Genomic DNA, 144,179 nt, shown 5'->3' with positions numbered 1-144,179 from the left:
AACAAGAAATGGTACTGATCCTCATTTTGCATACAAGGCAGGTTTTGCCTGAAAAAGGACTGCAGTATTTTCTCATTAGGAATTCAAGACCATATCCTCCTGCAGCCTCACAGTGAGAACTCATCTTTTTGAGCAATCACTTTGCAACACAACTTGAAAGGCACAGGTCCAGACATAGTTACTCATTTTGTAGGTATGAGGGAGAGGGATTGTTGCAGTTTTTTGTTTATCTATTTGTTTTTGGGAGAAAGGTAGAGGAGGAACCAAACTGCCTTTATGAATGTTTGGGGAAAAGTAAAACACATCCATGTTAACCCAGTGTGTGTGGGTGGTATTGGTTTTATGGCAAACACACACACACAATCTCCTCCTAGCCCACTCTCTGTCCATACAGCATGAGCGAATCATCCAGCATCATTGTGACTGTGTACACAATAAATAATGGTACAGCCTGTGTCCCTTCCGTCACTGCCAGCAACCCTGGATCCAAGTGCTCTCTTGGCCTGCCACCTGCTGAGAAGGCAGCACAGCTGAATGACCCTGACATTTGCTTTTTACCATAAGTGCATGTTCCGTTTCAACATCTTGTCCCAGAGTCTCTTGGAAAACAGTGCACTTCAGCTTGTACTGATGAAATAAATTAGCCATGCACACTTCTCCTTCTCTGTTTTGTTTTTTTGTTTTTGTTTTTCTTTTGTGGGGGCGGGGAACACTTAAGAATTAAAATAGTCCTCTTTTCCCTGACAGTTTTCCAGTAAAAGCTACTTCCCTGGCCATAACTTATTTTTTAGATATGATCATTCCCTTTTATCCCTTTCTCCATCTGTAAGCTCATATAAAGCAATTGAAGCAGTTAACTCAAAAACATTTCTTGCTCCCTTCCACTGTGCCAGACACTGCACTGAGCACTGAGCATTCAGAGAGGGATCAGATCTACTCCCTGCCCTGAAGGAGTTTATACTTCAGGAAAATGGGTTGCCATTACTTAAGTAGCTTAATACCATGGCATCAGTGAAATTGGTCATCTTGAAGTCATTTAGAGAGAGGGACACCCAGAAGAACACATCAGAATGCTTTACTTTTAATTCAGGAGATAAGCACCAACTCGATCCAATAATATCATACAATTTTCACAAATTGAATCAGTATTGTTACAGTAACATAAGCCAGAAACAGCCAAAGTTTTTGTTTGACTAGAATTTCAAAGAATTCTTATTCCATGTCAGTAATGGTTATTTTCATTTATCTCAAATAAAGAGTGAAAGAGAGTGATGTTATAATACATATTAGGGTGTCATCAGAAAATTTTGACCCAACTCACTGTTTAATTATTAGGAAGCTTGTTTTCCCCCTGTAATGGAAATGTGTTCATTTTCACAGGTAAGTAGATAGATAGATAGAGATAGAGATAGAGATAGATATTATAGATGGTTCAGAGTATTTCCAGTTGGATGAATGGGTTAGAGGTTGCATAGAGGTACATGGATACGCTACTCTTGCCCAATTCCCCTTGTAATCAAAAACAGATATTTTTGTTTAAAGATAGCTGGTTGGTATGACTATGAGTCACAGCAAAGATCACTAGGTCATCAGGAAAATAAATTGAACAGCCTCTAGAACTGGTTCTGTATAAAAAAATAAATTATGTGATAGTGACCTTTGATACATCCCATCTTTTAAAATATTTGCCAGATTTTAAAATTTCTCTTATCTCTTAGATATCAAGTGCCTTCCTGCTACACTTACTGCTCTTCCATTCCAGAAAAAGAAAGCATCAAATATACTAATAATTACCAATAAAGTTCTCTATATCAAATACTCTTTTGTAGCCTCCTCAGAAATAATTCCATTTCAAAAGAAGACTTTTGAGGGGGAACAATGTTTAGCCTGTTCCTTTCATACCACATAATGCAGTCGGCCATTCATCCTTAGGTTAGTCCTTGTAAGCACATTAGCTCTGGGTTTTGACCAACGGCTACTTAGGAAGTGCTGAAAAAGGCATACTGGTTCCTAGTTAGCTAGGCCCAACTAAGATACAAATGAGTTGGTGGATGTAAGTCCTCCTTGCCTTATTAGTTCCTCATGGAGGCACACCATATATTTCATGGTCATGCAGAATGCAGACCTGGCCATGTCAGAGGAGTCTGAGACACAGACACTCTGCCTTTTATCCCATTAGGTTTAGGAGAAACCATATCAACACCCAAATATCTATTGCTATATAAGGCACTGGCATTCAAGCTTTCAAGTTTTTTTTTTAATTGAAATCTATTATAAAAAAATATATTTTATATCTTGAATCATTACACACACACATGCACACACATAGGTATGCATTTCCACTACATATGGAATGTATATTGTATGTATATACATGGAATATATATTATATAATATATAATATATATATGTTGCTGAATTTTGGCCTCTATACACTGATGCCAGATTAAATCTCCAAGACAGAGTTTTGGGTAAAGTAGAAAGAAATAGCTTTATTGCTTTGCCAGGCAAAGGGGGCCATAGTGGGCTAATGCCCTCAAGACTGTGTGTCCCACCCTGGAGGGGGTAGTGAGGAGTCTTATAGTGTTCAAGGTGTAGGGTATGATCAGCTCGTGGACATTCTCCTGATTGGTTGGTGGTGAGTAATTGGGACTCAGCATCACCAACCTTCTGGTTCCAACCGGTCTGGGGTCTACATGCTTGTGGGCAGCAGACAGTTAACTTCTTCCACCAGGTGGGGGTTTCAGTATCTGCAAAACAGCTCAAAGGACATGGCTCAGAATATTATCTATTGTCCTTGAGGAAGAACTAAACGTCCTTGACTTTGTTTCATGGCTAAAGTATTATTATTTTTTCTTGCTTGACTGTTTTCATTTCTTTCTGCATTTTCTCATTTCTCTGATTAAATTTATTCTTTGACTAAAGTTTTTCTACAGACGAAGGCAGGCGGAGGATGTGGGTGGAGGTCTATTCTGGGAAGGCCTCTTAGGGTCCTGCTCAGTTACATATATACATGTATTATATATGTGTGTGTATATATACACACATGTATAAACACACACAAACATACACACACATAAAAACCAAAAGTTAAACAAAGCAATACTTATTACTTGAGATGTAATCTTATATCTTCAATTGTCCTTTATTCTATTTAAAAAATAAAAACAAATTGTCATGACCTACTAAACTGATTCATAAGCAACTAGTAACCCCAAACCACATTTAAAAAAAAACAACACTATTACTGATATAAGGTAATTCCACCTCATACAAATATCCTTGCTCTCTTTCTTACTGAGTCATGAAATCTAGAACTGCTCACTGCCTACCAAATATCCTAACTGGAAATTAGAGGTGCCTCCTTAACTACCTGACTTATTAATAGGGAATGAGAAGAACAAAAGACGGGTTGTTCATTATAAGGTTTACTCCACCCCACATTCTATAGCATTATTAGGGACTATGGTTAATTTTTTACAGATTATCTTAGATAGTAAGAAAATACACAATTCACAGCTGTTGTCTATCTTTTTAACTTTTGAGGTATAATTTATATAAAATAAAATTTTCCCCTTAAAAATGCACATTTCAATGGGTTTTGAAAAATGTATACAAGTCATGTAATCAACATCATACTCAAGATATAGACTATTTCCATCATCTCAGAAAGTTTCCTTGTGTTCCTTTGTAGTAAATTTGCTCTACAAACCCCCAGGCTCTGGAAACTACTCATCTATTTTTTTGTCCCTATAGTTTTGCTTTTTCTAGAAACTCATATATATGGAATCATACAGTATGCAGTTTTTCATGTCTGGCTTTTGTTACTTAGCATAATTCTTTCAAGATTCATTTATATCATTGCATGTTATTGCTGACAGGTAGTACATTGTATGTAGATAACTCAATTCTTTTAATCCATTACCCATTACCTATTGATGGACAGCTGAACTGTTTCCAGTTTGTGGCTTTTATGAATAATGCTGCTATGAACATTCATATAAGGTCTCAGTATAGACATATGTTTCTTTTTCTCTTGTGTAATTACCTAGGAGTGCAATGGCTGGATCATATGATAGGTGGATGTTTAACAATTTAGGAACTGTCAAAGTGTTTATCACAGGGGATGTACCATTTTTCATTCCCACTAGCAAAGAATGAGGGTTCTAATTGCTACACATCCCTGCCAAAACTTGGCATTTCCAGTCTTTTTAATTTTAGCCATTCTAGTTGTGCATAGTTCTATATCATTGGGATTTTTGTCTTCCTTTCATAATAGTATCTGAGAAAGAAAATTAATTAAGCATATACACTACAATTGTCATATGTAAATCATTCCAGTTCAGGAGAAAGACAGACGACAGAACATACTGCTAAAATATCCTTCCAAATTGCTCTCTCCTTATAATACAAGGCTCTGAAGCCCTAAAGATTCGTTGATTTTCAGTACATCTTTTTTTGAACATTGCAATGTTATATCTTAAATATCTTGCAGGAGTACAATTAAAGCCTTCAATCTGCTATTTCAGAATTTGAGGTTTGTTGTTTTTTAAATATCTGACAAGTTTAAGCATGTAAGAGGGAATAGATCACAAACTTAATCTCAAGAAATTAAAACAAAACCACAATAACAAAACAGAAAAGCAAAATTAGAACCCAATAATTCTGTTTTATGATGAAAATATCGTCTAAATTGAGAAGGTTTAGGATTAGCAGGATTATAAAAAATGAAATTGGGATGGAAGCTGAGGGTCAAAATGGTGTTGATCTTAAATGGCATGCCAAGGAACCAAAATATTGAATGACTTTTGTTTGCACATGTGTGTATGCATACCACCTCATGCGTTGCACTCCATTTATTTGTCTGTTACTTCCTTTACCCACCTAATAGATATTAATTTAGTAAAATCTTCTATTGAAAATAAAGACGATATGGGGTGTATATATATGTGTGTATATATATATATATATATATATATAGAGAGAGAGAGAGAGAGAGAGAGAGAGAGAGAGAGAGAGAGAGAGAGAAAATAGAAAATTACTCAGCCATACAAAAGAATGAAATAATGCCATTTGCAGCAACATGGATGGACCTGGAGAGCATACTAAGTAAATTAAGCCAGCCAGAAAAAGACAAATATCATATGATATCATTATATGCAGAATCAAAAAAAAAATGATACAAATGAAGTTAGTTACAAAACAGAAATAGACCCACAGACATAGAAAACAAACTTATGTTTACCAAAGGGGAAAGGTTGCGGGGGGAGGGATAAATTAAGAGTTTGGGATTAACATATACACACTATATATAAAATACATAACCAACAAGTATCTACTGTATAGCACAGGGAAATATACTCAACATTTTGTGATAACCTATAATGGAAAACAATCTGAAAAAGAATATATGTATGTGTACATACATATATATATGTATAACTGAATCACTTTGCTGTACACCTGAAACTAACACAACATTGTAAATCAACTATACTTCAATTAAAATTATTTTTTAATTAAAAAGAATAGCTTTTAAAAAAAGGAAAATTCCCCTCTATCTCTAATCCCTTTATGTAAGTGACATCCTACTCACTATTTCAACCTTATCTGTGCTGTTTGTCTCAGCTCAGACATTACTTCCTCTCGGAAGCCATTCCTGACCCGACCTCCATTTGAGTAATGTGGCCCTCCTCTGTGATCTTTTAGCCACATATACTTAGTCCATCACCCCTACCCATACCATTCAACTTGTATTTAATGGCACGTTTACTTGTCCACTTCCCCTATCAGACTAGAAATTCCTTGAAGTCAGAGACCCAGTTCTGTTCATTGTAGTACCAACCACACCAGGCATGGCATCTAGTGCATAGTGGGCTCTCAGTAAATATTAATTAATATGAATTAATGATTTCTACTCCTATCTAGTTCAAGTATTTTAAGAAGAGTTTCCAATGTCTTGCAAAGATGTGGCTAATACTGAAATTTTAATCAAGTCGTGTTGAGCCATCTTTGGGTAAGATATCAGCTACCTTCTTATCAAAGAGTAGTTCTGCATCCACATCCTACCCCACTCCCTCTAACGTCTGCCTCAGTGTTTTAAGTATCCATGGCATACTTCAATAATGTCCTTAACTCAGTCTCAGAAAAAGAGGAGCTTGATCCAAGGGTTCTGTAAACTTGGCATCAGTCACCATTAGAGGTTGCAGAATACCTTCCTTGACTAAGGTCTTTCTTTCTTCTATATTCATTTGTTCCCCAGGTACCATTTTAAGATGCATTTGTCATCCACTTTGTGTCTGTAAATTGATTTAATCTCTGTGTATAATGTCTTTCCAACTTAGAGTTAGCAGCTTGACATGGAGGAACACGAAGAAAGCATGAATGCAAATGTTTTTGGCTACTCCTATATCTCCTTATGCCTGCATATTTGGCGCACACCTTGCCACTGTCTAATTATGTGAACTTCCTTGACAACTGCTCCTCTCATTTCAGCAGAATCTTCCTGCATAATGTCCTCCTTGCCCAAATGATTGTCGAACTGCATAGAATCTTGGCACTGAGTAAATTTAGATAAATGTGTTATTACAAAGGCAAAACAAATAAGACAGGCAAGAAATAAAACCCTGAAATTCAGATAATTAAGGAAAAATTTTAGAACTTTTTTTTTCCTTTGAAAATTGTTAAATAGTGTCACTTCCATTCTTTCAGGGAACTGATATAATAAATGTCTAGTAAGAAAAATTATGATTGTAAACCTCGTTCAATTGCAGCTAGTAATTGATTCTAACAAGTACCATTCATAACTTGTTGCTTTTAAAACACATTTTTCTTTATGACCACATAGCTGCATAAGCAGCAGAACTGATTTCCTCTTTCAAATGATTACATTTTGAAGCAGGATTTGCTGTTGATACAGAATTAAGAAACTCTGCTTGTTATAGGTCTCAACACTCCAGATGGTTGCATCCTAAAGTATCAATCAGAAAAATATGAAAATAGTAGGTAAGCTAAGCAGAAAACTGATAAATAACTAAAATGGTGATTTTTTTTAATATTTGTATGGCATAATGAGCAAAAGAATAAATGTCTTAGCAACTGGGTATGTAAAACAAATCTAGAAAAGCCTGGAGTCCAAAAGAGCAAAAGGCTTATTGTGTGTGTGTGTGTGTGTGTGTGTGTGTGTGTGTGTGTGTGAACAGTGTCAAGAGCAAGAAAAGCTAAAGAAAATCCTATAGGTTGATGCTAAGAGGAAATGCTCCAAGGAGAAGGCCAAGAGGGGAGACACGGGAAACAGAGCCTGGATTAGATAATCCACTAAGTCCCCTATTGTTCATCAAGATGAAGGTAATATCTAAGTAAGGGATGTGGGAGAAAATAATCATTCAGAATGCCCCCCTCTTACCTGCTCTGGGTGTAGATGTGAGTTATTCCTGCATACAGAAGTTTAGCTTCAGAAGCAAAGCACAATATAATAGGAGGATGAGTAAACACATGGAATTTCTTACCCAAAAGAAAAGGTATACTTTTAGAGAATGTCTTATAGTTCTTCATCCTCATTTCAGAAATCAAGAAATAAGCTCAGATGGAAAATATAATTTGTAAAGAACAACAGGGATGCCACCAGGTCTGACTCAAAGTTGATATACTTGGCCCAGTTTACATCATTGCCTCTTGGAAAGTACAGAAACGTTTTTTCAATGGCATACTTAATAAATTTCATGTTTTTTCCTATGTTTATTTTAAGAAAGAAGAATTGAAGCAGTGGATTGTACAGTATGCAACAGAGAAACCATAACTGAGGGTTGACTCAAAGAAGGGATAAAACCTGTTACCGATTCCAAGCTCGCTCTGCTCACCACACAACAGGCAAAATGAATCAGAGACGAGGTGTTGAGGCAAGGAGTACGACTATTCAGAAAGCCAGTAGACCGAGAAGATGGCAGACTAGTGTCTCTGAAAAAACATCCTATTGGGGTCTGGATGCCACTTTCTTTTATAGAATCAGAGAGGGAGAGGCAGTGAGGAAGTAAAGTAAAACGGTCAGTCTTGCAAAACATCTCCTGGAATGACCAGCCTCTGTGAGGGGATGTGTTAGCTTCTTTTTTCTTGCAGCCATTCACAGGAGGGTAGGGTCAGATTGTCTCCCTGTGAGCTGAACAGCAGAGGGGCAGGGCTCCCTGAGGCAGGGCTTTATGTATGATTATAATAACAAAAGCAACGAAAAGCAAAGGTTAAAGTCAAAGAAACAGATCCAACATGGAGTCAAATTTAGCTCTTCCTTGTTACAAACTGAAGCACAAAAAGGAAAAACTGAGGGATAGAGATCCACATTGAGACAAGAGGAAAACTACATTTCAACATAACATACCAGACCAGAGTCCATTTTTGCCTGAGGAGAAATCTGGGAATCTGTCTTTGTTAAGGATGCTGAGGAACCCAGTGAAGAAGGCTGCCATTTCTGAGTCCTTCAAAATATTAAAGATTTGCCTAAATAGCCCGGTTTTCTTTTATAATGAAGATCATGTCTGACCCTTTTAGAGTCCATTCCTTTGTACACAATGAGGACGCATTATCACTGCCTCCTAGAGAGGCAGGGAACAACCGAGATCTTAAAGACAGGGGGGAAATGTGTTTTTCTTTGTTCTGAACAGATAAAATATTAAATATTTTATCCAACTGCTAAGTATCTCAGAAGATTCTAAAGGATTGTCAACAAAACTCTATCTTGAAAATAGAATTTATGAAATACAATATTAAAAATCAAAAGAAGAACTGATGTTAATTCTAGAGTGGTTTAAGGAATTTCATTCCTCCCGCATTGGCTCAGATTCATTAAGATGTCTTCTGAAATGCCACTCAGCACAGAGATCTTTCCTGACTACTCTGTCTATAAAAGCATCCCATCACTTTCTATCCCATTAGCATGCTGGCTTTTATTTTCTTCATGACACTTTTCATACCTGATATTATATTTTTTGTCTATTTCCCACATTATATTTTAAGCTTCGTGATAGTACATACCATATCCCCAACATCCAGGATAGTGCCTGAAATATAGCTGGCGCTCAATTTTCTTGTGAGATCAATGTCATTCAAAGTGTGGTCTCTGGATCAGCCTCAGCAGCATCAGCCTGGCACTTGTTAAAAATGCAAATTCCGGTCAGAATGGCCATCATCAAATAGTCTACAAAAAATAAATGCTGAAGAGTGTGTGGAGAAAAGAGAACCCTACTACACTGTTGGTGTGAATGTAAACTGGTGCAGCCACTATGGAGAACAGTGCACAGGTTCCTTAAAAAACTAAAAATAGAGCCACCATATGATCCAGCAATCCCACTCCAGGGCATATATCCAAAGAAAACTCTAATTCGAAAGGATACATGCAACCCAATGTTCATTGCAGTACTGCTTACGATAGTCAAGACATGGGAGCAACCTAAATGTCCATCAACAGAGGAATGGATAAAGAAGATGTGGTACATATATACAATGGACTATTACTCAGCCATAAAAAAGAATGAAATAATGCTATTTGCAGCAACATGGATGGACCTAGAGATTATCATACTAAGTGAAGCGAGTCAGACAGAGAAAGACAAATATCATATGATATCACTTATATCAGGAATCTAAAAACATGATACAAACGAACTTATTTACAAAACAGAAACAGACTCACAGACTGCAAAAACAAACTTATGGTCAAAGGGGAAAGACGTGGCGGGGAGGGATAAATTAGGAGTTTGGAGTTAACCTATACACACTACTATATATAAAATAAACAACAAGGACCTACTGTATAGCACAGAGAACTATATTCAATATCTTATAATAACCTAGAGTGGGAAAGAATCTGAAAAAAAAATATATATAACTGAATCACTTTGCTATACACCTGAAACATTGTAAATCAACTATTTTTCAATTAAAAATACTTTTAATGTAAATTATTGGGCCCCCATCCCAGAACAACTGATCAGAAATGCTGTGATTGAAGGCCAACAATCTGTGTTTTAACATTCCTTCCAGGAGATTCTGACCCATGCTAAAATTTGAAAAGCACTGCATTAGAAAAATGAAGGAGCTAATGAATTTAAGTTTGATGGCTTTGAATGGGCAGACATCTGCATAATGACTGTTATTTTTTCCCTTAATTCACAATTAATTAAGTTAGAATACTATTGACCTCCACCTATTAAAAAAAAAAGGCTACATATTAAGAAAAGTGGATAAATGTAAGATTTTCAACAGCTAGCTTGGGACCCCTAGATGTCTGGTCATGGCCTATCTGGAGTATCAAAGGACAAGAGGAAGCTTTTGGATAAAATAGGATTTTACAACTTTTAGGATGATGGGAGAAATTTACTCATTGATTATCTTCACTCATGGAAGTAAGTTCCCCCTACTGGCTCTCTACCCCAACATCATATGGATGATTAGCATTATGTTGGAGGAGGGCGTGAAACTCGGAGGGTACTTGGAACTGCTTATAACATTCATTCATTCAACAGATATTTACTGGGTAACTACTGTGTACCAGGCACTGTTCTAGGAGCTTGTGATACATCAATGACCAAAACAAAACAAAATCCCTACCTTCATAAAGTTTACTTTATAGTGGAACTTGGTGAAAATATGTCTTTCTTTTTGTCTCCTCTTTCACTATCAGTCAGACTTGAGCTAGGACTTTGCCTCATAGCCTATGGCATTGAAGACACTATGAAATCAAGAAAATATTTTAATGTTCTGTTTGCCAAGTGTCTTTGTCTTCCTTTAAGTTACCTTCAAAGCTCCAAAAGGTCATGACTGAGGTGGAAGATGTGTCCTGATGGCTGTACATTGTCTCCTGAGCAGATAAGTCTGCTTTTGCAACAGCCTAAAGAGAGGAAATCAGACCTAACTTCTTGCTTGCTATTGTTGCTGGCTGCAGTAATAATAATAACTAGCACAGTATTCACTTTCTGCCAAGTACTATTCTAAGTTTTTACATGTAAAACTCATCTAATCCTCACAATAACCTAATAAGACAGGTGCTATTTTTAATGTTCCCATCCTACAGATCAGGATACAGAGGCACAGGGAGGTTAAGTAACTTGCCCAAGTATTCACAGATGGTTTGGAACCAGGATTCAAATCTAGACCATCTATCTTCAGAAACTGGGCACTTAATTAATTCACTGGTGCTGCTTTGTTATGTCAAGGAGATCATTTCCTAAGAACCCAGTACCAGAGAAATCTTCCTGAAGCACTCATAATGAACAGTAGCAGTTTCCTCTTACAATGTTGAGAATAGAATGGCTAATTCCTTCTGTGTACTGTTAACCAAATAACTAGCACTGTCTCCTTTATGGCACTGACTCTGCAACTAAAGCCACTACCTCAGCCTTGGAAGAATTCCTCACATGTTCATTCAATTTCTCATTCTTTTCTTTCCATCTCATTCTTTCTCTCATATTTCTTTTCTCTAATATATATTTGTAAAATCCCTTTTGTATGTGTGCATGCTTCTTTTTTAGCTCTCATTCTCTCCCTAAACTTCACCCTCAAACTCACACAAATAACCTTTTGGAAGTGCTGAAATAAGGCTGTTTCTATAGCAGCAGTTTTCAAATAACTGATTTTTTTTCTTTTTGCAACTGATACAGCCTTTTAAGGTCAATCAGAAAATTAAATTAGCTATTCATGACTATGCTGATATTTCAAGAGCCGCCTTGTTCTTATTCCAATGAAAGTCTATTAAAGAATTACAACTATATGAGGACAGAGTCAAATAACTTGCTGAAAAATTGCTGTTTAAAAAAGGAATAGAGCTTAGATTTCCTGAATCTCAGAATATAATGAGCTTTTATTCTTCACTACAAAGACTACCAGTTCTTTAGGGTCAGGAAAAACACCCTATCTTTTATGCCTGGTATCTCAGTGCTAAGTGCATAGAAGTTACTCAATAAACACTTGTTCTTTAATTAATCAATTAAAAATCAAAGATTAGGACTTCTGGTGCCAGTCAAGATAGAGTAAGTCAACTATAGCCTCTCTCTTCCACTGATTACAACTAAAACCTCTGGGAAAACTGTAAAAAGCAACTACCAGAAGGCAAATATAATAGCCTATTTTTCCTCCTGTTAACTTCTTTAAAATATTGAGGTAGGTAGAATGGCCACCAAAGATGTCCATGCACTAATCCTTGGAACCTGTGAATATGGTATGTTACATGGCAAAAGGGACAGTGCGTGTGCAATTAAAGTCATGGCTGAAGTCAGAATCAGAGGAAAGAGAAGTCAGAGAGATTTAAAGTATGCAAGGACTCAACGTGCCATTGCTGGAGGAAGACACATGGAAAGCATGAGAAGGAATGAGGGCCGCTTCTAGAAGCAAAGATTGGCTCCAGCTGACAGTCAGCAAGGAAATGGGGACTTTAGTGGTCCAGCAAGGAAATGTATTTGGCCAACACCTGCATAAGCTTGGAAGCAGATTCTTTCCCAGATCCTTCAGTAAGCAATGCAGTTCTGCTGACACCTTGACTTGGGTTTTATGAGGCCTTGCACAGAGGACCCAGCTGAGCCATGTTGTGCCTGGGTTTCTGACCTACAGAACTGTGAGATAATAAATGAGTGTTGTTTTAAGATGTTACATTTGTGGTAATTTGTTAAGGCAGCAGTGGAAAAAGAATACATATCTTGGTATCAGAAGTGGAGCGGTTATACAACAAATACCAAAAAAATATGCAAGTGGGTTTGGAATTGTGTAGTAAGTGGTGGTTTGAAGAATTTTGAAGAACATGATAGAAAAAGTCTATATTGCCTTGAATACCCTGTCGTAGAAATGTGGATGCTGTTTGTAAGGGCTCAGAAGGAAGAGAGGAAATTTAAAAGAAATCCTAAACACTTTAGAGAAAGACTACATCACCATGAAATCTGAACTTGGAGGATACTACTGGTGAAGGCTCAGAAAGAAATAAGGAACATGTTTTTAGAAACTGAAAGACAAGGGACCCTTGTCATGATTGGCGACAGTTCAGTGGAATTGTGTCCTGCAGTTATACAGAAAGCAGAATTGGTAAATAACTCCGATCATTTAGACGGCATTTCCAAGCAAACTGTTGAAGATGGTTTTTTCTTGATGTATATAGTAGAATGCAAGAAGAGAGATTTAAATTAAGGGACGTACTGTGAAACAAAAAGGAATCAGGACTTAATGATTTGAGAAATTCTTAAGAGTATTCAGGTGCTAAAAGGTCAGAGTATTCAGTCAGACAAAATGCTCTTTGAAAAGAATGAGTGTGATTCAGATCCCCTCAAACAAATCAGGGAGCCTCTAGAAATTTTAAGGGTATTTTCTCAGACATCTCAGCAGAAGCCAAAAATAGAGGAGGGATTGTCTCAGAAAGATTTGTAGACCTAACTTCTGTCTAATGAGCTGAATCTTTGTGACATCCACAGGAGACCAACAACGTTCTTAAAATTTTATATCAGCACAAACACTGCCAGCTTGGATTGAAAAGGACAGAGAGAGTACAGAATGAATGAAGGCTGCTGAACCTCTAAAATGCTACTGGCAGTAAGCAGGCTGATAAAACTACTCAGCTGCAAACATGCGCTTCCTCTCATGAAAAATGAAAGATGACTCAGAGGGCAGAGCCAAGAGATGAGAGAGAAGAGCTTAGAGCATAGAGGGCAAAGCTGAGAGCTACAGAAAATTATTTCCAGGTATCAAACGATAAGGGAACTTGAATGGCTGGACTTCAAAACTCATTTGGACAGGTGATTCTATTTTACTATACACTATCCCCTTTTGGAAATGGAATATCTATAATCTGCTATCATACGCCTGTGCCAGAAGTGTATGTTGGGAGCAGATAACTTGTTTCTTTAGTTTCACAGGTCCCCAGATGGAATGAAACTGTGCCCTAAGAGTTGAACTTAATGGATTATAGCCAGAGCCTCATCCACACCTGGTTTAGATGATGAGACTTGGGATTATTGAACTGCTGAGATCTATGTGAGGGTTTTGGATTTGGAGTTGATGTTGCAATGGGATGCGAACTTTTAGGACCTTTAGATGAAGTGAATATATTTTTCATTTGGGATGGACATGAATCTTAGTGGGCCAGAGGTATTGGGGTAGACAGAATATCCCCCAAATTGTCCACAATCTTAATGCCAGGAATTTATTAATATGTTACATTATATGGCAAAAAGGAATTTGCAGATGTAATTAATGTCACCAACATTAAGATACAGAGATTATCCTTGATTACCTAAGTAGACCCAGTGTAATTACATGGGCTCTTAAATGCACCAAATTTTTTTCGTCTGAAGTCAGAAATGTGGCATAAGGGAATGTCAGAAAGATTTAAAGCATGAAAGGGACTCAACTCACTGTTGCAGAAGGGGAACACATGGAAAGCATGAGAAGTAACACAGGTATCCTTTAGGAGCAAAGATCTGTCTCAGCTGTCAGTCAGCAAGAAAACAAGGACCTCAGTACTACAACAGCAACTGGATGTCTGTATGCAAATAAATAAGCAAACAAACTGTGATCTAACCTGGCAGCAAAGTATATTAATTATCACAAGGAATGTAAGTGGCCTAGATTCATCCATCCAATCATATAACACCTCGGACTGAGTTAAAAATAAAACTCAATAATATGTTGCTTACAAGAGACCTGCTTTGAACACAAAGATAAAGAAAAGCTAAAATATATGAAGCAAAAGTTAGAAAATACTAGAAACAAAGAGAAATTGAGGGAAACAAAATTGTAGTGTGATATATTCAATTAATCAATCTACAACAGGTAACACAAAACAAATTAAATAGCATTGAGGAAGTCTATAACTCACTGAGATTATACATTCTTTTCAAAATGCTCCTCTTTGTATATAAAAATTTATCATATATTAAGCTACCAAGAAAATTTAAAGTCAATTGTGCAGAAACATCACAGGCTAAACTTTGATAACAAAACTTAAAATTAGTAATATCAAAAGAGACCAAATGCTTAGAAACAAATATGGTGCACTCCTAAATAACAATTTGGTCACATACTATATTAAAAATATCTGATTATCTTAATAATATTTAGAACATATGTATGTAGCCCTTACTATATATGAGACATTGTTCCAAGATCTTTACATCTATACTAACCTTTTTGTTCCTCTCCATGACTCTATGTGATATATGTGTGTATAGTTATTATTATTATAACAATTCTCATTTTATAGGGAATTATACAGGCAAAAAATACTCAGAAGTAAATTAATTGACTTTAGAGGCTTCTTTTATAGTGAGGATAAGGCAACTATTGACTGTCCAGATAAAATCATCAAGTTGAGACCTCCAAAAAATTGTATAGGGATATAACAAGTTCAGCTGGAGCATCTCAAGTTAGAAGTGCCTGTGAATATAAAAGTAAAGTTATCTAGCAGAGGTTTGGATATATAGTCTGAGGCTTAGGAGCAAGAGCTTATGGCTGACGTTGTAAAGCTGGGGAACATCAGCCTCTAGTTAACAGTTGAAGCAATTTACCTTGCTATGTTAAATCAATCTCTTTCTATATATGTCTATTAAAACTAGACTCTGAGCTCCTTCAGCATAAAGACTGTGTCATATTCATAAATAGATATGATTCCTCAGATAGAGAGTAAAGAATGAGAAGGGACAAAATCAAGACTCTGAAAATAGATAAGTTCAAAGGTGAATAAAAATGGAAATTGAGGAGCTGTATGCCTAAAGGTGTAGTTGACAAGATATCTAGGCTAGAATGGGCAGGTAGTGAAACCTGGAGGAGCCTGACAGACTGGGAGAATTGGGAAGTATCAAAGGCTTGTATACAAGTTTGAAATGTGGGAAATGAGAAAGTGGAAGAAGTGGAAAGATATGAGAATGTGATAAGAGAGAAGAGTTTCAGAATTCAAGAATTCAGAGCTTGTACTTTTGCAGATGTTTACAAGTCCTAGGGTATAGCCATGAGAGGGAATTACAGGCATGTTGGTGAGAATCTTTGATGGACTAAAAGATAGATATCAGCATTGTGAAGCTAGGTTGTTAGATGGGTCATTATTATGATTTTGAATTTGCTGAGAACATATTTACTCAGGATGACAAGAGAATAAATAAATGGGAAACTGTGAGCGAAGTGCCAAATCCCTCCCCAGAGATGGGGAATGCCTAAGATATTAGCTTTTAAAAACTGAGTCTAGGAAAAGGGTGGGCAAAAAGTGGCAGCTTCAAAGAAGGAGAGATTAGAGAGCAAAAGTGGTAGGAAAATTATCTAACTTATAAGGCTTTCAGGTTCACTCTTCTACAAGTCAAATACCTCCCAATATGTTCCATCCATCCCTTTGGTTTGGAATAACAAAAGGGTTATTGTACCTGAAACATCTTTCCCTTCACTGGGTCATCTTCTACCTATTCTTTAAGATTCAGCTCAGGTGTCACCACCTCCAAAAAGACCCTGTTGGCTTCCTCAGTCTGGGTTAGGTATCCTTCTTCTGGGCATATCACTATAAATTCACTAACTACAATTAATTATAATGATCTACCTGTATGTCTATCTCCTCCGCTAAGACCATGTCATAACAAATGTTCTATCCCTAGCTCCTAGCAGTGTCTGACACAAAGTCAGTACTCTTTAAATATGTGTTGAATGAATATTCTACCTAGTCAAGTTCAAATTTATTGTTTTCACTTCACTAACTCTCATGTAAAAACACCATATATAGCAAACATTACCACTAATTTCCTTTTTATTTCATAAACTACTTCTCAGAAGTTAGTGTTGAAGTTTTGGCTTAGACCTTTGTCAAAAATGAAGAATCTGTGCCACATCTTCTTTATCCATTCATCTGTCGATGAACACTTAGGTGGATGGACCTAGAGTCATACAGAGTGAAGTAAGTCAGAAAGAGAAAGACAAATACCGTATGCTAACACATATATATGGAATCTAAGGGGAAAAAAATGTCATGAAGAACCTAGGGGTAAGACAGGAATAAAGACATAGACCTACTAGAGAATGGACTTGAGGTTATGGGGAGGGGGAAGGGTAAGCTGTGACAAAGTGAGAGAGTGGCATGGACATATATACACTACCAAACGTAAAATAGATAGCTAGTGGGAAGCAGCCGCATGGCACAGGGAGATCAGCTCGGTGCTTTGTGACCACCTAGAGGGGTGGGATAGGGAGGGTGGGAGGGAGGGAGACACAAGAGGGAAGAGATATGGGAACATATGTACATGTATAACTGATTCACTTTGTTATAAAGCAGAAACTAATACACCATTGTAAAGCAATTGTACACCAATAAAGATGTTTAAAAAAATACCATATGCTAACACATATATATGGAATCTAAAAAAAAAAAAATGGTTCTGAAGAACTGAGGGGCAGGACAGGAATAAAGACGCAGACATAGAGAATGGACTTGAGGACACCGGGAGGGGGAAGTGTAAGCTGGGATGAAGTGAGAGAGTGGCATGGACATATATACACTACCAAATGTAAAATAGATAGCTAGTGGGAAGCAGCCCCGTCACACAGGGAGATCAGCTCAGTGCTTTGTGACCACCTAGAGGGGTGGGATAGGGAGGGTGGGAGGGAAATGCAAGAGGGAGGAGATATGGGGATATATGTATATGCATAGCTGACTCACATTGTTATAAAGCAGAAACTAACACACCATTGTAAAGCAATTATACTCCAATAAAGATGTTAAGAAAAAAAATGAAGAATCTCAGGTCAACACCTAGAAAGTTTGATTCAGATGGTCTAGCGTGAGGCTCAGGAATCTTTTTTTTTTTTTTTTTTTTTTTGCAGTACGCGGGCCTCTCACTGTTGTGGCCTCTCCCGTTGTGGAGCACAGGCTCCGGACGCGCAGGCTCAGCGGCCATTGGCTCACGGGCCCAGCCGCTCCGCGGCATGTGGGATCTTCTCGGACCAGGGCACGAACCCGTGTCCCCTGCATCAGCAGGCGGACTCTCAACCACTGCGCCACCAGGGAAGCCCGGGAATCTATTTTTAACATGTACCCCATGTGATTCTGACACATGAAATCTGAGCACAACATTTTGAAAAAAAATTCCTTAAATGAAATGCTTGAGATAAGGATAGGTTAATGATGTATAAAGAATGTCCTGAAGGACATATTTGGTATGACTATTTCAGCAATTTTCATTTCTGACATGGATTTTGTCAAAATGAACCATCATCCAGTCATGTCAAGTTAGTTTTACAAGAATGTTTTATAAAAACCTATAAATATGAGTTGACTGGTTGATACTACAGTGTGTCATACACAAGATGAAAAGATAGTTGTAGCCATAATTCATAACAAGAGTCCAATATGACCAGATTTTAATTTTTTAAAGAGTTTTTTCCAAGTAAAACTCTTGAAAAAAGCTTTACTTTGCTTATTACTTGGATAAGCACTATTTACCCATAAACAAAACATGGAATTGTTTATACTATTTTATTGTATGCCTATACTAAAATTTATTTTACCTTTTTCCTGTTAATATTGCAGTCTCTTATTTCAGTTTAAAATTTTTAGTTCTCCAATTTCAACCTCCCAGCTCCAATGTCTTTTTAATGCTCCTAATTTGTCTAGTTTCCTTTTGACAAACTTGAGAGGCTCAAGTTTGTTGATTGTGTAGAACTGTAAATTCTTCCAACTCTCTATTGTCACAATCAGTTTTTATTAGCTCTTTCTAATCCTAATTTAGATGAAGCCTTTTTGACAATTGAGTGTTCAAAGTAGACATGTAAATGATTTTTCTATACGTAAAAGTTGAGATTATTTTTAGTTTTTGTTTATGGAAAATTTTTGAATACGCTTAGCATAATGGAGCATCTGTGTTGGTATGTAGACATAGTGACTCTGCACTTCAAGGAGCTAAACAAGTGAAATATTATCACGTGTTTGGGAGGAGAACCATAAATATCTGTTGAATAGCACTAATGACTACCACACCAAGAAAAGTCCATTAGATGACTAGTAGGTTGAAATACTTTATAGGATCAGTCAAGTTGTGAAGTGATGATATATCAAGTAGGATTCAGGACCTAGGCAACAAGACAATAAAAGATTTGAGAGCAGACAGGAGAGAAGCCCAATTAGGGCTCAAATTTCCATGGGAGCAGACTAATCATAAACAGATGATTCCTGTGCTCAATATCTATTTGCCCTACCAGCTCCGCTCTCCATGCTTCTCCACCCTTTGCTTATGTCCTGAGAGTCTAACCATTACAGATTACATCAATAAGCTCCCAGTGGGTTTGGCCTAAAGGGAGCCCCGGAAGGAGATAGCAGAGAGGGAGCTGAGTGAGTCCCTAGTGTTTATTCCCCTGTCTCTCACCCTTTGAGGTCAGTTCAGGTTCCTGTATCCCTTAATCTCTCTTTCCAGCAGACGCAATATCTCTGAATAAAACCCTTCCAGGAGTAGCACCAGGAATGGTTGCCTCACAAACTGAAATTATTCTTCCTTATGAATCACCATCTATCAGTGTCTTTCTTTAAGATCATAAAAGAGTGTAGAGGGCATGTATGGGAGTGGATTATAAGGATGTTAAACCAAGGAAGATGAGATTTATGACATAAAAGACTGAATGCATTGACATGGGTATATTCACTTAGGATTCAGCATTCAGTATGTTTGCTCAAGAACCTGGGAATAGCACTACCAGTCTGCTAGATTGGCTAATTGAATTCTGGACTAAACAATGGCCTACAGTTAATGAGGTTGAAATGCTAGTATTTTCTTGGCATACACTGGAGCAGTGGTTCTCAAAAAGTAGTCCCTAGACCAGCTTCATCAGCCTAAACTGGGAACTTGTTTTATTGCAAATTCTTGGGGACCACCCCAGAATTTCTTAATCAGGAACTCTTGGCATGGGACCCAGTAATGTGTGATTTAACAAACCCTCCAAGTGACTCTGATGCTCACTGATGTTTGAGAACCACTGCACTAGAGGAAAGAGGCCAAAGGCCGAGGGAAATAGGAATGTTGGAATGGATCATTATATGAATCTTCTCAACTCTGTAGTGGCTGTGTTACCAAGTCCGAACTTGTACTGCTCACCACACAACAGGCCAATAAATCAAGAAATGTGGTGTTGGGGCAAGGAATAGTGACTTTATTCAAAAAGCCAGCAGATGGAGAAGGTGGTGAAGTAGTGTCCAAAAGAACCATCTTACCAGAGTTAGAATTCAGGCTTCATTTATACTAAAAGGGGAGAGGGTGTGGCTGGTTGTTGTAAACTTTTTGGTGCTGGTCAGACCCCGGAGGAGATGTGATAATCCTTTCTTCTTGCAGCTGTCCATGTAGGTCTGGTCACGAAGTTCCTGTAAACCTCCAACAAGACAAATGTTATTCTCTGTTCTGCAACTTTTTATCTCTATATGAATTAAAAGTGTTATACTTAAAGGTCAAGCCTGGGAGGCAGAGCCTTGAGAAAGGGATATTATGTATATTTCAGGGTACAGGCAGCATTCCTTCATAAAGGTGCAGAGTCAGCATGACCAGGCACAGGCTACAGAGCACAAAGGTTACATACAGATAAAGGAATAGATACAATATGGAGTCAGGTTTGTTCTTTGTCACAGCTGAACTCTGTAAGTCAGAGATAACAATAGGGGGTGTTTTGATGGATTTAGGTTCCCTGATATCAATGGGAACAATGGGGTCCTGGTGTGTTAGAGGTTATATAACAATATTGAACTATCAGAGACAAGGCGTGTGCAATTTCTCAGTAAACCAAGGAATGTAATGATAGGGTATTTTCACCTAAAGCAAACTGTGGCAATGACCAGTTGATCACAGAGTCCCTAGAATTAACTATATTGGCAGGATACTAAGTTGCTAGTTGATGATAAAGGTTAGAAAAATTCCAAATCAAGTTAGAAGCCTAACTTGTGTCACCATCATGGGACTCCATGGCCTTTTCTCCAAATCCTCAAATATAATTGAGTCAAAGCCCTTTAACTGATGTGCAAATTCTGAACCTTTGAGGAGGGACCCTGCAGTGTAGCCACAAGCTTACACCATGAATCCTCCCTCAATCCTTCTCTAGTGAGACCTGAACCCAAGTTCCTTCACTGGAGGAAGGAAAATATCCTGACCTTCTGGGGATTAATAGCGATTTACCTGGAATTTAGGTTGATGACTACTAGAGACAAAAATGCCACCATAGTCCACTGGTCAAAGTACAGACTTAGTGAAATCAGGTGAGATGGAATCTTGGCTCACATCCAGTTCACAATACATCCATTTGGAATGTAGACCTTTTCTGTTATTTCTCTTGTTGCAGAGTATATAGTGGGAATAGATATATTAAGTAACTAGCAGAATTTCACAATATCTCCTTGTCTCATGGAGTTAAGTCGAAATACTTTATAGAATTGATCGAGTTGTAAAGTGATATGTCAAGTGGGAGGGCTATTATGGTAGAAAAATAGTTTCATGGAGGACTATTATGTTAGAAAAAGTAAAGTGGGGGCCTCTTCCAAGATAACAAACCAAAAGCCCTTGGAGAATTTGCAGAGATTAGTGCCACCATCAAAGACTTTAGAGATGCAGGGGAAATGATTCCTATAACACTCCCATTTATCACACTACTTTGGCTGATGAAAAAGCCAGATGGATCATGGAAAATGACAGTAGATTATTGCAAATAATCAGAGAGAGTTGCCAATTGCAGCTGTGTTTCAAATGTGGTATATTTACTGGAGCAAATCAACACAGCCCCTGGAATCTAGTATGCAGCTACTGACCTGTAAAATGCTTTCCTTTACCCTCTAATCAGTAAGGAATATCAGAAAGAGTTTACATTTGCATGGCATGGACAGTGATATATTATTTACTATATTGCTTCAGAGCTGTGAACTCTCCTGCTCTCAATCATAATATAGTCCAGAGGAGCTTTGATCATCTTGACATCCTGAAGAATATCACTTTGGCCTATTAGATTGATGACATTATGCTAATTGGACCTACCAAGTAGGGAGTAGCAAGCACCCTAGATCAGTTTTAATTAAACTTCATTGGTAAAGGATCATTTCTTTTTTAATTTCCAATTTTTAAAAATGTTTGTATTAATTTATTTTTTTCATTTAATCAAAGACTGATACTTCTGCAAAATACAATAAATATAAATTATTAGAAAACTTTATGTGATTGGATATTGCAAGTATCTCAACTTGCTATATGTTTTTTAATATTTCTATCAATTTCTATATTCATCTTGTTGCAGACAAATGATGAACAGTTGAGGAACTGACACGAGTCCATATAACAATTTCAGTAGCACTGCCATAGATATATTTTAGTAAGACATATGAATGCCCGAGAGGAGGAGATAAACCATGCAAAAATTCAGGGTCTGCCATATTAGTGAAGCTTCTGAGTCCAGTGGTCTTGAGTATATTGGGATATTTCCTTCCATAATGAGAGACAAGTTACCTCACCTTTTAACACTCACACACAAAAATAAGCATAATGCTTGGCGGTCCTCTTTGGATCTGGGAGGCAACATAAAACACATTTGTGCTTCTCTGACAGATCCATTGGTAGTCTGTAAATCTTCTAATTTTAACTGGGTTCTAGGAAAGAATGGGCTCTCCATCAGTTCCAGGCTGTAGAGCAACATGTTTTACTACTAAGGCTTTATGAACCAGAGGTCCCAAAGATAAGCGGAGTTTCTGTGGCAGAAAGACATGTTATATGGAGCCTTTGGCAAACCCCAATGGAAAGATAATAGCACAATACACTTTGATTTAGGAGAAATGTCTTACTCTACTCAATTTTCCATTTAAAAACCAAACCAAACCAAACAAATCCTGGGTTAAGAATGGGTCCTAAAAGAGACTATTGTTCATCATGAACTGGTGTTATCTGATTCACACAACAATGAATTTGGATGTCACAGCCTCATTTCATTATAAAATGGAAGTAGTATATACCTGGCCTAAACAGATCTGGAAGGAAATGTCAAGACTATGAGCAGATGATCCAGTAATTGTGCTCCTTGGTATTTAACCAAATGAATTGAAAACTTATGTCCGCACAAAAACTTACACATTAATGCTTATAGCAGCTTTATTCATAATTGCCACAACTTGAAAGCAATCAAGATGTCCTTCAGTAGGTGAATGGATAAACTGTGGTATATCCAGATAATGGAATATTATTCAGCACTATAAAGAAATGAGCTGTCAAACCATAAAAAGGCAGGGAGGAAAGTTAAAATGCATATTACTAAGTGAAAGAAGCCAATCTGAAATGTCTACATATTGTCTGATTCCAACAATATGACATTCTGGAAAAGGTAAAACTCTGGAGACAGTAAAAGGATCAGTGGTTGCCAGGGGCTGGGGGCAAGAAGGAATAAATAGGCAGAGCACAGATAATTTTTAAGGCAGTAAAATTACTCTGAATAATGTTATAATGTTGGATACATGTTATACATTTTTCCAAACCCAAAGACTGTACAACACCAAGAGCATACTCTAATGGGTATGGGTAATAATAATGTATCAATGTAGGTTCATCAATTGTAACAAATGTATCTCTCTGGTGCTGAATGTTGATAGTGGGGGAGGCTATGTGTGGGTGGAGAAAGGGGGTGTATGTGAACTCTTTGTTCTTTCTAGTCAATTTTGCTATGAACCTAAAAGTGCTCTACAAATAAAGTTTATTAAAATTTATGAGCAGATATCTCAGATTCTCACGACATCCGGTTATACCGCTTTACCACCTCTCCCTCAAACACATCTATTACTTTCTGAGGAGTTCCTTATGAGTAGTTAATGAGGAGGAAAAAGCATTGGGCCTGATTTACAGATGGAACTGCAAGGTATGCCAATACTACCTAGAAGGAATGGCTGTGAAAGTCACTGGTGTAGCGAAATCCTTCCAGTGGTCAGAATATTCAGCAGTGTATATGACTTTGCACATCAGTGGGAGGAGAGATGGCCTGAAATATGGATCTATATTAATTCGTAAGCAAAGGCTAATAGGTTGGTTAGGGATTTGGAAAGATCAGAATTAGGAAGTCAGTGATAAGGAAGTCACAGTAGGTAGAGAGGTATTTGAATAGACTTCTTCAAATGAGCTAAGAGTGTGAAGATGTTTGTAGCCCATGCAAATACTGACCAAAGGGCATCCATATCAAAGGAAGCTCTCAATAATCAAATGGACAAGATGACTGGCTCTTTTGGTTAGTCAACCTCTTTCCGCAGTCACCTTGATGCTAATTCAATAGGCCCATGTAAAAGTGTACATGGTGGCAGGGATAGAAGCTATGCATGGATTCAACAATATGTTCTTTCCATTGCCAGAGCTGATTTGGCTACCACCACTTTTGAATGACCAACCTGCTCACAGCGGAGGCTAACGTTGAGCTCCAAATATGGTATCACTTCCAACGGACCAGCAGGCTATCTGGTGTCCGATTGATTACAGTAGACAACTCTTCTTATGAAGGAGGCAACACTTTGTCCTCGATGGGATAGACACATATTCTGGATATGGATTTCCCTTCTCTGCCTGGAAAGACTGTGCCAGCATCACTGTTCATGGACTTATAGAATGCCTTTATCAATTACCATGGTATCCCATACAATATTATCTCTAGCTGAGGGATACACTTTAGAGCTATGGACTCACACTGACAGAATTCACTGGTTTTATTATGTGCCTTATGTAATCTGCTGAAGATTAATTTTTTTATGACAAATAGAAGAAAGCAACATGCAAGTTTAAGATGCTGTCCTAAAGGATGCAGTGTATGCCTCAAACAAGTGGCCAGTAAATAGTGCAATTTCTCCCATAACCAGGAACTAAGTGGTGGGTGGGTGTAGTCCTTCCTACAATTATAGCTCATAATATACTTGAGGAATTTTTTTTGTGGTATGCAGGCCTCTCACTGTTATGGCCTCTCCCGCTGCGGAGCACAGGCTCCGGACGCGCAGGCCCAGCAGCCACGGCTCACGGGCCTAGCCGCTCCGTGGCATGTGGGATCTTCCCGGACCGGGGCACGAACCCGCATCTCCTGCATCGGCAGGCAGACTCTCAATCACTGCGCCACCAGGGATGCCCCTACTTGAAGAATTTTTGCTTCCATTCCCACAATCTTGGGCTTGGTGGGTTTGGAAATCCTAGTGTATAAGGGAGGAATATTTTCACCAAGAAACAATGTCATGGGTCTGATGGGTGGGAAGCTGGCACTACTTCATGGGCTTTTTTTTTTTAGCTCTTCATGCCCCTAAACCAATATGCAAAGAAGGGACTCACTGTATTGAATTAGGTAATTGATTCTAATTTTAGGGGGAAATTGAGTTGTTGCTACACAATGGGACAAAGAGGATTATGTTTGGAATCTAGAGGCTTGACAGCTGGGCAAGGGAGTAACAAGAGGCACAACTGTCAACTGTCCTCATCAACTGAAAACTGCAACAGCCCAACAAAGTCAGGACCACAGGACTCAGATCCTTCAGGAATGAAGGTCTGTTACACCCAACCAGGTGACGAACCCCATTCATCCAGGTGCTGACAGAGGGTAAGGGGAGCAGAGAACGGGAAAGGAAAGGCAGCTGTGGTTACCAATATAGCCTCATGAATAGTCACAGAGGAGAAAAATACAGCACTGTTTTTTGTTCTTTTATCTTCTCCCCTACACTCCACCACTGTTTTAATGAATATTCTTAGTAGTGGCTAATATTTTACATGGAGTATGATCAAAATGACATCACCCTGCAATGATATGGTAGCTTGTGTGACTTCATGCAACCCACTGGGTGGAGACATGAAATTTTTACTCAGATGAAGGTCAAGAACGGATGCTGAGGTGCAAAAGGAGTGTACAGTGCTGGTTATCTTTCATTTGCCCCCGCAGCTGTTCTCTCCACCCTTTTTCAACCCCCAGGAGGCTGACTTATGTTGGACTATACTGACGAGATCCCATGACTTCTGATTTACAGTCGAGTACAGCTAATGGGGAACAAAGACAGTAGATCAGAAAGAAAGAGAGAAGTGAGATCATGGTACTTGTTCTCTGAAATGTCAGCTCAGGCTGACTGTGACCATGCTCAACTCAAGGGGGTCTTCTATACACAACTTTTACCTCTTCAGGTCTATAAGTTGTAACAGCTCATTATTACTAGCCCCAGGTTACTGCACTATCTCATATGGTTCTCTTACATTCTGCCAACACCCTTGTAAAAAACCTTTTTATAAATAAACCCTTTTAAATTATCCTAATTTGTGTGTGCATTCTGTTAAATGATTGAATCTCTGATACAATCCCCTAGGCAGTGATCTTGGTACAACCTACAATTTATGGCTGGGTGGGTATGTGCCAGATATCTATAGGCAGTTTCTAAAATTTTTATGTATATACATGGATATATATTTTGGGGGCAATCATTTTTTGTCCTGTTACTTAATTGCAATTGTCTTTTAGAATTTGATTGTTAAAGATTTATGTAATATTACAAAGGACTATTGGGCTTATAGAAATTATTCATATGGGATTCTTCGTTATGCCTAGAAATATATGGCCATGAGGCTCAAGCAGTCATTAAGTGACTGCTTAATGGCAAAACTATGTCTTTTTAAAGTTTCAAATTTGGCGGGTTGTTATTTATTTTTCTATTTTATCTTGTTTTACGTACTGACATATTGTTGAGATTGTTTTGAGTTATACTAGGTCATGGATTTTATTCACTGGTTTCCCTCCTGTTCGTTTGTGATGGATGTAATGGAATTAAAACATATGGTTCTTTACTTTCTATTGTTTGTTGTATTGGTAAAATCTTTATCTGAGTAAAGAGGCTATAACAAAGCAAAACATCTTCCTGTGGATTATATCTGAAGAAGATCTAGATAAATTAATCTTGTGAAGTTTGGTATAAGAAATAAATAGGATACATCTTTTAAAAGAGTTTTAGGTAAACTAATTGAATAAAGATTAAAATGTGGGGTAGATGGGTTGAAAGTGAGATATGCTGATAACAAAATAAATTATTTTGTTTGGGGGCACTAAAGACAGAAAGACAATTACGTCTGTGAAAGAAGACAATCTGTTTCATGAAGAGAAGACAGGAAAAAATGAGATCTTAAAAACTACAGGGAATTTATTTTACTATTTGCACTTTGGTGATGTATTGATGTAGATATATACACACACATGTGAGGCAAGGGGGTATTAAGACTTGGGGTGCAGCGGAGTACTATATTGGGATGCAAAGGGATATCTTTTGCTTTTGAAATGGAAATGATAGGAGTGGTTGAAAAGCTGGAGAGTTTGAAAGCCTAAATATTTCCATGGATTAATTCACTTAATTGTAGGGCTTCTGTGAAGCAGTCTATCTCCAAGGCCTGCACACTTAATCTCCACACTGTACTCCTCTAAATTTGGCATTAAGTTTTTGCACCTAAATTTGCAAATAAAGTCTATGATAAAAGCTGCAACATGGACTAATCCAAACCAAATAACTTATACCAAGCCCCCGTTTCATAGCATTTAATGTCAACTATATAATAACTATGCTTAGGTAAAATGATTGGCAGTTGAGGTCTGGCCTAGGTTCTGAACTGGGATGGGAGGAAGGTAGTCTCATGGCTATCAACAGACAGCTGCAATTGTCTGTGTATAGAAAAGACTTAGAAATACTAATATGAAAAGGGGTTTTCAAGTCCAGAAACAAAGAAGTACGTAAGTACTTATTTTAAACATAAGCAACAACAATCCTGCCATGAGGTTGGGGAGGAGTTAATCAAGTTCCCTTGGTGGGAGACTTTATTGTCTACAGTAGTCTTTCAAAGAATGTGGGGTGGGGGGGTCCTTTGGCCACACTATGTATTTGAATCCTGTAAGAGGTTGATACAATGCTATCAAAGGAAACAAGATGGGGAACAGGGTTCAAAACCTTTATTTATTCAAAATCTTTAATTTTTATTATCAACTAAAGGTTTTTGAAGATATCCTTTAATTATTTCTGTGAAACAGGCTTTTCATGAAAGTACTACGTATAGTCAGACTCCATAAGTAAAATAATAAATGAATGAATGAATGCTTTCCTGAGTTGTCAGCATTATTATCTGAAGCTCTTTGATGTAATTCCACAGAGTCTAAAAACATCAGGGAATAGCCTGAATTGTGGGAATACTAACCTCATAGTCAGCAGGCCTGTCACAGAGCAGGATGTACAAACCAAATGCAGAGACTCTCAAACCACCCAGGTTTTTCTTCTTGTGTGGAGAATAACCTGGATTTTACAAGATCATATTTTAACCATTCATTCTTAGATAGTATTATTGCTAAAAACATTTGATCAAGATTTTTTTGAAAAATAAAGTTCATACAAATATTTGATAATATAACCATTTTTAAGTGATACAAATTGGTTATTTTAATGGTTAATAAGTTAGTTTCTATTTATACTTCATTAGTTTCCATAGAGCTATAGCATTTTGAGTTCTCAGTAAGATAGCAAAATGGGTGATCATTTTTCAGCATATAAAATAATTCTATAAACTTTATTTCAGCTTAAATTCAAGGAAAAAATAAAAGGTTTATTTTCTCCACATGGGAAACAAGATGTTAAAACTAACTAGCAATAAGATGATTTATCATGGCAATATTATTAATTTTTGTAAACAGCTTCTGAGAAAAGACATCTGAAAATACCATATATAGAGTTCTGAATTATACCATTCATAATAGCTTATTGGAGGGAATATTAGCATATCCAAGCTATCCTTAAAACAGTTATTCTCTTGGCAAGTTTCTGAGCACAAAATCATACTTGTGTTGTGTCAATATTATCAGCCTCCATCATAAAAATTGATCCAATTTCTTCTTATGAATACTTACTTGAACATTTTTACATCTGGAAAATACAATCCGTCAAGTAGCTTGCTGTATAATCAGGATTTTAAAGAAGTGCAAATCATCACTATTCACAATAGCCAAGACATGGAAACAACCTAAATGTCCATCGACAGAAGAATGGATAAAGATGTGGTACATATATACATGGAGTATTACTCAGCCATAAAAAAAGAATGAAATAATGCCATTTGCAGCAACATGGATGGACCTGGAGATTATCACACCAAGTGAAGTAAGTCAGAAAGAGAAAGGCACATATCATATGATATCACTTATATGTGGAATCTAAAGTATGATACAAACGAACCCATCTATGAAACAGAAACAGAATCACAGACATAGAGAACAGACTTGTGGTTGCCAAGGGGGAGGGGGCTGGGGGAGAGATGGAGTGGGAGGTTGGGGTTAGAAGATGTAAGCTTTTATATAAAGAATGGATAAACAACAAGGTCCTACTGTATAACACAGAGAACTATATTCAATATCCTATGATAAGCCATAATGGAAAAGAATAAAAAAGAAAAAAAGAAAGAAGTGCAAGTCATATTAATGATGCCCAGCATATCTATGTATGGAAAGTGGTGTTTCTTCTGGTTCTAGCAGAAATTTGGTAAGATGCACTAGATTTTCTTTCATTTTATCTTGGTATAAATGTCCTTGATACATATTACAAAACACATGAACCTTGAAAGTATTATGCTAAGTTAAAGAAGTCGGCCACAAAAGACCACATATTGTGTAATTCCGTTTATATAAAATCTATAGAGACAGAAAGTATGTGGAGGCTGGGGGGTGGTGGGGAGGATAAGATACGGAGTTTCTTTTTTGAGGTGATTAAAATGTCCTAACATTGATTGTGGTTACACTTACATATATCTGTGAGTATACTAAAAAAACCGAACCACATATTTTTAAAACATGAACTGTATGGCATGTGAATTATATCTCAATAAACTGTTTAAAAAGTGAGTCAAGGAGCTTATACATAGCATTGGTACATTGGATTTATTCAGATTCTCTTTTTTCCAAGGGCCTGACCAAGTAATTCAATTTAATGAAAATCACAAGGCACCTATCATGTGCAAAATGCTGTGTACCATCATTGCAAGAGATAAAAGATGAAACCGCCTTTACCTTTCAGGAGGTTACAGTGCAGAAAGGGAAATGATGATATAATAATGATGATGATGATGATGATGATGATGATGATGATAGGAAGAGGAGGGAAAAGAAGGGTTAGCATTCACTGAGTATTTGCTATGTTCCAAGAACTGTGTTAAATGCTTTAAATGTTATTTTGTTTTATTCTCATAGCAACCATAGAGATAGATACTGTTATTTTTCTGATTTTTACCTGAGGAAACAGACACATAAAAGGTGAATTAACTTACATAGGGTCACACATCAAGAAACGGCAGGGTGAGAATTTTAACGTAGTGCTTAGCCAAGAGCCAGCGCTCTTAACAACTTGAGTCTATAGATACACAAAATACATAATACAAGGTAGATTGAGGTGTGTCATGAAAGAGTCAAATAAAAGTGATAGAGTCACCTGAAGAAAGAACACATCTTATTTGCGGCTCAGGAAGGACTAGAAAGAACACATCTTACTTGCAGCTCTAAAGTACATGGGTATGTTTGAATATTTGACTACAATTTTCATGAGTCATGAAGTAGCTTCAAACCTATATCACAAATTAAATACTTATTTTTTTGGTAAAATAAATATGGTCAAACAGAAAATGACTACAGAATCACAATGTCAAAGGTGAAACTTTCTCAAAATAAATTTATAATAGACAAAGAAACTATCACAAGATATAAAACCAGAACCCCCAATTCTAGTCATTCTCCTTATCTCCAATCTAATCCTTTATTTTCAGCCTGAGATCTTTCAAACTCTTCTTTTTGTGCTTGCAATTACATTCCTAATCTAGATTGTACCGATTTTCCCCCTCTCCTGTCTACTTTCTTATTGACTTTCCCACTGCTTCCCTTCCCACAGTTAGTTGAATATTATGGCTAAAGCTATTCTTATGAATCACATAAAGCACATCACTAATAACAACTTTAGTGCTTTTCACATAAAGGATAAGTTATTTTGCTTTCAGTCTGGAGGCTACATATTAAATGTTCACCTATATCTACTTAGTCTATTGTCCTTTACATATTTCCATATCACTTTTCTCTACCATCGTCTATACTTACATCTAAAGAATAGCATCCCTGTTCTTTATTGAGTTCCCATGAGTGCTTTTAAAATTGCCTTCCTAAAACCTTTACTGGAAGATTGTTTTGGCCATAATCAGAGGAATAATGAAGTAATTTTACTTCCTAGACAGTCAGCATTGCTGATAAGTATGAAACATGCTAGACCACCCTCTTCTTCAGTCATTACATAAAAACCAATGTTATTTTATTAAATAACATTTACTTCTGCTATGGCATAAGTGATCACCTCTGAATCATTCTGCCGACTACACAAAGATGTGATAGAAAATATGTGAATTATTTTATGTAAATAATGAAACAGACATTCTAGAGTTCTATGTTACTATTTAGAGTAGGATAGGTGATTGCTGTGGTAATAAAAAAGACCCAAAATCTCAGTAGCTTAACACATAACAGTTTATTTCTCACACTCAGAACATTCACTGTAAGTGCATCAGCTCTCCAGGGCAGGTCCCTTACAAATAGCGACTTAGAGATACAGGTTGCATCCATCTTGTAGGTACACTATTTGGAGGACACTGCTTTCAGGTCCTCATGGCAGGTAAAGAGAGCTGGAGGGTCACGCAGGACTTTTTACTGCTCCAGTATTGAAACGACACATCACTTCTGTTTACAATCTCTCTGTAATCCCTCTGCTAGAAGTAATGGCATTGCCTAACTACAAGGGGCTGGGAAGTGAATGGGGGCACATAGATATTTGATAGCTGTTAATGTCTTTGCCACATTCTACAAATAATATAAGCTTTTTTTTCATATTTTAATGAAAAACAATTTTTGAAAAACTCTATATGGATAGAAAATATCTCTTAAATGCAATAGTTTTTATCAGCATATAGACATATATTTTAGGAAACAGCTAAAGTTATGAAGCTTCAATGTGACCTAACAAGGCATTACATTTATAATGGTCCAAGAATGTTACTGAGAGATTCCGGGGTATGCACTGCAAAAATTTGGGGACCCAGTATGTTATTTATCTACCAGATGTTTTCTATCTTTATAATAATTTTACTTGTGATTCAAGGGAGCTGACATGAAATCAGCTATTTAAAAAAATAGCTATTTATTCTCTCCTCATGCTAAAATACTTTGTACATATGACATTACAATTAGCACATCCTCTGTAACAGGTGCTTTTGTTAGACATCAATTTATAATTCATATTACTCTGATATAAAAAATGTAGAGTAAAAATAAATTTCAACTTATTTCAGCATAGTGGCAAATGTGATTCAACAACAAACACAAGGCAACGAACTCCAAATGTTAGTAAAATGTGAAACAGAAAGATTATAATCTCCTAAATTTAACTCCTATTTTAATTCAATATTAATGCTTAAGACAAGAAATTTTTAAACAGCATAGTTGCTAAGATTTTGGCAGTAGTTTTATGTAACAAGACATACAGCGTACTAAAGGTCTGGCACTCAACTTGCTTACAGTAAACCAGCTTCAATATGAAGGCATTAAATATTTTTTAAAAACCTTCTTTTTACATGCTAAATATTTTGGCAAGTGTGCAATTAAACACAGTCATGAAATTAAGATAGTAAGATTAAGAAATTACAAACTTGAAACTTGTATCCTAAGCATAAATCATATAAAAAAGAATTACTGGTTATATAGAATATCTCTGGATAATCAAAACTTAATAGTATATAGCATGCAAAATATTTCAGAATCTTTATTAATCAAAAAATACCAGGGTCTATTTAAAATTATTCCCCTCCAAAGGGTATCAAAGTTAATTCAAATCATGTAACACTCTAACACTAAATACTATTCAGTACTGTCAAAATGGAGGTAAATTTCATAAAACTGGGGCCTTACATATACTGTAAATTGCTGTCTTTCTTGTTCATGTGAAACAGCATACATTACTAAGTAATAAAAGAATGGCTGCTGCACTGGCAAAAATAGGATGTGTAAGGATCAAAGGCACACTATTCAGCTCGCCAAAGTGAGAGCAAACTCTTTTTCCCCCACAAACCCTTTCCCCATGTAAACAAAATTTCATTAAGGAGAAAAGAAAACTAAACTAAACTTTTCATCTTCAAAAGTAAGTATTTTGAGACAATGTTAAGTCCGTGCTTCAAAAATGTCAGCTATTGTCACCTGGATATTTCTGATTATATTTTAAAGATGTAGCCAAATTCGATACTTTTAACATTAGATCCACTGTTTGGTCAAAATTATTTACCATCTAAAACATTTTACTTTAATTCCAAACATTTTAACCACTAGTATAACAACACGGTTTTGCTCTCAGAAGAATTAGCCAGTGGAGGGAAGAACACACAAAAAAACCCAAAATCCTACATTTAAGCTGCAGGCAACAATTATGGCCCTTTCTGGCACAGTAGCATTTGACTGGCAACTCAAAGTCCAGGAATAATTCTACTAACACAGGGAAACTCATGCATTTTGGTAAATATGCCCTAACATTCACAGCTGAATTTCCTTTACACCTTGCTTTTTTCAATAGGGAAATCTTGCTTTTTTTCTTGATATTATCCGGACTTGTGACTTGAACCTGACTTCTTTTTCTTCTTCTTACTATGTTTTTTGTGCTGTTTCTTCTTCTTCTTCTTTGCTTTTTCCATTGCTTTTTCTCGCTCTTCACATCTTCTCTTCTTTTTTGCTTGTACCTCCTCTTCATAATCTGATTCTGATGAGGACTCTGATGATAAAGGTTTACCCTCAGGACAAGTCTTCTTTCTTTTTTTGCTGAGACTTCTAATATACTTTTCTTTGCCTGTTTCATCCTTTGATTTCTTTTTCTTTTTTACAGATTCTTTGCTCTCTGATTCAGATTCACATGTACAGCTTTCTGATGATTTGTATGAACGGTTCTTCTTTTTCTTTCTCTTTTTTCCTTGTTTCTTTTCCTCATCCTCAGAATCTGAAGAACTGCTTGAAGAATCAGAGCTTGATGTAGAAGAAGATGAAGACTGACAAGATTTCTTCTTTTTCTTTTTCTTTCTTTCTCTTTTTTTGGATGAGCTCTCATTTCCACTTAATAATTTCTCTCTGCTTTTTTCTAGTTCCTTCTTCCAATTCTCATTCATTTTTTCTTCAAATTCAGCTAATGCCTTGGAGCCTTTCTTTTTATTTTCTAATTGTTTCTTCACTTCTTCCCAGGTGGGCCTTGGTCGATTCAGATAATCTTGTATTGTGGGGCCTGCAGATTGAGATGGGCCCCTCCATCTGGCCATTGCTATAGGATTCATATAGGCCACCCGATTGTCCCGCTTCCCCATGGTGCCTGATGGTTCCCAGAGCCGACTCTCAGTTGCTAAAGAGAATAAAGATAGACATCCTCCTTAAATTCTTCATCTGCTAGTATACCAAGTGGGCTCCATTCTGTGAGAGAAGCAGATGGAATGATTACAAAACACCTTTAATATAAGACAAAGTAAGCACATAAGTTTAATTGGTCACTGTCTATCACATAGTACAGTAGAAAAATTTCCAAAATCTTAGACCTTGAGAAAAAAGAATATACACACAAGATTTTTGCATGTTTTAGATGTTGTGGTATGAATATAACATAAAGTGTTTTTTATATCTCATGTAAGGTTCTGTTATCTAAATTTTTTTAATAACTATTTCCTTTTATATTGTATGATAATTACCTTTTTTTTTCTTTCTTTCTGCCTTATATGGTATAAAGAGAGAGAGGAATTTCTATAGCTAAATTCTATACCAGGCAGACCTTCTCCATTTTAGTAGAGTGCAGCACAATCCACTCTACTCTTTGATAGAAACCTAGGAGTCATACCTGAAAAATCCTTCTCCCTCAATTATCACATCCAATTCATACTAAATCCTGCTGTTTAAACCCCCACAACAATAGGTCTCATGTCCATTCACTTTTCTCCAAATATATTGTCATCAACATAGTCCAGGTACTGTCATTTTTCATTTGGACTATTAATCTCTAGTATCTATTGTTTATTATGTGCCAGGGACCGCTTAGTGTTGTGCAGTGGATTATCTCGTTCAGCCTCCAGACTAACCCTACGAAGTTGATCCTATTATTATCCCTGTTACACAGATGAAGAAACTGAGGCTTAGAGAATTTGAGTAATGAGTACTTGCATAAAGTAACATAAAAAATGGCAAATGGCAAAACCAAGATTTAAATCAAGGCAGCCTGTCGCCAAACCCTGCACACCTAACACAACATTATATTGCCTCCTTATATCAACCTCTTATTTATTTATTTATTTATTTATTTATGGCTGTGTTGGGTCTTCGTTGCTGTGCGCAGGCTTTCTCTAGTTGCGGAGAGTGAGGGCTACTCATCGCTGCAGTGTGCGGGCTTCTCATTGCGGTGGCTTCTCTTCTTGCACAGCATAGGCTCTATGTGTGTGGGCTTCAGTAGTTGTGGCTTGCGGGCTCTAGAGCGCAGGCTCAGTAGTTGTGGTGCATGGGCTTAGTTGCTCTGCGGCATGTGGGATCTTCCCGGACCAGGGATCGAACCTGTGTCCCCTGCATTGGCAGGTGGATTCTTAACCACTGAGCCACCAGAGAAGTCCCTCAACCTCTTAATTGACAGCCCTATATTTACTCTTACTCTCTTCCATTCCAGTCCCACACTGAAATCAGAAGGATCTTAAAATACTCCAATGGCTTTACATTTTAATGAGAATTAGATCCACACTCCTATAAAGATCCTGCATGATCTGTCTTGCTTATCGCTCTTACACTTCATTGAGAGTTATTCACTTCTTTTCTTAATTCTATCTTTTCCAATCTTCTCTTGGTTTCTGGAACATGTTAAGCTCCAAGCTTAGCCACCATGGCCAGTTCCACCTCATCTTCATGCCTCAGTTTAGAGGTCAATTCCTCAGAAAGGAAATTATTAGGTGGAACTATATAAAATCACCAATTATACAGAAAAAAAGTCAAATACCAGTAATTTCACATGGCTCAACCTTATATTATGTTGCCTCTGTATCTATCCCTTATAGTCATTATTCTGCATCACAGTTCCTTGTTTCTTTTATTCGTAGCACTTAGAAAATTGAGGATTATTTTTTTTATTTGACTATTTGGATGTCTGTGTTTGTGTGTGTGTGTGTATGCATGTGTGTATTCATTGCTAAATATAAGGCTAAGAAGGGTAAAGGTCATGTTTGATCTGTCTTATCACCATGGTGTTCCCAGTACCTAACATGGCATCAGGCCCACACTAAGTACTCAATAAATATTTGCTCAATAATAAACAAACTAATGAATGGATTGATGCAGGGGTAACTCTGTGAGAGAGGGGCATTCACAGAAGCCTCCTGTAGTTGGTGATGTCAGTATAGGATTTTGAAGGATAAATAGGAGTTCACCTGGGAAATGAGGAAATGACAGACATTCCCCAGGCAGAAGAAACAATATGTGAAAAAACAGAGAAATCTGAAAGAGCACCATGTATTTAGTGTTGATGGAGCCTAAAGTGCAAGAGGGTAGCAGCAGGAGGTAAGGCTGCATAGGAAGTAAATAGCCTGATCCTAGAGCCTTTCTTAGGTTATTTTAACATCTTGGATTTTGTCCTATACTTGTTAGGAAGCTAGCAAAGTCTGAAGAGAAAGATAATCAGACATATCACAGATTTTTCTGTCAGTCTCCATCTTGACTTTGACCCTTTAAGTCACCCTAACATACCTACCCATCATAAGCTCAACGCCACAGATTTTACGGTGACTCTTGGTAATAGTTTCTTGGGTTTGATTTGTTGTGTTATCTTATTCTCCTTCCTCTTCAGTTCTGCCCAGCTCCTCTTAGGTATTTTTGTCATTTTCATTCTTACTGCTACCCTAAAGGTTGTCAAATATCATTGTTTCCCAGACTTGATCATCAAAAGCCCTTAATGACTTTATTTAATATTCAACTTGCTGGTTGTTTCTGCTACTGCACACTTAGAATAGCATAATCCATTCTAATTACAGTTCCTTGAGACCTAGTCCTGACATCATCTAGAAAGAGAGGCAAAGACCAATTCACAAAGGATTTGGATGCAATGCTGAGGTTGGGATTTATTCTATGGGACTTACAGTGAAGCTAATGGGGAGGTGTGGACTATTTTAAGCCAGAGAGTGATTTGGTCACACTTGAGTGCTTAAGAGACAATTTCTTACCAGCTGAAGACAATGAGATTCATTCAAGTATTCATACAGATATAAAATGAGTCTGAACTAAAAATAGTGGTATAATGAATGAAAAGAGGGGGAAATACAAGAGACATGTTTAGGAGATGCTACTAAAATTAACGATCAGTGAGATACAAAGGGTGAGGAAGATAAAGGAATCTAGGCTAAAGTTCTGGCTTGTGAGACAAGATACAAGGCAATGCCAGTGACTGGGTAATATAGGAAACGGCATAGACTTTGAGAAAAGGTCTGGGCTCAGTATTGGATTCATAAAGTTTGAAATATGTGAGTGAATCCACATGTAGGAAATTGGATGTATGGGTGTTAGCATTCTGGAATGTGACCTGAGTTAGAGATATAGGATTGGCAGTCACTGAGTGATGGCTAAAGTCATGAGAGAAAATTAAATCACCTTGGGGAAGATTTCAAATGAAAAAAGGTTTGAGCACTGGATCCAATTTAATAACAACACACAAGGGGCTGGCAGAGAAAGTAAAGCTTCAGAAAATTAGCCAGAGTGGTAAGAGCTAGACCAGTATCAGAAAATAAAGTTAGAGTCACAGAAACACAGTGGGGAGACTAAAGTTTCAAGGTGAGGGCAATAATCCTCAAAGGACTATGGTCATGAATTTCATGTGAACAACTTTTAAACATTAAAATTTGAGGAAAAATCCTAAATATCCATCAATAAAAAACAAGTTATATCAATTATAGTATACGTATACAATGGAATACTACATCCACAACATACTGTTGAGTGAAAAGTTCACCAAATGTAAACATTTGTTATCTCTGCATGTGGAGAGGCATTATTTCCTTTTGTAAGTTTCCCTATACTATTTATATTTTTTACAATGAGCAGGTATTATCTTTAACTTTAAAAAATCCAGAATAGGGCTTCCCTGGTGGTGCAGTGGTTGAGAGTCCGCCTGCCGATGCAGGGGACACAGGTTCGTGCCCCAGTCCGGGAAGACCCCACATGCCACGGAGCGGCTGGGCCCGTGAGCCATGGCCACTGAGCCTGCATGTCCAGAGCCTGTGCTCCGTGGCGGGAGAGGCCACAACAGTGAGAAGCCTGCGTACTGCAAAAAAAAAAAAAAAAAAAGTCCAGAATAAAAGGTGTTATGGACAACAATATTAAATGCAACAGATAGGTCAAGTAAGATAAAATCTGAAAATGTCTATTATATTTGGCTATAAAGAAATCATTAGTAACCATTGCTAATGCAATTTCAATTAATTAGGGCAGAAGCCAGATGACAGTGGGTTAAAGACTAAATGGGAGGTGAGAAAGTAGGGACATAGGGTACATAGACTCACTTGAGAAGGAAAGTAAAGTGATAAGAGGGCAACTATAATGAGGGATGAAGAATTTTAAAAAAATGATTTTTTACTGTTGTTTGTTTTTATCAAAGAAGAAACTTGAACATGTTCAGAGGGTGACAAGGTAAAATAGAAAGACTTTTAAGAAGACAGGAAAGAGGGAGGAGCTTCAAATGGTGGAAGAGTAAGACACGGAGATCACCTTCCTCCCCACAGATACACCAGAAGTACATCTACAGGTGGAACAACTCCTACAGAACACCTACTGAACGCTGGCAGAAGATGGCAGACCACCCAAAAGGCAAGAAACTCCCCACGTACCTGGGTAGGGCAAAAAAAAAAAAAAAAAGAAAGAAAAAACACACACAAAAGAATAGGGACGGGACCTGCACCAGTGGGAGGGAGCTGTGAAGGAGGAAAGGTTTCCACACATTAGGAAGCCCTTTCGCGGGCAGAGACTGCGGGTGGCGGAGGGGGGAAGCTTCAGAGCCACGGAGGAGAGTGCAGCCACAGGGGTGCGGAGGGCAAAGCGGAGAGATTCCCTCACAGAGGATTGGTGCCGACCGGCACTCACCAGCCTGAGAGGCTTGTCTGCTCACCCGCCAGGGCAGGCGGGGCTGGGAGCTGAGGCTTGGGCTTCGGTCGGAGTGCAGGGAGAGGACTGGGGTTGGCGGCGTGAACACAGCCTGCAGGGGGTTAGTGCACCACGGCTAGCCAGGAGGGAGTCCGGGAAAAGATCTGGAGCAGCCGAAGAGACAAGAGACTTTTTCTTGCCTCTTTGTTTCCTGGTGAACGAGGAGAGGGGATTAAGAGCGCTGCTTACAGGAGCTCCAGAGACGGGCGCGAGACGCGGCTATCAGTGCAGACCTCAGAGACGGGCATGAGACACTAAGGCTGCTGCTGCCGCCACCAAGAAGCTTGGGTGTGAGCACAGGTCACTCTCCACACCTCCCCTCCCAGGAGCCTGTGCAGCCCGCCACTGCCATGGTCCCGTGATCCAGGGACAACTTCCCAGGAGAATGCACGGTGTGCCTCAGGCTGGTGCAACGTCATGCTGGCCTCTGCTGCCGCAGGCTCGCCCCGCATCTGTACCCCTCCTTCCCCCCCGGCCTGACAGAGACAGAGACCCCGAATCAGCGGCTCCTTTAAGCCCGGCCTGTCTGAGTGAAGAACAGATGCCCTCAGGTGACCTACACACAGAAGTGGATCCAAATCCAAAGCTGAACACTGGGAGCTGTGCGAACAAAGAAGAGAAAGGGAAATTTCTCCCAGCAGCCTCAGGAGCAGCGGATTAAAGTTCCACAATCAACTTGATGTACCCTGCATCTGTGGAATACCTGAATAGACAACAAATCATCCCAAATTAAGGAGGTGGACTTTGGGAGCAAAGATATATATATATTTTTTTCCATTTTCTCTATTTGTGAGTGTGTATGTGAATGCTGCTCTGTGTGATTTTGTCTGTACAGCATTGCTTTTACCATTTGTCCTAGGGTTCTGTCTGTCCATTTTTTTAATTATTACTTAAAAAATTGTTTTCTTAATAATTATTTTTTAACTGTTATTTTAATAACCTTTAAATTTTATTTTATTTTATTTTATTTTATCTTCTTTCTTTCTTTTCTTTCTCCCTTTTATTCTGAGCCATGTGGAGGACAGGCTCTTGGTGCTCCAGCCAGGTGTCAGGGCTGTGCCACTGAGGTGGGAGAGCCAAGTTCAGGACACTGGTCCAGAAAAGACCTCCCAGCTCCACGAAATATCAAAAGGTGAAAATCTCCCAGAGATCTCCATCTCAACACCAAGACCCAGCTTCACCCAAAGACCAGCAAGCTACAGTGCTGGAAATGCTATGCCAAACAACTAGCAAGACAGGAACAAAAACCCATCCATTAGCAGAGAGGGTGCCTGAAATCATAGTAAGGCCACAGACACCCCAAAACACACCACCAGAAGTGGACCTGCCCACTAGAAAGACAAGATCCAGCCTCATCCACCAGAACACAGGCACTAGTCCGCTCCACCAGGAACTCTACACAACCTACTGAACCAACCTTAGCCACTGGGGACAGGCACCAAAAACAACGAGAACTATGAACATGCAGCCTGCGAAAAGGAGACCTCAAACACAGTAAGTTAAGCAAAATGAGAAGACAAAGAAACACACAGCAGATGAAGGAGCAAGGCAAAAACCCACCAGACCTAACAAATGAAGAGGAAATAGGCAGTATACCTGAAAACCAATTCAGAGTAATGATAGTAAAGATGATCCAAAATCTTGGAAATAGAATGGAGAAAATACAAGAAAAGGTTAACAAGGACCTAGAAGAACTAAAGAGCAAACAAACAGTGATGAACAACACAATATATGAAATTAAAAGTTCTCTAGAAGGGATCAATAGCAGAATAACTGAGGCAGAAGAAGGGATAAGTGACCTGGAAGATAAAATAGAGGAAAGCACTACTGCAGAGCAGAATAAAGAAAAATGAAAGAAAAGAATTGAGGACAGTCTCAGAGACTTCTGGGACAATATTAAATGCACCAACATTCGAATTATAGGGGTCCCAGAAGAAGAAGAGAAAAAGAAAGGGACTGAGAAAATATTTGAAGAGATTATAATCGAAAACTTCCCTAATATGGGAAAGGAAATAGTAAATCAAGTCCAGGAAACACACAGAGTCCCATAGAGGATAAATCCAAGGAGAGATACGCCAAGACACATATTAACCAAAGTATCAAAAATTAAATACAAAGAACAAATATTAAAAGCAGCAAGGGAAAAACAACAAATAACACACAAGGGAATCCCCATAAAGTTAAAAGCTGATCCTTCAGCATAAATTCTGCAAGCCAGAAGGGAGTGGCTGGATATATTTAAAGTGATGAAGGAGAAAAATCTACAAGCAAGATTACTCTACCCAGCAAGAATCTCATTCAGATTCAACAGAGAAATTAAAACTTTTACAGACAAATAAAAGCTAAGAGAATTCAGCACCACCAAACCAGCTTTACAACAAATGCTAAAAAAACTTCTCTAGGCAGGAAACACAAGAGAAGGAAAAGACCTACAATAATAAACCAAAAACAATTGAGAAAATGGGAATAGGAACATACATATTGAAAATTACCTTAAATGTAAATGGATTAAATGCTCCACCAAAAAGACATAGACTGCCTGAATGGATACAAAAACAAGACCCATATATATGCTGTCTACAAGAGACCCACTTCAGACCTAGGGACACATACAGACTGAAAGTGAGGGGATGGAAAAAGATATTCCATGCAAATGGAAATCAAAAGAAAGCTGGAGTAGCAATTCTCATATCAGACAAAATAGACTTTAAAACAAAGACTATTACAAGAGACAAAGAAGGACACTACATACAGATCAAGGGATCAGTCCAAGAAGAAGATATAACAATTGTAAATATTTATGCAGCCAACATAGGAGCACCTCAATATATAAGGCAGATGCTAACAGCCATAAAAGAGGAAATTGACAGTAACACAATCATAGCAGGGGACTTTAACACCCCCCTTTCACCAATGGACAACTCATCAAAAATGAAAATAAATAAGGAACACAATCTTTAAAAGATACATTAAACAAGATGGACTTAATTGATATTTATAGGACGTTCCATAAAAAAACAACAGAATACACATTCTTCTCAAGTCTTCATGGAACATTCTCCAGGATAGATCATATCTTGGGTCACAAGTCAAGCCTTGGTAAATTTAGGAAAATTGAAATCATATCAAGTATCTTTTCTGACCACAATGCTATGAGACTAGATATCAATTACAGGAAAAAATCTGTAAGAAATTCAAACACATAGAGTCTAAACAACACACTACTTAACAACGAAGATGTCACTGAAGAAATCAAAGAGGAAATCAAAAAATATCTAGAAACAAATGACAATGAAAACACGGTGACCAAAAACCTATGGGATGCAGCAAAAGCAGTTTTAAGAGGGAAGTTTATAGCCATACAATCCTACCTTAAGGAACAAGAAACATCTCAAATAAACAACCTAACCTTACACCTAAAGTAATTAGAGAAAGAAGAACAAAAAAAAACCCAGAGTTAGCAGAAGGAAAGGAATCATAAAGATCAGATCAGAAATAATTGAAAAAGAAATGAAGAAAACAATAGCAAAGATCAATAAAATTAAAAGCTGGTTCTTTGAGAAGATAAAATTGATAAACCATTTGCCAGACTTATCAAGAAAAAAAGGGAGTCGACTCAAATCAATAGAATTAGAAATGAAAAAGGAGAAGTAAAAACTGACACTGCAGAAATACAAAGGATCACAAGAGATTACTACAAGCAGCTATATGCCAATAAAATGGACAACCTGGAAGAAATGGACAAATTCTTTGAAAAACACAACCTTCTGAGACTGAACCAGGAAGAAATAGACAATATAAGCAGACCAGTCACAAGCACTGAAATTGATACTGTGATGAAAAATCTTCCAAGAAACAAAAGCCCAGGACCAGATGGCTTCACAGGCGAATTCTATCAAACATTTAGGGAAGAGCTAACACCTATCCTTCTCAAACTCTTCCAAAATATAGCAGAAGGAGGAGCACTCCCAAACTCCATTTCTCATTCTAGGGAAAAGGTGTAGAATTTGAAATACTGCCTCTTCTTCCATCTACAGAATTGTCAAATGACAAGGGATCAGTCTCTAATATCTTAAGGATGATACCAGAAAGTTTATAGCAGCAACAAAATATTGCAGATGCAAGAGATAAAACAGAAAAGAATAGTTATGAGAGGGTAGAAGCTCTAAGTATAAATTTTAGCTAAGTGTTTATTTTAAAGAAATGAGTACTTCACCCTCTTACTTCTCTTAATATAGTAATACATTTAGGATTTTATATTCAGAAAAACAAATCATTGTTATTGTTTAGCTTTTATGATGATGAAGTGAAATTTTTTTAAAAACAAACTTTCTGCTTTAGGATATCTTTAGATTTACAGAAAAATTGCAAGTATAGTAGAGTATCTTCTGCATTCAGTTTTATTATAGATAATGTCTTAAATTAACATGTACATTTGCCACAACTAATGAGCCAATACTGACACATTCATATTAACTAAAGTCCATTCTTTATTCAAATTTCCTTAGTTTTTAACCTAATGTTCTTTTTCTATTCCAGGAATCCATTCGGGATACCACATTACATTTAGTCATCATGTCTCCCAGGATCTTCTAGACTGGCAGTTTCTCAGAATCTCCTTGGTTTTGAGGAGTACTGATCAGATACTGATTTTTTAGAAAGCCTTTCCATTTGGGTTTGTCTGATGTTTTTCTCATGGTTAGAGTTAGACTGCAAGTTCTTGGAAGGAAGAACACAAGTAAAGTACCATTTTCATTACATTACATCCAAGGTACATACTAAGGTGACTTATCATTGATGTTAACCTTGATCACATGACTGAGGTAGTTAGTATTTGCCAGTTGTATCCACTGCAAGAGTACCCTCCATTTCCATTCTGTATTCTTTGGAAGAATGTCACTATGTGCAATCCACACTTGGAGATTTATGCTCTATCTTCTTGATGGTGGAATATCTACATAAAATATTTGAAATTCCTGTGTATGGGAGATTTGTCCTTTGCATCAGTATGGATCATGAGTATTAATTTTATACTTTGGGCAATATTTAAATACTACTTATTTTGTTGTTGAAATTGTTCCAAAGTTGGCCTTCAGGAGCTCTTTTAGTTGGCTCCTGTATCTTTTTGACATATCCTTATGATTTTGTTTCTTAAGTACTTCCTTACTTTCTGGTTCTATAAGACACTCTAGCATCATCTTGTATATCCTCTGCATTAGCCCTAGAATCATATTGGGGTATTGCTGCTTCTAGACTCTCTCATCAGACAGCTAGGAAATACAGTAAGTCCCCTACATACGAACCTTCAAGTTGTGAACTTTCAAAGATGTGAATATGTGTTCGCATGTCCAATCACGTAAGTTAGTTCACGTGTCTGGCATACATTGCCACATGCGTGCACCCTCTCCAAGTGGTTGTGCTTTTGCATACTTTACTGTACATTACTGTATAAAGTAGTACAGATTCTTAATTTCAAGCCCAGGATGTCTGGAATCATGTGTAAAAGCAGCAGCGATGTAGCTGGTACTACTATACTTTTCAAGGTACTGTACTGTAAGATTAAAAATGTTTTCTTTATTTTTTGTGTTTGCTTTTTTATGTATTATTTGTGTGAAAAATATTATAAACTTATTACAATACAGTACTATATAGCCGATTGTGTTAGTTGGGTACCTAGGCTAACTTTGTTGGACGTACAAACACACTGGACTTAATGAACATGCTCTCAGAATGGAACTCGTTCGAGTGTAGTAGACTTACTGTATATGAAATGATTTTAATTCATTCAATCACATATTAATTTTGAACTAAGTACCTGACACTTGGATGACAAATATAAATTATTTAGAGATGGAATACAGAACACTGCGTTGACTATAATGTGGCATTTAGGTGACATGACTGACTCATCATCTATAGAGTCCATGTTATGGTTATTTCTCAATTAGTAGGAATGGATCTCTCCTGCATACATTTCTTTTTTTAATGTTTATTTATTTTCTCATTAGTCATCCATTTTATACACATCAGTGTATACATGTCAATCCCAATCTCCCAATTAATCACACCCCACCCCACCCCCGCCGCTTCCACCACTTGGTGTACATACGGTTTTTTCTCCACTTCTGTGTCTCAATTTCTGCTCTGCAAACCGGTTCATCTGTAGCATTTTCTAGGTTCCACATATATGTGTTAATATACAATATATTTTTTTCTCTTTCTGACTTACTTCACTCTGTATGACAGTCTCTAGATGCATCCACATCTCTACAAATGAACCAATTTCGTTCCCTTTTATGGCTGAGTATTTTCCATTGTATATATGTACCACATCTTTATCCATTCATCTGTCAGTGGGTATTTAGGCTGCTTCCATGACCTGGCTATTAAAAATAGTGCTGCAATTAACATTGGGGTGCATGTATCTTTTTGAATTATGGTTTTTTTCTGGGTATATGCCCAGTAGTGGGATTGCTGGGTCATATGGTAATTCTATTTTTAGTTCTTTAAGGAACTTCAATAATGTTCTCCACAGTATCTGTATCAATTTACATTCCCACCAAAAGTGCAAGAGAGTTCCCTTTCCTCTACACCCTCTCCAGCATGTGTTGTTTGTATATTTTCTGATGATGCCCATTCTAACTGGTGTGAGGTGATACCTCATTGTAGTTTTGATTTGCATTTCTCTAATAACTAGTGACGTTGAGCAGCTCTCCATGTGCTTCTTGGCCATCTGTATGTCTTCTTTGGAGAAATGTCTATTTAGGTCTTCTGCCCATTTTTGGATTGAGTTGTTTGTTTTTTTTAATATTGAGCTGCATGAGCTGTTTATATATTTTGGAGATTAATGCTTTGTCTGATGATTCATTTGCAAATATTTTCTCCCATTCTGGGGGTTGTCTTTTAGTCTTGTTTATGGTTTCCTTTGCTGTGCTAAAGCTTTGAAGTTTCATTAGGTCCCATTTGTTTATTTTTGTTTTTATTTCCATTTCTCTAGGAGGTGGGTCAAAAAATATCTTGCTGTGATTTATGTCAAAGAGTGTTCTTCCTATGTTCTCCTCTAAGAGTTTTAAAGTGTCTGATCTTACATTTAGGTCTCTAATCCACTTTGAGTTTATTTTGGTGTATGGTGTTAGGGAGTGTTCTAATTTCATTCTTTTACATGTAGCTGTCCAGTTTTCCCAGCACCACTTATTGAAGCGACTGTCTTTTCTCCATTGTATATCCTTGCCTCCTTTGTCATAGATTAGTTGACCATAGGTGCGTGGGTTTACCTCTGGGCTTTCTATCCTGTTCCATTGATCTATATTTCTGTTTTTCTGCCAGTACCATATTGTCTTGATTAATGTAGCTTTGTAGTATAGTCTGAAGTCAGGTAGTCTGATTCCTCCAGCTCTGTTTTTTTTCCCTGAAGACTGCTTTGGCTATTCATGGTCTTTTGTGTCTCCATACAAATTTTAAGATTCTTTGTTCCAGTTCCATAAAAAATGTCAGTGGTAATTTGATAGGGATTGCATTGAATCTGTAGATTGCTTTGGGTAGTATAGTCGTTTTCATGATATTGATTCTTCCAATCAAAGAACATGGTATATCGCTCCATCTGTTGGTATCGTCTTTAATTTCTTTCATCAGTGTCTTATAGTTTTCTGCATACAGGTCTTTTCTCTCCCTAGGTAGGTTTATTCCTAGGTATTTTATTCTTTTAGTTGCAATGGTAAATCGGAGTATTTCCTTAATTTCTCTTTCAGATTTTTCATCTTTAGTGTATAGGAATGCAAGAGATTTCTGTGCATTAATTTTGTATCCTGCAACTTTACCAAATCCATTGATTAGCTCTAGTAGTTTTCTGGTGGCATCAGTAGGGTTCTCTATGTATAGTATCATGTCATCTGCAAACAGTGACGGCTTTCCTTCTTCTTTTCCAATTTGTATTCCTTTATTTCTTTTTCTTCTCTGATTGCCGTGGCTAGGACTTCTAAAACTATGTTGAATAACAGTTGTGAGAGTGGATATCCTTGTCTTGTTCCTGATCTCAGAGGAAATGCTTTCAGTTTTTCACCATTGAGAATGATGTTTGCTGTGGGTTTGTTGTATATGGCCTTTATTATGTTAAAGTAGGTTCCCTCTATGCCCACTTTCTAGAGAGTTTTTATCATAAATCGGTGTTGAATTTTGTCAAAAGCTTTTTCTGCATCTATTGAGATGATCATATGGTTTTTATTCTTCAATTTGTTAATATGGTGTATCACACTGATTGATTTGCGTATATTGAAGAATCCTTGCATCATTCGGATAAATCCCATTTGATCATGGTATATGATCCTTTTATTGTGTTGTTGCATTCTGTTTGCTAGTATTTTGTTGAGGATTTTTGCATCTATATTCATCAGTGATGTTGATCTGTAATTTTCTTTTTTTGTAGCATTTTTGTCTGGTTTTGGTATCAGGGTGATGGTGGCCTCATAGAATGAGTTTGGGAGTGTTGCTTCCTCTGCAATTTTTGGGAAGAGTTTGAGACGGATAGGTGTTAGCTCTTCTCTAAATGTTTGATAGAATTCACCTGTGAAGCCATGTGGTCCTGGACTTTTGTTTGTTGGAAGACTTTTAATCACAATTTCAATTTCATTACTTGTGATTGGTCTGTTCATATTTTCTATTTCTTCCCGGTTTAGTCTTGGAAGTTTATATCTTTCTAAGAATTTGTCCATTTCTTCCAGGTTGTCCAACTTATTGGCATAGAGTTGCCTTGTAGTAGTCTCTTAGGATGCTTTGTATTTCTGAGGTGTCTATTTTAACTTTTCCTTCTTCATTTCTAAGTTTATTGATTTGAGTCCTCTCCCTTTTTTTCTTGATGAGTCTGGCTAATGGTTTATCAATTTTGTTTATCTTCTCAAAGAAACAGCTTTTAGTTTTATTGATCTTTGTTATTGTTTTCTTTGTTTCTATTTCATTTATTTCTGCTCTGATCTTTATGATTTCTTTCCTTCTGCTAACCTTGGGTTTTGTTTGTTCTTCTTTCTCTAGTTCCTTTAGGTGTAACGTCAGATTGTTTATCTTTCTTGTTTCTTGAGGTAGGCTTGTATAGCTATAAACTTCCCTCTTAGAACTGCCTTTGCTGCATCCCATAGGCTTTGGATTGTCATGTTTTCATTGTCATTTGTCTCTAGGTATTTTTTGATTTCCTCTTTGATTTCTTCAGTGATCTCTTGGTTATTTAGTAACGTATTGTTTAGCGTCCATGTGTTTGTGTTTTTTAAGGTTTTTTTCCTCTAATTGATTTCTAATCTCATAGCACTGTTGTCAGAAAAGACGCTTGATGTGATTTCAATTTTGTTAAATTTACTAAGGCTTGATTTGTGATCCAAAATGTGATCCATCCTGGAGAATGTTCCATGTGCACTTGAGAAGTAATTGTAATCTTCTGTTTTTGGATGGAATGTCCTATAAATATCAATTAACTCTATCTAGTCTATTGTGTCATTTAAAGCTTGTGTTTTCTTATTAATTTTCTATTTGGATGATTTGTCCATTGGTGTAAATGAGGTGGTAAAGTCCCCCACTATTACTGTGTTACTGTCAATTTCCTCTTTTAGAGCTGTTAGCAGTTGCCTTATGTATTGAGGTGCTCCTATGCTGGGTGCATATATATTTACAATTGTTATATCATCTTCTTGGATTGGTCCCTTGATCATTATGTAGTGTCCTTCCTTGTCTCTAGTAACAGTCTTTGTTTTAAAGTCTATTTTATCTGATATGAGTATTGCTACTCCAGCTTTCTTTTGATTTCCATTTGCATGGAATATCTTTTTCCATCCCCTCACTTTCAGTCTTTATGTGTCCCTAGGTCTGAAGTGGGTCTCTTGTAGACAGCATATATATGGGTCTTGTTTCTGTATCCATTCAGCAAGCCTGTGTCTTTTGGTTGGAGCATTTAATGCATTCACATTAAGGTAATTATCGATACATATGTTCCTATGTCCATTTTCTTAATTGTTTTGGGTTTGTTTTTGTAGGTTCTTTCTTTCTCTTGTGTTTCCTTTAGCATTTGTTGTAGAGCTGGTTTGGTGGTGCTGAATTCTCTTAGCTTTTGCTTGTCTGTAAAGCTTTTGATTTCTCCATCAAATCTAAATTAGATCCTTGCTGGGTAGTCTTGGTTGTAGGTTCTTCCCTTTCATCATTTTAAGTATATCATGCACTCCCTTCTGACTTGTAGAGTTTCTGCTGAGAAATCAGCTGTTAACCTTATGGGAGTTCCCTTGTATGTTATTTGTTGTTTTTCCCTTGCTGCTTTTAATAATTTTTCTTTGTCTTTAATTTTTACCAGTTTGATTACTGTGTGTCTCAGCGTGTTCCTCCTTGGGTTTATCCTGTATGGGACTCTCTGTGCTTCCTGGACTTGGGTTGCTATTTCGTTCCCCATGTTAAGGAAGTTTTCGACTATAACCTCTTCAAATATTTTCTCGGGTCCTTTCTCTCTCTGTTCTCCTTCTGGGACCCCGATAATGCAAATGTTGTTACGTTTAATGTTATCCCAGGGGTGTGTTAGGCTCTCTTCATTTCTTTTCATTCTTTTTTCTTTATTCTGTTCTGCAGCAGTGAATTCCACCGTTTTGTCTCCCCGGTCACTAATCCATTCTTATGCCTCAGTTATTCTGCTATTGACTCCTTCTCGTGTATTTTTTATTTCAGTTATTGTATTGTTCATCTCTGTTTGTCTGTTCTTTAATTCTTCTAGGTCTTTGTTAGACATTTTTTGCATCTTCTCAATCTTTGCCTCCATTCTTTTTTCGAGGTCCTGGATCATCTTCACTATCATTATTCTGAATTCTTTTTCTGGAAGATCACCTATCTCTATTTAATTTAGTTGTTTTTCTGGGGTTTTGTCTTGTTCCTTCATCTGGTACATAGCCCTCTGCCTTTTCATCTTGTCTATCTTTCTGTGAATGTGGTTTTTGTTCCATAGGCTGCAGGATTGTTGTTCTTCTTGCTTCTGCTGTCTTCCCTCTGGTGGATGAGGCTATCTAAGAGGCTTGTGGAAGTTTCTTAATGGGAGGGACTGGTGGTGGGTAGAGTGGCTGTTTCTGAGCTCTGATGGGCAGAGCTCAGTCAAACTTTAATTTGCTTGTCTACTGATGGGTGGGGCTGGGTTCCCTCCCTGTTGGTTGTTCAGCCTGAGGCGACTCAACACTGGAGCCTACTTGGGCTCTTTGGTGGGGCTAATGGCAGACTCTGGGAGGGCTCATGCCAAGGAGTACTTCCCAGAACTTCTGCTTCCAGTGTATTTGTCCCTTGGAGATCCACAGCTGCCCCCCGCCTCTGCAGGAGACCCTCCAACACTAGCAGGTAGGTCTGGTTCAGTCTCCTATGGGGTCACTGCTCCTTCCCCTGGGTCCTGGTGTGCACACTACTTTGTGTGTGCCCTCCAAGAGTGGAGTCTCTGTTTCCCCCTGTCCTGCCAAAGTCCTGTAATCAAATCCCGCTAGCCTTCAAAGTCTGTTTTTCTAGAAATTCCTCCTCCCGTTGCCAGACCCCCTGGTTGGGAAGCCTGACGTGTGGCTGAGAACCTTCACTCCAGTGGGTGGACTTCTGTGGTATAAGTGTTCTCCAGTTTGTGAGTCACCCACCCAGCAGTTATGGGATTTGATTTTATTGTGATAGCGCCCCTCCTACCATCTCATCGAGGCTTCTCCTTTGTCTTTGCATGTGGGGTATCTTTTTTGGTGAGTTCCAGTGTCTTCCTGTCAGTGATTGTTCAGCGGTTAGTTGTGATTCCGGTGTTCTCAAAGAGGGAGTGAGAGCATGTCCTTATACTCCACCATCTTGAACCAATCTCCCCTCCTGCATACATTTCTGAAACTGTTTGAAAAGTCTAAGAGTATAGTATACAGAAAAGTGCAAAGGCCCTCAGAAGAACTAGCTTTTCCTCTTTAGCACTTTGCCCTATTCAAGAAGCCATGAACAAAACAGTATTGTTTATAGTGTCAGTGTCAATGTTTTAAGAAACGCTCTGTAGAAAACCATTATATACATGAGTACCAAATTCAACTAAGCAGTTGCCAAGGAGCTATTTATTTTGTCAGTGCATTTGATAAGTTTTAGATACTCACTAGCAACTTTCCTGAGTCTTCCTTGACAACAGATTTTGCCCTATTATGTGTGTTTAGATGTGGTAAGTCATGGCTATATAGGATGTAATTAAAAGTTCTAGGAGCACCGAAAATTCCAGTTCCTCTATTCAAGGGGTCACCTTACATGAACTAATGCTAACTGAATACTAGTTTCTTTCCATCTGTGTGACATGACTTCTATGAAAATACACCCCCCCAAATAAGGTTTGCCACCTCTCTTCTCCCCATTGTCCCAACTTCTATTTCACAAATGAATTTTGTATAAATCCCTGACAAGATCCCTCAAGTCACAAAGCTTGTTTGTGTTTTTTAGCACTGAACATCTAAAATCAATTTCATTCACATTTGATCAGGGTGCAAATGTAATATCATTCATACATTAGACTTTCAAAGTGAGACAAAACTGTACCTTCCGTTTATTCTTTATAATATTATCTACATTTTGTGTTAAAAAGTGATATATTTTATATAAGAGAATCATGAGATGCTTCTTGAGGCAATGCACTGTGAATCCAAACTGATTTGTAGACTAAAATCTGTCAACTTTTCCCTGGATCTAGTTGTGCCAGGATATACTGGTCACCTCTTCCAGCAACTTATAAAAGATAAGGCCCTAAGCATAGAAAGCAAACCAGGGGAACTCTTTATTATTTTGCCAGGGAACACAGTTCAGAGCACATCTATTTATGCATGGCTTTAAACAGCCTTACTTGGTTTCTCATGAATCAACACTTCAATGACTACCTTCTGTACTCTGCCACCCTGACATGAATTTTTTAAAGTGTATTTCTAAAAACAGAACAGAGAATTTGATGTAATGTGTATATACAAATATACTGGCTATGAAATAACTGAAAGCATCACAGCTATTTATTGAAGCTAGGTACACTTACATGAGTCACGTCTCTTCTCACAAATGACTACATATGAAAATTTCCTAAAAATTCAAAGGCCAGATCATATAGACTTATTTGTTATAATAACTAACATATAGATGCTTATTGGAAACAATAATAAGGTACACTGAGAAGCCTCATTAAGTGTGAAAATTTGTATTAATATTACTTTAGTATGCTGGAATCAAAGGGGACTACCTTTCCATGACTTGCCTGTTTTGAAAAACCATATGGAAGAGATAACTCAGTATTCATCCTCAGGGGGAGAAAAATTAGTTTTAAATTCCAGGAAGGACACTGAGGAAGAGTTGGCTTGATGAAGGCAGATAAAGTATCTTAGGTAAATTCACTAGGCAGGCTGTTTAACTTCACCCACCGATGCAGCAATCATCATTAGAATTCATTATAATTATAGATGTGAAGGACCAGCTCCCCTTTTTACTTGCTGAGTGCTCTCAGACAAATCATATAACCTCTCTTTGTCTCAGTTTTCAATCCCATCTCCTGCCCTCAGGTTCAAATGAAATATTCTTTGGCCATAGTTTGAAAACTGTTTAAGTCTATATAAATGTAAAGACTTGATATTCCTATGATTATTTTCATCTATCATGTAATAATGATTACAATTATTCAGTATTCACCATGAATAGGTACTATTCCAAGTGGTTTACATGGATTATCTCATTTAATTCTCACTACTTCATGAAGTAGGTATTATAATTTTCCCCATTTGACAGATGAGCAAACAGTTTCAGGACGCTTAAGTAATTTTTCCAAGGTCTCATAGTAGTAGAGCCAAGATTGGACCCCTAGCAGAATGATTTAAAGCCTGCATTATTAAAGAATGTTATAGCATGAAAAGTGGCTGCAAATTCTAGCAGAGGACTCTAATGAAAATATGATGGTTATTTGTAGCTCTACATCCATCCCTTAAGTTCAGAAGGTCACAGGACAAATGCTCCCCTGAAAGGGCAGAAAAGTGTCTAATGTTAACAAAATTTAAATTGGTTGATAATATCAGTTTCTACAAATTGGGACTACCTGAAGCAGGTGTTCTATTAATTTATCACATCAATCTAGAATTTTCAGACACATGAAGCATAAATCTCTCTCGGGTGTGGAAGTGGAGATGGGAGTCTAGCTTAAACTAGTCAATGTATTTTTCTGCATAACTATGTGGCTGGATACAACTAACTTTTATGATAATGAAGATAACTTGGGAAAATGGAAACATACAGAAAACTCAAAAACACCATGTAACTTATTATTTTCAGTTTCTTTCCTTACCCAACCTGATTACCAGAGCTGATTAAATGGACTGATTCAAGTTTTCCCTTCTCTCTTAACATCTGCAAATATGGGGATGCTTAAGGAACAGTGTTAACTAGAATCAGCGAAAAGCAAATGGAAACCATTCAAATCAGCCTGGGTAATCTATAAACTACTAAGAGTTTCTTCCCTTTATATTCCAGATTACTTACTACCTATCTCTGTTCCTTCACATGGCTGTATGTGTTCCTGCCATTTATATATGTAGAGTGTCACTTGTAATTTCCTTTTCCACCACTGGATTGCAAATCTCTAAAGGGTAAAGACTATAGCATTGCCCAGACTACCATGCTCTCTATCCACTGCTTTGACAGATATTCCGAGTCACAGAATTTGCTAACCTGACACTTAACATGTCACAGCAGTTATTTTTACCTATTTGTTATATCATTGCCAGCAGCAGTTGTCATGCAGTAGTCAGGAATACAGGAAAGTTCCACACTAGGAAGTCAGCTATTTTTACCCAGATTCCCCTGAATCTTTTTCACCCTTTGAATGACACTGAAATAATCTGCCTATATTATTGCCTGAATAAGGAAACTGAAGATCCCAGTACATTTTCTTGATTTACTCCCAACTCAGTATAACTCTAGATAACTGTTTTTCTCTATGGAAGAAGTCAATTCTACCCCCAAATCCCCCAACAGCCCTGAATGTGAGCAGACAGATTACTTATACAATCCCTTAAATCTTCTGATAAGCAGTCATATCAAAACTTTATACTCTATTTGGCTTATTTCTTCCAAAATGTTTGCACATGAAATTCCTCATCTTGAAAATAAATTTGATATTCTAAAAATTAGAGAAATACCTAAAATGTTTATGGCATGCTGAAATGGAAGAAAACTTGCTTTTCATCAGCCTGAATTACTACTGGCTTGGAAAATAAATCATAACTTAATTTTGACAATAATACAATGTAAAATGGAAAAATATGTTAAAATAAGATTGAATCTGTATGGTGAAAACATAAAATCTGAATGTAGGTGTTTCACTTATTCACTCAAAATATGTTTACTGAGAACCTACTATGAGTCAGGCACTAGTGTTAAACAAGACAGATAAAGTCCATGACTTCATGGGGTTTACATGTTAGAGGAGAGAGATAATTAACAAATTTGGGCTTTATTCCAAATATGTCAGAATGAAACTAATCAAGACTTTAACAGAAAATACTGGGTGGTGGTTGGGGGATGGGGGAAACAGAGGAACAAGTTAAATGATGTAATAAATAAACACAGATAAATCCAGAATATGGGACATTCTATAAAACAAACATCTGGTCTTTTCTAAAAATTACATGAGAAAAAATGAAGACTGCTCTAGAAAAAAAGATTTAAAGAGACATAATTAAATGCCATGCATGAACCTTGATTTTATCCCAGTTCAGTAAAAAACAGGTATATGAGGTTTCTTTTTAGAGTGATGGAAATGTTCCAAAATTACATTGTGGTGATGGCTGCACAACTTTTGTAAATTTGCAGTAAGTCATTGAATATTACATTTAAAATGAATAATTTTCACGGTGTGAAAACTATACCTAAATAAAGCTGTTAAAAATGATTTTGAAGGGACACCTAGAGATATCTAATATTGATAGGTATTAGATGACATCAGGGAATTATTTTTAATTACCTTAAATATTATAATATTAAGAGTATGGAAGAGAATTCCCTTATTTTTAGGAGATGCAAACTGAAGAAATTGCATATGAAGCATCATGAGTTCTGAAACTTAATTTTAAATTGTACAGCAAAACAAAGAAAGCAAATACAGCAAAATGATTAAAGTTTTTTGCTCTAGGTTATGAGTGTATAGGTGTTCACTGCAAAAGTCTTTCAAGTTTTCTATGTGCCTGAAAATTTCATAATAAAAAGTTGGAAAATAAATTAATTTTTGAGAGAAAAAGAGAGAGCCATTGGAAGATATGAAGTAAGGAATGATAATGATCTGTTGTTTTTGTCTATCTTAACAAACAAATTGGACCTACTTGCTGTATGATTTGATCAGTTAGACAGAAATCTCTCAATAGCTGAAGGCTGAATAAATTGACTGCATTGGAAGATAACTGATTATGAAATCACAAATAGACTTGGCCTAATGTCCTGTCTGTAGCAGTATAAACAATGGTCATGCAACTCACCTTTCCATTCTACTTCCTATCTGTTCCACCTTTTACATTTCAATTTTGACTGGTTTACTTTTGTTGTGGCCAACACATAAAGTCAAGGATCCCTATACTCTTGGCATAAAAAAGATCCTAAATGAGTCTATGGGCTCCAACCTAAATAATCCTGGTCACTGCTTATTTCCTCAACCTTATCTTCTGCCCCACTCATCCTCCTCCCTCTCTGTGCTTCAAATTCAATGGCCTTTCAGTATCTCTGATGTGCCATATTCACTCTACCCAGGGCCTCTGCAAGTACTATTCTCCCTCCCTAAGTGCAACTTGAATAACATTTATTTAGCGAAGTCTTTTCTGATGTCCTGGAAAAAGTTCAGTCTGACAATTATGCTCTTATAGAACTTTGTGCTTTTTCTTTTAATATTCATTGCAATGAATATTATCTAATTATCTGTGTAATCATTTGTTTAATACCATTTCTGTTCACTAGATTATGGGTTCTATAAGGAAAAGATCTATGTGTATTGTGTTCACTACTGAAGCTCTTAAAAAAAAAAAACAGCATAGAAACCTGCTACTGTTTCATTTGAACCAATAAAAACCACCTGTCTTAACCCTATTTCCCCTTTTATCTACTGCTCCATTTCTCTGTTGTTCTTTTTTATTACAACTCCTGGAAAGAGCTGTTTACAGTAAGTCCCCTACCTACGAACGAGTTCCATTCTGAAAGCGCATTCGTAAGTCCAACAAAGTCAGTCCTAGGTACCCAACTAACACAATCGGCTATATAGTACCATACTGTAATAGGTTTATAATACTTTTCACATAAATAGTACATAAAAAAACAAACACAAAAATAAAGAAAACATCTTTAATCTTATAGTATAGTACCTTGAAAAGTATAGTGGCTTGAAATAAAAATACTGTACTACTGTACTCTATACAGTACTATACAGTAAAGTACACAAAAGCACAACCACTTGGAGAGGGTGCACGCATGTGACAATTGTACGCCAGACACGTGAACTTATGTGATTGTACATGTGAACACATTTTCGCATCTTTGAAAGTTTGCAACTTGAAGTTTCATATGTAGGGGACTTACTGTATACAGTTTTCAACTCTTCTCTTCCCATTCTTTCTTGAACCCACACCCATGGGACTTTCACCTCAACCACTCCATCAGAACTTTTGTTGTCCAGGTCATTAATCACCTCTATGCCACTAAGTCTAATGATGAATTCTCATTTTTATCTTAACTTCATCAATCAGCATCAATTGACAGACTGGATCACTCACTCCCTCCTCCTGGAAACACTTACCTCAAATGGCTTCCAACATTACAAACATTCAGTTTTCCTCTCACTTTTCCAGCTGCTTCTTTCCAATCTGCTTTCCAGCTTCTTCCATTTTGACCAAAGAAAAGAAATGAGATAATATTTGTTAAAGTACTTGCATAAGTTTGCAGTATGTTTTAGGTTATAGAACTAAAACTTAAAGTACAAAAAAAAAATGTAACCAAATTTGAAGAGGTACACTGACCAGAAGAAAAGGTTCTTTTATTCAGGCAAAGTAATAATCCTCCTTAAAAGGTTATGATTAGCACTTTCTCACCATTACAGTTATTTATTCAATTGTAAATATCTACTATAAGTAACTACAGATTATTCCCTGCTTTTATACTTTTCCTTTTCCTACCTATAATTGGTCACCTAATGTATTCCTTCCTCATTGCCAATTGACACTCCTCTACCCTCAAAGGAATCTTTGTTCTGAAACCCAATTTCTTTAAACAAAATTCTTCCCCAACACCTGGACTCCTATTTTATATTTCTATAGTGCTTTCAAATTTACAAAGTAAGTTAATAAAAGAGCAATATTGGGGTAAATTTTATGAAATAATTTAACAACCCAAAACAGTCTAAGGAATAAATTAATTTTCTACTTTCTTTGGTGTCCCTAAACTTTGATGACCAACACAGACTGACCAACATAACCCTTTCTGAGAGCAATAATAGATATTACTCTAAGACACTAACTCAAAGTGTGGCCCCAGGACCCATGGGAGTCTCCAACAACTTTTCAAGTTGTCTGCAGGCTTCTCTTTTTTCCAACTATGTTATTTGTGTGAGGCCTAATTTTTTTTCATATACTTCAACCAAAACATCATATCTAAACAAATTGTAGAAACAGATATGAGAATAATTAAGTCAGCATTAAAGAGATTTAAAAACGTAAACTAATACATGTCTGTTCATTAAATGTTTTTAATTTTGAAAATATAATTACTTTTCACAAAACGTTATCTAGTTAAAATTTAATGGTCTTATTATTGGTATTTTAAAACGGATTAATAAATATTTTTAAAATTTCTCAGTTTTAGATTTTAGTACCACAAATATAAATAACTATTATATATCAGATATTCTTGCCCACATAAACAAACACTCCTTGGGGTCTTCAGTAATTTCTAATAGTGTAAAGGAATCCTTAAACCAAATGGTTTGACAACTACTCCTCTGAAAAAATGTTTCTTGATGTATGTCCACTGACCATCTGCATCAGAGCTATCTGGGATACTTGATAAAAATATAGATTTCTGGACTCCATATAAGACCTACTAAATCATAACTTCTGGGGTCATGAACTTATATTTTTACCACGGCCTTCAGGTGATTCTTATGCACACTAATGTTAGAAAAATCTAATAAAGAAGTATATAGACTTTGGAGTCTGATGGATTCAAACTCTAATTCTGCCACTTTCTGTTTATCACCCTAGCCTATACCACTCTCTACCAACCGATTTCCTGCTCTTACTTTCCCCTCACCCCATCTCCTGAATCCTCTTCCAACTGCATATCCTCAGTTAAATAGTTCCTGATTTCCAGAGTAAGATGGAAAATTTCTATGTAAGAGGTGTTTAGGGGCAGCAATCTGATTCTTAGAGAAAGTTAGGGACTCAAAAGTTGCACTTCCATAGGAAGCACATTGCTTTTACTTAGATTGTTTCATTTGGGGCAGCTATGTGGAGACGATAAGATTTTGGAGGGGGTAATATCACCTAGGCTACACCTCGGCATTATCACTTACCTATTTGCTTCTGCTGCTGAACAGGGAAGACCTCAGAGGATTTTATTTTCTATTTTTCACCTTGGAGCACATAGCACAGTGAAGATGGCAGCCATTTGGTCTTTCCTTAGCCCTGCCCCAAGTCGGTTATCCTTACAAAGCTGTCATCCACTTCCTCAATGTTCACTGTGATTTGCATACACAGTTCTGAACAATCAGAGGTCTGAAACTGGTTTCAGATGTCACTGGTTTACCCAGTTAACAGAAACCTAACAGAAATCTGTGAAATTTTGCCCAGCAGTGAACAATCGCTTTAAGAACCACAGGCTTATTTAAATATAGAAAAATTTTCTGTAGACCAGTGCTATTCAAGGTATAGTCCACTGAAGCACAAGCTCAGAATCATATAGGTCATTTTTTTAAACATGCAGAGTCCTATGCTTCATCCCAGACCAAGTATTATCATAGTCTCTGGGAGTAAGACCTCTGAATTTGTAATTTTAATAATTTCCTCAGGTTATTATGGTAGAAAGTACAAAAACCATTGCCCTGAGGAAATTTCAACAAGAAACAATAAAAATAAGAGGAAACATAAGCATATTCTGTATCACCACCTAGTTCTTTAATTGATAACAAATGGATAAATGATGTCACCCACATGCTTTTCCATATAGGCATAATATTTGCTTTAATCTATGTAAGACTTTATACGATTCTATCAGTGTGCCAGTAGTACCAGGATGAGGGAGGCTAGTTCACACTAACTAAAGTCACACTATATCAATGTATAAATCAGATGCCCATCCACTAGTTTATAATTGGAAATATTATAAACACAGGAATGTTCAGTTTGATAACCAGCATATCCTAAATCTATTAGATAATACATGTACAAAACAAAATTACAATCATAAATTACCATGGTGAGCCTGGAATCATTAAAAAAGGAGTCAGTAAATATTCTTAATGATTACTGCCTCAAGATTTAATCTGATCTACCTACCAATCTCCACCATTGGGTTGGGGACTAGAGTATTCCAATCTGATAATCAGGGCACTCTCTTTTCTAGCCATTTCTGTAAACTCACAGCTAGTTCTATGATTTTCCCTAATGTAGTAATTTACTTTCTAATAATTCAGTCTTCCATTAACTGATTAGATTTTACCTTTTCAATTTATGAACACATTCTATTCATGCCTCCCTGAAGCTCAACCAAAACTTTGAGTGTTTCCAAATTGAATTATCTACTCACAAGCAGGCTCTTGGGTTAATTTTGCAGGTGGCTTATCTTCTATGGCTTTTAATTTTTCTCAACTTCACCTTGAGTTTTTGACCCCATTGCACAGCAAAAAGGCAAAACTATGGAGACAATAAAAAAAAAAATCAGTGGTTGCCAGGGATGGGGCTATGGGGGAGGGAGATGAATAGGCAGAGCACAGAGGATTTTTAGGGCAGTGAAAATACTCTGTATGATACTATAATGGTGTACACATGTCATCATACATTTATCCAAACCCAGAGAATGTACAACACCAAGAGTGAACCCTAAGGTAGACTTTGGGTGATTATGATGTGTCAGTGTAGGTTCATCTTTGGTTAAAAAAAATACCATTCTGGTGAGTGATGTTGATAACGGGGGAAGCTATGCATGTGTGGAGGGCAGAGAGTATATAGGAAATCTCTGTACCTTTCTCTCAATTTTGCTGTAAACCTAAAACTGCTCTAAAAAATAAAGTCTTAAAAAAAGACATTCCAAATGAAATTACTATAAATGATAAGCATGTTGTACCATCTTTCCCAAAAGATGTTCAGCCATATTGGCATTTCCATCTTTTTACATCTCTACTCCACTTTGTCTGGTTTTGTTTTTGCTTTTTTTGATCTTATCTTAACCTTCTAAACAAATGAGATGATTCCTTTCCTGCCAACCCAATGCAATTCTTCTCTGTGGGCACTCATTCTTATCTGAAGATTTTTTAAAAGGTCTAAAATATGTGTTTTTCACTGGCTGATAATCAACATTTATTTTTTAATGAAGACTGTATTTATAATTCATTTATCTAGGAAATTCTTTTTTCAGTCTTTGTTTAGGCCTCATAGATTGTGGAAGTATTTCAAAAGAGCAACTTGAGGAAAGCTAACCTTGTTGTTACTTCAAAGTTATGGAAGCTCATTATGAAACTTTTATTCAAAAGCATTAGTTATGAAAAGCAAAAACAATAAAATTAGTATTAAAATGCATGGATATGTGGTAAATTGAGAAGGACCTTAGATTTAGAAAAGGGTTCTAATGCTGCATCTTAGCTATACTAGTTATATAACCTTAGGCTATTCTTTTAGCCTCTGTGAGCCCAGTCTTCACATTGACAAAATAAGAAAAGTTGTCTCTGTCTATTTTATGGGTTTGGTTGAAAATCAAATAAGGTAATATATGTGAACATACTTCAAAAAGGTAAATGTTACAGGCTGATGTAATTTCATATTCTTATAATTGTTAGTATTAAGAATTATCATGATATCATGAGGGCATAAAGGGAGGATCTATGACAAATTTTGAAATCAAAGGATATCTGAGTGACATTACACACACACACACACACACACACACACACACACACACATACAATGGTAAGGTTTTAGGAGGGTGCTATAAAAAATACAGATTGCTATGCAAATGTTGTGCATCACGTATACCCCACTTGCATACATATTATTCTTTACTCTTTTTTGTGTCCAGTCCATCCTCCACACTGCTAACTCTAGTCACCTTTCTTTAAAGTTGGTCACTCCCTAATGTTTATTTAATTAAATTTGAATTCCTTACTTTGGCAGAATGACCCTGATCTTGAGCTTCTCCAAGCTCATTTCTCCTTAATTTTCTTCCTCTTATTCTCTCTTCTTCCTCCATGTATCACTGAAATCCCTATGCTTCAGCCACATAAAATACCTCACTATTCCTCAGATATTCCAGTATCTTTCCTAACTCTTTGACTTTGTACAAACATGTTGTTTCCTTTGCCTAAAATACCTTTCTTTTAATCCCCAACTTTCCAGATCCTCCTAGCAGGAAACAATTTCTTTCTCCTTTATGTTTCCATGGCATGTTCACTAATTCATTCAGCCAATATTTATTGAGTGCTTACTCTGTGCCCAGCACTGTGCTGGAAAATGCTGGTGACATTACAATACAATCACGGTCCCTAAACTCATAGATTTTAGGACCACTCATATTAAATAAATAACCTACAAATAACTATATAATTAAAACTGTGATAGTGCTATAAAGAAAATGCATAGGGTTTGATAACAGCACATAGCTAGTACTTAGTAAATGGGATCAGGGAAGACCTTTCTTTGAAAGAGGGATTTAAAATAAGACCTGAAAGATGAATAGTCATGAGCCAGGTAAAGAGGATGAGGGCCAATTCAAAGCAGAAGGAAAAACATATATGAAGGTACTGAGACAGGAGTGAGCTTGGCTCCATCAAGAAACAATAGGCTAATATGACTGGAGGGTAATGATTAATGGTGATGGTGGCATGGGAAAATGCTGAGGAAATGGGCAGGAGCATGATCATGAAGGACCTTATTGACAATACTAAAGATTTTGAACTTTGTCCAAAAACTCATGGGAAAAGTTCTGAATAGAGGAGAAATAGAGACATGCTCATATTTGTATTTTAGAAAAATCATTCTCTCTACTATGTGGAAAAGAGATAGGAGATAAGATTGGATACAGAAGGAATGTTAGTCTAGGTGAGATATGACGGTTAGTTGGACTAGGTTGGGGCTAGAATGCTATGGCTCTTGAATAACATACTTAACTGGGCAACATATTGTACATCAAATGTGGAACCACTGAAAATTTTAAGCAGGGAAGTGACGTTATCATATATTCATTTTTAAAAGATCACTTTGCCCCACGTATGAATAAATGATATTTTGGTTTAAGAAGGGATGCAGGAGACCAGGTATGATAATTTGGATGGGGTGGTGGCAGTTGATGAAGATGGTCTGGACTAGGATGTTGGCACTAGAGTAGGAGACAAATGAGCAGATATGAGATACTATTTTGGAGGTAGAAGCAAGAGGACTTGGTGACTGATTGGATATGGGGTAAGGGAGAAAAAGAAATCAAGGATAACTACCAAGTATCTGGAACTCATTAGACAGAGGTGCCATTTATTGAGATGAGGTCACTAAAGAAGATTAGTAGTAAAATGTGGGTGAGCAAATTCATTTCTGTACATGCTAATTTTGAGATGTCTGCTAGACATCCAAATGGAGATTCTGAAAAGGCAGTTGATTATGAGTCTGGGGTTCCAAGGATGCACACTTGGCTGTCCACCTGATATTGATACTTCAGACTCTGAAGACTTATAGACTTGAAGCATACTTGCAGACTCTGATGCTACATGGAGAATTCCTTTAGGGTAGCAATAATGATTAATTCATCTATTGTTTCCTGTGGTATCAAACACATAAGAAATGCTCGATATATCTGTTTATTTGAATTAAATTATGTAGTCAATTTCAGTCACTGTTTCATCACAACTCTAAACACATAATCAATGCTATACAAAAAAAATTATTCAGTAACCCATATGTTTTGTCTTTACATGACAAGTGGTAGTTTAACATGGTTTTTTTTTTTTTTTTTTTTTTTTTGCGGTACGCGGGCCTCTCACTGTTGTGGCCTCTCCCGTTGTGGAGCACAGGCTCCGGACGCGCAGGCTCAGCGGCCATGGCTCACGGACCCAGCCGCTCCGCGGCATGTGGGATCTTCCCGAACCGGGGCACGAACCCGTGTCCCCTGCATCAGCAGGCGGACTCTCAACCACTGCGCCACCAGGGAAGCCCTAACATGTTTTTTGAATGAATTGGCATAACTCAATAGATATTCTATCACCGGGCTTTTGGAATTAGAAGTGCTTGGAACACAAATTCTCATAAAAATACACACATGTTAGAACTTCCAGCTATGGCTAGGTGAGGAGGTTAGGAAATATTTCCGAAAAGCACTATAAACCTGGAGAAGATTAAAAAAGCAACCATTTCAGCACTCTGGAAATTGACCAAAACTATATATCCATCTGAGGAGTGTTTATTCGTGAAACATCACTGACCTTGCAGTACAAACTGTGGGAATCTGTGGCATTAGGATCTGGAGCTGCTCCCATACCCTCCACCCTCCAGTTCATTCAGCACAGAGTTTCTGTCAGGACTTATACACTAAAAGTCACAAAACATTGCTGAGAGAAATTAAAGAATACCTGAATAAATAGATATTTCATGCTCTTATATAGGAAGACTCAATGTTATCAAGATAGTAATTCATCCTCAATTGATGGATAGACTAAATGCAACCCCTCTCAAAGTCCCAGCTGGCTTCTTTGCAGAAACTGATATTGATGCGCTGATCTTAAATTTCATATGGAAATACAAGGGACCAGAACAGCCAAAACAAACTTGAAAATGTGGAACAAAATTGGAGGACTCACATTTCCCAATTTCAAAACTTAAGATAAAGCCACAGTTAATCAGACAGTGTAGTATTGGCCCAAAGATAGGCATATAGATAAGTGGAACAGAATTCAAAGTTCAGAAATAAATTCTAAAATTTATGGTCAGTAGATTTCCAACAAAGGTACCAAGACAATTCAATGGGGGAAAGGATAGTTTTTTCAACAAAGGAGTTGGGACAACTGGATACCCACATTTAAAAAAAAAATAGAGAGGGAATTCCTTGGCAATCCAGTGGTTAGGACTCGGTGCTTTCACTGCTGAGGGCACAGGTTCAGTCCCTGGTTGGAGAACCAAGATCCCGCAAGCTGCATGGTGCGGCCAAAAAAAAAAAAAATTAGAGAAATAAATTAGACCCTTAATTCGTACCATATACAAGAAATTAACACAAAATGGATCACAGACCCAAATTTAAGAGCTAAAATATATAACTTCTAGGAGAAAATATAGGAGAAAATATTCATGACCTTGAGTAGGGCAGAGAGTTCTTAGATACAATATCGAAAGCATGATACATAGAAGAAAAAATTGATCAATTTGAATGTATCAACTTTCGCTCCTCAAAAGTCACCAATAAGAAAATAAAAGTACAAGCCACAAACTAAAAGAAAGCATTTGCAAATGATAGATCTAATAAAAAGCTTGTTGATCCACAGCCATGGCCAGTCCAGGGGCTGCTTTCTGCTGTCTGGGTGCCTTGTCCAGAGTGGGGGCCTTAGGCCTGGCCTCCTATGGGGCACACTTAGCCCAGTTCCTGGATGCCTACAGGAAGGAGCTCTTTCACAAGACCAACAAACACCACTTTTTACACAGCCTGGCCCTGCTAGGGGTGCTCCTGTGCAGAAAGTCCCTCTGGGCAGGGTTACTGCTAGCTTCTGGAACTACCTTTTTCTGCACCAGCTTTAACTACCAGGCTCTGAGTGGACACCCCAGCGCCCATACTTTGGCCCCTGTGGGAAGGAGCCTGCTACTCTTGGGCTGGCTTGCCTTGGCTCTTTGAGCTTCCTTGTGTTTAATTTCTGGGGACATTTTTTAGAATTGGAGCAGGGATGGGATTAAAAGAGAAAGGCAAATTAAAAAAATAATAATAAACTAAGAAGCTTGTATATAGAATATTTGAATAACTCTTACAACTCAATAATTATTAGGAAGACAAAAACCTAATTAAAAATAGGCAAATGATTTGATTAGACATTTCATCAAACAAGTTATGAATAGCTGAAAAGGATATGAAAAGATATGCAACATCATTAGTCATTAGGGAAATGTAAATCAAAATCCCAATTAGAAACTACTACATATCCACTAGAATGGCTATAATAAAAAATACAAATGGTACTAAGTGTTGGGGATGCAGAGAAAGCAGACCACCTGTGCATTGTTAGTGGGAACATAATATGGTACAGACACTTTGGAAAATATTTTGCAGTTTCTTAACAAGTTAAACATAAATTTATCATATAATAGCCATTTTACTTTTAGGAATTTAACCATAAGAGATAAAGATATATGTCCAAAAATATATGTCCACACAGAGGCATGTTGTAACTATTCATAGTAGCATTATCCATAATAAGAAAAAACTGGAAAAAATCCAAATGTCCATCACCTAGTAAATGGATGAACAAAATGTGATATATTTACACAATGGAATACTATCAATCACTTAAAAGGAACAAGCTATTGATACATGCTACAACATGAATACACCTTAAAAACATACTCAGTGAAAGAAGCTACACACAATGGACCACACATTATATGATTCCATTTATATGAAATGTACAGAAAAGGCAAATTTACAGAGAAAGAAAACAGAAGAGTATTTGCTTAAGCCTGGGCATGGGAGAAGAGATTAACTGCTAATGAGTATCACAGAATTTTTGGATGATGTAAAAATTTTTAAATTGAATTGCAGTGATTGTTGCACGATTCTATTAATTTACTAAAATCATTGAATTATACACTAATAAGAGTGAATTTTATAGTATGTATACTACATTTCAATAAATCTGTTTTAAAAAACACAGAGATATTTTAAATGGAATAATTTGGTGGACTTCCTTTATGGCACCTACATGGCTTTCCTCAGGCTTACCATATTTTCATAATTTCTTCATTTACGCTAACACTCCTTACATAACAATGAGTCACAAGCCTATATTTCCAGCCCTGACTGTGAAGCTTTTTCCCAGTTCTAACCTCATATATCCAGTTACGTTTCAGACTACTCCCTGCTAACTAACTTTTCCACCTCAATAAACTTTCCTTCTCATTTGTAATAACTATTAGTTATTCCTGCTTTTTACATCTTCTCATACCCTTAATACTGATATAAAACATTTTCACATGATATGTTTTACTTATTAATATAACTGCTCCTGGGATACTGCATGCTTTTATTTTTTTCTCTCCTAAATTAGACTGTGAGCTACATCAAAGGCAACTTTCATAGTTTTTTTTTCTGTACCTTCAAAACAATCAACACAGTGCTGAGTCTACAGAAGGTGATCATTAAATGAATGCTGATTTAAATTAATAATTTGCAATTCTTGCATTTGTTTATCATAAGTTTATGAGTGCCTACTATGTGTAAAACACTGGATTCAGTGCCATCAAGGAAGCAAAGAAATATATGATACATGATCTCTCTTCTGAAGGAGTTTATAATCAAGCTGGGCAAATAGTTAGCAAATACAAGACTACCATTCAAAAAGGATGTCAAGAAGCAATCCATGATTAAGAAAAAATGAGGAAACAAAACCAGTGATTCCAGGATCAGAAAAAGAGCTAAACTGAGCCTTAGAAGAGATAAGTTGGATATTAAAAAGTGAGAGAGGTTGAGAAGATTTCAGGCAGGGAAAATGGACTGAGAAGGGCAGAGATGAGAATTCAGGGTTTATGTAGAGGATTTGGGAGAAAATTAAGTTAGAAAAGTGGATTGAGGTCAGAAATTGAATGGCCATGAAGGCCTGATTAAGTTGTCCAGACTTTATTCTGTTAAAATAGTCATTTACTGAGCATTTACTATGTGATTTGTGGTTTATATGCATAGTGGGCATTTGTTGTATGTTGGATATTGGGTATCCATTCCCTCAGTCTCACAGCACTGATTTTCTTTTGAGAAGAATCCAGTGGGACTGTAACTAGAGGCCTTACCCTATTGTAGTTAAGGGGCAAGCAATTAAATTGAAAGTGACTGAAGTTTCAGTTTATCTCATCCTCAACATAATGTTTAGACTATTCTGGTTATGAGGCCCTTGTGTTTTCTGCTTCCTAGGTATTCAGAGCTACTTCAGTTCCTGCCTGTTTCCAGACCTGACTCACCAGCTTTCCATGGATTCTGTGATACCTTGTTATTTTCCAATGAATTAAACTTTGAATAAAATAGCCAGAGTTGATTTATGGTGCTTGCAACTGAAAAGTCCTAATTGATATAGTTATATATTATTTCCCACATTCCACTGATAAAGAGTCTGTGGGTTAGTGAGTAACTTCCCAATGCCAGACAGCTAGCAAGTGACAAATGTGGGTATGTTTGATTCTGGAATCTAATTTCTATAAAATTACTTACCAGAGGCTGCATGGCATGACCAAGACTCAAACTCTAGTTTGTCTGACTTCAAAACTGGTATTTTTTTCCCTACACCACTCTGCCTTTCAATGAGAATTCACTGTAGATCTTCAAGAAGGGTATGATATGATGAAAATGGCATTTTAGAAAGGTTAATTTCACAATAGAATATAGGCTGGAAGGGAAGCAAGAGAGCTTGATGTAGGGAGATAGATGACAAGGATGAGGTAAATAATCCAGGTGGAAAATGACAGTGGTCTGAAATAGTGAAATGACAGTTAGAATGCAAGAGAGTATAGACGGGAACAGTAACTAGAATATCAGTTGTCATAGCTATCTCTCTGAAATGTCCATCCCATTAATTTTTACTATTTTATAATAACTTCGGTTCAGTGATTTCAAATTTCAGTCCAGTAAGCCTATGTCTTTTACTGAGTTAATCAGAAACTCTTAGTAAGCGTATTATAAATGTACATCATTTACAGCTAAATTATATGTACACCATTTGCAGAAAAATGCAATTTGCCTAGTGATTTCATGATCAAGCAATATTTTATGGCTTTAAATTTCTTCAAACCATCACAAAACCACAGGAAAGAAAGGATATCACAAAATCCAAATAGTTATTTATAAGAATTGGCCTAAGTTTTCCCCACAAAGATAAAAATAAACTTCTCAGAAGAATGGTTATTCTACTAATGACCTTCATTTTCCAGGCAACCTGAGCCTCTAGAAGCAAGAGTCATTTTCTCCATTAAAAATGGCTGTACAAGTCAATAGGAAAAATAATATGAGTTTTGAAATAAGAGGAAAGGAAACAATTTGAATGAAAGAAATGTATACAGATCAGGCTATATAAGTGCTGCTCAAGCAAAAGATACTTCATACTTTGCAAAAGCAATAATTGGGACAGTACTCAAGCTCTCCATATAAACCTTGCATGACTAAACAACAACCCAAACTTTGCGCAAACAACGTTATTCATTGTTGCCTTAACTTTTTCCTTTTTAGTTACAAAAATAATATATGCTCATTATTTTAAAATTCAAAAAGTACTTCAGAATAGAAAATAAAAGTTTAAAGCTTTTTCTTCTACCTAATTACATCAGTTTGGTGTGTATATTTTCAGACATTTTTCTATGAGTATGAAAACATACACACACGCACACTCCATATATGTACCTTTTTATATGTATTTTTTATATAGATGAGATCATACTGCAGATATTGCTTTGCAACTTGGTTTTTTCATTTGACACTCTACTGTGGGCATCTTTTGCACATATTGAGAACCAGCTCTTTTGTTCTGTTACCAAGGCAGATGTGTTCTCAAGCCCTAGTTTCTGGCATTTTCCCAATCATTTAAATGCTTCAATAACTGCTTTTTGTGTTAAAAAAAAAACTTGACTTCCCAAGGAAAAGTACCTTTTAAATAATAAAGAAATTGGGGAATTTGTTTCTTAATATGCTACAAGAAAGGAAAATTCAATGTGACATGTAGATGCTTAATTCAAACAGCAAGGCTCTGGTAACAAACAATATCTGGTTCTCAGAGTAGCCTTTTCAAAAAATTATTTTATTGTGATAAGGACTCTTAACATGAGATCTATCCTCTTAACAAATTTTAAGTGTACAATACATTATTGTTGACTATATGTACGATATTATACAACAGATCTCTAGAGCTTATTCATCTTACTTAGCTGAAACTTAATTTGTGGCTATTTTTATGATATCCAGAGTACAATTTATTAAAAGGAGATGCCCTGATATTTTGATATATATTTTCCTTTAAATGCCGATTATTTGTAAAGAAACTTTCAGATAATTATTTTCTATAAATCTTGTCTTATGAAAGAAAATACTAATGAAACAGAGGGTTAAGAGGCATTTTAATTTAATATTATAGATCCTCATTAAATTACAGAATTTTTCTTCTAAACACTCTGCATAGTCTCCTAGCTATTAATAAAGTATGTGAGGTGCTCTTATTTAGAAGTTGGTTGCTAAAAACTAATTTTTTAAATACTGAAAATGTACTAATGTAATTTCCTGCATGGCAGGTATGCACCAGTAAATCTGGCATATTTAGGAGATGGGACAATTGTTAAATAAAAGTAGGATGTAATTAAAGGTTAAAAATGTTTTTTACTTCAGCAGCAAGTAAAAACACTCCTGCTCTCAGGAATCCAGTTCATTAGTTTAAGAAGTTGGGTTTTTTTTTATTTTTATTTATTTTTTATTATTTTTTTTTTGCAGTACACGGGCCTCTCACTGTTGTGGCCTCTCCCATTGCGGAGCACAGGCTCCGGATGCGCAGGCTCAGCGGCCATGGCTCACGGGCCCAGCCGCTCCGCGGCATGTGGGATCTTCCCGGACCGGGGCACGAACCCGTGTCCCCTGCATCGGCAGGTGGACTCCCAGCCACTGCGCCACCAGGGAAGCCCAAGAAGTTGGTTTTTTAGTACTAAGTTTGTTCTTGTGCAGAGCAATACTCTGTGTGAGGATGGAGAGTTACATACAAGAAAATATCTCAGTCCCCGTCCTAGGGAAGTTTAAAATATACTTGGGGAAAGAACGTGTGTTTGTAAAAGAAATGTGGCTATGTGGTTCTGTTATAATGTTTATCAAGAAGTATACAAAACTTTAATGTAGCTTCAGTAAATAAGCCCTGAAATAAATGAAGAGTTGAAGAACTACATCCCACTGGGCAAGCATTCCTAGAAAACATAAGTTTAGTAAGGAAGTTAGAATTCACTGATAGAGCACTAACCGTGTTCAAAGTATTTTTACATGTATTATGTTATTTAAAGCTCACCATGGTTCTATGAGGAAGGTACCCTCGTTTCACAGATGAGGATACTGGGGCAAAGGGAGTTGAAAAATTTGCCCAAGGTCACCAGATACAGCTTATGCTTATATGCACAGATCTGATTCCAGACAGTGGAGTATCAGCAAAACTTTGGGATTAGAACAGGGATAGGATAAGTATTTTCAGGAAGACTTTTCAACACACTATGTATAGCATATATTAGAAGCTAAGGAGCAGCATGGAGAGCACTGTAAGCAAATTGGTCATGTAGTCTAATAATTCATGTAATTCTGTCTCTGCCATTTTTAACCTTTCTTCCAAAGAAGGCTAGACACATTCTCACAATGACAGATAATGAAATTGTGTTAATTAGAGCATTTGGTTACTTCTAAACAAACAACGCTTAATTAGTCTTTTAGACAGAAAGACATTGGTTATAAAACAAGACAGACAAAACTGGTCAATATCATAATTTTGAAATTTTGGTTACAACTGTTTTAAAAGAGTCACTAAAACACAGTTATGAATCTGGAGAGTTTATGGTTGCATTTTTTGTTTCTTTCTCTGTATTAAATAGATTTTTTGATAACTAAAACAATGAGTTCATTAGCCATCCTGTTCATTTACTCGACTGTAGTTAGTCATGATGTCATTTCCTCGCCTCTTCTCTTTCATTGATGAGTTACAGAAGAGTGAAGTTAGCTATCTTCACCTGGAAAGTATTAATACTAACTAGATTTGCTGAAGCATTAGTCTTTACTACATGATAAGCATGTAATTTAACTGAAAAGCCTGCCACAGTGGACAATAAACCAAGGATATTAGTTCTCACTTTAACAACAAAACGTGACTTTGGGTCACAAGGCAAATTTAACTTATCTTCTAAGTTGAAAGGTATGGTTCGCATATAAAACACAGCAACTCAAGCTGATTAAACTTATTAGCCTTGGCCCTGGATCATACTTACTTAACTGGGATAGGAATCCCTATGCAGCCTTGTGAATGGTATAATAACAGACAGCACTTATAGAACCTTTATGCATATGAATAAAAAATTTACACAGATTAGCCCCTTAATGCTTATGTAACAACCCAATAGGGCTATTCCCATCATCATCCTCTTTTTAAAAGAAAACTGAGAGTTGGAGATGTGTGACTTGTCTAGGGTTATACAGACAGTAAGTGGAAGGATTTAAATCCAGGCAGTCTGACCCCAGAGCCTGTGCTGTTGCCTGAAACACAGGAAAATGGAGCGGATCATCATAGTGCATCATCCTGGGTGTCAGTTTTACTCAGGGACCAGGAATCTTATATAAAAACTATGTCAATAAATTATGGAACACAAGTCAAATATTGAAAGGAAACGTACAGATAAAATGTATAGATTTCAAGGGAGTTTCCTGCTTTCAATGGGTAGCTTCAGATCATATCTTCAGGCTCCTCGAAGTACAGGTTCCTTTGCTGCTGGGGATACTAAATGGAAAAATTCCTAGGATATTTTTCATTTAACTGTGGATTGAATACATTGGCATTTACTTTAAGCTCTGACCTCCCAGTATTTGGCTGTTAACCAAATAAAGTCATTAGGCATGTTAAATTTAATGAAAACCATCTTTTTCATTAAACTAGCTTGTTCTAGTATACCTTGCCAGTTCAAGCTAAGTCTCTTGTAAGTCAGAGGAACTTGAGTACTGATGCCCCTATAGGTGCTAATACCATGAGGAATGGAAAAGTGGCCAGGGCTGTCACTTAACTCCAGTTCTAGTACCTCTGTCCAAGAGTTCATTCACTTCTGTTCATTAAAGATGGTATAGTAGAGTGGTTAAGAACTCAACTTCTGGAATCAAACCATCTGGTTTCACATCTGGGCTTTTTTGATTATAAATTGTGTGACCTTGGACAAGTTATTCACTTAGTCTCGGTATCCTCATTGAGGATATAATACTAAGGATGAGATGAAGTTGTCATACAAGGATAGTATAAGGATGATAATGAACCCCTCAATGGGTTCATTAAAATACTAAAAATAAAGCACTTAGTCCAGTGTCTGATACACGAAAGTGATAAATAAAGTTATTATTATTCAGTGACAACTATGTATACTTACTACACAATGCTTATGCTTAGGGTAATCATCCATTATTAGAGGACCTGAACAATCTTTATTTACTCCTTAATTTGCCCCTAAACCAAAAACATTAACATTTGTGAAAACGACTTTTTGCATACATAATAATATATGTAAAAGTGTGTTAACTGCAGAATTGTTTGTAGTGACGAATACATGGAAAGTCCTAGAATGTCCATCTAATAAGGAAGGCCTCAGTTTTCCCAGTCTGTATAAGGAGATTGGACTAGATCATTTCTAAAATCCCTTCCACCTCCAACAAGGACAATATTTTCACCAGTTGTTAGTTAGGCTTGACACCAATACGCTAAGCAATAGAACTGAGACAGGAAAATCTAAGGTATTAGGTGGGTATTTAAAATTAAGTCACAGTGCACAGTACTCTACAATTAACCAACACATAAAAAGTTAAAAAAATATGTTATTAATATCAAGGACAGAAATCATTATTTAACACATTGGGAGTTATTATATTTTAAGATGTATGTAATTAATTGTATGCAAATTTTATACTCTTAACCTTTATAATGGAATAAAAAATAAAAGGTATCAAAAATAAACATGAGATATGAGTTTGAGGTTTAGATAATGAAGATGTATAATTTAGGACTATCAGGAAGTTTGAAAGTTCTCAAGAAAGAAAGGGGGCTGTGTGTGCTGTAAAACACTAAAACAATACTTGGTTTGAATTTTATTTAAAATTGTGTTGATTTTTTTTCTTTGAAATAACAGGAGACATTCTGTAGGCAGACAATGCCAAGCAGGATGAGTGGTTATTTGACTTTAGAACTATCAGGACCTAATATTATTATTAATATCAAGGAGTTGCCAACATCCATGAAATTTCCACCCTCATGCATATCTGAGTTGGAAAATCTCTATTTGTAGAGTCCCATGCTGCTTCCAAAATAGAATTCACATTATAGTCACAAAGAAATGCTATGAGTGGCTTGAGACTATATAATAAGAAAGGTTCCTTTACACATAATCTTGATCAATAATATTACGAAAAATAGTAAACAATGTTGAATTTGAGGTCTATGTGCCATTTTAGCCCCATTTTATTTAATTTATTTATTTAAAATTAATTTTTAATTAATTTATTTTTAATTTTTATTTTTGGCTGCATTGGGTCTTCACTGCTGTATGCGGGCTACCCCTAGTTGTGGCGAGCAGGGCCTACTTTTCGTTGTGGTGCATAGGCTCTTCATTGCAGTGGCTTCTCCTTGTAGAGCACGGGCTGTAGGTGTTTGGGCTTCAGCAGTTGCTCAGTAGTTGCAGCACGCGGGCCATAGAGCGCATGGCTTCAGTAGTTGCAGCCCATGGATTCAGTTGCTGCAGGGCTCTAGGGCATGCGGGCCTCAGTAGTTGTGGTGCACAGGCTCAGTAGTTATGGCTCACGGGCTCTAGAGCACAGGCTCAGTAGTTGTGGCACACGGGCTTAGATGCTCCACAGCATGTGGGATCTCCTCGGACCAGGGATCAAACCCGTGTCCCCTGAATTGGCAGGCGGATTCTTAACCACTATGCTACCAGGAAAGTCCATAGCCCCAATTTAGAGAGGAAGAATAGAGGTAATAAAAGTGAGTTAGCTTGCCCAATATCTAATACAACCAGTAAGAGGAAAAATCAGGATTCAAGCCCAGCAATTCTGACTCCAGAACCTGTAATAAAATCACTTAGGTCATAAAGTCTCACTAAGGAAATCAAATGCTGAAACTTGATTATTATTGAGATTCTACTCTTTTAAACTCTAAGAAAGGGTTTTTAAAATTATGTGTATGTTGTTTGATACAAAAATGACCATCACCTCTGAAGAGCTGTGGAATAGGTATTTGTTCCCACCAGCAGGAATATTTGCAATTCCATAAGACTTACTTTTTCTCAGTGGACGCACTTAATCAAATTAATTAAATATATTTGGGTATTCTGGATGAAAAATGGCAGAAAATATCATTTGGGCTTGTTCTACATTGTCCAAATATAATACAAAATTTAGAACTAGTTATGGTAGTTATACATACATGCATGGACATTGCTCACCATTCAAATCCTTTGAATTTTTCCTCCCTTTTTAGTCAAATGAAATAAAATGCTTCCAAACTTGCAATTAAAAAGGTTTGCTTTATTTAAGTTTTTATGTGAGAATTCTTCAAATGAGTACTGTGGGCAAAAGATTCTTGAGTGTCCTTATAAAAGTGTTTCTCTGTGATGTGGATTTACATTTTTGAACAATGTATGCTATTTTTAAGTTGAAAACTAGCATTAGAATAAATATCCAAATTAGTAACTAATTTTCTTTTTCTGCTATTGCATATTAATTGTAACTGTTCTCTTAAATTCCATGCAGTTAAGGTTATAATGCCAGAAATGTAATTCACAAATATTTCCTTTTAAAAATCAAATGTTATGGGGGAATATTCCATTTGTGTCAAAAAAGGTTATGCATGTTCATTGGTACAAAGTTTGATATGTTTATTAAATCAAGTTTCTTAAAAATAAAAAAAATAAAATGTTATAGCTACATACCATATTCTATTCATTTGTGTGTACCCTTATTTTAGGAATGAGTATGGAATGATATAATTTTGATTTGAAAAACAGTAGTGTGAAATACTAACCAATTTTTATTACTATTCCTTTTTAAACCACAATTTATTAACAGCTTGAAAAAGCTGTCTATTTAATTTTACCAAAGAGGTCTCTCCTAACCAAGGCGAGAAAAACAGAGGCATTATTTGTACTCCTGAATAATGCTATCTACCATTCCTGTGGCTGGATTATAGACAGCTACACACTGGCAACTCCAGAAACTAGAAGAGCATTTGATGTTTCTTGTGTTGATTGGTTTTCTAGGTTATTACTGTTGTTATTTGCCTCTTTCTCTCTCTTCTGAGAGCAGAAATGAAAGGCCAAGGATGAAGATCCACCTTCTATAACTGTCTCCACTGCAATGAAATTCTGTTATCCAACAATTTGGTTCTATTTTCCTCTCAAATAGACCTAACAAATATTTACCAAATAGGTGATTAAAATCAGTACACAAGTGAACAGAACAGAGAGTACAACACACACCCACACATATATGGACAACAAATTTTTGATAAAGGTGCAAAAGTAGTTCAGTAGAGAAAGGAGCTTTTGTAATAAATGATGCTGGAACAGTTGGTTACACATTTGCAAAAAAGAAAAAAATAATAAATCCACATCTTCTACCACATACAAAAATAGATCAGATTGAAATATAAAACCTAAAAGTATAAAACTTTAAAAAAAGATAGAAGAATATCCTTGTGACCTTGGGCCAGGCAAAGGTGATACCAAAAGCATGGGAACCTAGGGGCAGGACAGGAATGCAGACGCAGACATAGAGAATGGACTTGAGGACACGGGGAGGGGGAAGGGCAAGCTGGGATGAAGTGAGAGAGTAGCAATGACATATATACACTACCAAATGTAAAATAGATAGTGGGAAGCAGCCGTGTCACACAGGGAGATCAGCTCAGTGCTTTGTGACCACCTAGAGGGGTCGGTTAGGGAGGGTGGGAGGGAGATGCAAGAGGGAGGGGATATGGGGATACATAAATACATATAGCTGATTCACTTTGTTATACAGCAGAAAGTAACACAACATTATAAAGCAATTATACTCCGATAAAGATGTTCAAAAAAAAAGCTTGGCTCATAAAATAAAAAAAGATGATATACTGGACTCTATCAAAATTACAAATTTTTGCTCTTTGAAAAACTGTGAAAGGCACTTTTTCAGTTTTTCCTGTTTTTTTAAGAGGATGAAAAAAAATCATGGATTGGGAGAAAATATTTGCAGAGCTTATACTTGATAAAGGACTTGTATCCAGAGTAGAAAATGAATTCTCAAAACTCAATAGTAAGACAACAACCTAATAGAAAAATGGGTAAAATATGAATAGATACTTCTACAAAGAAGATAAGTAGATGGTAAATCAGTACACAAAAAGATGTTCAACATCATTAGTCATTAGGGAAATGCAAAGTAAAACCACAATGAGATACTCTTACATACCTATTAGAATGGTTAAATTTTAAAAGACTGACCATACCAAGTGTTGGCACTCCTAGTGGGAATGCAAACTTGTACAATCACTTTGGAAAATAGCTAATTTCTTAAAAGCTAAACATACACATACCATGTGATCCAGTCATTCCACATCTAAGTATTTTTCTAAAGGAAATGAAACTATATGTCCATACAAAGACATACACAAATGAACATAGCAGCTTTATACATAATAGCCCAAAACTCAAATGTCCATCAACAAATTGTGATATATCCAAGCAATGTGTAACTACTCAGTAACACAATAGGAAAATGACTCGTTATGCACATAACGATATGGAAAAATATAAAAATAATTATGCTAAGTGAAAGAAGATAAGCAAAAAGAGGGATATATTGCATGACTCCATTTATATAACATTCTAGAAATGCAAGCCAATCTATAGAAACAGAGAGATGATCAGTGGTTGCCTAGGGACGGAGTAGGGCATGATGAAACATTTGGGGGTGATGAAAATGTTCATTATATTGACTGTGGTGATGACTTCACAGGTGTATAGATTTATAAAAACTTAGCAAATTGTACACTTTATGTACGATTATATCTATTGCACAGTTGACCCTTGAACAACTCGGGGGTTAGGGGCACCCATCCTCTGCACAGTCGAAAATCTTGTGTATAACTTTATAGCCTGCCACAGTATCCACGGTTTTGCATTCAGGGATTCAAGTAACTGCAGCTTGTGTGGTACTGTAGTATTTACTGAAAAAAAATTGTGTATAAGTGGGTCCACGCAGTTCAAATCTGTGTTGTTCAAGGGTCAACTGTACTTCAGTAAAATTGTTTTAAAAAAGAATTAACTTGTTTATTTAGATAAAATCTATCTAGATGAACCAAAAAAAAAAAAGAACAACAAACAATAAGTCCAAAAATAAATGAATTTGCAATGCTTGGCTTCTTAAACATCTACAACAAAAGATAATGCTACAGCAGTTTTCATTGTGTATTATGTATGTGTGTTTGTGTGGCAGGGGTGGTGGGTGGGATTGTGTACATGTTCATAACAGGTAAGGTGTAAACAGATGTCCAAGAGCCATGTTCAGCTTGGAATATACCAATAGATTCTGTGTTAAGCATCATCTCATGTAGAACTATGAACATTTAACCCTCCAAAAAGAATATTATAAAATAATGGAACAGAGATCATATTACTATGCAAGTAATTTATAGATAGCCTTATTAAGAAAAATAGCATATTATATGCTTGCACACTTATAAAAATAGAAAAAATATGGCATTATACATAAATTATATTCATTATATGAACATAAAATTTATTTTCTTTTAGGGACCTGCCATTATAAAATTAAGTTAACTAACAGACCAAAAAAGCTACAAAAATAAAAGTGTGTTATGAGATACCTAAAGTATTGTATACACATCAAAAGTAGACTGTTGTTAGAAAAAGGTACCTAAAATCTATGGCTTGGGACAACAGACTTCCAATCAAAAATCAGGATAGCTCATTAATATATTATCTTTGTATGAGGTTTTTTTACAAGCTTTTTTTCTCTTTTTATTCTCCCTGTTCCATTCCAAACTTTTCTGTATCGGTGTGAATGATTAAGTATTAATTCTTGAAAAGCATCTAAACAAGCCTCCACGTAGATAATTTTAGAATGAAAGTTGTAGTTGAGTCACATTTGTCCAATATCATAAATCAGAAGAGAGCTATTTTCTAAAGGAGTCACAGTTGTCTTAAATCAAGGTCAAAATTATTTTACCCTTAGGATTTCACCACTGATTAGTTCCTTTTTCAATTCAGTAGAAAAACAAGCAAAGGATATGAATAAGCAATTCCCAAGTGGACAATAAACATATGAAAAGACATTCAATCTTACCACTAATCTAAGAAATAGAAATGCATAATAATAAGAAATTAATTTGGAGATGTTTATTAAAATGTGAATAGTGATTATCTCAGTGTATTTTGAGTTATTTTAAATTTCTTATTTGGATTTCAATGTACTGACTTTTTTCAACCTATATTATTTTCAGAAAAGATAAAGTTATTAAAAAACTGCCTCAGTTATTTGCAGATAAATTATGGACAATGCATCAGAAATCAGAACTCAGAAACAGAATCAAACAATTTAGTTAATACAGTAAAGGTGGTATTTCAAATAAGTGTGAGACAGAAAGATTATCAAATAAGTGGTACTAAGAAAATTAACTAGCTAATAAAAATACATTAAAAAAGTCTCAATCCCTAACTCATTGCTAACTCCAAAATACTAATTATTGTTGGTACAAAGTTTAACATGTATATGAAACCATTAAGGTACTATAAAATATAAGTGCATTCATTACCAAAATACATCCATCATTTTAAAGGAAAATAATAATCTGTAGAACAATATTTACAGCATAACTTCATTGATTTAAATCATTGTTTCCATAGTATATGTTTTAATTAAAATTATAAAATGAAAGGATATGCACCCAGTAAGTTATATTCAGCATTATATCATCATCCTCTACCACATGTGCCTGGCACATGGCAGGCACAAAAATATATTAGTTGAATGACTAAATAAATGAACTCATGCATTGTTGGTGGGACTGTAAATTGTGATAATTTTTTTCTGGAGAGAAGTTTGGCAATATGTATCAAAGAGTAAAATAAGCATGCAACTTATTCCAGCACTCCCATTTCTAGAATTCATCATATGACTAATTTTTACAAGTGCATATAGTAGGTATACAGGGGTAACTTTTTTATAACAGGAGAAAATATGAATGTTAGTGGAGAGATGGTTTGGGAAGTAGCTGCCCTACAATAGGAATCTGGTTAAATAAATTAAGGCAAATATTTCCATGGAATATGCATCTATTTAAAAATAAGATGTTGATCATTTACTGTGAAAGTATAGTCACAATTAATTGATAAATGAGCAGATTACAAGAGAATACGATGTCACATAGATAAAACAGCATATATAAACAGGCAGGTGTGAATATGTACAAAGAAAATTCTGGAAGGAAATGCATCAAAATGCTAACAATGGTTAACAAATGATTAAGATTGTGTTTTTATTATCATTGGAATTTTCTATATTGTATTTTTCCTTACAATGCTTACATACTTTGACAACCAGGAATAAACAATAAAAGTAAATTCATTTACAGAATAGAAAATAAAAGTGTTTCCTAACTTTTAAAAAATATGACTAAATGACTAAGCACAAATCCTATAATAAAAAGGTAACATAAGGGTTAATCTAACTTTAATATTTTCCTCACTTGAAATGAATAATTCATCATATTTTATATTTTAATTTGCTACTTGTATTCTATGAGCAGGTTTAGAAAGTGAATGTGATTAATTAGGTTATTTTCTACATTAGCATTCCAAATCACCTCTGTGGAGTTTTCCGCTTCCATAGAACTACTAAGATATCTTCCAATTAAGTCTTTAAAAGACTATATCTTGTGAATTTTTATTCAAACACAGATAGGTAATTCTTGTCATTCATAAAAATGGGCTAAATATGTTCCTTACCTTTTAATGAAAAGTAAACACTGGTCTTTTTGGTTGTACCAAGGGAGTTGTTCTGTTGCAGAAAAGAATCCTGTAAATAAAAATAACAGATACCTGTTTTTAAACTTCATTTTGCAAAAGTTTATTCATATATTACTGGACTTGTAAATCATACTTTAGTATGGCTAGAATTTTACAGTGTTAGAAGGAAACTGGTGGAAGATGACAATGTAAAGAACACCCTGACAGAGGATGCAGTTTCATCAGCACAGATTCCCCCTCCCGTCCTGCTATTCGTGGAATTGAAAACTGCTGCACGAAAGTATAGAACAAATCGTCTGCTTTTAAATAATACTACTTAACATTTGAATGCCCTTTTATTTTATCTATAAGGTTGTTAACAATCATTGAGAAGGACTACGTGGCAAATCAGCAGCAAGGATGGGGTCTCTTATATGCCAGCTTAAAAAGAGAAATATAGTAAAAATGGTGTAACTGACTCACGGCAACATGGGTTCGCAAACCTTGTAGATGGATATAAACCAGGCTTGCCAAACATCACAGACAGCACTTATTAAAACTGCTACGTGGAATGCAATATGCCTGCTTTCTAGCCCCTCCCCCCCTCACCAATAAACGACTCCCCCTTTTTCCCCCAGTGTAAAAATACATGCTCATAGAACAATTAGATAAAAGAAAAAGAATTTTAAAAATCATCAATAATCACACTACCCAATGATGCCACTTGGAGCATTTTCACCCAATTTTTTAAAAAACAGATTTTTGTTACGAGGCCCCTGACAAACCAAGCGGGAATTAAGGATGAGCGGATGGGAGAAGAATATTCCTCTTCCCTTGTTAGGAATCATGACTAGTATTTTTACCTCATATCTAAGCTTTTTTTTTTTTTGTAATTATAAAACTATAAAGATAGAATTTTGAGGGGGGAAAAAACGTCTTCCAGGGGTGTCTGCCTCAGCAACCAAGGAGCGTCTGGGAAGGAGGGCGGAGCCTGGAGGGGGAGGTGCGTTTGGTCACTCATTGGGCTGAGAGGTTGTCAATCAAGCTTGCCCAGCAAATGAGGTGCGAGCTGAGGGCACACTGGGAACTAAATGAACTGGAGGTCTGACTGCGAGGGGAGGGGGCTCGAGATGTAAGCAGTGAAGAGATCTCGGGGTCTTGCACTGCGCCATTCGGCTGCGGCACGCCTCAGTCCGCTGCAGCTGTAGCTGAGAGAGGCCTTGCCTTCGCCGCTCTCGTCCAGGTCTCCGCTGCTGCTGGCACCTCCGTTGCGATCTCCTCGGCCCAGCCGCGCCCCGCCCCGCGCTCCTGCTGCCTTCACCGCTGCCAACACCTCAGCCAGAGCCTCCGCCGCCGCCACCCAAGCATCCGTGAGTCATTTTCTGCCCATCTGTGGGCGCGCGGTAGTCACCACCCTAAGAGGTGTGCAGGCTTGCAAAATGGCAGAAGCGGATCCTAACAGGGTCTTGGAACCTGCCGCCCAGGGGGTGGATGAAGAGATGGTGGCTAGCTCGTCTAGCGATTCTGGGGAAGAATCTGACAGCAGCAGCTCTAGCAGCAGCACTAGTTGCAGCAGCAGCAGCAGTAGTAGTGGCAGCAGCAGCAGCAGCAGTAGCTGCAGCCGCTTCTATAGAAAGAAGAGGGTACCTGGGCCTTCCAGAAGTGCGCGGCGTGCTCCGTCGGGTAGAAGTTTCGTGGATCAGCTGCCTCGGGCAGTTAGAAATCGTGTGCAGGCGCTCAGAAATATTCAAGATGAATGTGACAAGGTAGACGCCCTGTTCTTAAAGGCAATTCACGATCTCGAACGAAAATATGCCGAACTCAATAGGCCTCTGTATGATCGGCGATTTCGAATCATCAATGCAGAATATGAGCCTACGGAAGAAGAATGTGAATGGAATTCGGAGGATGAGGTGTTCAGCAGTGATGAGGAGGTGCAGGAAGAAGGCCCTAGTGAGATGCCTGCCTTAGAGGGTGAGGAAGAAGAGGATGACCCGAAAACAAAACCTGAGGTCAAGGCTGAAGAAAATGCAGCTCCGAAAGAAAATCCCGAGGCAAAGGCTGAAGAAGAAGAAGAGTCTAAAGATGCTCTGGAGGCCAAGACTGAAGTAAAAGAAGATCCGAAAGAATCCCCCCAGGCAAAGGCAGAAGATAAAGAGCAGCCTAAAGTAACAGAGGCTAAGGCAAGGGCTCCAGGAAAAGAGGCTCCTAAAAGAGTTCCTGAGGTCAGGCCTAAGGAAAGAGCTCTTAAAAGAGCTCGCAAGGGAAAGCCTAAAAGAGAAGATCCTAAAGGCATTCCCGACTATTGGCTGACTGTCTTAAAGAATGTTGACAAGCTGGGGCCCATGATTCAGAAGTATGATGAGCCCATTCTGAAGTTCCTGTCCGATGTTAGCCTGAAGTTCTCAAAACCTGGCCGGCCTATAAGTTACACATTTGAATTTTGCTTTCTACCCAATCCATACTTCAAAAATGAGGTGCTGACCAAGACATATATAATAAAGTCAAAGCCAGATCACAACGATCCCTTCTTCTCTTGGGGCTGGGAAATCCAAGATTGCAAAGGCTGTAAGATAGATTGGAGAAGAGCAAAGGATGTTACAGTGACAACCACCCGGAGTCGCACAACTGCTACTGGAGAAGTTGAAACCCAGCCAAGAGTGGTTCCTAATGCATCATTCTTCAATTTCTTTAGCCCTCCTGAGATTCCTACAATTGGAAAGCTTGAACCACGAGAAGATGCTATCCTTGATGAGGACTTTGAAATTGGTCAAATTTTACATGATAATGTCATCCTGAAATCAATCTATTACTATACAGGAGAAGTCAATGGTACCTATGATGTTGGTAAAGATTGTAGAAACAGGAAATATCGAAAATAAAAAAAAGGCTGCATGAAAGAATTTTCAAGAATCTCAAATTTCAAGCAGAAGTGAAGTAGGTTTATATAGTCTTGGGGAAAAAAAAAAACAAAACCTGCCCTGTAACCTCAGCACTAGTATTCCTAACAGTCTTGAGTTTTCGTACTTTCCTGGTAGCCTAAAATATTGTCTTAAAGTGTCTAAGTATCAGTTTATTCTATCTAGCCTGTTGTAGTGTAATATTCTTCAAAATATGTAAACTGTTGTCAATTATCTAAAGCATGTTAGTTTGGTGCTACAAAGTTTTGATTTTTGTGAAGTCCTTTTGTCATATTCCTATTAGAATGTAGCTGTGAAAACTGTCAGAATTGTTTAACTGAGACAAATATTTGCTTGAAAAAAAAAGTTCCTGAAGCATCAATGCAAATATTTTTTTTTCTTTTTCCAGCCCAGAAGACTAAGGGTTTAAATCTGCTTGTACTAGCTGTGCCTTCATTACTTTGCTATAGAAATACAGTATTATACTAACTAAAACAGTGCATTGTGAAATTTGACCCCTTGAAAAAAATTAGCATACATTTAATAATGTCCATCAAGACCATATATGATATGACTGTGAGCTTGTTAATGTGCCATAGTGGTTTATAAATTTAAGCATAATGAAGTTATTGTTTACCACTGAGGTGTTAATATAACATAGCATTTTTAAAAAGTTTGCTCATCTTCTCCTGTGTAACTGTAAACTAAAGGTACTAACCACATTTTCTTTGTAATATGTTCTACTTTGCCTTTCACTGGAAATGATCACTTTACATCATTGGTATTTTTTTCATGTTCTTCTATTACAATCTAAAATAAATGTCAAAATGTATCGTGCTATAAAAATCTACCATTTTTGCCTCATTATAAAAAATATGGTGCTTATTATAGAAAAAGTAGAGAATCCTTAGGAAAAGGAACATTTAAAAATATATAATTATCAATATAATTAACATTCTGATACATTTCACAGATCTTAGCTCTTTTTGGTGGGTACACATCCCAGTGATTGGAGAGAAATGGGACAGGGGAGAAGGACTAAGATAGGGGAGAGAGGAAGAGAAGAGGAGGAAGGAATGGGGAGGAGTGTTGAAGTAGAGAAAGTGGGGAGGGAGAAGGGAGAGGGAGGGTACCAGAGTGAGGAGGGGGGTGGAAGGAGAAGAGGGTGGGAGGGAGGAGGAAAGGAAAGGGGAGAGAAGGAAGGGAGAGGGGAGGAAGGAAGGGAGGAGGGTGGGGAGTGGAAAGGATGGGAGGAGGTAGGGATGGAGAAGAGGGGAGATAGGCAGGAGTGCCTCACCCAGAAAGGACATCCATATTAGTTGTTGTCTTCACTTCCAGGAGTAGGTTGGGTAAGTGACCCAGGCCCACCTTCCACCGTGACTTGGGAAGAGGTCTCATTCCCCTATGTGGTTTATTTTTCCTTATAGGTGACATTATGCTTTCACCAATTCTGCACCATGTGGTTGGTTACAGAGTAATTTGATCCAGAGATTTTGGTTTGAATTTATTGTGAGGAGGAAGCCCCTTAAACTCACTTTACCAAAGAGCTTTGTACTGGGCACAAAGTCACAAGCACAACAAATAATATCCTATTTCACATCTGCCATTTCCCCAACTGCATATACTTTCCTCCAGGACCTTAACAGGAAAGAGCTGTGGCAAGAGGAAGACAGGATTGGGGAATTTCTGGGTCACTAGGCATAAAATTACCTACTAGTCTTCCCAGATCCCACCATATATATAGTTTAGTATCTTGCATTTATCCCTGCTTAACAATAGTCACCCCCCATGTCTATAAATGTCAAAATATTCCAACCTATGAGATAGATATTTAACCAATCATGCATGTTTGGATATTTAGGTTACAATTTATACAAAATCAGGAAGTAAATTATTGCTTTTAGCAATAGCAGTCATATTCTGAGAGTCACTTTTTTGTAGTTCTGAGATTTTTGCAACCATCAAGGAGGGGTGTGGTAGCAGATTTACTTATAAGTCTGTGCCGAATCAAAGACTATAGTAAATAGCATGTACCTGGCTCACTGATGCAGAGGTTCTCAAATGGAATATATACTGTGCTTGCCAGACATCACAGACAGTAGAGCCCTTAAAACTTCTAAATGCAACATCCTTATTGCATCTTAGAACACTTGCCGAAGTAGTTAGCCCCTTCCTGCTCTGTATTTTCCAATGTTAAAGGAACGTATGTCATTATAGAATATTTGCAAAATAGAAGGAGAAGTGCAGATAATAACAATCAGTCAGAAGCATACTACAGGAAGATATGCCCTGTATATATAATAGATTGGTGTATTTTCTCCCAGTCCATCACTTTGATTAGGTTTTATCACAAGTTCTTGTCTCAAATCAAGTTGAGTGGGTGTAAGAAGCTAATTCGGAAGACAACTTATTTATTTTTTAACATCTTTATTGGAGTATAATTGCTTTACAATGGTGAGTTAGTTTCTGCTGTATAACAAAGTGAATCAGCTATACACATATATCCCCATATCTCCTCCCTCTTGCGTCTCCCTCCCACCCTCCCTATCCCACCCCTCTAGGTGGTCACAAAGCACCGAGCTGATCTCCCTGTGCTATGCAGCTGCTTCCCCCTAGCTATCTATTTTACATTTGGTAGTGTGTACATTACAATGCCACTCCCTCACTTCGTCCCAATTTACCTGTATTGGTATTTTTGCCTTTTCAGGTTAAGTCTGGCGGGGGTAGGGGTGGGGAACGGGCAGGTGTCACGGATTTTTGAATCAGTAAAAGCTAGGATTCCGGAAATGCAAACGGTGGGTGGTGGGTGCTTCAGCCACCTAGTCTAAGTCAAAGGTGAAAAGAGCCGGGAAACCCGATGGGCTTGCACGTTCGTTGGGCTGCAGGTTTGTCCATCACACTCGCTCAGCCAATGAATGATGCCAGAAAGAAGAGCTGGGTGGGAGCGAAGCTCCTGGGCTGGGTGCATGGGCGTGAGAAGAGTTTTACGGGGTCTTCCTCGGTGCCTTCTAATCGGCGAGCTGTTTCCTTTGGCTGTGATTCAAGGCTGAGGTCAGCCGTTCCCTTCACTGACCCGAGCCCGACCGAAGAGGTCGTCACCTCCTCCGCGCTGCAGTCGTCCCCGCCTTCTCCTTTGTGAATTTTTGCCATCCTGAATTGGGGCACTGAGCGTCCAGGGTCTTCACTCTAAAAGTTTGTTCTTTTCCTGTAAGGTGGCAAACTCAGGTAAGAAGGGGTTTTCCTAAGCAACAGCAGAGACTGCTGAAGAGGTCAGGAAAGAAACTTGAGCTAAGTGAAGAAAGGGACCACACGGATAGTCAAATGATGCCAATGCCCCATTCTGACGGGGTCTAACGATACAGGTGTCCTTGCCCTCAAAAGGCTTCAGGGGTCAAGTGATAAGATAGAAGCTGAATTTGAAAAGGAATTGCACGCTCTTGTAAAAAGGATAAATCCTCACTTGATTAGATGTTCGTGCCCACCAGCGTAAGCATTAGGACAACCTGCAGTATAATAACTTCAACACACTTATGCATTACTTCAAATTTTATGTTTTGTGTTTTTTGTGGAGTATATCTTTTAAATTTAAAAATGAAATATTTAAGTATTAAAACTCATGGCATTTAGAAATATACTTCTTTTCAAGAGATCTGGAATACAACACATTCTCTAAAGCCTCCGTGTAGTTTAGTCCTTATGATGTCCTTTTATCATATAGCTTTTAGAGAGTAACTGGTAAAATTATCAGAACTCTTCACTGAAGCTAATATTTACTTGGGAAAAAAGTACTTTAAAGAGCCAATTCACGTGTGTGTTTTGCCTCACCTCAGAGGTAGGAAGGGTTTAAACCAACCTGGACCAGGTGTACCTTATTGCTGTGCTATAAATTATTTATTATGCTATGGTACATTACAAAATTTTATCATTTGCATAAAGTAGCATAGAGTTAAGAATTTTTAATAACATTAATATCAAGTCTCCTAGATTACTTATGTTTTTGAATTTTGCATGACAGAGGGATTTATAAAAACATAATGGAGCTGTTATTTCCTTCTGTGTTGCTAATAGACATTAGTGTTTGCAAGTGGTCTTCTCAACTTTTACTCGTAAGTTATGTAAACTAAGGGGATTAAGTATATTTTCTTTGCAGTATGTGTCACTGAAAGTTATCACTTTATTATTTTATTACATCTTTTGATTATAAAATATGTTCATTATAGAAAATTTGGAAAATATACTGAAAAGTATAAAAATTATTTTAAACAATTCTGCCTTCAAAGATAACCACATTTCGTATGAAAAGAAAATGTCTATCTTTATTAACATAACTACTATTCTACTCCTTTCACTTTTCACTTAATATATTTTGGAACCCTTTCTGTATCAGTGCATGTAAACTTCATTCTGTTTAACATAATATACCATAATGTATTTCATCAGTTTCTTACGGGCATTTAGGTTAGGAGCATCTTTTTCCAACTGATTGGTAATTGTAACCACCGTCTATGAATTAAGGAAAAATGTTGCATATAGTGAAATATTTTACCTTTGGATTTTGTTCAGTTGTTTTTTCTTTATTTCCTGTAGAAGTGTTTTAATGTTAATAAAGTCACATTTATCTTTTTTTCCCCATTACAGATTTTGGGTATTTAGTTTAGAAAGAGCTTTCCACACCAAGATCTTTTTTTTTTTTTTTTTGGAATTGCTCATATTTTCTTAGAGTACTCTTATAGTTTCATTTAAAGTTTTAATCTTTCTGGAATAAGTTTTATGTAAGGATTGAGGTAGCTATACCACTTTTTTTCCTCTCAATACAACTAATCAATTATTTTGACACCATTTATTGAATATTGAATATCCAATGTAATTAATTGCTGCCTTTATTATATAATCCATTCCCTTATGTGTTTGGGCCTATTTCTGGACTGTTCTGTTCAGAAGTGTTATTCTTGTGCCAGTATAAATCTTCTAAAACAGAAATTTCTCATATATATTTTATTATCTGATAAGAAAAGTTCCTTATAAAACTTGTTTTTAAGATTTTTGGGGGGCATATTTTCACCTATTCATTTTCCCAGATGAACTGCAGTATCACTCTTTTTCAGTCTCCCTCCCTAAAGCCTATGGATATTTTGATTAGGGTTTGTTTGATTTTATAGATTCATTTACAGAGAATCAGGAATTTCGTATTATTCAGTCTTCTTATCCAAGGACAAGCTGTGTCTTTCCATTTAATCAAGTATTTTTAATATTTTTCAGTAGAATTGTAAAGTTTACCTATTAAAATAGGCTTTTTAAAAATATTCAGAACCTGTTCTTCAGTTTCTTCTTCCTTTGTCTACCTTTTGCTCATGCTGTTCTGCTGCTTATTTTTAAATCATCTGTGCTTAGGTGTTGTCCCTTTTTTTCCAGCTTTGAATGGGGGCAACTGTTTGCTGAAGTGTGATGTGTGAAGAGGTAGGAGGAAATGAGCTTGAGCATCTCAGAAGCTTCAATTCAGGTTTGTCTCATATCATTGTTTCCGAATTGCTATATTTTCTGCTGGAGACCATTTTGGTCTTCAGTTTAGGCTATTCTCTCCTTTCTCAGCCCTCACGAGCACCAGCTTTGGATTGAGCAGGCCAGCATGACTCAGTGAAATGCCTTGAGTTACAGGTATTCTGTGGCAGTCTTGTAGTTAATTTCTGCTCAGTGGACTGGCCAACATCTGTAGAGTTACTTGTTGCTTGTCTCTCTCCTCATACTGAAGCAGTTTCTAAAGGTTCTCAGAAAATGAAGATGATGTGCTGGTATAATTTCTCCTTAACTCCAGCTCCCCTTTTGTTCTGTGTTATGGAGCTGTTTCCATAAGGGGTCATTTCTTGCTGCTTTCGACGTCTGATGTCTGCCACAGTTCTAAGTCAGATGTTCAGAGCTTGAACACTTAAGGGAACAGCAAGCATTAGCTCAGAGTCCTGCTTTTTTTGTTTGTTTGTTCAAATTTCATTGTAAGTGGAAGAAATTATTTCCAATGTGTGGCTTGGGATTGTGTCTATTTCTTTGACTTGAAGATTATTTCTGCCTTTAATTTTTATTCTGATAATTCTGGTACATGGGCAGGATTGAAAATCACAGAGCAATGTAGAGAGGAATCTCCAAGAGGGGAGGGGCTGTGTCGTGTGCTCTGAATGTATTGACCTCAGAAAAACTCTTTCTGCAGCACAGCTATTAACAATTCTCCTAATTTATAGTGTTCCTGAAATACCAGTTTAGTGAATTTGGCCTTGGTCAAATAGGGAAATTAGCCCGACTTTGTCTATTGGTGAAAGCATCCTTAATCAACATGTACAAAAAATTTATTTTGAGATAAAGTGGCAAAAATAGTACAGAAAGTTGCAAAAATAGTACAGAAAGGTCCTGTGTACCCTCCATCCAGCTGCCCCTAATGTTAACACCTTACATGACTATAGTACAATACCCAAGCCAGGAAATTAACATTGGTATAATCTACAGACATCATTCAGGTTTTGCTAGATTTTACATGCATTCCTGTGTGTGTGTGTGTGTGTAGTTCTATGTCGTTTTATCACATATATAGATTCATGGAACTACCACTAAAGTCAAGATTCAAAACTGTTTCTTCTGTCCCTAAATTTGGACAACTGTTAATTTGTTCTCAAACTTGAAATGAAAAAATTATACAGATTGCTTTATAAATGGATTTATATAGCATGTAACCTTTTGAGAATGACCTGTTTTCACTCATCAAAATAACCTTACGATCCATCCAAGTTGTACCTGTATCAGTAGGTTGTTCTTTTTATTGCCGAGTAGTATTCCAGTGTATTAGTCACTGATCTATGACTCTTGTGTAGAAGAGTAAAAACAGGTGAAAAGGAAACAGGACTGCCAGTGGCCAGAATCTCCCATAGGGACAGAAGAAGGAATTACAAGGTCCTTCTTCCTAAAATCTGAAAGTGAAATAGTATCAATAGAAAATGCTTTTGCAATGCTTACTATGCACTAGGACTATACAAATTATTATTCATGTAGTCCTTACTACTGTATTATTAATTAGGTACAATTATTATCTCTATTTAACAAATGGTGAGACTGAGGTACAGAGAAGTTAAGTAACTTGTCCAAGCTCACACACCAGTAAGTGACAAAGCCAGGCTTTATAGTTGGCAATCTGGCTCTAGTCCATGTGCTTAACTGCTCTATTATTCCACCTTTCTACCATGCTATACCACCTAGAGAAGCACTGTCTTTGTCCATACTCAAGACTAGATAAGGCCCAAGGGAAGCAGCAGAGAAGAAATAAGTACAACCTGGAAGAAAAGCAGATGCCTATCTACAGAGGAAAACTAAGACTCTCCACTTACCTAGCAGTGGTGCCCCTGAATCCACTTTGTAGCTCATGTCTGAGAAACCTTATCAAACTTTATAGCTTAGTGAGACCACTGGGTAAGGTTGAGCCCCTAGGTCATATCCATCATACACAGAGGTATCATGAGAACTGGCTTAGTAAATTTCTATTTCAATTAGATATAGGGCAATCCATTACTATTAAAGATTTCTTTTACCTTTCCAACTTCTTATATTTTTATCATTCCCTGTTTTCCTGTAGTTAGCAGCAATAAAGAGCCTTTAAATCAATAGGTGTAACAAGGGAAAAGAAGATGAAAAAGTGGTTTACTCCTAAGCATCCTTGAGCAGAACCCAGAGGAACATTTACAGGAATCGGGCAATATAGAGGATGAAAGCATGGATTTGAAGTCTAATAGTCTTGGTATTGACTTCCACTTCTGTCACTTACTGGCTGTGTGACCTTATGCATGTTGCTTTTCCCCTCTAATCCTCATTTTTCCTATCTCTAAAATGGGGCTGTTACCTGGCTACTTGATAGAATTATTGTAAGGCTTAAATGAGATATTATTTATCAAGCACTTAGCAGAGTGTTTGGCATGCAGTGATAATTCAAATAATAATGTATTGATATAATTAGGATAACTGAGTTTTACTTGGTAATTCCAGGTAAAGTATCATGATACTAAAGATGTTGAAGTTGGTATTAACTCATCCAGGTTTGTTTGTCTTCAAGCAAGAAAATCCTCTTTCCTTCATGGATTTCATGTAACTGCTCCTGTTCTTTCTTGGATTTTCCTTCCCTAAATCAATAGCTCTGAACTGATTCCTGGTAAACACCTACCTGCCTGCATCCTCCCTATATCTTCAGTCTTTGAAGGTCAATTTGAATTTTTATCCATTCCTTCAAGGAGTCAGTACTCTACCAGTTTGTTGCCTGAACAAAAGTCTATGACATAAACTCTTTTCTTTAGTAATGCTGAATACAACTGGACCATTTCCAGACCCCAGACATACAAAATAGTTTTTAAGATAGTGATTTACACACTATTTCCAGTGTGGAATGCTTTCCTCACAACCTCCTCTAGTTTTGGCCAGGGTATTAACTGGGGACATACAAGTCAGATCAGTGGGATTTTTTTGCCATGGTTTTTAACAATGTTCTTTTGGTCAGGAAATTCATTTATAAGAATTGCTTGCAGAAGTTTAAGAGAACACAAGAGGTGAAAGGCAATGAATGGCATAGCAGATGGCATCTACTTAAAACATTTGCACTGCACCCCATAGGAAATGAAATTTGAAGAAAGTGAAAATCTTTCTTGTAATATTTACCTTAAACTGTCACCACTATTTACAACTTCAGGTAAAATATCCCAGTGTTAGAGCTGCTGAAATTGGTATTAACTCGCACCAGCTTGTCTTGCTTTAAGGGAAAATGTCCCTTTAAATACAATAAAAATAAGGATTATGGGAGTAAGATGCATTACTTACAATTATTTAGGTGTAATTCAAGTTTTAACAGAGTTTGTCAGTCTCTGGATTGAAAGACAAGTAAAAAATAATGCACCAGAACAAATAAATAACTTAAAAATTTTTCATTATTTTTGGGTAGGTTCAGGGTGCTAGGAAAACATTTTAACAAGTGTAATATACTTTTAAATATTGGAAAAGTTGGATTTTCACAACATAATAACTGTGTCAGCAGGTTGCCAATTAATTGTTGGAAATTCTTTTGCCGAAGACGACATCTGCAGTTAATTATGCTGAAGGGCTAGAGAAAGAATGTAATTATTTAAAAAAAATTTGTATAGATGATGAGGCTTTACAGAAGTGAATCCTGACTTTTTCCAATTGAATCTATACTAAATGAACAATCTCTAAGCAGCACGAGGGAAAGTATCAGGAAATTTCTCTAGCTTAGGAATATCCCTGGTTGATTTTCTGAACAACTGTTTTGGAAATAAGTTAGGTCTTTTCAGATGTTATATTTAGGTTTGTTTAGCTTGTGTTATTAAATATTCCCACTAGTATAATTATTAGTGATTTCATGAGGAAGCAAAAGCTCACAAATTGTATTGGCATACCTCAACTACCATAATATTTATATGTGAAAAGAATATTGTTTCATTTCACATAGAAACACTGATTTCATATTAAATATGGCTTAAATCTCTGTATTATCCTAATATTATCATCTTCTTTAGTAAACACAGCATTTGTGTATAGTAAAGTGCAGTTGAGTCAAAGTTTTGTTACTCAGGGCAGATTAGCAAATTTTCACCCACCAAAAAAGTATTAAGTGATTTAAAGAAATACTAGAATTTGTTGATGTTTAAGATCCTTTCTTGGCCTCTCTTCTTTATCCAGCAACCTGATTTGTGATAATTTTCCTAAGGGTACCTTGTACCTAAGGAAAGGTAAGAGAGAGAATATTAGGTGACATTTGTCATCCAGTTTTAGGATCTGTCTTGATAGTTCCTATTTAAAACCATACTAACACCATTTATAAGACAACGTATAAAAGGAGTGACAAACTTAGGAGAAAACTATTTGTAAAGGAAATGAATAAGCAATTCAGAAAAAATACTTTTATATGTATATTAGTATTTTGGCTAATATATATGAAAAATGCTCGCCTACGCTACTAATAAAAAAGATGAAAATTAAAATAACAAGATACTGCTATTTACCTGTTTTGTTGTCAAAAGTAAAATTTAAAAATTCCCATCATTGTTCTCATAATGTGAAGAAAAGGCCCAACCATGTACTGCAAGTGGAAAGGTATAATGGTACACATTTTTCAGGAGTGTGATTTGGCAGTACTTAATAAAAGCCTTTAAAATGTGCATACTCTTTGACCTAGCAAATCTTCAAGGAATTTATCTTAAGGAAATAATAGTGAACAAAAACATTTATAAGAGTGTTCATTTTGGTGTTGCTTACAATACTGCTGAAATGTTTGAAACAATTTAAATGTCCAGAAAGAGGGGATTCAATTTATAAGCTATTGTTTATTCATACAGCTGAATAATGTAAAGGCATTTAAAGTAATAATGTAGATCTATGCTGACATTGAAACATAGCTAAGATAAATTGTTTAATGAAAAATGTCTCAAAACTATGGAAATGTATGCATATATATGTAAATTATGTGTAGTACACAAAAATATTGATACTGGTTATCTATATGTAATGGAGTTTTAGGTAATTTGTATTCATAATTTTTAGTATTCTAAATTTTATATAATGATCAGAATTTACTGTTGTGATCAGAAAAGATAGAGCAGGAGAAACAGGAACATTTTAGAATTTTAGACAATTATGTGGAGCTGTAGAGTCAGAAAACAAATAAGGAATTGTGAAGGTGCTATATAGGCACATATTTGTGCTATGCAATACTGGAAACTAACTTTTAAAATAATATATTAAAAGCATATGCACAAGGGTTGTTTCCTTCACAGTGGTCACCTTAAGAGCAAACACTTATTCCAATTATGCTGACACTAACAGAATGTTAAAGATGATCTACTTCCTCATTTCATAGGTGAGAAATCTTGGGCTCATTGCATCTAAATACTATCTAAGGTCACACAACAGCTAGGTAATGGGAGGTTCACAAAACCATGATGCTTTCCCTTTCCATTTTTTGGATAATTAACTATTACTATAAAACCAAGTTTTTCCAAACTCTCTGACCTTCAATGGCTACTTTTCCCTTTAAATACCCAAATAACCTAGCCTCAGCCTTCCTTCTCTCATGTCACCTAACTAACCTAACCAAGTAACCTAGTCTCTGCCCAATTTCCTTTCCCAAGTATTTCTAAGAAACGCTAGAGAATGCTTGGTTGTATGTTCCAAAAGTATGTCTGCTGGTCACTTATCAATTCTTTCTTAGGGCAAGTGCTTCAGACTTTTCCACTGGTCAGATTGTGCTGTCTTACAACTGCTTCTCCATGCTGCTGCCTCTTACCCCAATCCACACTACACTAAGAATTAAGACATCACAGTAAAAAGTAAATCCTTAAAACACAGTTCATATCTCACTCTTATGCTTAACAAAACTTTAGTGACGGTTTGGGACTAGCAGAAGAAAATTATCAGACAGAAAAAGGAAATTTTAAAACCAGCCATCAGAGATCCACTGTCTGTGCCTTTGCACAAGGGTCCCTGAATTACAGTCCTCCCTGACACCATACATGTTGCAAGCGCCAACTTTTTTCCCACACTGGGGCCTCTTGACCCCCTCCTTCTTTACAGGTGACTAGTGTTCCCATTGTTCTTGGAGATTTGAGAAAAAAGGAGTATCTTCCTCTCTCCCAGTCAAAGGACTATTGTTTTCCCAATGGGAAAGTTGAAAAACTCATTTCCCTCAGCAGAAACTCCATCCTTGCCACAACTGGTCTAGCCACCATGTTCCAGATAAAATAATTTTAATAGCACATTTCTCAGTCTGGATTCTTTATGTGTATGTGGAGTATGTGAATTTCCTTCTGTGACCCAACAAAGGAGTTTTAATTGCAGGGCCTAAACCATCTTTTCAGCTGCTTCTTTTCCTCTCTGTCTATTTCAGTTTGTCTCTCACTTTTTCTAGTGTTCTACTTTCTCCATAACTTCGTCTATCTTCACTCCTCCTTCTCTTCTCTTTTCACATGTTCTCTTGCTTTTGGCTTCCTAGACAGATGATTCAGTCAATTTTGGCTTGGCTGCTCCTTTTCTATCCCGTTTTTTATGGTTAATGTATTGAATACTATAATCTGTAAAGATGAATTGGAAGTCTCAGATGGGGGATTCTTTTTACTTCTAAATTGGATATGATAAATTTACTAATTAATCTGGTTCTAGAAATCTCAGATGAGGAGGTGACTATCCAACAGATATCAACTGTCCTCATAAAGATACAAAATAAACTAACAGTAGAACCCTCAGTGGCAGACAATGCCTGAAAAAATTCAAACATCCCCAGTATAGAAATCAAAATAGAGTATATTTTGATGTTGAACATAGTTCATACCTTCTTTTACATTCTTTACTTTAAGACTTCAAGTTCTCTTGTTAGTAATTGATAGGGTATGTTGTCTATAGTTGCTAAATAAGTGAAACAAGTCTATGACTTTTATTTTAAATTATACTAAAGTAAAAGGAACCCAGCTTTTTTTCCTCTCTACTCTCCCTTATTCCACTATACAAGATCACAGAGGAAAAATCAAGAATGTCTTTCCCTCCTCTAACCCTCAGAAGTTACTATTTTCTCTTCTATTCTTTTGAAAATAATAACTTTATTGAGAGATAATTCGCAAACATTACAATTTACTTTTACGATATACAATTTAGTGGTTTTTGATATATTTACAGAGTTGTGTAACTATCACCATAATCAACATTTTTCATCACCACGTAAAGAAATCCTGTACCTACCAGTGGTCACTTCTTATTTCCCCCAGTTCTCCCTTCCTCCAGCCCTAGGCAACCACTAATCTACTACCTGTCTCTATAGGTTTTCCTATTCTGTTCTTCTTTCTGTTTTTATGAATTTACCTATTCTGAATATTTCATTTAAATGGAATAATGTAAAATGTGGCCTTTTGTGACTGGCTTCTTTCACCATACCATAATGTTTTCAAGGTTCATCCATATTGTATCATGTGTCAATATTTCACTCCTTTTAATGGCCAAATAATATTCCATTGTATAGGTATATCACATTTTGTTGTATAATGAGATGACATTTGGGTGTTTCCACTTTTGGCTATTATGAATAATGCTATTATTAACATTTATGTGGACATATGTTTTCATTTCTCTTGGGTATATATCTAGAAGTGGAACTGCTGGGTCACGTGATAACTCTGTTTAACCTTTTGAGGAGTTGCCAGACTGTTTTCAAAAATGAATGCATCATTTTACATTCCTACCAGCAATATATGAGGGATCCATTTCTCTATATCTTTACCAACAATTGTTATTATCTCTCTTCTTGATTCCAGCCATTCTAGAGAGTGTAAAGTTTTTTAATTTTTTATTGGAGTATAGTTGATTTACAATGTTGTGTTAGTTTCAGGTGTACAACCAAGTGAATCAGTTATACATATATCTACTCTTTTTTAGTTTATTTTCCCATATAGGCCATTACAGAGTATTGAGTAGAGTTCCCTGTGCTATACAGTAGGTCCTTATTAGTTATCAATTTTATATATAGTAGTGTGTATATGTCAATCCCAATCTCCTAATTTATTCCCCCTCCCTTTCCCCCCCGGTAACCATAAATTTGTTTTCTACATCTGTGAATCTAATATGGTTTTTTTTTGCTATACGCAGGCCTCTCACTGTTGTGGCCTCTCCCGTTGCGGAGCACAGGCTCCGGACGCACAGGCTCAGTGGCCATGGCCCACGGGCCCAGCCGCTCCGCGGCATGTGGGATCCTCCCAGACCGGGGCACGAACCCGCGTCCCCTGCATTGGCAGGTGGACTGCCAAACACTGCGCCACCAGGGAAGCCATCTAATATGGTTTTGATTTGAATATCCTTGATGACTAACGATGTTGAGCCAGATCTAAAAGAAGACATAATTCTTGATTATTAATTGACTTTTAAGAGTGAAGAAGAGGAAAGAGTAAAAGATCTGCTTCCTTTTAATGATAATAAACATCGGTTCCAAAGCCAAATATAGATGGTTTGTATATATCTGCACTGCATTTTTAAAATCCCTGCCTCAGTACTATTTATGTAGCTAATTAAAAGTTGGGCATAAATAAGAGTCTTTACTCAGGACAAATCAAATAACATTCATTTTCTTTTCCTGAACACCATTTGCATTTTTCCTTAAGTTGAAGGATCTACTGCTTGGAAATCTCTTTAGACAGAAGGGAGCTGAATGACATGTCCCTCCTTTTTTCCTCTACTTTCTATACTCCAATTGTGTGCATCAGATTTTTCTTGCTGCCATAACAAATTACTACAAATATAGCAGCTTAAAATAACACAAAATTATTATCTTATAGTTCTGTAGGTCAGAAGTCCAGTATGGGTTGCATTAGGCTAAAATCAACGTGTCAGTAGTGCTGGGTTCCTTTCTGGAGGGTCTAGGGGAGAATCATTTCCATTCTTTTTCAAATTCTTTCCCCAATTAGGTTGTTACAGAATATTGAGCAGAGTTCCCTGTGCTATATATTAGGTCCTTGTTGGTTATCCATTTTAAATATAGCAGTGTGTACATGTCAGTCCCAAACTCCCTAACTATCCCTCTACCCCGCCCATCCTGGTAACCATAAGTTCATTCTCTAAGTTTATGAGTCTGTTTCTGTTTTGTAAATAAGTTCATTTGTATCATTTTTTTTATGGATTCTGCATATGATATTTCTCTTTCTCTGTCTGAGTTACTTCAGTCAGTGTGACAATCTCTAGGGCCATCCATGTTGCTGCAAATGACCCAATTTCATTCCTTTCTATGGCTGAGTAATATTCCATTGTATATATGTACTGCATCTTCTTTATCCATTCTTCTGTCATTGGGCATATAGATTACTTCCATGTCTTGGCTACTGTAAACAGCACTGCAATGAATATTACGGTGTATGTATTTTTTCGGACCATGTTTTTCTCTGGGTATGTGCCCAGGAGTGGGATTGGGAAGACTCATTCTTGGAAACAATATTTAAGGAGTATTTACCCATGCAACGCTACTGGGTCTGCTGCTCAGGTGATTATTATAAGGAGCTCTGTTGCAGCAGTTCTTTGTGGGGAAATATTTAATGTCAGGGCCTTAATGTCCTGAGCCATTATGTTACTGTTCTATCAGTCCACTGTTTCAATTTTTCTGTTTAAAAAAAATTTTTTTTTTGGCTGCACTGCATGGCACGTGGGATCTTAGCTCCCCAACCAGGGATCGAACTTGTGCCCCCTGCAGTGGAAGTGTGGAGTCTTAACCATTGGACCGCCAGGGAAGTCCCTCAATTTCTCTAAACAACCATTTCCTGACTGCCCTAGAAGTGTTGTGTTAGGAGGATTAGTTCTAGCAATCACCACTCTAATGACTTATAACCATTAAGTTAACCTAGTCAGCCCAGTCAAATTGACATACAAAATTAATTTTGTATGTCAACTTGACTAAGTCAAGAGATGCCCAGATATTTGGTCAAAGATTATTCTGGCTGTGTCAGTAAAGATGTTTGGGGATGAGATTCACATTTGAATCTATAGACTGAGTAGAGCAGACTATCCTCTCTTATGTGTGTGGGCCTCATCCAATCAGTTGAAGGCCTGAATAGAACAAAAAGGCTGACCATCCTGCAAGTAAGAGGGAACTCCTGCCTCACTGCCTTGGAGCTGGGACATCAGTTTTTTCCTGCCTTTGAACTAGAACTAAAACATTGGCTCTACCTGGATGTCAAGCCTGCTAGCCTTTGGGCTGGAAATGCACCATCAGCTCTCCAGTTCTCAGGCCTTTGGACTTGGACGGAAACTACACCACTGGCTTTTCTGGGTCTCTAGCTTGCTGACTACAGATCTTGAGACTTGTCAGCCTCTAAATTAAGTCAATTTCTTATACTCAATCTCAATCTCTCTCTCTCTCTCTCTCTCTCTCTCTCTCTCTCTCTCTGTGTATATATATACTTGACCTTGAACAATACAGATTTGACCTGTGTGGGGGTCTACTTATATGTGGATTTTTTTCAGTAGTAAATACTACAATACTACACGATCCGATGTTGGCTGAATCTGCAGATGCAAAATCTCCGATACAGAGGGCCAACTACAAGTTATATGTAGAGTTTTGATGGCATGGAGGGTTGGCACCCTGAACTCCCACATTGTTAAAGGGTCAACTGTAAACACACACACACACACACACACACACACACACACACACACATACACACACACAACTTTCTATTGGTTCTGTTTCTCTGGAGAACCCTGACCAGTACAAGTAGTATCCTCACTTTTCGTCACAGTAACTCTCCTTACCTCCACCTTGGGAACTTTTTTTCCCCTCTCTTATAACTCTTATGCAACTTTTAACCACCCTTCTGATAGAGGCTAATCTCAGTGAGTCTTGGAGGGCCCACATTCCACACCCTTCTAAGGAAGGCTTTACTAAATATATATATATTAAGGCTCCAGTCTTTGTACCACTACATAGGGAGTAGCCCTGCACTTACTGTTTATTTTGTGTTTTCCAGACAATTCCAATCTCTTTAACAATTTCTGGCCCCCTCTTGTATCTCCTGGCACCACAGTTGAAAGTCAACTCTAATTTAGCTGGCAGCTTTTCTTGCTGAAAAAGGATAACTAAACCACAAGTTTCATCATTGCCATGTTTTCTTCTCTGGTAGTGCCTCTGCTACACCTATATGTGAGAAGACTGGTTTTGGAGTTCAATAGTCGTAAATTCAAGGCCAAGATGTGTGAGGCAATGTGTGTGGGGATTGTAACTATAATTGTAACTATAATTAGTACTAATGGTATTACTATCCAGTAGGAAAAGGAGATCAATGAAATTCTACCCCTATTCTTTCCAGCTGCTGCCTAGTCTCTAAGATATATTTTCTTAGTCCTGTATATGAAGTGATTCTCCGGAAAACTAGCTCATTTTGTTTCCCTCTACAGAGAACACGCACACAGATTGGCAAGGTTTGGGATGGTTTCAGTAAATGAAGTTAATCTTTTAGAACCTGTGGTGAATCTAGGTTAAAAAAAAAAGAATTATTTATGGTGTTAGAAGAAGCAATGATATTGATTATTCCAAAGTAAATGCCTAAAAGACTTTCTACATGAAAATTCTGATCAAATAATGAGGGAACTGTGAATGTACTTTTCCAAAGTAGACAGCTTTATCATTACCTGTTATAAAACAGCCCCCTGTCCTTGAGGAGCTTCTAAGCAAAGAGAAACTTATTAATGATATTTACATTCCAGTTGCTCAAGTAGATCACTGCTTGTATTTTTACAAAAGTCAAAATTCATGCACGGATAAGCTTTAATTTTTTTTCTTTGCATACACAGATGTATACTCTTTGCAAAATGTTAATACCTTTTTTACATTCTTCACTCCAGATTGACCCAGACCTGGGATTCAATTATGTACTGCTTCTCCAGTTATTAGTTATTTTACCTTGGGCAAGGGAATCACTTTTAAAATTAGGGAATATATAGAATTATGGATCATGTCTCTGTCCATATTCTTTATACTATTTATTCACTTTTGCAGTGAAACTGTACATGTATACATAGAGGAAAATAACTTAGATCATTAAATTGAAACTATTGTGGGGCACTTGTTTGGAGGCAGAGAATTTACATTTTGGCAAAAAGACTAGAGTATTCATGAGGAATTAGTAGCTCAAATATTTCTAGACTTTTGGGTTCAAATGTATTTCCAGTTGTTATTTGAAAAAAAAATCAGTTTGACCACAACCGCCCCAAACAATGATTTAGGCCACCCACGTGAAAATACAGAAATGTTGTTATAGGAGATCTTCTGCAGGCAAGTAACATACCTGTTGAACAAAACGTTTTCATGAATATTTCATGAGAGATATGTTCTGTGTCAAAATATATTTTCTACCGTCTACTATCAACTCTGACTAAAGAATGTGGCCAGCAGGTCTTATTTTCTGTGACTCACTAAGAGGGTGGTGGCACTGTGGTTTTTATCTGTGGATTCTTGCCATCCTCAGGTTTGGGCTCTACCATTGCAAATCAAGATGGCTGAATATATTATTCCTGTCTTACTATCCAGTGTGCATCTCTGTGCAGATGTAGCTTAATAATATTAACAACAACATGTCTTCTCTAAATCCTTTAATACTTCCATGATGAGCATATTTCATGGAAGCGTTACATTTTATGGAATATACTGCAGGAAACAAATCTTCTTCTAGAAGCTGGGACTTAGGATCTTTTAAAAAGTCTCTGAAGTACAAATCTGCACAGAAATTTGTGTTCAAGTTGCAGATTTCCAGATTAGAAGCATGTCAGAAAAAACAAGTCCTGTCAAATATCACTTTGCCTTTTTTTCCCCCTTTAACCAGCTCTCTGCAAGTGACAAGCATTTTGTAAAGGGAAAAGTTTGATATTTAGAGAGAAACATTCATGGAGATACTTAGTGTGGAGGGAAAGGGCTTTCAAGGCAGTAATTATTATCCAATTGAGTAAGTTCTGGCTTCTTTCACATGGCAGGGGTCACCAAGTACATTTATGAGAACATACACAGGCATTCTGGCATGGTGTTCTATATCTGTCAATGTCTCTGGAAGTCATAGTATTCTTATAATTTCTCTGTTGTAAACATTTCTTTCAATCTTGTTGACCCTTGGATCTGCACATGCAATTTTTTTAAGAACACTGGATAATGTTTAATAAGACATAAAGGTTCCCTAAATATCAAGAGGAAATAGAGAGTACCTACTCTGATCCATAATGTATATTGGTACAAGAAAATTGTTCTCCATACTCCTGCTGAGGTTTTCTGCTGTTTTTATCTACTCTAGCAGTTAACATGGAATTGAATGCCTAGAATCTACAGGAAAGAGTACTTGACTGGCAGACACTTGATCCTGCCATGATTATGTTAGCTTGGCAAGATTTTAACCTCTGAGCACAGAGAATCATCCTTTATTAATCTGCTTCACATGAGTCTGCTAAGAAGGTGAAATTTCATCTAGAATATCCTAGTTATCTACATTATTATTGATGTGAAAATCCCAGTATATTTGTATGAGTTAGTAGAATGATACAGGGAAAATAAAGTGATATTATTTAGTGAGTGATCATTATATTTTATAACTTTAAGTCATCACTAACAACAGTTGATTTCATATTTGCATGGGAGGACATATAATACTGATGTGTGTTTCTGAATACTCATCTGGAAGTTGTCTCAAATTATTTCCTGAGAAATCCAGGCTTGAAACCTCACAATCATTTTGCCTGCTTCTCTTTCACAGCCACCCCCCCAAACCAATGAATGAATTGCTAAACACATTCTAATATTTCCTTTATACCAACTCTCAAGTCTATTCCTTTCCTTCAAGGCACATAGACTTTAGAAGCTGACTGCCTGAATTTGAATTCCAACTTGGGCATTTACTAATTGCATAACCTTGGGTAAATAATTAACCTTTCTATATCTCAGTTTCTTTGTCTATAAAATGGAGTTAATAATGATGCTTGCTTCATGAGATGCTCACACTTCTGTATATCCCACAGAATATAGCCAGGTGTTGACTCTGCACAAATTTATTCAATGAATGAGTGCCTCTCTATCCAAATTTTAAAAAATGAACCATCTTAATTTAGTACCATGACCTGGGGATTAATGAACAAGGATTTTTTACTACTTGGCCTTAAATGTTACCCTGATTTGGTATAATATTCTACGTGGCTTGCATTTTTTTCTCTTTTTTAACAGAGTCAACAGAACCATCACAGCTGTAGTTATTTTTATTGCATACTTTCAAGGTGTCCAGTACAGTTAGACATTATGTGGAATATGGAAGAAGTGTATGCTGCAGTCCCTGTACTTAATGAGTTCAGCCTCTAATTAGGGAGGCAGGAAACAAATCCTATATGCATGAAAAGTTAAATAGCAATACAAAAATGTCTGAAGGATACATAAGAAACTGTTAGTGGTAATTACTTAAGTGAGGAAAGGAGGGGTTTACTGTTGATACGCTTTGTCGTACATTGTTATTACTGTTTCTGTACTGTTTGTTATTATTGATATTTAATGAAATTCCTGTAAAATCATCAAATTTAGTATTAAAATATGGCATATAAAATATAGTTTATGGTTAAATTCCATTTTTTAGCACAGAGTATAAGTACATTTCCAAAGAGGCAGTGAGCTTTATTCGCTATTTATATGGAAAACATTTGCAGAGTACTTCTCCAATACCATGAATGGGGCTGAAATAATTTGGACTCATCTTAACAGCACACACATACATCGTTGCCCATAATTCTTTTTATATCGCTAGAACACAAGCCTGTTAAATACTATATGACATTAAACTGTTTGATTTCTTTACATTTTCCTGAGATATATATGCATTTTAGGTTGACCAAGTTGAATTTAGCATGTTTAAACTACACACACACACATGCCCAAATTCCACTGCTAAGAGAGTAAGATATTAATAAACTTATTTATAATAGGAAGTAATATATTTAGACTAGATGTGACATCAATTTGTGAATTTAGAAAAGAAAAACCTACTTTGAAATCAGATTTAAAGATTCATTGCTTTAAAGTTTTGTCTTAAAAAATGTATATAAGATTTTAATATTATACTGAAATAACTGAATTATATGAGAGATATAATGAATACCTAGTATGACCCATACATTTAGTTCTACTCAAAAGGTATTTATTATTGTCTAATATGTGCTCATCTAACAATGGAGCACTTCCTATGTGCCAAGTTCTGTGCTAAGTGCTTAGCACTTCACCGCTTAGTACTTCACATGCTGTGTTAGTTAAATGGGATATATTGTGACACTACAGGCGGAAATAAGTATACAAGGCATGCATGGATGGACTCAGGGTGCCAGAAGTATGACTTCATTTTCTATAATAACATGATCTCTGCTTCTTAGTCCCCATTCCATAGAGATAGTGGAAATGTAAACTCTTATGTTTAAGGTTCTATATCCTGTAGAGTTTATGTCATACTTTTAGGGTCTTAAACTGTACCAATATTTTAGCTGAGCGACTCTGGTCTTCAGATATTTGATCATACAGATACCACTGAGATGCCCATTATCCTAGCCTCAGTGACTGTCAGGTATGGAGGCAAACAGCTGATTTTGTTTGGACACAGGAATCTTTGCTGAAGGTTGATTTTTCTGTGCCAAGGGTCTCACACACCCCACAGCCATTCCTTTCCAGGACTTGTTACCATTCCTCTCTAGGATGTGTTACCTCTTTGACAGTGCTGATAGGAAGCAGAACTCAGGGTACCTCAGGCATCTTTCTCTCTCCTCCTCCAGACATTGAGGTTTTTTTCCCCCTAGGTTTGTATGTGTATGGCCAAACTTCAGAGGAACCCAGGAATCTCATTTGTTCAGTATAATATAGTAGCCAGATGCTCAGGCCCCAGAATCAGATAAGGTTCAAGTTCAAATTCCCATCTCCACCATTTACTGGCTGTATGACTTGGGGCAAGTTATCTTACCTCTCTGAATCCTCATCTTTAAATTGTAGATTTAAAAAATTCCTCTTTCATAGGGATGTTGTAAGGATATGAGATAATGCACACACATGAAAGGCCTGTTAAAGGTGGTATTCAGAGAATGGTAGCTATTCCAAGAAATATAAAGTAACCTCACCTCAAAAGATTGGAGACCACAAAATAGACCATGTCTGATTTTACCAAAGACTTTGAAGGACTCTAACAAGCTGGAAGTACTATTGAAAATAAGTTAAAGGCCCTGATCCTTTTTTACACTACTTTAAATTAGTGCTTTTAAGATGGTACAAATTACTTGATCTTCTTTTTTTTTAATTAATTTATTTTTATTTTTGGCTGTGTTGGGTCTTTTTTTCTGTGCAAGTGCTTTCTCTAGTTGTGGCAAGTGGGGGCCACTCTTCATCACGGTCTGCGGGCCTCTCACTATGGTGGCCTCTCTTGTTGCGGAGCACAGGCTCCAGACTCGCAGGCTCAGTAGTTGTGACTCACAGCCCTAGTTGCTCCACGGCATGTGGGATCTTCCCAGACCAGGGCTGGAACCCGTGTCCCCTACATTAGCAGGCAGATTCTCAACCACTGTGCCACCAGGGAAGCCCCCTTACTTGATCTTCTTACCTCAGTGTTTGATTTGCCTTCTGATTGATCCAGGCCCACGTGGTTGATGATAAAATTTTCAAGTTTGAAACTCCTCTGGCTTTTTTTTGTTTTTGATATGGACCATTTTTAAAGTCATTATTGAATTTGTTACAATATTGCTTCTGTTTTATGTTTTGTTTTTTTGCCTGTGAGGCATGTGGGATCTTAGCTCCCCCACCAGGGATCGAACCCACACCCCCTGCATTGGAAGGCGAAGTCTTAACCACTGGACCGCCAGGGAAGTCCCCAAAGCTCCTCTGGTCTTTAAGAAGAATTCTAATAGATTGACCAGGCTGCTAGAAATTATCCTCCATTAACATGCTTGAAACAAAATATGTGGTTGTTAACAGGGTAATATGACTAGATTATGAATATCTGTAATAAAATCAATAAGCGAGGAATGGATATAGTGTACATCTTTCTGGTATGTTTTTACAAAGGCTAGAAAGAGGCTATAAATATTAAATCATTAAAGAAAGATGTACTTGTGCAGTTGTGTAAAAAGGCTAAGGGTTAGAGATGGGGTGGAGGCAGGGGTGGCGCTTGCCTCTCTGAGTAATGAAAACAAAAAAACAGGCCAGGGATTATTTTCTTTTCTGAGAGTTATATGTAAGATTATGTTTCATCCCTTCTTTGAATATACATGTTTCTTAATGCATATTCAAAGAAGCCATATGCTTAGAGGCATGCCAGTAAGACACGTTAGCTCAACTGCACATTCTAAATCGAAACCAAATCTCACTAAAGCAATATTCCCATATGAAGAGAATACCAGAGTGGTGAGGTCAGTTACTACTAAGTACCTTGCTGGCAGTTTATTTCAGACAGTAATCTTGTCATTAGAAACACTAATGTTAAGTATGTTAATGTGCTGATTGATGGCTTAAATGGTAAAAAAAAAAAAAAGTTACTATTAGTTGTTAAAGTCAATTTACTTTGACAAAGAACTGTTAAGCATTGAGGTGAATTGAGATATAATCATATTTATTATTATTTCCTATTGTAACATATATCTTGAGTTTTGGCTGTTGAAAGTGAGGGAAGGGAGAGAAAGAAGAGTAAACTGCTGTTAATAAATGGATTGTTAGATGATGAGGAGTCCTATCCTTTGTCATTCACATGCTTTCAGATGCTTTTACTAACCATTCAAAATATTAACACTTCTCTAATAGATTATTATGGGGAAAGGATGGCTAAGAGAAGAGGGATGGAATGAAGATGGGAAGAAATATATTTTATAGATAATTAAAGCCTTTTGTTCTCCTTGGGGTGCTATTCTAAACAAAAATATGCTTATGAGAGACTTGAGCATTAGGTCACCCAGATACATGCTTTCTAAAGTACCCTCTATACAACTTTTATTACCTCCGCCCATTTATAAGTATTTGTTCCCTGTCATTCCCATAAGTTCATGAGGGCTGAGGTGGTGTCTTTTCTTACTCATTGTAACATTCCCAGATCCTACAATAGAGCCTGGAATGTAGGTGGTGGTCACAAATGAAAGTGAACTTTAGATAAACTAAGAAAGCTCAGAACTTAATCACGAAGCAGTTCCTTAATAACTGTATATAAGTTCTCTGGAATTTGGAGTTTATAACCAATCCCAGATCAAGCTAGTTCACTAACATAACATTATGGAAGTCCCTCTCCTGTATCTTTTAAGGTAAAAATGACTAATTTAATGAAAATGATAACAATAATGGTGAAGCATATTACATGCATTATCTCATTTGATGCTCACAACAATCCTGGAAGGAAAGTAATATTACCTCAGTTTGACAGATGAGAAAATTGATATTTAGAGAAGGCAAGTTTTTACAATTAGATTGTAGGACAGCAGAGACTGAGCACTGAATCAGCACATCAACTTGATTCACTTTTCTTCATATGACAGCTTAACTGGATTTGAAGACCACTGTCCCAGCTTTCTTACCCCTCAAGGATTTTTTTCTCTCTCTTGTGTATTTTTTAGCAGAGGGAATTATGGAATAGTACACGTAGGATTTGTGCATTTCACTGTATGTAAATTTTAACTCAAAAGAAAAAAACTATAAACAAATATTGAACTCTAGTTAATGATCTACATGTTGGAGTATTTGGGGAAAGTGTACTGATATCTGCAACTTTAAAATACATAACAATAAGATGGAATGATGGATCTATAGAAGGATAGGTTGGTGGACAGATATAGGTTAAAGTAAGTATGGTAAAATGTTAATTGTAGAACCTAGGTGGGGGCTGTGTTGGTATTCACTAGAAAATTAAACTTTTCTTTATGTTTGATAATTTCTGTTAAAACATCGAAGAAAAATGCTTCTAAAATAGAGCTTAAAAACAAAATAAAATTCTCCAAAGCCATTTCACAACCAAAAACCATAAGCAGTGGTTAAATACACGAGCTCAAGAGTCAGCCAGACCTGAATTCAATTCTTGGTCTGTCACTTTCAAGCTGAATGACTGAGGAAGTGAGTTGATTTCCTTGAAGCTCCACTTCCTTATTTATAAAATAATGATAATGAGATCAAGCATCTAATTAAATAATTCACTTAGTACTGGCCTGGTATTCTATTATTCTATTAAGTGTATATCTAACTATAAAGTAAAAATAAGTATTTATGTCTACCTGCAAAATGTATAAGTAGTGAAGGGAGGATACAGGCAACTGGGGTTAAACCTAGAATAAATAGTCAATAGTAGACATAGATAGTAATATCCAATTAAAGAGGGTTCAACTGAATGTTTTAAGAAGACTTATTACCCAGACTTGACCCACCGTATCTTGGAGACCCTGCTAGTTATCCATGAGATGGCAATAAGGAAAAATGAAGTTAATATTAAACTGAGGTAGGACATTTGGTGACCAGAACTTAATGAGCACAGGAGATGAGCTAGAAGTGGAGAAGGTTAAAAAAATAAAAGACTAGTTCTCTTATGTAGTTAAGCCTGGCTCCCTTTTATTCCTCTGAGTCTTGGGAGGTGGTTTGAGTGCATTCTCCGATAGGTAAAAAAGTGAAAGAAGTTCTTATTACACTGCTACATTTCCCCAAATGACTGTCTTTGTGTGGGATGACTGGGAATGAATCTTTTGGGGATTTTAGAGGGAAGAAATGTCTTCCTGTCTTCTGCACCTGAGTTCAGGAACAAGTGAGAGACGTGGAGAGCTAAGTGTCTATTAAGAACAAACACTGAAAGACAAGCCATGGCTTAAATATGCAGTCATAATGGAATTCTTAATATTTTTCTCTTGAGGAATATAAACTTAACTGACCCGTGCACTAGCACAGAGGGACAGTTGAGGGTATTCACAATGTGTACCAATGCTCACCTTCACAGAAAAACACCAAGCATGCTCAGTTCCTTATCTTTAACTCACCAATCAGGGGAGTTGCTGCACATCTTCTGGGCTGAGTTAGTAAGGGAGTGAAGAGTGTGCTTTCTATGTTTCCCTCCTGCCACCTATGGACCCACAAGGCATTGGGAATAAGGGTTCCTTTCCAGCTCTTTCTGATGGGTCTTGACTTAATTGTGCACTCCTCCACTCCAGATCACTGGCAGGGTTCAAGTCACAGGGTCTACCCCAGGCATGGAGTAGGTGCTTCTTAAATAGTTTATTCTTAAAACCACCCTGAGAGGTATGTAAGATATTTATTATTTTTTTCCATTTCACAAATGAGGTATTGGAAGGTGAAAGAGATTGAATGATGTTTTCAGTGGCAGGGTTGGAACAGAATCCTGGGTAATATTTTTATGCAAATTCATGAATTATGTAATTCCTTCAGTGTCCCACTGTCTCAGTCACTCATTCACCACAGATTTTCACTTAAAAAAATAAATTTATTTATTTGTTTATTTATTTTGGCTGCATTGGGTCTTCGTTGCTGTGCATGGGCTTTCTCTAGTTGCGGTGAGTGGGGGCTGCTCTTTGTTGCGGTTTGCGGGCTTCTCATTGGGGTGGCTTCTGTTGTTGTGGAGCACGGGCTCTAGGTTCACAGGCTTCAGTAGTTGTGGCGCACGGGCTTAGCTGCTCCGTGGCATGTGGGATCTTCCTGGACCAGGACTCAAACTTGTGTCCCCTGCATTGGCAGGCAGATTCTTAACCACTGCGCCACCAGGGAAGTCCCTTCACTTGTTCATTTAGGTATTAATCACTTTTTATGTATCTGGCAAGGTATTATATACTAGATTTATTTTTGTATGTATTCCAATGCAGAAATCTGTTGTATTCGTGTTTGTAACTTGAATATAGGCTATCCGTTTCCAATGCTTACTGAGTTATATTGTGTTTGGATTTCACAGACACTGATTTCACACTGGAAACTGAGATTTCACTGTGGTGATTTTTCATGGCAACGCTTCTTAGGAATGGAAACATCAAAATATAAAATTAACAAATTATATTTTGGAAAAATTAGATGCTACAGAAAAGAATCACACCTTCCTATCATTTCTCTACCATGACCACTGTTATTTTTTTATTTAGTTCTTTCTGAAAACTAATACTGGTTAGGTCTCTCCTATGTACCAGGCCCTGTGTGAGGCCCTTTCATATTTTATTTGATTCATTGTTGTAATCCTTTTAATAATCTCCATGCTGAACAAAAATTTATTTCATTCTAAAAATTAATTGTATATTTAAAGTAGAAGGAAGGAAATTTATACTGATAGTTTTCCATGGAGGTAGCTGTTAAGTGACAAATTCTCTCTAGTGGAAACACAGGCACATTTCCTGAAAAAGGAACCTTCTACTATTTTAACCTTACTTCCTATTGATTCTTCAATCCATGACAGCCTGGCCTTTTCCAACATTAGTCTGCTAAAGCTACTCTTGGAAATGTCCCCAAGAACCCTAGAAGCACCAAATCCCCTAGGCAATATCCTGTGTTTATTTTAGTTGACTGCTGGTCTGTGGAAGTTGAAACCCTTAATCCTTCCTTTCTTGAAATGTCTTCCCTTGTTTAGATAAAATGAATTACTCCTACTTATTCTACCTCTCTGGCTGCTTGTTATCAGAATTTTTTTTGTGGTTTGCTTTCTCTCCACCTTTGCTCCTAAATATTACTATTTCTCAAGATTGTTATTAGGCCACTTTGCATCTAATATACTCTCTGGGCTAGCTCATCTATATATCTACCTTAATCTGCAACTTAAATGCTAAGGATTCCAAGTCTAGACACTTCTTCAAAGATTTATGTATTCATGAGGGTTATAAAAATATTTGTTCATTGTAAAAATCTGGAAAATACAGAAATAGAGAAAGGAGAAAAAATAGAATACTCCCATCAATCAGAGATAACCACTGTTACTTTTTGGTGTTTTATTTTTAAAATTGTCACTATGTTTTTACATAGTTTTAAATCATACTGTTTACATATTGTTTTAATCAGTATAAAGCTGGCTAGCTTGCATTTGCCTTGAAGTTCTGGTACAGGGTTACATTCATGAACATAATCCAACTCTAAAATTAGGTATTTGTAGGTTTTCTTCAAGGAGTGTCACAAGAGTGTTACAGTCCAATCCACAGCACAACTTCTGAAATTCCTCTTTAGAGCTCTTCTCAGTGCCCTCCACTGTTCTCCCTTCCCTTCCTCCTCTTTGGAACCAAGCAGCTCACAAGTGGCCCTTTGTCCAAAGGCTCTCAAAACAGTACTCACTCCTGGAATGTTTTTCTGTTTTCTTGAGAAATAAGTAATTCTCTCATCATGCCACCCAAGTTTTGGAAATAAAATCCTCCAACTTGAGATTGGTTCAAGATAGCGGAGTAGAAGGATGTATGCTCACTCCCTCTTGTGAGAGCACCGGAATCACAACTGCCTGCTGAGCAATCATCGACAGGGAGACAGGGAGATACTGCGCATCCAAAGACAAAGGAGAAGCTGCAATGAGATGGTAGGAGGGGCGCAATCACAATAAAATCAAATCCCATAACCGCTGCATGGGTGACTCACAAACTGGAGAACAATTATACCACAGAAGGCCACCCACTGGAATGAAGGTTCTGAGCCCCCGTCAGGCTTCCCAACCTGGGTGTCCAGCAATGGGAGGAGGAATTCCCAGAGAATCAGACTTTGAAGGCTAGCGAGATTTGATTGCAGGACTTCGACAGGACTGGGGGAAACAGAGACTCCATTCGTGGAGAGCACACGCAAAGTACTGTGCACATCAGTACCAGGGGAAGGAGCAGTGACCCCATAGGAGACTGAACCAGACGTAGCTGCTAATGTTAGAGGGTCTCCTGCAGAGGTGGGGGGTGGCTGTGGCTCACTGTGGGGACAAGGACAGTAGCAACAGAAGTTCTGGGAAGTACTCCTTGGCTTGAGCCCTCCCGTAGTCCATCATTAGCCCCACCAAAGAGCCAGGTAGGCTCCAGTGCTGGGTTGCCTCAGGCCAAACAACCAACAGGGAGGGAACACAGCCTGACTCATCAGCAGACAAGGGGATTAAAGTTTTACTGAGCTCTGCCCACCAGAGCACACCTAGCTCTACCCACCACCAGTCCCTCCCATCAGGAAGCTTCCACAAGCCTTTAGATAGCCTCATCCACCAGAGGGAGGATGGCAGAAGCAAGAACTACAGTTCTGCAGCCTGTGGAACAAAAACCACATTCACAGAAAGACAGACAAGATGAAAAGGCAGAGGACTATGTACCAGATGAAAGAACAAGATGAAACCCCAGAAAAATAATTAAACAAAGTGGAGATAGGCAACCTTCCAGAAAAGGAATTTATAATAATGATAGTGAAGAGGATGCAGGACCTCGGAAAATTAAAGGAGGCAAAGATCGAGAAGAAGCAAGAAATGTTTAACAAAGACCTAGAAGAATTAAAGAACAAGCATTTAGAACAATTAAAGAACAAATAAACAGAGATGAACAATACGATAACTGAAATCAAAAATACACTAGAAGGAACCAATAGCAGAATAGCAGAGGTAGAAGAACGGATAAGGGACCTGGAATACAGAGTGGTGGAATTCACTGCCACAGAACAGAATAAAGAAAAAAAAATGAATAGAAATGAAGACAGCTTAAGAGACTTCTGGGACAACATTTAACACAACAGTATTCACATTATAGGGGTCCCAGAAGGAGAAGAAAGAGAGAAAGGACCCTAGAAAATATTTGAAGAGATATAGTCGAAAAATTCCCTAACAATGGAAAGGAAATAGCCACCCAAGTCCAGGAAGCACAGAGAGTCCCAGCCAGGATAAACCCAAGGAGAAACATAGCAGAGACACATAGTAATCAAATTGACAAAAATTAAAGACAAAGAAAAATTATAAAAAGCAACAAGGGAAAAATGACAAATAACATACAAGGAAACTCTCATAAAATTAACAGCTGATTTCTCAGCAGAAACTCTACAAGCCAGAATGGAGTGGCATGATATATTTAAAATGATGAAAGGGAAGAACCTACAACTAAGATTACTCTTCCCGGCAAGGATCTCATTCAGATAAGATGGAGAAATCAAAAGCTTTACAGACAAGCAAAAGCTAAGAGAATTCAGTACCACCAGACCACCTTTACAGCAAATGCTAAAGGAACTTCTCTAGGCAGGAAACACAAGAAAAGAAAAGGACCTACAAAATCAAATCTAAAACAATTAAGAAAATGGTGATAGGATCATACATATCAATAATCACCTTGAATATGAATGGATTAAATGCTCCAACCAAAAGATACAGGCTCACTGAATGGATACAAAAACAAGACCCATATATAAGCTGTCTACAAGAGACTCACTTCAGACCTAGGGGCACACACAGACTGAAAGTGAAGGAATGGAAAAAGATTCCATGCAAATGGAAATCAAAAGAAAGCTGGAGTAGCAATTCTCATATCAGACAAAATAGACTTTAAAATAAAGACTCTTGCAGGAGACAAAAGAGGACACTACATAGTGATCAAGGGATCAATCCAAGAAGAAGATATAACAATTGTAAATATTTATGCACCCAACATAGGAGCACCTCAATACATAAGGCAAATACTAACAGCCATGAAAGGGGAAATCAACAGTAACATAATCATAGTAGGGTACTTTAACACCCCACTTTCACCAATGGACAGATCATCTAAAATGAAAATCAATAAGGAAACACAAGCTTTAAATGACACATTAGACCAGATGTACTTAATTGATATTTATAGGACATTACATCTGAAAGCAGCAGAATGCACTTTCTTCTCAAATGCACACAGAATATTCTCTAGGATAGACCGTATCTTGGGTCACAAATCAAGCCTCGGTAAGTTTAAGAAGATTGAAAACATATCAAGCATTTTTTTTCTGAGAACAACGCTATGAGATTAGAAATAAATTATAGGGGAAAAAATGTAAAAAACCCAAACACATGGAGGCTAAACAATACGTTACTAAATAACCATGAGATCACTGAAGAAATCAACAAGGAAATCAAAAAATACCTAGAGACAAATGACAGAGAAAACATGGCAATCCAAAACCTATGTGATGCAGCAAAAGCAATTCTAAGAGGGAAGTATATAGCAATACAATCCTACCTCAAGAAACCAAAAAAATCTCAAAAAACAATCTAACCTTACACCTAAAGGAACTAGAGAAAGAAGAAAAAAAACAAGGAAAACAAAGTTAGGAGAAGGAAAGAAGTCGTAAAGATCAGAGCAAAAATAAATGAAATAGAAACAAATAAAACAATATCAAAGATCAATAAAACTAAAAGTTGATACTTTGAGAAGATAAACAAAATTGATAACCCTTAGCCAGACTCAACAAGAAAAAGAGGGAGAGGGCTCAAATGCGTAAAATTAGAAATGAAAAAGGAGAAGTTACAATGGACACCACAGAAATACAAAGCATCCTAAGAGCCTGCTACAGCCAACTCTATGCCAATAAAATGGACAACTGGGAAGAAATGGACAAATTCTTAGAAAGGTATAACCTTCCAAGACTGAACCAGGAAGAAATAGAAAATATGAACAGACCAATCACAAGTAATGAAATTGAAACTGTGATTAAAAATCTTCCAACAAACAAAAGTCCAGGACCACATGGCTTCACAGGTGAATTCTATCAAACATTTAGAGAAGAGCTAACACCCATCCTTCCCAAACTCTTCCAAAGAATTGCAGAGAAAGGAACACTCCCAAACACATTCTACAAGGCCACCATCACCCTGATACCAAAACCAGACAAAGATACAACAAGAAAAGAAAATTAAAGACCAATATCAATCATGAATATAGATGCAAAAATCCTCAATAAAATACTAGCAAACAGAATCTAACAACACGTTAAAAGGATCATACACCATGATCAAGTGGGATTTATCCCAGGAATGCAAGGATTCTTCAATATACGCAAGTCAATCAATGTGATACACCATATTAACAAATTGAAGAATAAAAACCATATGATCATCTCAATAGATGCAGAAAAAGCTTTTGACAAACTTCAACACCCATTTATGATAAAAACTTCCCATAATGTGGGCATAGAGGGAACCTACCTCCAAATAATAAAGGTCATATATGACAAATCCACAGCAAACATCATTTTCAATGGTGAAAAACTGAAAGTATTTCCTCTAAGATCAGGAACAAGAGAAGGATGTCCACTTTCACCACTATTATTCAACATAGTTTTGGAAGTCCTAGCCATGACAATCAGAGAAGAAAAATAAATAAAAAGAATATAAATTGTAAAAGAAGAAATAAAGCTGTCACTGTTTGCAGATGACATGATACAATATATAGATAATCCTAAAGATGCTACCAGAAAACTACTAGAGCTAATCAATGAATTTGGTAAAGTTGCAGGATACAAAATTAATGCACAGAAACCTATTGCACTCCTATACACTAACAAAGAAAGATGAGAAGGAGAAATTAAGGAAACAATCCCATTCACTATTGCAAAAAAAGAATAAAATACCAAGGAATAAACCTACCTAAGGAGGTAAAAGACCTGTACTCAGAAAACTATAAGACACTGATGAAAGGAATCAAAGATGACACAAACAGATGGAGAGATATACCGTGTTCTTGGATTGGAAGAACCAATATTGTGAAAATGACTATACTATCCAAAGCAATCTACAGATTCAATGCAATCCGTATCAAATAACCAATGGCATTTTTTACAGAACTAGAACAAAAAATCTTAAAATTTGTATGGAGACACAAAAGACCCTGAATAACCAAAGCAATCTTGAGGTAAAAAAGAAACAGAACTGGAGGAATCAGACTCCCTGACTTCAGACTATACTACAAAGCTACAGTAATCAAGACAATATAGTACTGGCACAAAAACAGAAATATAGATCAATGGAATAATATAGAAAGCCCAGAGATAAACCCACACACCTATGCTCAACTAATCTATGACAAAGGAGGCAAGGATATACAATGGAGAAAAGACAGCCTCTTCAATAAATGCTGCTGGGAAAACTGGACAGCTACATATTAAAGAATGAAATTAGAACACTCCCTGACACCATACACAAAAATAAACTCAAAATGGATTAAAGACCTAAATGTAAGGCCAGGCAGTATAATACTCTTAGAGGAAAACATAGGCAGAACACTCTATGATATAAATCACAGCAAGATCCTTTTTGACCCACCTCCTAGAGAAATGGAAATAAAAACAAGCATAAACAAATGGGACCTAATGAAACTTAAAAACTTTTGCACAGCAAAGGGAACCATAAACAAGACGAAAAGACAACACCCTGAATGGGAGAAAATATTTGCAAATAAGTCATCGGACAAAGGATTAATCTCCAAGATATATAAACAGCTCATGCAGCTCAATATTAAAAAAACAACCCAATGAGAAAATGGGCAGAAGATCTAAATAGACATCTCTCCCAAGAAGACATTCAGATGGCCAAGAGGCACCTGAAAAGCTGCTCAACATCACTAATTATTTGAGAAATGCAAATCAAAACTACAATGAGGTATCACCTCACACCAGCTAGAATGGGCATCAAGAGAAAATCTACAAACAATAAATGCTGGCGAGGGTGTGGAGAAAAGGGAACCCTCTTACACTGTTGAGGGGAATGTAAATTGATAACAGCCACTATAGAGAACAGTATAGAGGTTTGTTAAAAAACTAAAAATAGAATTACCCTATGACCCAGCAATCCCACTCCTGGGCCTATACTCAGAGAGAACCATAATTCAAAAAGACACACGCACACCAATGTTTATTGCAGCACTATTTACAATAGCCAGGTTATGGAAGCAACCTAAATGCCCATCGATAGACAAATGGATAAAGAAGATGTGGTACATATATACAATGGAATGTTACTCGGCCATAACAAGGAACGAGATTGGGTCATTTGTAGAGATTTCGATGGACCTAGAGACTGTCATACAGAGTGAAGTAAGTCAGAAGGAGAAAAACAAATATATTAATGCATATATGTGGAATCTAGAAAAATGGTACAGATGAGCCGGTTTGCAGGGCAGAAATAGAGACACAGATGTAGAGGACAAACGTATTGACACCAAGGGGGAAAGTGGGGGCAGGTGGTGGTGGTGGGATGAATGGGGAGATTGGGATTGGCATATATACTTAGAAAAAAAAATCATTATGGCAGGCTGGTAAAGGCTAACAAAGTAGCCTCATCAGGGGAAAATCTACAGCCTTCATTGTGTAAAAACAATCAATTGAAACACCTGCCCTGACAGCGAGATTAATTTTGCTTTTCCAAAAGTGTGTTGTGAACAACCGTACTTCCAGGAGATGCTTCCCAAAGGAAGAGCCCTGGGGAAAACTAAGTATGGGAAACGCTATATGTTAAATGTATCTTATGATCATTTTCAACACATATTAGCATAGTAAACGTTTGTAGTAAAGAAATGTTTGAAATAATGTAACATGTAAAATATGTCAAACATGAAGAATATTTATGATAATGTAAACACAAATAATATAATAAATTGTATACTGTGAAATAAAAAAGCCTCCAACTTGTTACAACACTGTCATCCTTCTTTCTTTTACTATTTTATCATAGTTTAATACATCTTTATAAACATAATTTTTGAAGTAATTTTTCTAAATTACGAAGTTATTCATGTAACTTCTCACCTTAAAATCTCTCATTTCCACTCCATCCCCACCACTCATAGCCTCAATGGTAAATTTCAAACTTTCAGCACAGAGTATAAAGCCCTTCACAACATAATACAAAATTGTGCGTAGTGCTTAGCACATAGTTGCATAGTACAGGCTACCTTTCCCCTTCATGACCTGGCCCCTGTCCATTACTCTGGTATTATTTTCTGTCACTCCCACCTGAACTCTGTTTTCCAGTAATTCTGAACTACTTTGGATTTCTGAGAAACTGCTATGTTTGTCTTGCCTCCAATAGTTCTGGAATACTTTTCAGATGCCTTTCCCTTTTCTTGAATCCTATCACCCATCCCACCCCATGAACATATTCCATTAGGATTCAGGAGAAATACTAGCATCCCCAGAAAGCCTTCCCCTATTGCAGGTTGCTTGCCATATTTATAGTGGAACACTATGCAATTATTAAAAGTTATGATTGTTAAGTATTATAATAACATGAGAATTGCTTATACTATAATGCTAAATAACAACAAAAGCTGTATACAGAATTGTATCAATAATACACTAACTGTATAAAGAAGACCAGACAAAATACATTAGAATGTTACAGGAGATTATGTCTGGATAGTTCAGTAATTTTGAGTAATTTTGATATTGAGTAATTTTATTTTTCTTTATAATCTTTTACCCATTTCCAAAATTTAGACAATCATCATGTTTTACTTTTTTAATAGGGAAAATATATTTTAAAAAGCCTTATATCGCTCACCCAGCAGAATATTTAAGGACCATATCTTACTCCTCTTTGTATCTCTAGCAGCAACTCAGGTCCTGGCAGAGAGTAGGAACAGAAAATCAAAAAGGAAGAGAAACTTATTTACTTTTTTTTTTTTTACTTATTTACTTTTGAGATTTGCTTAAGTAAGGTTTGCTATGAATTTATGATTCACATAAAAATTGGGGGTAATAAAATTAATGTTATGTGACTTCATTTGTCTGTTATTAAACTGAATTGGACGCTGAGACAAGAAATTAATAAGAGGATGATTTCATGTTGAAGAGACAAAGAAAGCAGTGAATCTTTGTTCCAAATGCAGGATGAATATTTTAAAGGCAGTCATGCTGTGTGAGGTAAGATGAATTGGTTTCATTGATAAGAGTATTGGTCTGGCCATTAATGATGGTGTTGGCTGAAAAGGAGATGACTGTCAAATTAGAGAATCATGACAGGAAAGTAGAACTCACTTTTAAAAATGTAATCTTGTTGCTTTCATTGCTTATAGGAGAAGGCATGATTGATCATTCAGATTTAATTTTAAATCACATCTAAAGTGCTTTCATTGACAGCCATTTCACACTATTAAAGCCCCATGGCATTTGTTGCACTTCGATTCCATGTCTAATTCTAAAAAAGCCATGTCCTCTTTATTATTTTCATTTAAAAATTTGTTAGACAAGTACTAAGTATGGGAAACGCTGTGTGCTAAATGTATCTTATGATCATTCACAACACATATTAGCATAGCAAAAGTTTGTAGTAAAGAAATGTTTAAAAAATGATAATATAACGTAAAATATGTCAAACGTGAAGAATATTCATGACAGTGTAAACAAATAATATAATAAATTGTGTATTGTGAAAAAAAAGCCTCCAACTTGTTACACTACTGTCTTGCTTCTTTCTTTTACTATTATATCATAGTTTAATACATCTTCATAAACATAATTTTTAGAGCAATTTTTTCTAAATTACCAAGTTATTCATGTAACTTATCCTCAGTGTGAAATATTCCGAAGTCTATAGAGTAATGTAGGAAGGTCTTTCCTTATTGCTTTCTCTACCTGACCCTCTTTCCCAAATACCTCTTTCTTCTAAGAGGTAGCCATTGTTAAGTTTGGTGTGTATCCTTCCAAATCGTTCCCTATATACATACACAAACATATATGTGCAAATCAAACATCTATCTGTCTGTTTTCCCACCCACTCACCCACCTACCTACCCTTTATCCCTTTCTCTCTCTCTCTCTTTCACATGCACACATATGAACACATACAAATATCTGTATGTGTGTCTCTTCCACAAATGGGAACATTGTGTGCATAAGTGTTCTGCAACTTAGTTTTTCAGCTTAACAATTTTTTCTGTGTTAATACAAATAAACAGATCTACCTCACATTTTTTTTACTACTGCCACATATTTTGGCACCCTTTGGCCCAGCCAAATTGACACATAAAATTAACTGTCACATCTATTTATTCCTATGTGGCTTGCTTTTTTGTCTACTGTTATGTATTTGCAATGCATCCACATTAACACATGTAGAGGTAGTTTATTTTCCTATTGAATTCAATTTTTTGAATATGTCACAATTTATAAATTTCACTGTTGATGAACATTTAGGTTGTCTTATGTATTTATTATTTGAGCAAAGCTATAGATATTTTTTACATGCCTCTTGATGTATATGTAAAAGAGTTTTTAAGGTATACCTCCAAGGGAAAATGCTGAGTTATAAGGTATGCATAGAACCAACTTACTATGTAATGCCTAATTGTACTTTTTCAAATAAGTGTTGATATCTGGTAAGGTACATCATTCCAACTTATTCTTCTTCTGAACTGTCTTGACTCTTCCTGATTCTTTGCTTTTCCACATATTTTCTGGATTTAGCATGTCAAGTGCCACAAAATCTCTCATTCTTTTCCTTTACAGCTTCTTCATAAGAAGTCCTTTCCTATATCAAGTTTATAAACATATCTTCATTTTCTTCTAATACTTTTTGTTTTTTATGTTTAAGCCTTTAACCCCATCAGGAAATTATTTTGTGTTTGGTTTAAGTTCAGGGTTGATTTTTAAAAAATAGTTGTCCAACTGTCCCAAAACAGTTTATCAAATATACCCTAATTTCCCTGCTTATATGAATAAACCACTTTTATCAACCACTAAATTCCTATATAAAAATGGATCTATTTTCTATTGAACTATTTTTGTCTATTTTGTGCCAGAATCATAGTACCTTAATTACTAATACCTTTATTATGTTTTGATCTTTGGAAGGGTTTATTAGTTTCATGTGGCTATTGTAACATATTCCAACAAAATGGGTGGCTTCAAAACAGAAATTTATTCTCTCAGTTCTGGAGACCAGAAGTCCAAAATCAAGGTGTTGGCAGAGCCACATGGAACATTTTGTTGCCTGAATCTTCCATCTGCATCACTCCAATCTCTACTTCCATCTTCAAATGACCTTCTCCTCTTCTATCTCCGTAATCCCTCTCTGCTTCACTCTTATAAGTACACTTGTCTTTGGGCCTACCCAGTTAATCCAGAATAATCTTGTCTCACAGTCCTTAACTTAATTATATCTGCAAAGCCCCCGCCCCCTTTTTTTTTCAAATAAGGTAACTTTCACTGGTTCTGGGGATTAGCCTGTGGACATATCTTTTGGGAGGCTACCATTCAACCCACTACAAAGGACAAAAGTGCCCTCTTATTTTTAAAAAAATTCCTTGTGTATTTTTTGTTAATTTTTTTCTCCTAGATAAATTTTAGAATAAATCTGTGAAGTTAAAAGATTCACATTGACATTTGGTTGTAATGGGGTTTAATTTATAGAATAATTTTGGAGATTTGACTTCTTTTTCTTTTTTTTTTCAGAATTCAGGATTTTAGTGATGAATACAGTGATTCTCCTAATTCATTTCTTTCTCCCCTCTCTTATATTGCTCCTCTTAGAATTTTTTCCCCACTGTGACCCCCAATTAGTATCTTTTTTTTAATGTCTTTATTGGAGTATAATTGCTTTACAATGGTGTGTTAGTTTCTGCTTTATAACAAAGTGAATCAGTTATAAATATACATATATCCCTATATCTCTTGACTTCTTTATAGTACTAAATCTTCCCATTCAGGAATGTGCAATATCCCTCCATTTCTCTGGAGTTATTTTTACTTGTTAGAAAAGTTCTATTGTTTTTTTCTTATACATCTTACACATTTATTTTTTTAATTGAATACTTATTCTTAAGATTATTTTACTAGTTATATTTAGATTTGTTGGTTTTGAGAATAGAGTCTGTTTTCCTGATATTATCAACTTGGTTATTGTTGGCATATAGGAAAGCTATTGACTTATTATATTTTTAAAATTTTATATAGTTTTAATTCCTGCTCAGTTTTTCAACTGATTTTCATGGATTTTCCTGGAAGATTATCATAATGTCTGCAAATAATCATAGTTTTGTGTCTTACTTTCCAATGTTTATAGAGTATTACTTCCTTTTTCTTTTTGATTGAATTAGCCATGACCTCCTTTACAATGCTGAATATACTGAGCACAAGAAACATCATTGTATTGTTTGTGATATTACTGGGAATGCTTTTAATATATGATCATATGATCATTGCTGTAGTATTGTTTTCGATTCCTTTAATCACATTTAGGAAGTTCATTTATTTTTCACTCATATTTTGTTGGTTGTTTGCTTGTTCTCTTTCATGTGGTTCTTTAAAATCAGGAATTAGTGTTGTATTTTATTAAATATTGTGGCACCAATTGATATGTTCATGCGAGTGTTTTGCTTTAACCTTCAAATTCATTTTCTTAGTTCTCTGTCTAGCTGTGACTGGCTGAGGCGGCGCGGCGGCATAGGGACGGTAGCCTTGCCCGATTGGTGTGTCCCTTTAATACAAGAAAATAGAAACTGAACAGCCAGAGGAAACCTTTCCCAACACCGAAACCAATGGCAAATTTGGTAAACGCCCTGCTGAAGATATGGAAGAGGAACAAGCTTTTAAAAGATCTAGAAACACAGATGAGATGGTTGAATTACACATTCTGCTTCAGAGCAAGAATGCTGGGGCAGTGATTGGAAAAGGCGGCAAGAATATTAAGGCTCTCCGTACAGACTACAATGCCAGTGTTTCAGTCCCAGACAGCAGTGGCCCCGAGCACATATTGAGTATCAGTGCTGATATTGAAACAATTGGAGAAATTCTGAAGAAAATCATCCCTACCTTGGAAGAGGGCCTGCAGTTGCCATCACCCACTGCAACCAGCCAGCTCCGGCTCAAATCTGATGCTGTGGAATGCTTAAATTACCAACACTATAAAGGAAGCGACTTTGACTGCGGGTTGAGACTGTTGATTCATCAGAGTCTGGCAGGAGGAATTATTGGGGTCAAAGGTGCTAAAATCAAAGAACTTCGAGAGAACACTCAGACAACAATCAAACTTTTCCAGGAATGTTGTCCTCAATCCACTGACAGAGTCGTTCTTATTGGAGGAAAACCTGATAGGGTTGTAGAGTGCATAAAGATCATCCTTGATCTTATATCAGAGTCTCCCATTAAAGGACGTGCTCAACCTTATGATCCCAGTTTTTACGATGAAACCTATGATTATGGTGGTTTTACAATGATGTTTGATGACCGCCATGGACGTCCTGTGGGATTTCCCATGCGGGGAAGAGGTGGTTTTGACAGAATGCCTCCTGGTCGGGGTGGGCGTCCCATGCCTCCATCCAGAAGAGATTATGATGATATGAGCCCTCGTCGAGGACCTCCTCCACCTCCTCCCGGACGAGGCGGCCGGAGTGGTAGCAGAGCTCGGAATCTTCCTCTTCCTCCACCACCACCTAGAGGGGGAGATCTAATGGCCTATGACAGAAGAGGAAGATCTGGAGACCATTATGATGGCATGGTTGGTTTCAGTGCTGATGAAACCTGGGACTCTGCAATAGATACATGGAGCCCATCAGGGTGGCAGATGGCTTATGAACCACAGGGTGGCTCTGGATATGATTATTCCTATTCAGGGGGTCGTGGCTCATATGGTGATCTTGGTGGACCTATTATTACTACACAAGTAACTATTCCCAAAGATCTGGCTGGATCTATTATTGGCAAAGGTGGTCAGCGGATTAAACAAATCAGTCATGAGTCAGGAGCGTCGATCAAAATTGATGAGCCTTTAGAAGGGTCCGAAGACCAGATCATTACCATTATAGGAACACAGGACCAGATACAAAATGCACAGTACTTGCTGCAGAACAGTGTGAAGCAGTATGCAGATGTTGAAGGATTCTAATGCAAGATATTTTTTCTTTTTTATAGTGTGAAGCAGTATTCTGGAAAGTTTTTCTAAGACTAGTGAAGAACTGAAGGAGTCCTGCATCATTTTTTTTTATTTGCTTCTGTTTAAAAAGCCAACATTCCTCTGCTTCATAGGTGTTCTGCATTTGAGGTGTAGTGAAATCTTTGCTGTTCACCAGATGTAATGTTTTAGTTCCTTACAAACAGGGGTGGGGGTGGGGGAGGGTGTGCAAAAACTAACATTGAAATTTTGAAACAGCAGCAGAGTGAGTAAATTTTAATTTTTGTTCATTGTTGGTGGTTTAAAAAAAATCCCCCCATGTAATTATTGTGAACACTTTACTTTGTGATCACTGTAACATTTGGGGGGGGGGGGTGGGACAGGGAGGGAAAGTAACAATAGTCCATATGTCCCTGGCATCTATTCAGAGCAGTGTGCAGAATGTAATGCTCTTTTGTAAGAAACGTTTTATGATATTTTAAATAAATTTAGTGAACCTATTTTTGGTGGTCATTTTTTTTAAGACGGTCATTTTTCAAATGGCTGAATTCCCCCCAACCTGCCCCCAAACTAAACACTAAGTTTAATTTTCAGTCCTCTGTTGGATATAAATAAATGCATCTCGGACTTAGGCAAAGTATCTTGACACATTCAGTTCTGGTGATTTCTTAAGTGATTTGAAAGTCCATTGCTTGGGAGGAAATTCCACCACACATTCATGCTTATAATAAGCTGGGGATTTTTGTTTGTTTTTGCAAATGCTTGCCCCTACTTTGCAACGATTTTCTGTTTGTAATTGTGAAGAACCAAGGTGGGGAGCAATACAACAGATGGAGTAGTTGGTATAAGTATATACCAAAAGCCTAATGGCAGAAAGTTTTATTAATCAGAATAATACTTGGTTATGGAAGTGACTGATGCTAAATAAATTCTGATTATTTTTTATTAGATAATTTCTCACCTATAGACTTAAATTGTCAGCTTGGTAGCGTCTATTAGTTAAACTTTGTAAAATATATATATATATATATATTCTTGTTTTTCCATTGTATGCAAATTGAAAGAAAAAGATGTACCATTTCTCTGTTGTGTGTTGGATTATGTAGGAAATGTTTGTGAACAATTCAAAAAAAGATGAAAAAAGTTCCTGTGGATGTTTTGTGTAGTATCTTGGCATTTGTATTGATAGTTAAAAGTTCACTTCCAAAATAAAACTCCCAAAATGCTAGGAAAAAAAATTCATTTTCTTAATGTTGTACCACACTTGACATTCTATGATAAACTGATTTAATCATAATGTGTTACTCATTATATATTTTCAGTTTTGTCATCTGTGTTTCTAAATGAGGTTCAACTATTATTTTCTTTACTTCCACCCTCCTCCCTTCTGTTCTTTTTGTGTTCTGCTGACCAATTTGCCATTAGGGTGCACAAGCCTCATAAAATGAGTTAGGTAGCTTCCCATCTTTTCCTGTGTTTCATGTGAGTCTGCTGTTGCTTTGACAGGTAGATAGTTCATACTTTGATCACTTCTGTTATAGTTATTACAATATTCAGATTGCCTACTTCTTCGTGAATGACCTAATTTAAATTTCCCTGGAAAACAATTGATTTAATCTAAAATTTTAAATTAATTGGTATAGAAATATATATATATATATTTACTCCTTAAACTTCTCCATATCTGCCATTATTAATTGTCTCTAATTCTCCTAGGGTACTGCCTTCTTGACTTTGTGTGTTCTCACTACATTTGGAGTTTCTCTTGCCTTCAAAATGCTCTTTCCTCATCATGTTTTAAGCTGTTGATATTGTTCTTCTCCTGTTTCTCAGTAAAAATGCCATGCCATAAGCTCTTAACTTTTAGAAAGTTCTGTTTCTAGCACCTTGTAGTCCCCTCTCTTGTTTCCAGTGGTCTCAGGGATTTATTCTTTTTAAAAAATCTTTTTCTGGCACTTTAAAAAACTTGGAGCAATAAAAGAGATGAACTTGCATTTTGAATCTTACATGCAAATATCCAACCCCATCTGCTAAATGTCCCTAAATCTAGCTTCATTTTCTTTGGATTATTTGATAAACCACAAGACTGGATTTCTTAAGTATCCCAGATAACTGAGTTTACTATAGTTCCTTTAAAAAATAATATACAATTATACTTTGTTCTATGTAGAGAAGCTCAAATATTAGGCAAATAGAAGGGAAGGCTTATTGTAACTTGTGTTTGAAAGTGAGTGATAACTAGTAGGATTAAGGTGGTAAATGACTGAGATGTTTATACTTGGATAGTTTATATTGAAAGAAAGGTTGGTTTTTAGACTAATACTGGCTGCCTTTGATTCTGGCTCTCAGATTTCAAACAAGACATGTTTTCTTCTTATGGCCTCTAGCAGCCTCTCAATGCTACCTGTGCCAAGTCCCATCACACCATAGTGCAATAATTTAAAAAAATAGTATATACTACTACAACATTTTATGTTCCCTCAGCACAGGGTCATCTTTGTGACTTGAAGGCTCCAGCACAGGGACTTGCATGCAATAAGTATTAGTTGCACTTAAATCTACTCTTTTGGATTTTTGTAACCCAGATACCAGCTGGGATCACTCTGCCCATTAAACCTAGGTAAGATAATCTCAAATCTCCTTTGCTCATCTTGTGGAAAGTCTAATGCTCTTGCAAAGATTTCTGTAAATTCCTGGTGGCTTATATTTCTCCCAGCCAACTCTGACTCTGATTTCCAACTTCTGCTGAATTCTTACTCTCTATTTTATGTCTTACTTTAATTTTATATGGTATTGGCTCCCCAAATGACACTCACATGAAATGATTCTGTGTTGTGGACTTTTATTAAAGATTCAGGGCTATTATTGAGAGGAGTTATACTATACTAAATATATAATTTGAAATCGAATATCATATTTCCATAGTTTTTGAGAAGCCCCTTGGCCATTTGTCTCAGTTCAGGTCTTGACCTTTCATCATTATTGTCTGGCCCTCTCTGTCTTTTTCTAGCTCCTTCACTTTTTCTCACTCCTCTGCTCTCCGCATCCCACCTCCAATTCTGTTAATGTATTGATACTATACAGAACAGTTTAAAAACCTCATTGTTGAGTGCTTCCAACAGTTATCCAGAGTTTTGTAATTATAGAGACTTGAGTGTATCATTTTTTATTCAGAGGTGATTAGGTTCTAGTGAATTATTGCTAACCAAACTCACATGAATCTGACACATCCAAAATGTCCATTTAAATATTTCTAATATGGAATATACCTTCTCAGTGATCTGAGAACATGCTCTGAATCTCAGGTAAGTTTCACTGGCTCCAAAAATTTAACTTAACTCAAACATTCCTCCCCATCAATGGAGTTCAAAGATAACTTTCTCTCTGGTGGCTTAATTAGATTTCAGTTTCTTTAAACTCATAACACATCTACAGATTAACCTTAATATCTAGTAACATATGCAATCAGACAAAAGATAATTTTCATTTGCGACAGTCACCATAGTACATTTATCACATTTATATTGTGTGTCACAGAGAAAGGCCCACTTATCTTGACCCTAGATTTTGGAGTCCATTATCTTTTTGTGGGGCCCAAATCATCCTATTTATCTATGTCAGTGACCCTAAGCTACTAATATTGATATCCATATTCAAAATTCAAGTTCATGATTTTTGAATTTAGTATCAGCTATGCTGTAGAAGTTAAAAGGCCAGAGGAAACAATTAGATATGCTATTCATGTGATTCAATCCATCAAATATAGATGAAGTGTTTGGTATCTGACAAGTACTGAGGAGAATTAGTAAGACATGATTCCTGTCTTAGAGAAAATTATAGCTTGTAGGTGACAGAGGCATTCCATGAAGGATCATCTAGGAAGCAGTGCCTGTTCTTTGGATACCAAAGTCTCCATTCTCCTGTTCTTTTCAATTATAAGCGTTTATATTTGTTAGATAACTCTAATAGACTTTTTCCTAACCTTTTTGGTCTAAAACCATTGTAACCACCTTCCTGTTCTTTTAATACATGAACTGTGCTCTTGCCTTTGAGCCTTTGTGCTGATCGTTCCCTCTGCCTGGAACATCACACCCCCAGGTAGCCACATGCTTGTCCCCTCACTTTATTTAGATCTCTGCTCAAGTGTCATCTCAATATGGAAGATTTGCCTGACCATCCTATGTGTCATTCTCTAATTTATGCCTTTAGCCTGCTTTATGTTTCATCTCAACACTTCTCATCGTGTATTCTTCATCCTCACTTGAATATAAGCTCCATAAAATGGACTTTGTATTTTTTTTTCAATGTCAAATCTCCAGCACCTAGAATGTCTGGCATAATAGGCACCCAATATTTGCTAAATGGTGAATTATTAATCTATAATTTCTTGAACCTGCCTAGGGAATAAAACATTTTGTCATTTTTCCTATGATATATGGTAGGAAAGTGATTTTCAATTAAAATGTTTTATTTTAGATGAGTCAATTAGGAAAGATTTATTATATAAAATACATTTAGGGCTTCCCTGGTGGCGCAGTGGTTGAGAGTCCGCCTGCCGATGCAGGGGACACGGGTTCGTGCCCCAGTCCAGGAAGATCCCACATGCTGCGGAGCGGCTGGGCCCATGGGCCATGGCCTCTGAGCCTGTGCGTCCGGAGCCTGTGCTTCGCAACAGAAGAGGCCACAACAGTGAGAAGCCCGCATACCACAAAAAAAAAAGAAAAAGAAAAAATATTTTAAAATAATTTTTAATCATATTAAGTATGCAGTACTTCTGTTTCTCACTATTTAATAAGCCAAGCGTATTCTCTAATTTACTTAATTATGTAAGAAAAAGCATGATATGTAACTGATTTTTTAAATTATGTATGAAATTCTTATATATTGCTCTCACAAATATAACTGGTTTATTTTTTATCATTTTCCTTTCATATATCAAAATAATGAGATAATAACAGTAGGTAACATTAATATGTAGCTTATTATTCCCACGCACCGTTCCAAGCATTTTGCATGTAAAAACTCATTTAATCCTCACAACAACCTCATGAAGTATATACTATTATTGTTCCCATCTTCGAAGTGAGAAAGCTGAGGTGCAGATATGTCCAAATTCCCACAAGTTCAAACTCAGAATTTAGGCTGGTATTTTATCCAGTAAGTTGTTTACAAATAATAAATTGCAGGTGTGAGTTTTTTATTGAAGTATAGTTGACTTACATTATTAGGGGTACAACAGAGTGATTCAATATTTTTATAGATTATACTCCATATAAAGTTATTATAAAATATTGGCTATACTCCCTGTGCTGTACATTACATCCTTGTATCTTATTTATTTCTAGTAGTTTGTACCTCTTAATCCCCTTCCCCTATGTTGTTCCTCCTCCAGTCCCTCTCCCCACTGGTAACCACTAGTTTGTTCTCTGTATCTGTGTGTCTGTTCCTGTTTTGTTATATTCATTCGTTTTATTTTATAGATTTCACATATAAGTGAAAACACAGTATTTGTCTTTCCTAACTTATTTAGCTAAGCATAATACCCTTCAGGCCCATACATGTTTTTGCAAATGGCAAAATTTTCATTCTTTTTTATGGCTGAGTAATATTCCACTGTGTGTGTGTTTGTATATATATATATATATATACACCACATCTTCTTTATCCATTCATCTGTTGATGGACACTTAGCTTGCTTGCATGTCTTGGCTACTGTACATAGTGTTGCTTGGAAGGTTGGGTTGCATGTATCTTTTTGAATTAGAGTTTTCATCTTTTTTGGATATATGCCCAGGAGTAGAATTACTAGATCATATGGTAACTCTAGTTTTAGTTTTCTAAGGAACCAACATACTGTTTTCCATAGTGGCTGCACCAGTTTACATTCCCACCAACAGTGTAGGAGGGCTCCCTTTTCTCCACACCCTCTCCAGCATTTATTATTTGTAGACTTTTTGTTGATGGCCATTCTGACTGGTGTGGGGTGATACCTCAATGTAGTTTTGACTTGCATTTCTCCAATAATTAGTGATGTTGAGCATCTTTTCATGAGCCTGTTGGTCACCTGTATGTCTTCTTTGAAGACATTTCTTTTTAGGTCTTCTGCCCATGGGTTGTGTATTTTCTAATTATTAAGTTTTTTCTTTTATATATTCTCAATACCAGTCATTGATCAAATATGTGCTCTTCAAATGTGTTCTCCTAATCTGTGTGTTGTCTTTTCATTCTCGTTAAAAGAGAAGTTTTGAGTTTTGATGAAATACAATGTATCTCTTTTTTAATGGATTTTGCTTTTTTTGTCATATCTAAGGAATCTTTGCCTAGTCCAAGGTCACAAAGGTTTTCTCCTATGTTTTCCTTGAAGAGTTTTATAGTTTCAGGTTTCGCATTTAGGTCTTTTATCCATTTAGACTTCAATTTTGTATGTGGTGTTATGTATGAGTCAGTTCATGTTTTCGAATATGACTGTCCAATTGTTGCACATTGGTCGAAAATCAACTGGACACATATGTGTGGATCTAATTTTGGAATCTCTGTTCTATTCCATTGGTTTATGTATTTATCCTTTCACCAATACCACACTGTTGACTGAAAAAAAATTGCACAACCTAAAAGTTGAGAATTATGTGTTATTCTGCAGACACACTGAGGACTTAAGCCAAAGAGACAGGCTCTCAGATAGCTCTGAGGGATTGTTCTGAAGAGGTAAGGGAGGAGCCAGGATATATAGGAGTTTTTGCAACAACACCCCCGCCCCCCAACCAAGTAGTAGGAACATCAAAAGATTACTGTTAATTAAAAAAAAACAGACTTCTAAAGTTAATGAATTTAGCACTTTTCTGTGTATGGGAAGATGCAAGAGTCTGGGGTCTGGGCTCATTGAAATCATTCCTTTGATATGCACCTCAGCTATCTAGGGCCAGTATTGTTTTTCTCCATCCTGAATTCCCTCACAGTTCACAATCCGGGATAGCCACAGTGGCTGATGGCGTGATGGCTGCAACATCCTTTGTTTACTGATATGGCAGGCAATGTTCTTTGTCCACAACACTGTCTTTTTTTTTTTCTGGCCATGCCACATGGCAGAGTGCCAGGTCTTAACCACTGGTCCACCAGGGAATTCCCCACAACACTGTCTTGATTACTGTAGCTTTGTAGAAAGTCTTGAAAATGGATAATTTAAGTTTTCCAACTTTGTCCATTTCAAAATTGTTTTTCCTCCTATAGTTGCTTTGGTTTTCAATATCAATTTTAGAATCAGTTTCTATAAAAATTTCTCCTGGAATTTTTATTGAAATTCCATTCAAATCATAGATCACTTTTACGTCTTATCAATATTGAGTGTTACAATCCATGAACACAGTATACAAGTATACCTCAGAGATATTGTGGGTTTGGTTCCAGACCACCACAATAAAGTTAATATCGCAATACAGCAAATCATGTGATTTTTTTTGATTTCCTAGTGCATATAAAAGTTATGTTTACACTATACTGTAGTCTATTGTGTGCAGTAACATTATGTCTTAAAAACAATGTACATACGTTAATTTAAAATGCCTTATTGATACAAAAAATGCTAACCACTTTTAGTGAGTCATAATCTTTTTGCAATAGTAACATCAGAAATCACTAATCACAGATCACCATAGCAAATGTAATAATAATATAAAAACTTAAATATTCCAAGAATTACCAAAATGTGACACAGAAGCATGTAGTGAGCAAATGCTGTTGGAAAAATGGTGCCTATAGACTTGGTTGACACAGAAATTCAGTTTGTAAAAAACCTGCATTTTCTGTGAAGTGCAATAAAATGAGATATGCCTATATCTTTCCTTTATTTTAGGTCTTTTGATTTCTTTCATTAGTGTTTCACTGTTTTCAGCACACAGCTCATACATATATTTTCTTAGATTTATACCTAAGTATCTAATGGTTTTGGTGCTATTGTAAGCCATAATATGTATTATTTCAATTTCCATTAGTTCACTAATAGTGTATAGAAATATAATTGATTTTTTCATATTGATCTTTTATCCTGAGATCTTGCTAAATTCACCTGTTTGTTCTCATCGCTTTTTTGTACATTTTTGGGACTTTTTAAATTGACAAGTGTGTTTGAATAGAGACAGTTTTGTTTCTTCCTTTCTAGTCTATATGCATTTTCTTTTCTTATTGCACTGGATAGGACTTTTGGCACAATATTAAATAAGAGTGTGGAGAGCTGACATCCTTTCTTTGTTCCTGATCTGGAGAAAGCATTCAATCTTTCACTGTTAAGTATGAAGTTAACACTAGGTTTTTTGTAGATACCCTTTATCAGGTTGTTGGGATTCCCTTGTATTCCCAGTTTGCTGAGTTTAAAATTTTTATTTTTATTTTTTTATCATGGATGAGCATAGAATTTGGACAAATGCTTTTTCTGAACCTATTGAGATGATCATATGTTTTTTCTTTAGTCATTGTTTCATTTTTGGATGTAAAACTAGCTTTGAATTCCGTGGATAAATCCCACTCATCATGATGTATTATCATTTTTACACATTGCTTCATTCAGTTTACTAATATTTTGCTGAGAATTTTTGCATGTATGTTCATGAGTGATATTGGTCTTTAGTTGTAAATTGATCTATGTAACCAGTCAGTTTTCTAAGCTCTTATTTCTAATAGTTGGTAGATTCTTATGGCTTATTCATGTGGAAAATTATATCATCTAGAAGTAGTGGACTTTATTTTCTTCTTTCCAAATCCTCATGTCTTTAACTATTTGTGTTCTTTATTTCATTAGACTGTTTAGGACCTACAGTGCAATATTGAATTGATCTGGTAATATTAGATATCCATGTCTTTTGCTTAATTATAAAGGAAGTACTTTTAATTTTTCCCATTTAGGATGAAGATGTGGTAGATTCTTGTAGATATTCTTAATACATTTAAGCAAGATGTCTTCTTATTTCTAGTTTATTAAGAAACTTTTCTCTTGTTTTTCATTCATTAATGGGTGTTGATTTCTACCAAATGCTTTTCCTACCATGAAATGATCATACTTTTTTCTCCTTTAAAGTGGTAAATGACATGTATATATTTTCTAATATAAACCATCCTCAAATTCTTGGGATAATCCTAGCTTGGTCATGGTATGTTTCCTTTTTCACACTCTAGGATTTAGTTAGCTTTTTGTTTAGGACTATAGCATCTCTAGTAACATTTGAAATCACCCATAGTTGTCTTTTCTCTTACTATCTTTGTTTGGATTTATTATGGCTGCTAAGCTGTGTAATATTTCCTCCGATTCTAATTCTTTGGAAGAATTCTCAGAGTATTGGAAAAATCTTTTCCTTGAAAGTTTGTTAGATTTTTCTTGTAAAACTCTCTGGGTATGGTGTTTACTTTTGAAAATTTTTAAAACTACTTCTTTAATTTCTATGCTATTGGAATCTTTATACTTTTTATTTCTTCTTGAATCAGTTTGGCAATTTATATATTTCCATGAAATTGTCCATTTCATCTAACTTTTCAAGTTTACTGACATAAGATGTTTGGCAACCTTTTAATAACTTTCTAATATCTTCTTTAATTGTGATCATGTTTCATTTCTTCTTTATAGTATTTTATACCTCCTGTCTTTTTGAAGGTAGATATTACCAAGAGTTTTTTTTTCATTAGCATTTCTATGTCTGAATCCTGTTTTTGATGTTCATAGATCACAGTGACATGCTACATCTGACACCTACTAAGTTCCGGTAATGGGTAGAGGCTATCAAACTTCATCTAGCAAAAAGAGGGTCTATTTATAGTGGGGTTTAAAAAATTGAATACAAGGATTAAGCTCATGATTTTTAGGCATTTTCTTGAAATCTGATAGAAATCCTTCCTCCCCTTGTCTCTCCATCCTTAAGCTATCAAGTGTGAGAAGCAATAAATAGGTCATTGTACTTCAGCTGCAGTAAAATAAGGAGAATTGTTAATGAAATTGAAAGTGATGATTAATCATATATGTATACTGCAATCTTTTGGAGGCAAATATAACAATGGCACTTGAATTTCAATGCACAGTGTACATGGGAATCTTTTTCACTTATGGTATTATTAACACAAAACACATAAGTCCTTTTTTTTCCTATTTCTTCAGCTTTCTCTGTGCCAAACAAGATACCTAAGTTATACCACTTTGACAATCCAAGAAGTTGGCAATTATTAGTAGTTCTTGAAAAACAACAGACCAAAAGATTGTTCATTTGAATTTGACTTTGTGATGCTTTAAAGATTATCAAGGTGACAGTTCTTAAATCAGTTATACCAAAGGTGGAGTGTTTACATTAGAGGTGAAAGGTAGATTTAATTAAGAAAGAAGAACCATCTAGAATGTCCTGTTTCAAAGTGTTGTTTCTTAAATTCAAACCTATGCTACTAGCTATAGCTTTTGGAGCATATACTAAGTTCCAAGTATTGTGTAAAAGCTTTACATATATTTTCTCTGTTAGTCCTCATAATAAGCCTGAGAGGTAAGGAAAATTATTACCATTAGTGTGTTAAAGATGAGGAAATTGAAGCACAGAGATGCCTCATGGTTAAAATATTATTAAGGGTTTCAAAAGAAGTTTGGCTCCAGAGCATCATTACATTGTACACCAAAGAAGAACTATTTTTTCTGGTTTACTCAACCCAGGTTTATTTCTTGCTCACATTATATGTCCAGCACAGGTCAGAGTAACTTAATACTTTAAAAACAGTACATGTAGCTAAAGAGGTAAAGAAGTTCAGTGACCTAAGGATGAAGCATGCCTAATTGAACCAAAATATTTGCACTTGAAACTGTTCAGCATTCCTTGAGAATGGCCCGTGCCTACTGTAAATACAGGGATGTTAAATCATATCAAAGAGAAACTGCAACTTAGGAACTTAGGCAAGTCAACAGCTGTGACCTCAGTCAAGCAGGCAGTAGAGTTTTCATTCAGCAAGCTGTGCCTCATGCTTCTTTGGCTAGAGCTATGTATATTTAATTAGTGTCCTCTCACCTTCACAGTACATGTTTTTCCACTTGACAGTTTCTGGCACCAAGAGAATGTCCTTGAGAAAAAAGTCAGGCCTGTTGACTACTAAGCATATTATTTGACTTGATGTTCAACCATTCTGAAGAAAGAATTGGGAATAATGAAAGACAGTGGGGCATAGAACCTCTTTAACTGAAAGTGTCAGGTCGGTCGAAGCTATTGAACAGTTCCTATTAAATTAGCTTAGCTTCATCTCGGCTAGTTAAAGCTGGCATGCTGACAAATGAGTTTCTATCTGTATAGAAAAAAAGAGTAAGGAAGAGCAGATTTACATTTGGGAGCTTAGTGACAGTCACATCACAAGGTCAATAAGAATGTGTCCATCACAGAACTATGTTTGTCCCCTGTCAATACATTGGATGATCAGCTTCAAAATATTTAGCCCTTCACAAGGTGTGAGCATATTCTTCCTAATGGAAGTTATTTCAACATTTCTTTGAAGGAATTTTAACACAGATAATGTCAAAGTTTTTGTTGCTTGTTGGAAATCCAAGTGTAAATTTTATTTAGCATTTTCACTCATAGAGATGTGGCACAAGATATCCCCTTTTGAAAAAAATCATAAAGATGCTTATTTCCTTATGAAAATGTTTTTATTCTATACCTTAAAAAACCTGTATATATATTTTTGAATGATGCCAAGAATAACCTTGGATATATGATTTTAAAATGAGGCAAAAGTTGATCCCATCTGATTTTTTTATCCTAGGGGTGAGATTTTAAGTTCTGCTATATTTAGGATTTCCACCAACACAAGGGAAGATAACTTTAATGGAGGAAATCCTAGACACTTCTAGGAATTCTTTTGGCTGTGTAACAAGAATCCTTTATTTTCCTTTAATTTTAAAAACTGCCTCTTATGGATACCAATGCCATGCATGCATAAAATAGCTTACTTCCTTATGTTGCTCATAACAGAAGTGAATAGAAAACTTATTCTGGAAAAATCAGAGAATGAGACATGTCAAAACAATGTTCAGGCTGCTTGGGTATAGTGAAAAAAGTTTCTCCCATCACTTGGCTAATCTCCTTTTAGCCTCCATTTACCTGATCCCCTTTTTGTTGCTCAAAGTTTTCAGTTGTGGTATTCTCCAAACTAAATCTTTTTATACTTCAAAATCCACTCTTTCCTCTCTGTCCCTACTCATTGTCCAGCCACATATTGGAGCTGATCTCAGTATCTAATCAGATTACTCTCTCACAAGAGGTTAAGTGGCTGAGAGCTCTCTCAGAGCAACTTCATCTTTTAAAAGAGAAGTGAATTAACTTCTAATTGGTAGAATTTAGAAACTGTCACAAAATAAATTACTCTTTTAGAAAAATTCAAAAGCAAAGGGGCTTACCTGGTGCTTGCAAAGTGCCCTACCTAATTTCCTTCATGCCTACTCCACTCTATTTCTTCTCTTCTCTCTCCCTTTTTTTTAAAAAAAAAATTTTATTGACGTATAGTTGATTTACAATGTTGTGTTAATTTCTGCTGTACAGCAAAGCGATTCAGTTATACATATATATATTATTTTTCATATTTTTTTCCATTATGGTTTATCACAGGATATTGAATATAGTTCCCTATGCTATACAGTAGGACCTTGTTGTTTATCCATTCTATATATAATAGTTTGTATCTGCTAACCCCAACCTCCCAATCAATCCCTCCCCTACCCCACCCCCTTGGCAACCACAAGTCTGTTATCTGTCTGTGAGTCTGTTTCTGTTTCGTAGATATGTTCATTTGTGTCATATTTTAGATTCCACATATAAGTGATATCATGTGGTATTTGTCTTTCTCTTTCTGACTTACTTCACTTAGTATGATAATCTCTAGCTCCATCCATGTTGCTGCAAATGACATTATTTCATTCTTTTTTGTGGCTGAGTAATATTCCACTGTATATACGTACCACATCTTCTTTATCCATTCATCTGTTAATGGACATTTAGGTTGTTTCCATGTCTTGGCTATTGTGAATAGTGCTGCTGTGAACAGAGGTGCATGTATCTTTTGGAATTATAGTTTTGTCCAGATATATGCCCAAGAGTGACCTTGCTGGATCATATGGCAACTGTTTTTACTCTTCTGTCTTCTCCTCTTTTTAAACCCCCACCCCAACAGATTGTGAAAGTTGGTTCTCAGGCTTCACACCTGCCATATTAGTTATACCACTGAGTAACAAATTACCCCCAAACTAAGGCTGAAAACAGCAACAAATATTTTTATTTAACAGCTTTTATAGATCAGGAATTTGGGTGCAGTTTAGCTGAGTGGTTCTGGCACAAGGGCTCTCAGAAAGCTGCTGCGGCTGCAATTACCTCAAGGCTTCACTGGGAGATGATCTACTTCCAAGTTCAGTCATGTGGCTATTGGCAGGCCTCAGGGCCTCATTGGCTGTTGGCTGAAGATATCAGTTCCATAGGGCTGCTCACAGCATAGCTTCTTAATTCTCTCTCACACACACACATACATTGGGATTGAACCCAAGATGGAAATCAGTGATTTGTATACAACCTAATCTTGTCATAAGTGATATCCCATCACTTCTGTTCCTTGGAAGCAAATCACTAGGTCCAGATCACACTCAAGGGAAGATGGTGACATAAGGGCCAGAATACCAGGAGGTGGAGAACATTGGGGTCCATCATAGAGGATCCTGCCACATTTACACACATCTAAAAAAGGGATGGGAAGGGTGACATCACTTTGTTAGAAAGTTTGTTATGCTTAAACTTATATAGAGAGTCTAAACTTGGCTATATCTGTAGATGTCCATGTGACCTATGTCAGTTACTGTTAATATACTTTTTGAGAGTGCCTGCCTTTATGAAGGTATAACAGTGCATACTTTTAAGGATTCAGTAGAATGGGACTATATTCAAGAAAGAGGAAGATTTGAGAAGATGGTGGAAGAGTAAGACTCAGAGATCATCTTCCTCCCCACAGATACATCAGAAATACATCTACACGTGGAACTGCTCCTATAGAACACCCACCGAACGCTGGCAGAAGACCTCAGACCTCCCAAAAGGCAAGAAACTCCCCACGTACCTGGGTAGGGCAAAAAAAACAAAAACAGAGACAAAAGAATAGGGACAGGACTTGCACCAGAGGGAGGGAGCTATGAAGGAGGAAAGGTTTCCACACACTAGGAAGCCCTTTCGTGGGCAGAGACTGCGGGTGGCGGAGGGGGGAAGCTTCAGAGCCACGGAGGAGAGTGCAGCCACAGGGGTGCGGAGGGCAAAGCGGAGAGATTTCCGCACAGAGGATTGGTGCCGACTGGCACTCACCAGCCCGAGAGGCTTGTCTGCTCACCTGCCGGGATGGGCTGGGGCTGGGAGCTGAGGCTCCGGCTTTGGTCGGATGCAGGGAGAGGACTGGGGTTGGCGGCGTGAACACAGCCTGAAGGGGTTAGTGTGCCACGGCTAGCCGGGAGGGAGTCCGGGAAAAGTCTGGAGATGCCGAAGAGACAAGAGACTTTTTCTTGCCTCTGTGTTTCCTGGTGCGTGAGGACAGGGGATTAAGAGCACTGCTTAAAGGAGCTCCAGAGACAGGCACGAGCCGCGGCTATTAGCGTGGACCACAGAGATGGGCGTGAAACGCTAAGGCTGCTCCTGCAGCCACAAAGAAGCCTGTGTGTAAGCACAGGTCACTCTCCATACCTCCCCTCCCAGGAGCCTGTGCAGCCTGCCAACTGCCAGGGTCCCGTAATCGAGGGACAACTTCCCCGGGAGAATGCACGGCATGCCCCAGGCTGGTGCAAAGACATGTTGGCCTCTGCCACCGCAGGCTCGCCCCACATCCGTACCCCTCCCTCCCCCCGGGCCTGAGTGAGCCAGAGACGCCAAATCAACTGCTCCTTTAACCCCGTCCTGTCTGAGCGAAGAACAGACGCCCTCAGGTGACCTACATGCAGAGGTGGGGCCACATCCAAAGCTGAACCCCAGGAGCTGTGCGAAAAAAGAACAGAAAGGGAAATTTCTCCCAGCAGCCTCAGAAGCAGTGGATTAAAGCTCCACAATCAACTTGATGTACCTTGCATCTGTGGAATACCTGGATAGACAACAAATCATTCTAAATTGAGGAGGTGGACTTTGGGAAAAAGTTAGATTATTTTTTGCCCTTTTCCTCTATTTGTGAGTTTGTGTGTGTATGCTTCTGTGTGAGATTTTGTCCATATAGCTTTGCATTCACCATTTGTCCTAGGGTTCTGTCTGGTTTTTTTTTAAAAATGTTTTTCCTTGATAATTATTTTGCATTTTAATAACTTTATTTTATCTTACTTTATTTTATTTTATCCTCTTTCTTTCTTTCTTTCTTTCTTTCCTTCCTTCCTTCTTTCTTTCTTTCTTTCTTTTTTTCTTTCTTTCCATTTTTTCTCCCTTTTATTCTGAGCCATGTGGAGGACAGGCTCTTGGTGCTCCAGACAGGCATCAGGGCTGTGCCACTGAGATGGGAGAGCCAACTTCAGGACACTGGTCCACAAGAGACCTCTCAGCTCCATGTAATATCAAACAGTGAAAATATCCCAGAGATCTCTATCTCAACTCAAAGACGCAGCTTCACTCAACAACCAGCAAGCTACAGTGCTGGACACCCTATGGCAAACAACTAGCAAGACAGAAACACAGCCGCATACATTAGCAGAGAGGCTGCCTAAAATCATAATAAGGCCACAGACACCCCAAAACACACCACCAGATGTGGACCTGCCCACCAAAAAGACAGGATCCATCCTCATCCACCAGAACACAGGAACTAATCCCCTCCACCAGGAAGCCTACACAACCCACTGAACCAACCTTAGCCACTGGGGACAGACACCAAAAACAATAGGAACTACGAACCTGCAGCCTGCAAAAAGGAGACCCCAAACACAGTAAGATAAGCAAAATGAAAAGTCAGAAAAACACACAGCAGATGAAGGGGCAAGGTAAAAACCCACCAGACCTAACAAATGAAGAGGAAATAGGCAGTCTACCTGAAAAAGAATTAAGAATAATATAGTAAAGATGATCCAAAATCTTGGAAATATAATAGAGAAAATGCAAGAAATATTTAACAAGGACCTAGAAGAACTAAAGAGGATACAAGCAATGATGAACAACACAATAAGTGAAACTAAAAATACTCAAGAAGGGATCACTAGCAGAATAACTGAGGCAGAAGAACGGATAAGTGACCTGGAAGATAAAATAGTGGAAATAACGAATGCAGAGCAGAATAAAGAAAAAAGAATGAAAAGAACTAAGGACAGTCTCAGAGACCTCTGGAACAACATTAAATGCACCAACATTCTAATCATAGGGGTCCCAGAAGAAGAAGAGAAAAAGAAAGGGACTGAGAAAATATTTGAAGAGATTATAGTTGAAAACTTCCCTAATTTGGGAAAGGAAATAGTTTGTCAAGTCCAGGAAGCACAGAGAGTCCCATACAGGATAAATCCAAGGAGAAACATGCCAAGACACATGTTAATCGAACTGTCAAAAATTAAACACAAAGAAAACATATTAAAAGCATCAAGGGAAAAACAACAAATAACACACAAGGGAATCCGCATAAGGTTTACAGCTGATCGTTCCGCAGAAACTCTGCAAGCCAAAAGGGAGTGGCAGGACATATTTAAAGTGATGAAGGAGAAAAACCTACAAACAAGATTACTCTACCCAGCAAGGATCTCATTCAGATTTGATGGAGAAATTAAAACTTTTACAGACAAGCAAAAGCTGAGAGAGTTCAGCACCACCAAACCAGCTTTACAACAAATGCTAAAGGATCTTCTCTAGGCGAGAAACACAAGAGAAGGAAAAGACCTATAATAACGAACCCAAAACAATTTAGAAAATGGGAATAGGAACATACATATCGATAATTACCTTAAATGTAAATGGACTAAATGCTCCCACCAAAAGACACAGATTAGCTGAATGGATACAAAAACAAGACCCTTATATATGCTGTCTACAAGAGACCCACTTCAGACCTAGAGACACATACAGACTGAAAGTAAGGGGATGGAAAAAGATATTCCATGCAAATGGAAGCCAAAAGAAAGCTGGAGTAGCAATTCTCATATCAGACAAAATAGACTTTAAAATAAGGACTATTAAAAGAGACAAAGAAGGACACTACATAATGATCAAGGGATTGATCCAAGAAGAAGATATAACAATTGTAAATATTTATGCATCCAACATAGGAGCACCTCAATACATAAGGCAAATACTAACAGCCATAAAAGGGGAAATTGACAGTAAGACAATCATAGTAGGGGACTTTAACACCCCACTTTCACCAATGGACAGATCATCCAAAATGAAAATAAATAAAGAAACACAAGCTTTAACTGATATGTTAAACAAGATGGATTTAATTCATATTTATAGGACATTCCATCCAAAAACAACAGAATACACATTTTTCTCAAGTGCTCATGGAACATTTTCCAGGATAGATCATAATTTGGGTCACACATCTAGCCTTGATAAATTTAAGAAAATTGAAATGGTATCAAGTACCTTTTCCTACCACGACGCTATGAGACTAGATATCAATTACAGGAAAAGATCTGTAAGAATACAAACACATGGAGGCTAAACAATGCACTACTTAACAAAGTGATCACTGAAGAAATCAAAGGGGAAATCAAAAAACACCTAAAAACAAATGATATTGGAAACACGATGACCCAAAACCTATGAGATGCAGAAAAAGCAGTTCTAAGAGGGAAGTTTATAGCAATAAAATCCTACCTTAAGAAACTGGAAATATCTCAAATAAACAACCTAACCTTGCACCTAAAGCAATTAGAGAAAGAAGAACAAAAATACCACAAAGTTAGCAGAAGGAAAGAAATCTTAAAGGTCAGATCAGAAATAAATGAAAAAGAAATGAAGGAAATGATAGCAAAGATCAATAAAACTAAAAACTGGTTCTTTGAGAAGATAAACAAAATTGATAAACCATTAGCCAGACTCATCAAGAAAAAAAGGGAGAAGACTCAAATCAATAGAATTAGAAATGAAAAAGGAGAAGTAACAACTGACACTGCAGCAATACAAAAATCATGAGAGACTACTACAAGCAACTCTATGCTAATAAAATGGACAACCTGGAAGAAATGGACAAATTCTTAGAAATACACAACCTGCCGAGACTGAACCAGGAAGAGATAGAAATTATGAACAGACCAGTCACAAGCACTGAAATGGAAACTGTGATTAAAAATCTTCCAACAAACAGAAGCCCAATACCAGATGGATTCACAGGCGAATTCTATGAAACATTTAGAGTAGAGCTAACACTTATCCTTCTCAAACTCTTCCAAAATATAGCAGAGGGAGGAACCCTCCCAAACTCATTCTATGAAGCCACCATCACCCTGATACCAAAACCAGACATAGATGTCACAAAGAAAGAAAAGTACAGGCCAATATCACTGATGAACATAGATGCAAAAATCCTCAACAAAATACTAGCAAACACAATCCAACAGCACATTAAAAGGATCATACACTATGATCAAGTACGGTTTATTCCAGGAATGCAAGGAATCTTCAATATATGCAAATCAATCAACGTGATACACCATATTAACAAATTGAAGGAGAAAAACCATATGATCATCTCAATAGATGCAGATAAAGCTTTCGACAAAACTCAACACCCATTTATGATAAAAACCTGCAGAAACTAGGCATAGGGGGAACTTTCCTCAACATAACAAAGGCCATATATGACAAACCCACAGCCAACATCTTCCTCAGTTTTCAAAAACTGAAACCATTTCCACTAAGATCAGGAAAAAGACAAGGTTGCCCACTCTCACCACTCTTATTCAACATAGTTTTGGAAGTTTTAGCCACAAAAATCAGAGAAGAAAAAGAAATATAAGGAATCCAAATGGGAAAGGAAGAAGTAAAGATGTCACTTTTTGCAGACAACATGATACCATACATAGAGAATCTGAAAGATGCTACCAGAAAACTACTAGAGCTAATCAATGAATTTGTTAAGTAGCAGGATACAAAATTAATGCACAGAAATCTCTGGCATTCTTATACACTAATGATGAAAAATCTGAAAGTGAAATTAAGAAAACACTCCCATTTTCTATTGCAACAAAAAGAATAAAATATCTAGGAATAAATCTACCTATGGAAACAAAAGACCTATATGCAGAAATTTATAAGACACTGTTGAAAGAAATTAAAGATGATACAAATAGATGGAGAGATATACCATGTTCTTGGTTTGGAAGAGTCAACATTGTGAAAATGATTCTACTACCCAAAGCAATCTACAGATTCAATGCAATCCCTATCAAACTACCACTGGCATTTTTCACAGAACTAGGACAAAAAAATTCAGAATTTGTATGGAAACACAAAAAAATCCAAATAGCCACAGCAATCTTGCCAAAGAAAAAAGAGCTGGAGGAATCAGGCTCCTGGACTTCAGACTATACTACAAAGCTACAGTAATCAAAACAGTATGGTACTGGCACAAATACAGAAATATAGATCAATGGAACCGGATAGAAAGTCCAGAGATCAACCCACACATCTATGGTCACCTTATTTTTGATAAAGGAGGCAAGAATATATATTGGAGAAAAGACGGCCTCTTCAATAAGTGGTTCTGGGAAAACTGGACAGGTACATATAAAAGTATGAAATTAGAACACTCCCTAATACCATACAGAAAAATAAGCTCAAAATTGATTGAAGACCTAAATGTAAGTCCAGACACTATCAAACTCTTAGAGGAAAACATAGGCAGAACACTCTATGACATAAATCACAGCAAGATCCTTTTGGACCCACCTCCTAGAGAAATGAAATAAAAACTGAAAAACCAATGGGAACTGATGAAACTTAAAAGCTTTTGCACAGCAATGGAAACCTTAAAAAAGACCAAAAGACAGCCCTCAGAATGGGAGAAAATATTTGCAAATGAAGCAACTGACAAAGGATTAATCTCCAAAGTTTACAAGCAACTCATGGAGCTCAACAACAAAAAAACAAACAACCCAATCCAAAATGGGCAGAAGACCTAAGTAGACATTTCTCCAAAGAAGATATACAGATTGCCAGAAGACACATGAAAGGATTCTCAACATCACTAATCATTAGAGAAATGCAAATCAAAACTACAATGAGATATCATCTCCCTCCGGTCAGAATGGCCATCATCAAAAAATCTAGAAACAATATATGCTGGAGAGGGTGTGGGGAAAGGGAATGCTCTTGCACTGTTGGTGGGAATGTAAATTGATACAGCCACTATGGAGAACAGTATGGAGGTTCCTTAAAAATACTACAAATAGAACTACCATGTGACCCAGCAATCCCACTACTGGGCATATACCCTGAGAAAGCCATAATTGAAAAAGAGTCATGTACCAAAATGTTCACTGCAGCTCAATTTATAATAGCCAGGACATGGAAGCAACCTAAGTGTCCATCAACAGA

The 144,179-nt window shown here is 36.7% G+C and overlaps 4 protein-coding genes across 6 annotated transcripts; 3 read left to right on the top strand and 1 right to left on the bottom strand.

Moving 5' to 3' along the window:
- Positions 1 to 32,835: 32,835 nt before the first annotated feature.
- Positions 32,836 to 81,390, bottom strand: FAM133A (family with sequence similarity 133 member A). Of its 3 annotated transcripts, XM_079911369.1 has the most exons (6): positions 81,284 to 81,390; positions 80,421 to 80,490; positions 64,499 to 64,612; positions 60,034 to 60,140; positions 57,032 to 57,112; positions 32,836 to 34,491 (listed from the first exon to the last, which is right to left on the bottom strand). In XM_079911369.1, exon 6 carries the CDS (start codon positions 34,386 to 34,388, stop codon positions 33,639 to 33,641), a length of 750 nt encoding a protein of 249 aa, XP_079767495.1. In that variant the 5' UTR covers positions 34,389 to 34,491; positions 57,032 to 57,112; positions 60,034 to 60,140; positions 64,499 to 64,612; positions 80,421 to 80,490; positions 81,284 to 81,390; the 3' UTR covers positions 32,836 to 33,638. The 3 variants fall into 3 exon arrangements, with proteins under 3 accessions (XP_079767495.1, XP_079767497.1, XP_079767496.1); XM_079911371.1 differs by lacking the exon at positions 60,034 to 60,140; XM_079911370.1 differs by lacking the exon at positions 64,499 to 64,612.
- On the top strand, positions 64,963 to 65,425 carry LOC307180843 (transmembrane protein 256-like; the record flags this gene model as incomplete). The annotated part of the gene is made up of 1 exon (XM_079911368.1): positions 64,963 to 65,425. One exon carries the CDS (start codon positions 64,963 to 64,965, stop codon positions 65,302 to 65,304), a length of 342 nt encoding a protein of 113 aa, XP_079767494.1. The 3' UTR covers positions 65,305 to 65,425.
- Positions 81,391 to 81,527: 137 nt separating the features above from the next.
- Positions 81,528 to 83,725, top strand: NAP1L3 (nucleosome assembly protein 1 like 3). The gene has a single exon (XM_079910372.1). The coding sequence runs from the start codon at positions 81,860 to 81,862 to the stop codon at positions 83,300 to 83,302; it is 1,443 nt and encodes a 480-aa protein (XP_079766498.1). The 5' UTR covers positions 81,528 to 81,859; the 3' UTR covers positions 83,303 to 83,725.
- Positions 83,726 to 122,170: 38,445 nt separating this feature from the next.
- On the top strand, positions 122,171 to 123,855 carry LOC307181003 (heterogeneous nuclear ribonucleoprotein K-like). The gene has a single exon (XM_079911720.1). It carries the CDS (start codon positions 122,338 to 122,340, stop codon positions 123,649 to 123,651), a length of 1,314 nt encoding a protein of 437 aa, XP_079767846.1. The 5' UTR covers positions 122,171 to 122,337; the 3' UTR covers positions 123,652 to 123,855.
- Positions 123,856 to 144,179: the final 20,324 nt, after the last annotated feature.

The sequence above is a fragment of the Stenella coeruleoalba genome (assembly GCF_951394435.1).
Source record: "Stenella coeruleoalba genome assembly, chromosome: X".
Lineage (NCBI taxonomy): Eukaryota > Metazoa > Chordata > Mammalia > Artiodactyla > Delphinidae > Stenella > Stenella coeruleoalba.
This window is presented reverse-complemented; position numbering and strand designations above follow the sequence as displayed.

Bases quoted from the DNA above. Each gene is read 5' to 3' on its own strand.
- FAM133A (XM_079911369.1), bottom strand. From the start codon at position 34,388: ATGGGGAAGCGGGACAATCGGGTGGCCTATATGAATCCTATAGCAATG.
- NAP1L3 (XM_079910372.1), top strand. From the start codon at position 81,860: ATGGCAGAAGCGGATCCTAACAGGGTCTTGGAACCTGCCGCCCAGGGG.
- LOC307181003 (XM_079911720.1), top strand. From the start codon at position 122,338: ATGGAAGAGGAACAAGCTTTTAAAAGATCTAGAAACACAGATGAGATG.